Source organism: Bufo bufo, chromosome 3 (genome assembly GCF_905171765.1).
Source record: "Bufo bufo chromosome 3, aBufBuf1.1, whole genome shotgun sequence".
Taxonomy (NCBI): Eukaryota; Metazoa; Chordata; class Amphibia; order Anura; family Bufonidae; genus Bufo; species Bufo bufo.
In genome coordinates, this window is record NC_053391.1 from 109,723,997 (window position 1) to 109,868,175 (window position 144,179).

At 44.2% G+C, this 144,179-nt stretch overlaps 3 protein-coding genes and 1 long non-coding RNA gene across 5 annotated transcripts; 2 read left to right on the top strand and 2 right to left on the bottom strand.

The window, feature by feature from the left end:
• Nucleotides 1–25,583: 25,583 nt before the first annotated feature.
• On the bottom strand, nucleotides 25,584–45,453 carry LOC120993253. Its single transcript, XR_005777180.1, has 4 exons — nucleotides 45,316–45,453; nucleotides 42,065–42,071; nucleotides 41,462–41,469; nucleotides 25,584–25,595 (listed from the first exon to the last, which is right to left on the bottom strand). It is a non-coding gene; the product is annotated as an uncharacterized LOC120993253 (long non-coding RNA).
• MED31 (mediator complex subunit 31) lies at nucleotides 37,691–45,256 on the top strand. The gene is made up of 4 exons (XM_040421800.1): nucleotides 37,691–37,803; nucleotides 39,014–39,088; nucleotides 42,582–42,678; nucleotides 44,784–45,256. Exons 1-4 carry the CDS (start codon nucleotides 37,776–37,778, stop codon nucleotides 44,974–44,976), a joined length of 393 nt encoding a protein of 130 aa, XP_040277734.1. The 5' UTR covers nucleotides 37,691–37,775; the 3' UTR covers nucleotides 44,977–45,256.
• Nucleotides 45,454–52,163: 6,710 nt separating the features above from the next.
• On the bottom strand, nucleotides 52,164–58,022 carry TXNDC17 (thioredoxin domain containing 17). Of its 2 annotated transcripts, none has more exons than XM_040423476.1 (4): nucleotides 57,726–58,022; nucleotides 55,022–55,103; nucleotides 52,734–52,800; nucleotides 52,164–52,440 (listed from the first exon to the last, which is right to left on the bottom strand). In XM_040423476.1, exons 1-4 carry the CDS (start codon nucleotides 57,868–57,870, stop codon nucleotides 52,372–52,374), a joined length of 363 nt encoding a protein of 120 aa, XP_040279410.1. In that variant the 5' UTR covers nucleotides 57,871–58,022; the 3' UTR covers nucleotides 52,164–52,371. The 2 variants fall into 2 exon arrangements, with proteins under 2 accessions (XP_040279410.1, XP_040279409.1); XM_040423475.1 differs by having other exon boundaries at nucleotides 52,725–52,800; nucleotides 57,726–57,997.
• A 420-nt stretch (nucleotides 58,023–58,442) lies between these two features.
• Nucleotides 58,443–88,655, top strand: KIAA0753 (KIAA0753 ortholog). The gene is made up of 16 exons (XM_040423474.1): nucleotides 58,443–58,702; nucleotides 60,725–61,274; nucleotides 65,001–65,107; nucleotides 67,369–67,431; nucleotides 70,470–70,691; nucleotides 70,783–70,984; nucleotides 71,800–71,984; nucleotides 73,375–73,532; nucleotides 74,874–74,993; nucleotides 77,898–77,987; nucleotides 78,268–78,328; nucleotides 78,446–78,577; nucleotides 80,969–81,047; nucleotides 81,137–81,257; nucleotides 85,598–85,810; nucleotides 87,502–88,655. The coding sequence occupies exons 1-16, from the start codon at nucleotides 58,658–58,660 to the stop codon at nucleotides 87,623–87,625; spliced, it is 2,472 nt and encodes an 823-aa protein (XP_040279408.1). The 5' UTR covers nucleotides 58,443–58,657; the 3' UTR covers nucleotides 87,626–88,655.
• Nucleotides 88,656–144,179: the final 55,524 nt, after the last annotated feature.

Sequence of the window (144,179 nt, forward strand, 5' to 3'; positions counted from 1 at the left end):
TATATTCGTTATATCGAATATTCTACTTTTTTTTTCATCTGAACACATGATTCCTCTCTGCTTCTTGCTTGTGGGCCAATGAGAAGGAAGCAATGTCAAGTTCACAACAATACTCAGGGCAGCAATCAGTAATCTGCAGTCAGACCCGCTGAATTGTGATGTTGCACGTAGTGCGAAAAAATATTCTAATCACTGCCGATTAGCGCAATCGCAAATATATTGGAGCACTTGACTCTATCTGCATATAAAGCTATTCTAATGTTCTGCCGTGCCAACCATTTTTTCCAGTCTCAGGAAACTTATACCAGCTTGAAAAATGTAGCCAAAGGGACCCACGCCTGTATTTCGCGTTACGAATTCGCATTACAAGATTTTTACATTGCTGATTTATAGCATTCAATAAAATAATGTTGAATTCTCGAAATTTGTGAATATATGACAAATATTCTACAAAATATTCGTAAAATATTGCAAATTCGAATATAGCCCCTGCCGCTCATCACTACAGTTTCTAAACAAGCAGTGGTAGGAGTACTGGACCAGAGCTATAGAGAACGTTGCTGGGGAAAGGGTATAAGTATAAGATGATTTTTTTTATTTTAAACTATTACAAAGCTTGTCAGACAACTCCTTTAAAGGGAACCTGTCACTCGGATTTTGTGTATAGAGCTGAGGACATGGTTTGCTAGATCGCCGCTAGCACATCCGCAATACCCAGTCCCCATAGCTCTGTGTGCTTTCATTGTGTAAATAAAAACGATTTGATATATATGCAAATTAACCTGAGATGAGTCCTGTCCCTGAGATGAGTCATTGTTACACAATAAAAGCACACAGAGCTATGGGGACTGGGTATTGCGGATGGGCTAGCGGCCATCTAGCAACCCATGTCCTCAGCTCTATACACAAAATCCCGGTGACAGGTTCCCTTTAAGTTATATGATCTCAGTTTCCAGTCGGCTTTTATAGCAGGCAATACAACAGAAGGTAGGAGCATTGTTTTATACAGAACATTATTCCCACCACTGCAGATATTGCATAGTCTATGTTTGACCCTTTAAAACTAGTATCGTAATGTAGGTGCAGTGGTCTTATTGGGGGGACAAAAATGTGAGCAGAGACTGAACAAATCATCTACCAAAACATATAAAACCGTCTCCCACTTTATACAGTAACAGATGTGATGATTGTGGATTACACAATACTTACTGAAATACTTTATCTTTTCATGGCACGTAAGTTTTTTAAACCATAGGTTCTTCTCCATAGATGCTAAGTCACAACCAAGATCCTTCACCAAATCCTCGGTAGCTGATGTGATCCGATTCAAATCTACTGTCATTTCCATATATTTGTTTTTGTATTTTTCTGTTGTTTCAGATGTTTTCTGCAGTTCTTCCTGTGAGGATGTTACAGAATTAAGGCTATGAGTGAAGATGAGCGTCCTTCCATGAGTCATAAATCATTGGATGCTACAATAACACCTACAAACATCTCCATTAACACGTAGGCTACTTTCACATCTGCGCTTTCCCTTTCTGCTATTGAGATCCGTCATAGGATCGCAAAACCGGAGGAAAACGCTTCAGTTTTGTCCCGATTCATTGTCAAGGGGGATAAAACTGAACAGAACAGAGTGGACCTGAATGCATTCCGTTCCCAGCAAGCAGCGTTTTTGAGTGCGTCATGGGATACTCATCAAGATGGATTTGTCATGAAACACAATGCAAAGTCAATGGCAGCGGATCCGTTTTTTCAGACACGAAAAAAAAAAAACGGATTCGGCGCCCATTGACTTACAGTGGATTAGTGACGGATCAGTCTTGTTCATTTGGGATATAATACAACCAGATCTGTTGTAAAAGGATGCAGATGTTGTATGATATACCGGATGCGTTTTTGCTGAACCCATGACAGAACCAGCAAAAATGCAGATGTGAAAGTAGCCTAAAGGGTTTTCTGTAACTTAGATACTGACATATCCTCAGGATAGGCCATCAAAATCATTTTGGTTTGGGTCTGACACCCAGCTACCCCACTGATCAACTGTGGGACATGCGTAAGTTGTCTGGAAAGATCGCTATGTAACATCATTGCTTCTATTTTTGCTATTAAATGATATCAATCCTGCAAGGCTCTTATCTTGTTTTTCTTAAAGAGAGCAATAAACCATCCTTCTACTGGCTAACACGGTACTAGACTTTTTTCTTTTGACTTGAACCAATCTGACATTGACGTATGAAGTACCGTAATTACTATATATGTTGTTATACAGAATATTATTGTTCGTGTGGAAAAAATATTACTATGCAGACTACGCATTAATGGGGTTCTCTGGGATTTACATATTGATGACTCAGAATAGTTCATTAATATAAGATCAGCGAGGGTCCAACTACTGGGTCGCCTGCCAATCACATGTTTGATGAGGATGCAGCGCTCCTGTGAGCGTCACAACTTCCGCGCAGCTTACCAAGCACAGCGCCGTACATAGTATAGTGGCTGTGCTTGGTATTGCAACTCAGCCCCATTCACTTGAATTGGGGCAGAGCTGAGTCTAGGCCATGTGACTGAAGAATGTGACATCACATGGCCTAAGAGGCTCGCCTCTTTGTAAAGCTGATCTGCCGGGGTCCTGGTAGTTGCACCCCCACCGATCTCATATTGATGAGCTATCCTGAAAATAGGTCATCAATATGTAAATCCTGGAGAACCCCTTTAAATGAATCCAGTGCCTTGGCAAACTAATACCAGTATGTACGGGCTTAACTAGAACCTGTCACCGCTCCTGATATGCTAGTTTTAATAGCTCCATGCATTCCCCATGTAATAACGATTCTGGAGCATCTATTCTTATGGCTCTATGTTGTACCATTCCTGTATTATTTCTACTAGAAGTTATGAATGGATTGCTAGCAGTCTGCAGTAAGGGTACAGAGGGGAGGTAACCAGTTGGGGGTGTGTACCTGCACGATCTCACTCTATCCAATCAGTGCTGCCATTGTCAGACTGTGCAGGTACACACCCCCAACTTGTTACCACCCCTCTGTACCCTTACTGCAGACTGCTAGCAATGCATTCATAACTTCTAGCAGGAATAATAAAGGAATGGCACAACATACAGACATAAGAATAGATGCTCCAGAATTGTTAATACATGGGGAATGCATGAAGCTATTAAAACAGGCATGTCAGGAGCGGTGACAGGGACTTTACAGAGAATGTTCAAGTCAAGAGTGGACTGTGGTGTGGAATAAACTGTGGCAGAGGAGCCACAATATCTGTCCCCAGTCCATCTTGGAAAAGCAAAGCCTGACCCGATCACCCTCCTGAAATGACGGTACACACATGCCATTCCATACACTGAGCATCACTGAGGCTGCGCTGGACAGAAGTGACCATACTCATCCGCCATAATAACAGTCTCTTACCTGTAGCTGCTTTTGGCTGATCAGTTGCTCATTCAGGAGGTTTTCGTTCTGTGATTTTATACTAGAAATTTCATCCTAGTTAAACAGGAAGCACAATTAGTTATGTCATCGACGCTCGTCTAAATGAACGTTTTACAGACATTCATGCAAAGTTAAGGAAAAGCCGTATGCAACACGATAAAGTTCCTTCGAGTTATGAGGGACTCACCTCAGTGGCTTTGGTTTCCTGTTTAATCATTTCCACATCGCTATTCAGTACATTGACGTATGTGAAAAGTGAATAATTTTTCATGTCATTGAACGAGTATTGTTTCGCCATCTTGGCAAGGTCAACATCCTCTTGTCCAAATAGATTTCCCAGTCCTTCACGGACGCTGTTGTAATTGTCAGTGATCTTCTGGTTGTATTTTCTTCGTTCTTCAAGTCTTTGCTCTACAGAATTGAGATATCAGTGCACTAAGGCCTGGCAATATACAATATCAGCATATCGTACTGAAACAATGCTGTAATAGTAAAGGATCTATTTGCTGAGTTACATGATCTACCAGGGGGACACTGCAGCAAATGCCTTCCCATGCTTCTTTTCAGACGCCCTATGACCCCATAAAGGTAAGACGACATGCGGCAGAATTTTTTCACCATGAACCTCGCTGCAAATCTGGGGGAAATCCAAGGCAATTCCACCGCAAAATCTGCTTGCTTTATAGGAGGATTTTGCTATGCATTGCACTACAAATTCACTGAGGATATCTGCTGTGAAAATCTGTGACAGCTCTACAAATGTTAGTTTTCTGCACAGAGAAAACATGTGGATGGCATTTCCAAAACTCCATCCACATATATTGTAATGCAATTTGCTAGCTACTTGCACTGTGGAATCTGCTACGTCTGGACTTACCCTTAAGTTGCCCATACATGTACATGCTAACATTGGCCCAGTGTGTACTGTTTTCAATGGGGAGAGAGGAGAAAGCCACTGCCAGGCAACTCTGGCGGAGGCTTATCTACAGGCAGAACGATCCTTCCTCTCCCTAGGCTTTATCTGTCAGTGTAGAGTTCGAAGCTCCCCATAAACATTAGATTGTTGGCTGGTCTTGAAAACGCTGGGTTCGACCAAAAATAAGTTAATAAGTATGAGGGCCTATTTGTAGGCGGGTCCAAATTGACGCCATCCTGAGGATGGTGACAAAATTGAATTTAGGTGGGCACTGGCTAGGCGCCTAAGTCCCTAATGCTCCTAGCATGCATTAATGCTGAGAGCATCAGATCATTATGTACCCAGCCGGTGGCCATGAGGAGGGCTTAGGCCCACTGGGAAATTTCCCTGTGAGAGCTATGGCTAGGCCGCCCCCTGCTGGTAATCAAAATGTACCTTTTGGCCTTCAAGGTCCTAAGGACATATTTACAATGATATCTTAGAGTGCAAGTGCTCTTTGTTTAAAGGAATATTACCATCTAGGGCATTTAAGACGCCATAAATGTCGACCCGCTGCTATCTCAAGAATGGAGAGCACATCTCGCATGCGTGGCTTTCGCCATTGACTGCTATAGGACTTCCCACAATAGTCAACTGGCTCGGCTATTTTTGGAAGTCTCATAGCAGAGACTGGAGAGTTGCCCGTGCACACGGGAGGGGGAACCCTCACCTATCAGACATTGTTGGCATATCCTATCAATATGCCATTAAATGTCCAGTTGGGATAACTGCTTTTTACTGAAGGAGTTTACATGAGTGAATCAAACATGATAGAATATTTCACAACTATACCTTGTCTCTTTTGTTGCAGCTCCCTTGCCATTGAGGCCCGATCGCGCAATTTTGCTTCCATAAATTGCATTTGTTTGTTCAGATGGTCCACATATCTAGAAGTTTCTTCAATCTTGATATCATATTTTTTTATTGTTTTGTCTGCTATGTCTTTGAAGGTCAAGGTTTCTGTCTGGATATCAGTTCTATGAAATTAAAATAAAACCAGATATTTCGTATGATAGTCAAGACACATGTATTATTATAAGTCAAAAGTGCTTAGATTATAAAGAAAGTGCTCTTCAGAACCAGAAGTTCAATAGTTTTTTTTTTTTTTTTAAGTGGACAACATTATATAAGTGTCCTCTGGAGCTAACAAACTGATGACCTATTCATAGAGTAGAAACAATAGTGCAGGAGCAGCACTCAACGGTCCGTCCTTGTTGTAGGGAGTTGCAACAGCCCCGCACCAGCCGCGCATCCAATCAGCCAGAAAATAGGTGAAAATCAAACAGCGGTGACAGCATCTCCCATCATTCCATCTTTATTAGGGCTTCACAGCATACAAAAAATCAGCAAAGTCAGCAACATTTCGGCTTTGTCAAGCATGCTTGACAAAGGCTGTTGTACAGCCGAAACGTTGCTGACTTTGCTGATTTTTTGTATGCTGTGAAGCCCTAATAAAGATGGAATGATGGGAGATGCTGCCACCGCTGTTTGATTTTCACCTATTCATAGAGTAGGTCATCAATATGAGATCAATGAGGTCTAACAATTGGCACCCCCACTGATCAGCTATTAGCAGCAGTCACAGGTTACCAAAGTAAACAGTGTACGGATCCTGAACACCACAGCACCGTACACTGTGTAGTGGCCATTCTTGGTACTGCATCTTGGCTCCCATTCATTTAAATAGCAACATCAGCTGCAGTGAAGAAAAACTGCCACTACACACTGTATGGAGATGTGGTGTTCAGGCTCCGTACACAGTTTACTCCTAAAACCTGCAGCTGCTGCTAACAATTAAAGTGTTTTTTCCAGATTTTGACACTGATGACCTCTCCTCAGGATAGGTGATCATTATCTGATCGGTGGGGGTCCAACACTTGGGACCCTCACCGATCAGCTGTTTGAGAAGGCACCTGAGAATAGGTAATCAGTAACAAAATCTAAAAAAAAAAACTTAATTGTGGGGGTGCCATGTGTCAGTCCTTCACTGATCTGATATTGATGACCTATCCTATGGAAAAGGATGTGTCTTAGGGCTAGTGCACACGAACGTATTTTCTAATCCGTGTCCGTTCCGTTTTTTTTGCGGACCATATGCAGAACCATTCATTTCAATGGGTTCGCAAAAAAAATGGAAGTTACTCTGTGCATTCCGTTTCCGTATGTCCGTTCCGCAAAAAAGTAGAACATGTCCTATTATTGTTCGTATTACGGACAAGGATAGTACTGTTCTATTAGGGGCCAGCTGTTCCGTTCCGCAAAATACATACGGTCGTGTGTGGGAGGTTCAGCCCACCAGATTTACTATAACTCACCCCAGAAATATAGCGTGTGTACTGCTAGAAGATGCACCAAATCTATTAAGAAGATTGCCTCTTAATACAATCTTACTAAAGTGGTCTTTTGAGTAAGACAGGCATCTGAAACACCGGTCTTAGGGTACTTTCACATTAGCGGCAGGGGACTCCGGCAGGCTCCGTCCTGATGCTAGTTCACGTGTGCCCCCGGACTGCCGCTCTGTCCCCATTGACTATAATGGTGGTGGGGGCGGAGTTCCGGCGGCAGCACGGCGAGAGGCAACCGGACTAAAAGTACTGCATGTCGTACTTTTAGTCCGGCCGCCTCTCGCCGTGTGCTGCCGCCGGAAGTCCGCCCCCATTATAGTCAATGGGGACGGAGCCGCAGTCAGGGGGCACACGTGAACTAGCGGCAGGACGGATCCGACAGGCTGTTCACCCGACGGAACAGCCTGCCGGAGTCCACTGCCTCTAGTGTGAAACTAGCCTTAGTAAATCGGCCAAATATGTATTCACACAATATGTGGCTTACATCATGAATAGACCTCTGATAAATATGCTATTCATTAAACATGGTAAGATTTAGTGAGGCAGAAACCACATACTTTTCTTTATGAGTGGACACAATCTGCTCTTGTATCTTCTCTATAGAGTCCTTCCGATGGGTAATTTTCTGCTGCATTTCATCAATGACGCTCTGAAAGTTTTTCTTCTTGAATCGCAGATGGTTAATATGCTCCTTTAGCTTCTCATTTTCACTTTTCATCACGTTATATTTTTCAGCCACCTGAATTAAAATACATCACATCCTACGTTCAACACTTTTGAAATAACCAAATGTTCTGTCTTCGTCTCAATAGTATTGTCTTTCGCATTTATGTTTTATTTTGCAAGAAAAACTATGGGGCCATAGACATAAAGAATATTGTTAACAATCTGAGAAATTTTAAGACAGTTAAAGAGAATTTGTGTCTCTTTTTAACTGATGACCTATCCTCCGTGAAAACAGACTATTGTTTTCCTTTTTTACATTTTCTTAGTTATTAAAATGAAAACAAAAAAAACACATAAAACAAAAAAAAACCACAAAAAAGTTCCACGTATCACCTTAAAAGAGGAGCAAAAGTGATTTAAATAACTGAATGAAAAAAGTTATAGCTTTTGAAGCCGCATGCACTTAAAGGCTATGTACACCTTTGGGGGCAATTTTTTTTTACTATTGCATTGACTCATTTTGAGCCAAAAATATATTTTTTAATTGGTCTTTATTAAAAATATGGTTTCTTTTTTTCTGTACAGAGCTGAGATGCTCTAGTAGCAGCCTGTGGATTTTCTGTCTTTTCCATCAGACCAGGAGCAGACGGACTCCTTATCTCTGCTCTCTGACCTCCTAAACACTCATTACAGCTCAGTTCTTATCTTACTGATAAGAATGTGGCCTAAATAAGTGTTTATGACCCATCAGTAGTTTACAGATAAGGTTTATTAGATGACGCACAAAGTGTAAGTGAAAGTACCAGTCACACAGCTAGACAAACAGTTAACCCTTTGTGAAAGAACAGCTCAATACATGCAATCAATTGCCAACAAAGGTGTCCATTGTCTTTAAAAAACTAAAATGTGTCTGGTCTTGAATGTGGGTTAAAACTGGTGAAAAGGGTTTCTCTCATAGTACTAACGGCGTATTTATTTTTCTGACTGGCACTGCGATATGCTGCTCGCGGTGGAAATTTGGCTACATATGGGAAGCCCATCTCAATTGGAGACAATGGGAGACAAATAAACAGCCAAATGCGATGACTTTCCTTATCTCCCACAGACTTCAATAAAGAATGAGCATGTATGTGTGGCCTATGTACTTTCTACCCCTTTTTATCTCATGAAAAATATTCTAAATTTTTCAAACCAGCACCTGGATCTGAATACTTTTATAATTGCATGTAATTCAAAATGTTGTATAGCGGCTGAGTTATTCACTGAAATCTGTATACCGCCACCGCTGTTTGCCCTTTTTCTAAATTCTCTGTCCAGCTCACTGAGGGTGATATACATACTCAGTTCCATTCTTCAACTGCCACCAGCTGCAGCAGAAAGGACATGCCCCCTGAAGAAAGGTCACGCCTCCTGAGCTGCCAGCTTGAAATAAATCTAGCAGAGCAATTGTAGCAATTGACGGGCAGATCTCTGGATCCATGTAAACTTGTTAGGAAGAGACTGCCGTGTAGATTACTCATGGGATAACCCCTTTTAGTGGGGATCTAAGTTGGCAAATCCTGCCAATCAGACTTTTATGCCATATCAAGATGATCTTATGACAAGAAGTTCATATATTTAAAAAAAATAAAATAATATATGAATATTGGCTCATGAGAGAGCCAGGGATCCTTTGGTGTGGCAATGTGTCACGGTGGTGAGTGGGGGAAACCCCCCACCATACAATGTGGAGCAGGCGGTATAGCAACTAGGCCAGCGACTGGGATAAGGGAGCAGGTCACCTCCTATTGCATCTCTAATCCTCGCCCTAACTCTTCACCGTATGAGCGGACCTGGATGGTAGGATGGCTCATACCCAGGAAACCTAGGACCCTGAGTTGCCCTGATAATCCCTCAAATAAAGAAAGGGCAGAGATGACCTGTTTATCCCAGACACGGATGAACAGGAGTCTCCACCGGCCTAGCTGCAACGAAAAAGTGGAGACCGTATACAGTAACTGGATCGGCAAGTAAGCACACCATACAACACACCTGCCACAGCAACAACGACTGGAACCTGAGCATGAGTACTGGTGCCTACACACTATACAGGATACAGTACAAACAACCACACCCAGGTATCCAGCACACTAGTTAATGCCTATGCAAACAGGACGCATGGTGGCCGCAGGCAGAGCAGCATATAGACTTGGAGTTCCCCCTCCGGGGAACCCTGACTCCCCCTTCCGGAGGACACAATGATAGACAGGAGAATGTCTAGCAAACATGCTGGACACCAAACCCCATCAGACATGTAACAACAACGAGACATAACACCTACCCATACAAACGATACCACACATAAAGTAGGGTAGTGAAGGGAATGAGACACCGGGATGACATAGGAGAGACATCGCTGAGACCTTGATGTTCCACAAGGTGGCCCTAAAGCACTGGGCAGATGGAATACGCTGGACAAGAGCAAGCTCCAGCACACACCAAGGCTGGAGGACAACTGACTCCAGCTTGCCAGCCACAGGCAATATAAACACCAAGTGGCCACACCCATCCAGGAAGTTAACCCCTCCATCACCAGACAGGGAAGGAACTAAGATATAAGGGGCAGTGCACACACATGCAGACATACCGACACGTTGACCCTTTGCAACAGCATGCACGGCTAATGTGTCACGGTGTACAGCAACAAAATCATGACACAGCCATGACACAATGCTTGGTAGAGGAAGGATGCTGGGAGTGGAGTAACAGAGGAGTACAGTGTGAGAAGAGGAGGAACACTTCCAGGAGGCTACATTTTTCTTGGGATACATACATGTTGTAGTTCATTCTCCAGATGATCAATCTTGCTTTGTCGTACGGTTTTAGCTTTTGACATTACCCTTTTCTGTTTTACAATCTCTTCCTCTTTTTCTTTTATCTGTATTAAAGGAAATATGTCACCAAAAATTAAAACCAGATTGCGGTACATATCATTTTTATCTAGTCTAATTTTATTTTCGAATTGCAGATTTTGTTATTCTGTTTCCTAAACGTGATTATGGGGGCTGCCATCTTGCCTGAGCTGTTTTTAACAGCATTTACACAGCATTAAAAAATTTGCTTTACAGCAGCCCCATGCTCCATAGACACAATGGTCAGGAGGGGACCTCATTGACTTCCATGGTAGAGTTTTCTAGGCATGTTCTGTGTCCTGTGCAGAGGTCGTTGTACAAGGGAAGAATAGATAAGCTCTGATAATCAACTATTGTGAATGGGAAGATCCTGTCTTATCTATACCCAAAGGTGATATCATTATAGGCAGGATTAGAATGACAGATAAGCAGGTGACTGCAGTAAAGTGATCTGCACAGACCAAGACGTGGCGGCTATTTGGCTTAGCAGGTTGTACGAAAACTGCAGGATTTTATGGTTTTTGTTTAAATATAGATGTTGACATAGAAAATGAAAGAATAACCATCAAAAATTCTTTAAAAATAAGTTAAACATCTGAAAGAGAAAAAGAAAAGAGAAAAAAAAAAACTTAAGGGGTTGGGGGAGGAGGGTGGCTGATTTTAAATAATTTTGATATGTATATGATGTAATCAAGTTGCAAAATAATAAGGATATTAAAAAAGGGGAAAAATATGTTAATCATAAAACATGATTTAAACAATTGGTCATTTTCTGATTACACATTCCCTTTAACCATAAAAAAGAAATAACACATGTTGCACATCAACATCAAAATAAACAGGAGCCTTTGACAGATTCTAAAATATTAAGGCGCCCAATCTTTATCACTACTCATGGTCATTGGTCTTAAGGTCACCATACACATGAAACAATTGACGGCTGCACCCGACAGGACTGGACGAGAAGCTAATGTGTATGGGGGCCCTTCCAATTCTCCGACAGATGATGTTGAGGGAGAGGACTGGGCGCATTGAATTTTAGCACCTGATCCTTGTTCTCCAGGGAGATTAGTTGCTGCCAGAGGTCTCTGGCGGTCGTTTTCTCTTGTCTCCACTGAAAACACATACATGCTCGGCTGAATTGAGCATGCATGTATATAGGGGAGTTTGGAGGGATGGCTATTGAGGTTGCATGGACTCTTTTAAAGTTTCACCAAATTAGAAAATGAGTTGCTCCCATTAGCTGTTTACATGGTAGTAACTTACCATGCTGCATGTGATACACCATAAAATAAAACTCCACACACCCCAGCATGCCCTGGAATACTCAGTATTGGGAACATGCACAAGACATAGACAGGGGGAAAATCAGTCCCAGAAACTCCTTATTACTTTTAGCAGGAGGATCCATCAGCAAGTTGTAACACTTGTAATCTAGATAAACCAATATCAACATGCAAAATGTAGTTAAAGGGGTTGTCCCATGAAATTAGTCTGAAGTCTTCAAACCAGCACCTGGATATGAATACTTTTGTAACTACATATAATTAAACCGTTTGTATAGCCACTGAGTTATTCAATAAAATGTATCTGCATAGCGCCACCTGCTGTTTGTTCTTTCTCTTCTTTCTCTGCCCACGTCGATGAAGTGGACGCACATGCTCAGTTCCAACCTTCAACCACCTCTTGAGCTGTGATAGGGAGAGAGCTGGAGCAGAAAGGACATGCCCCCTGAGCTGCAGCAAAAAGCACATGCCCCTGAGCTGCCAGCTTGATAACAATCTAGCAGAGAAGTTGGAGCAAAGAGAGCTCTGGATCCATGGCTGGTTCAACCTCTGTTAGGCTCCATTCAGACGTCCGTATGAATGGGCCGGATTCCTTCCGCAATTATGCGGAACTGGTGCGGACCCGTTTATTTTCAATGGGGCCGGAAAAGATGCGGACAGCACACAGTGTGCTGTCGGCATCTGCAATTCTTTTCCGCGGCCCCAAACCTTCGGTCCGCGGCTCCGCAAAAAAAATAGAACATGTCCTATTCTTGTCCGCAATAGCGGACAAGAATAGGCATTTTCTATCATAGTGCCGGACATGTGCACATGGCTGGTGTCAGTGTTTTGCGGATCCGCAAATCACTCACGGGCGTGTGAATGGACCCTTAGAAAAAGATTGTCATGTACTTTATGATGTTTAATTCTAATTTTTCACATTAATCATGGGATAACCCTTTTAAGTGTTAGCGCATAATAAAATGATACAATGTCTGAGCTATACAGAGCTGTAAAACGTAGAAGTATAAGAAAATTCGAATGTACTCCCATATGCCTCTGATTTATTGCAGAGGTTTGCATTTTTTTTTTGCAGAAAAAATAAGTTTTGACATGTTGCATCAGATGACATACTATGAAGCTCTTCTTTTCCAGAAGCATTGCTTCTATGGGAGAAAATCTCCATAATACAGCAACACATGGAGGCACCATTCAGTGATCCACCACCCTGTTCCTCACCTTCTGGTAGAAGTGGGCCATTCCAACTTCCAACCAGGAGGAGAAAGTGCAGTTTAGTGAGTACTAAAGCTAGGAGGAGAGGGGACAAGAGAGGGCAGTTCAGGAATCAGATACCCTTCTCCTGTCAGACCAACAGCCAAGGACAGCCTCAAGTAAAGCCTTGAGATTCCAGACTGCAGAGTGACACCCCATAATACCTTGCTACATTTACAGGACTCCGCTATTTAGCAAAGATCCCATTTGTGCTCATGCATCTTTTCCCTGCACTCCTTAATATGTTTATCTGCAACATTTTAAAAGACTGCACCCTCTGTTGTGGACTGTAATGGATCTGTGCAGCAGTGTGGCCTGGATTTGTATTCCAGGTCCAGGACTTATTTGTGATTGCACTTTAAATGGACTTTTACCTCTGATCCATTTTAGTTAGTTAGCTAGACCACCCTCCTAAAAATACCTCATTGGCTGCTTCTTGGGACTCTAGCATTCTATATTCCCCTGGTGGTTAGGAATTTTTAGCTTAGGCAATGTATTTTTGTATAAGCACTTATGTCCTTACCTGGACCTCACCTGGTCTCTTCACATCAATTGGAGGGAGGGGTCAGCATGAACAGAGGCCTTGGACATCTGATGCAAGTCTACCAGGAGGGACTACAAGCACACCCCCAGGATGGCCTGACTTTCATCAAAAGGGTGTGTAGTACCCCAGACCTGGAGGTACTTCTATAGTATCTTTATTACTGCATTTTATATATAATGTTATGTATATGTCATGTTATGTCATTTAATCCAGCAGATTAAAAATGGTTGGCAGGAACAGGATTAACCACCCTGTTTTTTCCCTCTTGGTAGGAGTGGGCCAGTCCGACTTCCTGCCAGGAGGGGGAAGTCCAGTGTAGTGAGTCAAAGCTAGGAGGGAAGTGGACAAGAGAGGTCCTGTTGTGATAGTGGGGGAGTTGGGAAGCAGCTCTTAGAACACCAACTCCCATAAACCATATTTTTTCCCCTGTGAGGAAAGGTCAGGAGCCACATACCCTTCTCCTGCCAGGACAACAGCTAAAGACAGCCTTAAGTAAAGCCTTGAGATTCTAGACTGCAGCGTCAACAGCTCTAGTCAGCATCTACAGACACTATTGTTAGGTGAGGGATTACAGCCATGCCACCTATAACCAAACAACCACTAGGCCAGTATCACCTAAGTGTTGAATTGCCACCAACCAACCTGCCTCCATATCCTTGTTGGTGCCAGAGAAGAATCGCTCAAAAAGCCTACTGCTACTCTATGTATTTCAGGTTCTACGTTGCACTAAAAATGAATTTGTATTGTTTAACTCTGGCCTCATTCTTCAGTACTTCATTTTCACTGCATAGGACCCTGGGAAGCAATGGCCTGAGGTAGGACACAGCAACATCACATCAGGGCCACTACTATTCCTATCCACTGCTGAGGCTCCCACAGGGGCTCGCTGCACCTACATCCAGGCCTTAAATCATTATACCTTAACCTCCAGGTCACTTATCAGGTTCCTTTTCTCTTTTATCAGATGGTTGTATTTGTCTTGGGTTTCTGTCAGTTCGACAAGCTTCTTGGAATTCTCTTGATGTTTCTGGAGATTTTTTTGAGATCCATTGAATAATACCGTAAGTTTCAGCTCTTTCTGTTGTTCCTTCAGCTGATTTATTTTTTTTCTGTAATGGTTCAATGTATTAGTAAATTGGTGTGATGATATTTTTACAGAATAAGTCAGTGCAATGAAACTGAATCAACTGAAAAAAGCAGGTCATCCCAGACACCTCAAATTCTCTTCATTTGCCTCTAAATACCTGGAAGATGGTAGAATAGTCCCTGGGAAACATCTCAGAGAGCAATGCCATTTCTTCAGATATCTCACACAGGTACGGGTTCCAGTACTAACATATTTAAAGAGCACCTGTCAGAAGGATCAAGCCTATTAAACCAGGTATACTGGATGTTACGGTTGATGCTGCTCTTCTTTCTCTGGAACACCACTTGATTTTCAAGAGACAGGTATCATTTTAATCACTAGGCAGTATGCCTGATTTAATAGGGTTGACCCTGCTGACAGTTGCTTTGAAAGGGATGGAGTCAATTAATATATTGTGTCAAAGCAGTTCACAACTGGAAGGTTCATTTTACCCACACAACTGATAGATGATACTGATATCGTAAAGGGGGAACTCATTTATTTTCAGATGTTTGATATAGACATGTCAGAAGTAAACATTGATGGAGGTGAGGCTGGTATTGCATTAATTCAATGCCTGGACCCTAGGGGTGTAACTATAGGGGCTGCAGAGGTTGTAGTCACATAAAGGCCCTGGAGCTGCACGTTATGCAAAACTGTTCATAGAATTAGGTTTAGGAAATTTTCTTTAGCTACTCAGAAAAAACCTACCTCCTAGACTGGAGGTTTATATGATATATATGAAACTGAATAAGGTTAAATGATGTCCCCTTAAAGCTGCAGTGTCATATGTTTCTATAAGAAAGATAATTTACCACTGATAGAGGATCTAAAGCAGAATAATAAGCCATCAACTCTGGAATGCGTTTACTTATCCAAGTGATTCTGAGACAGTTTTTTTCTCGTGACATATTGTACTTCATGTTAGTGGTAAATTTATGTCAATATGTTTTACCTTTATTTATTTTAAAAAATTCTAAATTTACGAAAAATTTGGAAAAACTCACTTTCTAAATTTGAAGTTCTCTGTTCTAAGACGGATAGTGATTCCTCAGAAAACATGAATTACTTAACATTTCCCATATGTCTACTTTATGTTGGCATCATTTGTAAATGTCATTTTATTTTTAAGGATGTTAGAAGGCTTTGAATTTTAGAAGCAATTTTGAAATTTTATAAGAAAATTTCCAAACCCACTTTTTTAGGCTACTTTCACACCTGCGTTAGGTGCGGATCCGTCTGGTATCTGCACAGACGGATCCGCACCTATAATGCAAACGCTTAGATCCGTTCAGAACGGATCCGTTTGCATTACCATAATAATGCAAACGGATCCGTTTTGACTTTACATTGAAAGTCAATGGGGGACGGATCCGTTTGAAAATTGAGCCATATTGTGTCAACTTCAAACGGATCCGTCCCCATTGACTTACATTGTAAGTCTGGACGGATCCGTTTGCCTCCGCACGGCCAGGCGGACACCCGAACGCTGCAAGCTGCGTTCAGGGGTCCGCCTGCTGAGCGGAGCGGAGGACAAACGGTGCCAGACTGATGCATTCTGAGCGGATCCGCATCCACTCAGAATGCATTAGGGCTGGACGGATCCGTTCGGGGCCGCTTGTGAGAGCCTTCAAACGGAACTCACGAGCGGAGCCCCGAACGCAAGTGTGAAAGTAGCCTTAAAGAGAACCTGTCATCAAATTTATGCCGATCTCACTGAGGGCAGCATAAAATAGTGACAGAAATGTAGTGTATCACTCATCAGCTAAAAGTAAGTGGTTGCTGAGAACCAGCATCATAATCATTGCAGCCAAGGACTTGAAAAGAGTCAAATCTATTTGAGAAGAGTCCTGGTTATTCCTAATCTCCTGCTCTCCCCGACCATCTGCTGATGATTGGCAGTTCTCTCCTAGAGAGAAAGGGAGAAAACTAGGTAGAAGACTGTCAGTCATCAGCAGGTGGGCAGGAGAGCAGGGATTCATGAATAACCAGGACTCTTCTCAGGTGGCCGGGACTCTTTTCCAGGCCCAGTCTGCAATGATTGTGATGTTGGTTCTCGACAACCACTTACTTTTAACTTATAAATGACAGATCGCTGAAATCAACTCACCTGTCTCTACTTTATTCTGCTGTTAGTATGTGCAGCATAAAGTTGATGACAGGTTCCCTTTAGGCCCCTTTCACACGAGCGAGTATTCCGAGTGGATGCCATGCGTGAGTTGAACGCATTGCACCCGCACCGAATACCGACCCATTCATTTCTATAGGGCTGTTCACATGAGCGGTGATTTTCATGCATCACTTATTCTCTATATTCTGCGTTTTTCACGTAACGCAGGCCCCATAGAAGTGAATGGGGTTGCGTGAAAATCACAAGCATCCGCGAGCAAGTGCGAATGCGGTGCGATTTTCACTCACGGTTGCTAGCAGACGATCGGGATGGAGACCCGATCATTATTATTTTCCCTTATAACATGGTTATAAGGGAAAATAATAGCATTCTGAATACAGAATGCATAGTAAAATAGCGCTGGAGGGGTTAAAAAAAATAAAATAAAAATTTAACTCACCTTAATCCACTTGATCGCGGAGGCCGGCATCTCCTTCTGTCTCCTTTGCTGAACAGGACCTGTGGTGAGCATTCATTACAGGAAAATTACCTGTGGTGACGTCACTTCGTTCATCACATGATCCATCACATGATGACCGGAGTGACGTCACCACAGGTCATTTTCCTGTAATGAATGCTCACCACAGGTCCTGTTCAGCAAAGGAGACAGAAGGAGATGCTGGCCTCCGCGATCAAGTGGATTAAGGTGAGTTAAATTATTTTTTATTTATTTTCAACCCCTCCAAGCGCTGTTTTACTATGCATTCTGTATTCAGAATGCTATTATTTTCCCTTATAACCATGTTATAAGGGAAAATAATACAATCTACAGAACACCGATCCCAAGCCCGAACTTCTGTGAAGAAGTTCGGGTTTGGGTACCAAACATGCGTGATTTTTCTCACACGAGTGCAAAACGCATTACAATGTTTTGCAGTCGCGCGGAAAAATCGCTGCTGTTTCCGAAACGCACCCGCACATTTTCCCGCAACGCCCGTCTGAAAGAGGCCTTAAGGGCTAATTCAGTTATGAAGTCATTTTGTGGGGGCTTACATAGTAGAAATCACCCATAAATTACCCCATTTTAGAACCTACTCTGCTCAAATTATTCAAAATTCACTTTACAAACTTGGTTTACCCTTTAGGTGTTCCATAAGAATTAAAAGAAAATGGAAGTGAATTTTTTTTTTTACAGATTTTCTATTTTTAGAAATTTTTTCCCTGTAACACAGCAAGGGTTAACAGCCAAACAAAGCTCAATATTTATTACGCTGATTCTGCATCTTACAGAAACACCCCATATCTGGTCTTATAAACTGCTATATGGGCACATGGCATGGCGCAGAAGGGAAGGAGCGCAATATGGATTTTGGAGGGCAATGGGATAATTTTAAGTTGCCATGTTGCATTTGAAGACCTCCTGATGCACCCCTACAGTAGAAAATCCATTTTGGAAAGTACGGGATAAGGTGACAGTTTTATTGGTACTATTTTGGGGTACATATGATTTTTGATCGTTCGATATTATACTTTTTGTGAGGCAAGGCAACCACAAAATTGTCGTTCTGGCACCGTTTTTATTTTTTTAAGTTGTTCTCCGGACAGGATAGATTACGGTATATAGATAGATTAGATAAAATATATAGATTTAATAAAATCATGTTTTTGTGTTTCCATTTTCTGAAAGCTAAATTTCTTTTATTTTTCTTACAATCGTATTGTGTAGGGGCTTACGCTTTTTGTGAGGAAAGGTAACCACAAAATTGCTGTTCTGGCACCGTTTTTATTTTTTCCGGACAGAATAGAGCGTGTTTTGTTGTCATAGAGCAGGTTGATACAGACACAATACCAAATATATTGTGGGGTTTTGCTCTGGTAGTCAGGACAAGAGGGCGCAGTACAGAGGCAAAATACAAGTCCTTAACTCAAAACGTCAGTGTTTATTCACACTTGAGGCAATTGCACAAAACAGCATGTAACTTTTCAGTCTTGGTGTTAATTCACACACAATGGAAAGTTCATATAACACAAGTCACCTTGCTGGCAGTTCTGCCTCCAGTAGTCCACAGCAGGCTTTAGGGCGCCTATTTCCCCACTGTGCGGCTCTCAGCCCTGCAGCACGGCACCAAGCCTCAGATCCCAAAAACAGAGACATCTCTGCTGGGAGGAAAATACCTGCCTTGCAGACACAACGACTCACTGTGTAACAATATATATATATATTTTTTGTTTCTGTTTTACATAATAAAGCATTTTTGAAAAGAGTCGGCCGTTACGGTCGCGGCGATACCTAATATGTCTGGTTTTTTTATTGTACATGATTTTATGAGGTGAAAGGGCATTTTTTTTATTTGAAATTAAAAAAAAATTTATGATTAAAAAACTTTTTTTCACTTTTTATTTTTGTCCCACAGTGGGACTTCCAACTTTTTTAGGGTCTGATCCCTGTTTCAATGCAGTACAATACATTCTGTCAGCGTAATACAGTGTAAGACGCTGACAGTTGCCTAGGAGACTCAGCCTGGGGGCTGGATCTCCCAGGCTTCCGTAGCTGGCAGGTTCCGATGCCTGTGTAAGGCATCGGGGCTGCCAAAGCAACCATCGACCCCCTGTCACCGCGGCGCTAGGGTCAGAGAGGGAGCTCCCTCCCTCTGTGAATCCTGCAGGTGCCACGTTCAGTGTTGACTGAGGCATGTGAAGGGTTAATCAGCAATGCCAGTGGATACAGCAGGGGCTATGCAGTGAGTGCTGCAGCCTCTACAAACAGCTGATCGGTGGCAGTGCCGATCCCTGTCAATCAGACACTGATGACTTGGGGATAAAATACCTCATCAGTATTGTGCACTCTAGGAAAACCCCTAGGGCTAGCTTCCAGGTTTCTTTAGAATCTAGCATTGCTTTTGAGACAGCAGACGCTCCCTTATTCAAAGTAATGTGTCTCATCTCAGAAGAAACAGATTTTGTATATAGAATTGATCTGCAATATTTGTGAACCAAACACTCATACAGTACTTACTGCTGACTAAGAATACGATCTTCTGACTGTTTTCTGAAGGAGGTTTTCATCATTTCAGCCACTCGAAACTTCTGCTGTAACTGTTTCAGGTCATTTGCTGTCGGTGCAGGATCCTTGTGTTTAACTAGACTTGGCAAGTGCCAATCAGCCTTCTTCTCAGTTTGCATGTTTGAATGCTGAAGACATGAAACATGACCGGTGTTAGTACTTCTACTCAGGAACGCATTCTCAAGGTGTCCATACAAATCAGACTTTTAGTGTGGCCAAACCTGGCAACTTCAACGGGATCGGACGACCAGCTAATGTCTATGGAATGCACTTGTTTGGCATATGTTGGGTGAAGGAAGGATCAGGCATGTTGAATTTCAAAATGACCAATCCTTTCTTCTGAAGCAATAGCTTATTACCCTCTACTCATTGGGAAGAGCATCTGTCAGCAGGTTTGTACCTATGACACTGGCTGACCTGTTACATGTGCCCTTGGCAGCTGAAGACATCTGTGTCGGTCCCATGTTCCTATGTTTTATTATATGCAAATGATCCTCTGGGAGCAATGGGGGCGTTTCCGTTACACCTAGAGGCTCTGCTCTCTCTGCACTTTGATTGACAGGACCAGGCAGTGAAAACGTCATCACACATGGTCCTATAAATCAGGGTTCGGAGGTTGCGGCAGTTGCAGAGAGAGCTGAGCCTCTAGGTGTAATGGCAACGCCCCCGTTGCTCCTAGAGGTTAATTTGCATATATTAAAACATCATTTTTCTCAGCAATGTGGACACATATGAACATGGGACCAACCCAGATGCCTTCAGCTGCCAAGTGCACATGTAACAGGTCAGCCAGTGTCGTAGGTACAAACCTGCCCTTTAAGAGTAGCTACCTGTGAACAAGCCTTCATCCAGCAGCTCTTGAATGTGAATGGCCAACGTTAGATAGATCGTGTATTTCATGATAATAATATTCAGTGATTTTGATACTTAGGTAGAGAACACCACTGCAGAGAATTTGCCAAGTTGTTAGTATGTAGCAGATCTGTACATGGATAGCAGAGCTGTATGTGACACTACACCTGCTACAAAGATCACAATGGTCTGGATAAACTGCACAAGATATTGGAATCAAAGTGCTGAGACAACGCATTCCAAACGGTGGGAAAATCCTGTGGAATTTATTTATTTTTTTGTGTGAAAGATATAGCTACAGAAATATTACATATATTATTATTATTATTATTATTATTTATCTTTAATCACACTCCCTAAATGTGGGAAAAAAGGGAATATATTTTCCCTAAAGTAGTGTAAGACCTTTACACGAGGGCTGTGAAAACCATGGGCCCCACATCTGCTTAAAGGTTGTCCACGTATTCTTCTCTCAATATACATTGAACTCTTTGGCTATGAACCTCCTTTCTCCAAAGTTCTCAGGTTATGGCAGTATTTCAGACCCACACCTGAGCTATGGCATTTCCTGCCCAAAGAAAGAAGTCTAATAGTCAAAGTATAGAAATCGCAAAAAAAATCCTAAATTAACAGCATTTTAAACTAGAAAAACACATTACCTTTAGGCGATGATGACTCTTTTAAGCAGAATAGGTGAGGTTCATAATATCTGCTCGTAAATCCACAGTAGATGAACTGCGTACTCGCTGTAAGAAAGTACCAGGGTTGTACCAGCTTGGCAGAGAACTGGAGCATAAAGAATGGGCCCCACTGTGACATCATCACTTATCACATCTGGATTCCGGAGGGCTATTTTTATAGAGATCATCACATATACTACGTTACAATGATAGAGTTATGGACTGTATAGTTACCTTACAAACATACATTACATTTTTCAAACCATCGCCTGGATCTTAATACTTTTGTAATTGCATGTAATTAAAAATGTTGTATAGCCACTGAGGTATTCAAAGACATTTATCTGTATAGCGCCACCTGCTGTTTATTTTTTTGTCCGTCTCACTGAGCTGGTGTCATGCGCTCTGTTTAATCTTCAACTGCCACAGCCATAGCTTCTGTTAGAAGCTATGGCAGTTACAGGGAGAGAGCAGCAGCAGAAAGGACACTCCCCCAGAGCTGCCAGACTGTACATCAGTGGTTCTCAACCTTTCTAAAGCCGTGACCCCTTAATACAGTTCCTCATGTTGTGGTGACCCCCAACCATTACATTTTTTTCCTTGCTACGTCATAACTAATTTTGCTACTGTTATGATGACCCACCAAAAACACGCACAGACACCAAATGTTAATTCAAATACACAAGTATTCATTCATAACCACAGAACTTTAGCATAAATACAAAATATTTGTAAACCAAATAAATAACTTTAAAATAAATAATAAACAAATACCCCCTAAAAAATAAATCAGTGGTGCGCACAGTACCCCTCAAATAAATAACTCAGTGGTGATCACAGTACCCCCCCCAAAAAAAAATTAAAAAAAATCAGTGGTGCTCAGGGTACTCCTCAAATAAATAAATCAGAAGTGCTCAGGGTCCCCCAAATAAATAAATCAGCGGGGCTTCAGGTCTCCCCCAAATAAATAAATCAGTGGTGCATCAGGTTTCCCCCAAATAAATAAATCAATGGTGCTCAGGGTCCCCCAAATAAATAAATCAGAAGTGTTCAGGGTCCCCCAAATAAATTAAGCCTTGCTCAGCCAAATAATTAAAATAAAATTAGCCAGGCTCAATTAAATCATTGGTGGCAGTGGTGCTCAGCGGCGGTGTCATTAACGAAAAAACTCGGACCTCAGCAGACAGGCGGCCCGACTTACCCGTCCAGACGTCAGGCTCCTTCAAGCACAGGCAGTGATAGGACATCACTTCCTGTGCGCAAGGATAAGGGGCCGCTGCCGTTGTGCGGGTGACCCACAATAGGAAGCCTCAGACGACCCCCCGGAAAGGGCCGATCGACCCCCAAAGGGGTCGCGACCCCCAGGTTGAGAACTGCTGCTGTACATGATCTAGCAGACAGGGCCGGCGCTACCATAAGGCAGGCCAAGCGGCTGCCTTAGGGCGCGCCCTGCGCAGGGCGGAAAAATGAATGCCCTTCTTTTTTTTTTTTTATAACTTTCTTGAATTTGGGCCGCAGCGCCGCCGCCTTGCGCCCGCCCACCCGCAGCCTGCGTGTGCCGGCCGCCCGAAGTCACGGCAACACACGGTCATATGGGTTCAGCCTGCCACGGGGGCCTGACTGGTAGTGAGCCGCGGCGGGGGGTATCGCAGGGACTAATACAGTCGTCAGCCAGATTAGACCACCAGACGCACTGGCAGCCAGCAGCAGCAGGAGTCAGGACAGGTCAGGAGTGGACTCAGGACTTGTTAGGGTAGGTCACTTGAAGTTTGAACTGTTCCGAATTGAATGAATGGTATATAATAATTAATATGATCCTTTAAAATTATTTCAAAATGATAAAATGAGCGCATAAGTGCTAGGCTAGGCTAGCGCACACTGACTAGTCTAGCGCCAGAGCAGAGGCGCTCAGGCTTAGCACGGCATTCAATGATGTGTTTAAAAAAAGTAATTACAAAACAACAATCATTAATATTGGGGGCGGGGTGTGTCACACACCCTGCTTCCCCCCCCCAATATTAATGATTGTTGTTTTGTAATTACTTTTTTTAAACACATCATTGAATGCCGTGCTAAGCCTGAGCGCCTCTGCTCTGGCGCTAGTTTGTGTGACCGTGACATGATGGAGGGAGGGGGGACAATATAAATGTCTGTACAGTTGCACAGTACTCTGAGTATGTGACATGGGAATGGGGCCAGGCCGCCAGGAAGGGTCGACTGGGGGGGGGATGATGTGCCATGGGGGGGGGGGTAATATTTGACACAATAAGGGGTAATGATGTGATCATGGATGGGGCCAGGGCTGTCCACCTATTGTGTCACATTTCCCCCCCCCCATGGCACTTCATCCCCCCCCCCCCCGCCCGGCCCTGTCCATGATTACATCATTACCCCCTATTGTCAATGTGACACAATAGGGGGTGATCATGGATGGGGCCAGGGCCGGACGGGGGGATGATGTGCCATGGGGGGGGGGGGGGCACCAAAATGTAGCTTCGCTTGTGTTGGCAAAAATCCTTGCACCGGCCCTGCTAGCAGAGCAACTGGAGCAGTGAATGTGGAGGTCTCTGGACCCATGTGCAGTACATGGCTGGTTCGAGCTTTGTTAGAAAGGTATTTTTACATTAATTATGGCATAACTCCTTTAAAAGCTATGAACACCTTTGGGGGCATTTTTTTTATTATTGCATCTTTATTGCATTTTTTCACTTGGTCTTTATTAAAAACTTTCAAAAGTCATTGTCCTACAGGGTTAAGTTTCAGCCTAACCACAGAGCATCTTACGGATGGCTAGATGTATAGCCCTTATCTCTGAACTTCTGACAGTTTATAAACACTCATTTAACCCCTTAAAGAGGACCTTTTTACCTGTATAAACTATGTTAACTGAGTATGCTGCCATATAGAGCGGCGCCCGGGGATCTCCCTGCTCTTACTATTATCCCCGGGCGCCGCTCCGTTCTCCCGTTATAGGCTCCGGTACCTTTGCTCCTTAAGTTATAGTAGGCGGTGTCTGCCCTTGTTCTGCGAGCGTCTCCTTCTCCTAGGCTGCAGCTCTGGCCAATCGCAGCGCATAGCTCACAGCCTGGGAGAAAAAAAAACTCCCAGGCTGTGCGCTGCGATTGGGAGAAGGAGACGCCCACAGGACAAGGGCAGACACCGCCTACTATAACTTAAGGAGCAAAGGTACCGGAGCCTATAACGGGAGAACGGAGCGGCACCCGGGGATAATAGTAAGAGCAGGGAGATCCCCGGGCGCCGCTCTATATGGCAGCATACTTAGTTAACATAGTTTATACAGGTGAAAGGTCCTCTTTAATGACTGGGCCATTTTGCACCTTCGTGACCAGACTGATTTTTGCTAACCTGACGTGTGTCACTTTATGTGGTAATAACGTTGGAACGCTTTTACTTACCCTAGCCATTTTGAGACTGTTTTCTCGTGACACATTGTACTTCATTACAAAAAACAAAATGGCTGCACACTGTTATATACACAAACAATAGAGCTAAGAAATGGGGGTCATTCTAGATAAAAGTGGTACAATACCGACTATAAATGTGATTCTGAAGGTTCTAGTCTAAATTTTCTTGCAACATTGTACTTCATGTTAGTGGTAAATTTGAGTCAAGATGTATCACCTTTATTTTTTTTAAAAAGAAATCCTAAATTTACAGAAAAGTTTGAAAAATTTGAATTTCTCTGCTTTTAAGGCAGATAATTACACCTCACTAAGTAGTTATTACTTTACATATCTCATATGTCTACTTTATGTTGGCATTATTTTTAAAATGTCATTTTATTTTTTTAGGCTTTAGAAAGCAATTCCCCTTTTATAAGGACCAGTTACGTTATAAAGTCACTTTGTGGGCCCTACATAGTAGAAACCACCCAAAACTGAACCCATTTTAGAAACTACACCCCTCAAGTTATTCAATACTGATTTTACAAACTTTGTTAACCCTTAAGGTGTTCCACAAGAATTAAAGCAAAATGGAGATGAAACTTCAAAATTTCACTTTTTTTTTGTTGCAGATTTTCCATTTTAATCGATTCTTTCCTGCAAAACAGAAAGGGTTAACAGCCAAACTAAACTCAATATCTATTACCCTGATTCTGCAGTTTACAGAAACGCACGGCAGAGCTTAGAACAGATGGCGCGCGATATGGCTTTTGGAGGGCAGATTTCACTGGAATCATTTTCAGGCGCTGTGTCGCATTTAAAGTTACCCTGAGGTACCCCAAAATGTGACCCCATTTTGGAAACTACACGCCCTAAACTATTCATCTAGGGGTGTAGTGAGGATTTTATCATTTTACGGTATTCATCTAGGGGTATAATGAGAATTTATTTTTACATTTTGGAGTTTGTCTAATTTTCCAAATTATAATTGGCTAATAATATAATGAAATGTGGAGTGTTAAAAAACAGGGGATTGCAAATTAAATAAAAAATGGCCAAAAGTGCATAAAAGAAGTAAAAAAAATGGAACTTGATTAAATTAATAATCTGGGGAAGTATGGTAAATGCAGAAAGTGGGCGGGGCTATCAAATTGGCGCATATCACACCTCATTTATCAGCCTCTTATCGTCAGAAATGGCTCAAATTATTGTGGACAAGTAAGCCAGCTGATGTGGCGGTGTTTTGTGTACAAAGTCGCATTTAGGCTACATGCACACGAGCGTTGTTTGTTTCCGTGTCTATTCTGTTTTTTTTGCTGATAGGATGTGGACCACTTCATTTCAATGGGTCCGCGAAAAACACGGACAGCACACCGTGTGCTATCCGCATCAGTATATCCGTTCCGTTGCCCCGCAAAAAAAAATAGTGCATGTCCTATTTTTTTCTAGTTTGCGGACAAGGATAGGCATTATTACAATGGATCCGCAAAAAAAACGGATCCGCAAAAAAAAGGATGCCATATGGAACGTCATCTGTTTCATTTGCGGACCGCAAAACACAAACGGTTGTGTGCATGTAGCCTTATGAAAAGAAAAACCAACTCATCGTGGGAACAAGTGATAGGTAAGTATTAAAACAGGATGCGTTTATTTTCATCTAATATATATGAGCTAAATAACAGGGTTTTGTCAGAAAACTGACATTCAACAAAAACAATAACAAAGAGGTCCTGAGTCTGAGACAAAAGTCGCAATTTATCATGCTTCAAAAGTCGTGAATATGTTTCAAGTATAAAGTCCCAAGTATGGTCTGGACAGAGTTGGCGGAATGGCGCATTCCGGTTTAAAAAAGTCGCATTTCAGTGCTATTGGCGTTAAAATGTCGCAAATCAAGAGGAATAGGTGAATAATCAAGTTCATATTTTTAAAAAGTCACATTTTAAAAGTGTGGTGCGCCTTTTGATATATGAGAAGATGTTATATGATTTGTAATGTTAGCATTTTTTGGGTGAAATGACACCATTATTGATAAATGTCCCCCAAGGAGTTGCCAGGGTTATGCCTGAATGGCACGGTGGGTCCACGTCTGCCATATTCTAGTCTCATATCACGTTCTCGACGTCTGTAGCCTCCGAAGGCTGAATACAGTATAACAGGACAACCATTTCCACATTAGACACAGGAATAACTGATTTCATAGGGTCTGTCAGAGAAAAAAAAATGTTTTTTTGACCTTGGATTCACAATACAATGAATATTCCCTGATATGAATGAAAAGTAAGCACTTAGAAAAAAACGTAAAGCACATATCCGGAGCGGACAACGACAGCGCCACTACTGGGCTAATGAGGCATTCATACTATTCAGCATGTGCAGTCGTGCAGACCAGACCAGGCTTACTCTTGTCAGCAATTAAGCCTGTTGGCATAGTCTCACTGGAGCCAGGGCCCCACAGCGACATGAGCAGTAAGATGAGGAACACACTGAAATGACTAATTATATTCTGACCGGTCTGTATTTTACAAGAGGCTGTTATTTCCGTTACTACAAAATGATGTATATCCTTAGTATACAGATATAAAATGGTAAAAGACCTTTAAAGGGGTTGTACAGAATTAGGCTACTTTCACACTAGCGTCGGGGTTCCGCTTGTGAGCTCCGTTTGAAGGGTCTCACAAGCGGCCCCGAACGCATCCGTCCAGCCCTAATGCATTTTGAGTGGACGCGGATCCGCTCAGAATGCATCAGTCTGGCGGCGTTCAGCCTCCGCTCCGCTCAGCAGGCGGACACCTGAACGCTGCTTGCAGCGTTCGGGTGTCCGCCTGGCCGTGCGGAGGCAAGCGGATCCGTCCAGACTTACAATGTAAGTCAATGGGGACGGATCCGTTTGAAGTTGACACAATATGGTTCAATCTTCAAACGGATCCGTCCCCCATTGACTTTCAATGTAAAGTCTGGACGGATCCGTTCAGACTACTTTCAGACTTAGAATTTTTTTCAAACTATAATGCAGACGGATCCGTTCTGAACGGATACAAACGTCTGCATTATAGGAGCGGATCAGTCTGAGCAGACATCAGACGGACCCGCTCCGAACGCTAGTGTGAAAGTAGCCTTAGAAAAAAAAACAGTGCACCTCTATAGCACCACATCTGTACGTGTCTGGTACTGCAGTTAAAGGGCATCTGTCAGCAGGTTTGTACCTATGACACTGGCTGACCTGTTACATGTGCCCTTGGCAGCTGAAGACATCTGTGTTGGTCCGAGGTTCATTAATACATACAAATGATACATAATAGAAACCACACAAAAAAAAACATTCTAGAAACTACACCCCTCAAGGTACTCAAAACTGATTTTACAAACGTCGTTAACCCTTTAGGTGTTCCACAAGAATTAATGGAAAATAGAGATACAATTTCAAAATTTCACTTTTTTGGCACATTTTCCATTTTACTAATTTTTTTCCAGTTACAAAGCAAGGGTTAACAGCCAAACCAAACTCAATATTTATGGCCCTGATTCTGTAGTTTACAGAAACACCCCATATGTGGTCATAAACCGCTGTACGGGCACACAGCAGGGCGCAGAAGGAAAGGAATGCCAACGGTTTTTGGAAGGCAGGTTTTGCTGGACTGGTTTTTTTGACACCATGTCCCATTTGAAGCCCCCCTGATGCAACCCTAGTGTAGAAACTCCATAAAATCAACCCCATCTAAGAAATTACACCCCTCAAGGTATTCAAAACAGATTTTACAAACGTCGTTAACCCTTTAGGTGTTCCACAAGAGTTGTTGGCAAATGGAGATGAATTTTCAGAATTACGGTTTTTGGAAGGCAGGTTTTGCTGGACTGGTTTTTTTTGACACCATGTCCCATTTGAAGCCCCCTGATGCACCCCTAGAGTAGAAACTCCAAAAAAGTGACCCCATTTTAGAAATTACGGGATAGGGTGGCAGTTTTGTTGGTACTAGTTTAGGGTACATATGATTTTTGGTTGCTCTATATTACACTTTTTGTGAGGCAGGATAACAAGAAATAGCTGTTTTGGCACCGTTTTTATTTTTTGCTATATACAACATTCATCTGACAGGTTAGATCATGTGATATTTTTATAGACCAGGTTGTCACGGATGCGGCGATAGCTAATATGTATACTTTTTTTTTATTTATGTAAGTTTTAGTGTTTCCATAGTCTGAGAGCCATAATTTTTTCAGTTTTTGGGCGATTACTTTGGGTAGGGTATGATTTTTGCGGGATGACATGACGGTTTTATTGGCACTATTTTGGGGTGCATATGACTTTTTGATCACTTGCTATTACACTTTTTGTGATGTAAGGTGACAAAAAATGGTTTATTTAGCACAGTTTTTATTTAATATTTTTTACAGTGTTCATCTGAGGGGTTAGGTCATGTGATATTTTTATAGAGCCGGGCGATACGGACTCGGCAATACCTAATATGTATACTTTTTTTTTTTTATTTATGTAAGTTTTACACAATAATATCATTTTTGAAACAAAAAAAAAAATCATGTTTTAGTGTCCCCATATTCTGAGAGTCATAGTTTTTTCAGTTTTTGGGCGATTATCTTAGGTAGGGTCTCATTTTTTGCGGGATGAGATGACGGTTTGATTGGCACTATTTTAGGGTGCATATGACTTTTTAAACGCTTGCTATTACACTTTTTGTGATGTAATTTGACAAAAAATGGTTTATTAAGCACAGTTTTTATTTTTTACGGTGTTCATCTGAGGGGTTAGGTCACGTGATATGTTTATAGAGCCGGTCGATACGGACGTGGCGATACCTAATATGTATACTTTTTTTTTTCCCTATTTTTTTTTAACCACTTAAGGACCATAGGTTTATACCCCCCTAAAGACCAGGCCCTTTTTTACAAATCGGCACTACACTACTTTCACCGTTTATTGCTCGGTCATGCAACTTACCACCCAAATGAATTTTACCTCCTTTTCTTCTCACTAATAGAGCTTTCATTTGGTGGTATTTCATTGCTGCTGACATTTTTACTTTTTTTGTTATTAATCGAAATTTAACGATTTTTTTTGCAAAAAAATGACATTTTTCACTTTCAGTTGTAAAATTTTGCAAAAAAAAACGAGATCCATATAGAAATTTTGCTCTAAATTTATAGTTCTACATGTCTTTGATAAAAAAAAAATGTTTGGGTAAAAAAAAAATGGTTTGGGTAAAAGTTATAGCGTTTACAAACTATGGTACAAAAATGTGAATTTCCGCTTTTTGAAGCAGCTCTGACTTTCTGAGCACCTGTCATGTTTCCTGAGGTTCTACAATGCCCAGACAGTACAAACACCCCACAAATGACCCCATTTCGGAAAGTACACACCCTAAGGTATTCGCTGATGGGCATAGTGAGTTCATAGAACTTTTTATTTTTTGTCACAAGTTAGCGGAAAATGATGATTTTTTTTTATTTTATTTTTTTTCCTACAAAGTCTCATATTCCACTAACTTGTGACAAAAAATAAAAACTTCTATGAACTCACTATGCCCATCACGAAATACCTTGGGGTCTCTTCTTTCCAAAATGGGGTCACTTGTGGGGTAGTTATACTGCCCTGGCATTCTAGGGGCCCAAATGTGTGGTAAGGAGTTTGAAATCAAATTCTGTAAAAAATGACCAGTGAAATCCGAAAGGTGCTTTTGGAATGTGGGCCCCTTTGCCCACCTAGGCTGCAAAAAAGTGTCACACATCTGGTATCTACGTACTCAGGAGAAGTTGAGGAATGTGTTTTGGGGTGTCATTTTACATATACCCATGCTGGGTGAGATAAATATCTTGGTCAAATGCCAACTTTGTATAAAAAAATGGGAAAAGTTGTCTTTTGCCAAGATATTTCTCTCACCCAGCATGGGTATATGTAAAATGACACCCCAAAACACATTCCCCACCTTCTCCTGAGTACGGCAATACCAGATGTGTGACACTTTTTTGCAGCCTAGGTGGGCAAAGGGGCCCATATTCCAAAGAGCACCTTTCGGATTTCACAGGTCATTTTTTACAGAATTTGATTTCAAACTCCTTACCACACATTTGGGCCCCTAGAATGCCAGGGCAGTATAACTACCCCACAAGTGACCCCATTTTGGAAAGAAGAGACCCCAAGGTATTCCGTGAGGGGCATGGCAAGTTCCTAGAATTTTTAGATTTTTTTGTCACAAGTTAGTGGAAAATGAGACTTTGTATGAAAAAAAAAAAAAAAAAATCAGCATTTTCCACTAACTTGTGACAAAAAATAAAAAATTCTAGGAACTTGCCATGCCCCTCACGGAATACCTTGGGGTGTCTTCTTTCCAAAATGGGGTCACTTGTGGGGTAGTTATACTGCCCTGGCATTTTCCAGGGGCCCTAATGTGTGGTAAGTAGGTAAATGACCTGTGAAATCCTAAAGGTGCTCTTTGGAATATGGGCCCCTTTGCCCACCTAGGCTGCAAAAAAGTGTCACACATGTGGTATCGCCGTATTCAGGAGAAGTTGGGGAATGTGTTTTGGGGTGTCATTTTACATATACCCTTGCTGGGTGAGAGAAATATCTTGGCAAAAGACAACTTTTACCATTTTTTTATACAAAGTTGGCATTTGACCAAGATATTTCTCTCACCCAGCATGGGTATATGTAAAATGACACCCCAAAACACATTCCCCAACTTCTCCTGAGTACGGCGATACCAGATGTGTGACACTTTATTGCAGCCTAGATGCGCAAAGGTGCCCAAATTCCTTTTAGGAGGGCATTTTTAGACATTTGGATACCAGACTTTCACGCTTTGGGGCCCCTAGAATGCCAGGGCAGTATAAATACCCCACATGTGACCCCATTTTGGAAAGAAGACACCCCAAGGTATTCAATGAGGGGCATGGCGAGTTCATAGAAATTTTTTTTTTTTGGCACAAGTTAGCGGAAATTGATATTTTTAATTTTTTTTCTCACAAAGTCTCCCGTTCCGCTAACTTGGGACAAAAATTTCAATCTTTCATGGACTCAATATGCCCCTCACGGAATACCTGGGGGTGTCTTCTTTCCAAAATGGGGTCACATGTGGGGTATTTATACTGCCCTGGCATTCTAGGGGCCCTAAAGCGTGAGAAGAAGTCTGGAATATAAATGTCTAAAAAATTTTACGCATTTGGTTTCCGTGAGGGGTATGATGAGTTCATGTGAGATTTTATTTTTTGACACAAGTTAGTGGAATATGAGACTTTGTAAGAAAAAAAAAATAATAATTCCGCTAACTTGGGCCAAAAAAATGTCTGAATGGAGCCTTACAGAGGGGTGATCAATGACAGGGGGGGTGATCAATGACAGGGGGGGTGATCAATGACAGGGGGGGTGATCAATGACAGGGGTGTAATCAATGACAGGGGGGTGATCAGGGAGTCTATATGGGGTGATAACCACAGTCATTGATCACGCCCGTGTAAGGCTTCATTCAGACGTCCGTATGCGTTTTGCGGATCCGATCCATCTATCAGTGGATCCGTAAAAATCATGCGGACGTCTGAATGGAGCTTTACAGGGGGGTAATCAATGACAGGGGGGTGATCAGGGAGTCTATATGGGGTGATCACCACAGTCATTGATCATGCCCCTGTAAGGCTTCATTCAGACGTCCGGATGCGTTTTGCGGATCCGATCCATCTATCAGTGGATCCGTAAAAATCATGCGGACGTCTGAATGGAGCTTTACAGGGGGGTAATCAATGACAGGGGGGTAATCAATGACAGGGGGGTGATCAGGGAGTCTATATGGGGTGATCACCACAGTCATTGATCACGCCCCTGTAAGGCTTCATTCAGACGTCCGGATGCGTTTTGCGGATCCGATCCATCTATCAGTGGATCCGTAAAAATCATGCGGACATCTGAATGGAGCTTTACAGGGGGGTGATCAATGACAGGGGGGTGATCAGGGAGTCTATATGGGGTGATAACCACAGTCATTGATCACGCCCCTGTAAGGCTTCATTCAGACGTCCGGATGCGTTTTGCGGATCCGATCCATCTATCAGTGCATCCGTAAAAATCATGCGGACATCTGAATGGAGCTTTACAGGGGGGTAATCAATGACAGGGGGGTGATCACCACAGTCATTGATCATGCCCCTGTAAGGCTTCATTCAGACGTCCGGATGCGTTTTGCGGATCCGATCCATCTATCAGTGCATCCGTAAAAATCATGCGGACATCTGAATGGAGCTTTACAGGGGGGTGATCAATGACAGGGGGGTGATCAATGACAGGGGTGTAATCAATGACAGGGGGGTGATCAGGGAGTCTATATGGGGTGATCACCACAATCATTGATCATGCCCCTGTAAGGCTTCATTCAGACGTCCGGATGCGTTTTGCGGATCCGATCCATCTATCAGTGCATCCGTAAAAATCATGCGGACATCTGAATGGAGCTTTACAGGGGGGTGATCAGGGAGTCTATATGGGGTGATCACCACAGTCATTGATCATGCCCCTGTAAGGCTTCATTCAGACGTCCGGATGCGTTTTGCGGATCCGATTCATTTATCAGTGGATCCGTAAAAATCATGCGGACGTCTGAATGGAGCTTTACAGGGGGGTAATCAATGACAGGGGGGTAATCAATGACAGGGGGGTGATCAGGGAGTCTATATGGGGTGATCACCACAGTCATTGATCACGCCCCTGTAAGGCTTCATTCAGACGTCCGGATGCGTTTTGCGGATCCGATCCATCTATCAGTGGATCCGTAAAAATCATGCGGACGTCTGAATGGAGCTCTACAGGGGGGTGATCAATGACAGGGGGGTGATCAATGACAGGGGGGTGATCAGGGAGTCTATATGGGGTGATCAGGGGTGATCAGGGGCTAATAAGGGGTTAATAAGTGACGGGGGGGGGGGGTGTAGTGTAGTGTAGTGGTGCTTGGTGCTACTTTACTGAGCTACCTGTGTCCTCTGGTGGTCGATCCAAACAAAGGGGACCACCAGAGGACCAGGTAGCAGGTATATTAGACGCTGTTATCAAAACAGCGTCTAATATACCTGTTAGGGGTTAAAAAAAACACATCTCCAGCCTGCCAGCGAACGATCGGCGCTGGCAGGCTGGAGATCAACTCTCTTACCTTCCGTTCCTGTGAGCGCGCGCGCCTGTGTGCGCGCGTTCACAGGAAATCTCGGCTCACGCGAGATGACGCCTATTGGCGTTAGCGTAGCCTGGGGGAGCCGCCGCAATGACGCCTTTCGGCGTTACAGTTGCGGGAAGTGGTTAACTTTATTTGGGGAAAATGACATTTTTGTTTATTTTTACTTGAAACTTTAAATTTTTTGGGGGGAAAACTTAATTTTTTAAACTTTTTTTTTACTTTATTTTTTGTCCCACTTTGGGACTTCAACTTTTGGGGGTCTAAACCATTTTACAATGCATTCCAATACTTCTGTATTGGAATGCATTGGCTGTATGAGTAATACTGTGTGTATTACTCATACAAGTTCCGGCCTGTGAGATCCAGGGGGCTGGATCTCACAGGCTCTTCACCGGAAGGCATCGCGATGCCTTCCTTAGACATCGCGCTGCCTTCCATGCCATCGGGTCCCCCCTACAGCCGCAGGGGGACCCGATGGCACCGCCGGATAAGGTAAAAAAAAAAAATACGCAAACCGCAGGTCTGAATTGACCTGCGGTTTGCGTCGATCGCCGACACGGGGGCGTCACGGGCCCCCCCATCCCCCCCCGGCGTTGTGACAGGATGCCCGCTGAATGATTTCAGCTGGGATCCTGTTGCGATTAACCCGCGCCGCAATTTAAACTTACGACGTACCGGTATGCCCTGAGTCCTTAAGGACTCGGGAAATAGGGCGTACCGGTACGCCCTAAGTCCTTAAGGGGTTAAAGGTGTTGTCCGGGCATTTTCTATTGATAATCTATCCCCAGGATGGGTCATCAATATCAGATCAGCAGGGGTCTGTCTCAAGGATCCCCTGCCGAACAGCAGTGTGAGGGGATGGCGCGAGCAGTGGGCACGCGCCGTCTCCCTTCTCTGCTGCTGCTGTCCAATAGACATACAACAACAGACCAGGAAGAGATAAGGGAGACGAGATGTCACGTGCGCACTGCTCGCACCATCTCCTCAAACTGCTGATCGGCGGGGGATTCGGGAATTGGACCCCCGACGATCTGATATTGATGACCTATCGTGAGGATAGGTCATCAATATTAAAAGCCCGGACAACCCCTTTAAGCTCCATTAAAGAGAATGGGGCTGAACTGCAACCCCACACACAACCTGCAGACAGATGTGCTACAGTTTCTGGAAGAAATCCTGTACAACCCTTTTGTGACCATATTATGGCTCCCTAGAACCATCACTCCTAGAGGGGTTTGCGGCCTGTTCCTGCATATGGCTCACAGAGCTTTCATAGAGAGGGATACAGATTTTTTTTGCTTCCTACATGAATATGACTTTATAAAATTGTGGTATCTTCCATTTGATGCTATATTACAAAGTTTTTTTCCTACAAGAAGCATTGCTGTGTGTGAATATGACCCAGGGTCTCATGCACAGAGCAATTCCATATGTATGGAGACAACAGCAGTGCATGGAGTGAGCTCTGGTCTGCAGAATGGAGATTTATCAACCTGGGGTAAAGGAAAACTGCCATAGTTAGGCTACTTTCACACTCGAGTTTGGTGCGGATCCATCATGGATCTGCACAGACGGATCCGTTCAGATAATACAACCATCTGCATCCGTTCAGAACGGATCCGTTTGTATTATCTTTAACATAGCCAAGACGGATCCGTTCAGATAATACAACCATCTGCATCCGTTCAGAACGGATCTGTTTGTATCATCTTTAACATAGCGAAAACGGATTCGTCTTGAACACCATTGAAAGTCATTTTCTATTGTGCCAGATTGTGTAATAGAAAACGGATCTGTCCCCATTGACTTATATTGTGTATCAGGACGGATCCGTTTGGCTCCGTTTCTTCAGACGGACAGAGGAAAACTGATGCATTCTAATCGGATCCTTTTCCATTCAGAATGCATTAGGGAAAAACTGATCCGTTTTGGACCGCTTGTGAGATCCCTGAACGGATCTCACAAACGGAAAGCCAAAACGCCAGTGTGAAAGTAGCCTTACCCATTGCAACCAATTATATTCCATCATTCATTTTTAAGAGCTCCGTTGAAAAATGAAAGGTGGAATCTGATAGGTTGCTATGGGCAACTATGCCAGTTTTTCTTGATAAATCTCCCCCATAGTGCATTACCTCCATACAACTGCCTGGCATTATTTTCCTCTCAAATAGTCCATGGGAATAAACATTTGCACACCCCCATATAAAATGAGAGTTAGGTCTCATGCACACAACCGTATGTATTTTGTGGTCCACAAATCACGGATTTGCAGATACTGACCTTGTGCGTGCCGTGACTTCTTCACAAAATGGACAAGAATAGGATATGTTCTATAACTTCTGGAACGGCTGCACGGATGCGGATTGAACATGGTGGTGCGCATTAGGCCTTACATGAAGGAACAATAGAAGCCCATAGCTCTCTATTGGAGCTGTATACAGCATGGGTGTGATCAGTGGCGTACATAGAGAAGTAAGGGCCCCATAGCAAGGATCAGACCAGGCCCCCCATAAAGGTCAGAAGGGTTTCTGCCCAAACCCTTTTCAATGACCTGGGCCATTTTTCCACTGCCTCGTTTGCTAAAAGTTGTTTCTTTAGAGGGTAGAGTCCTGACCGAGTTTTCATCCCCAGTAGAAGAGGGGATGATCCCAACTGGTCCCCCTCCTGCGGCCCCATAGCTGTGGCATGGTCTGCCACTGTGGTAGTTACGCCCCTGGGTGTGATACAGATTCTGAATATGGTCATGTGCATCAGGCCTTCTAATCCAGTTCCCTAAAATCTGAGATATCTACAAAGCAAACATTTTACACTGTATCAGATTTTCTGTTTTTTGACTACTGCAGTATTCTGCTGCAGACACCAAATCATGTAAAGGTATCTGGGCACGTACTGTTGTTAAAAATAGTGTTTATTCTATGTGTAGTTCTATTGCACTGATATCTGCTATGGGGGCAGCTCTGCCGCTCTGCTCTCCCACTCTGTCGCTCCAGGGCTTGAACCCGCTGGAGCCTCCGTCCTCCTACCTAAAAGGCCCAGCCACCAAAGAAGTGCTGATCCAGCCACCTCCATGCATGTCGAGACCTGCTACCTGTTGTGCCCGTAATTAAAGCTACATGGGGAGAACAACTGTAAGGATGGCACTAAGGGCAGCACAATTGTAAGAAGGGCATTAATGGGTTAGCGCGGCTGTAAGGAGGGCACTAATGGGTTAGTGCAGTTGTAACGAGGGCACTAAGGAGCAGCACAGCTGTAAGGAGGGCACTAAGGAGCAGCACAGCTGTAAGGATGGCACTGAGGAATCAGCACAGCTGTAAGGGGGTACTAAGGGGCAGCACAGCTGTAAGGAGGACACTAACAGGGCAGCACAGCTGTAAGGAGGGCACTAATGAGCAGCACAGCTGTAAGGAGGGCACTAAGGGGGCAATACAGATGTAAGGAGGGCACTAAGGGGGCAGCACAGCTGTAAGGAGGGCAACAAAAGGAAGAGCACAGCTGTAAGGAGGGCAACTAGGGGGCATAACTATTGTAATGGGGCAGAGAGGGGACTGGGTGGGATTGGGCCTATAAATTGGGACACAAGTTCAGACTACTGGTGACAACTCTGCATTGTGTACGAACTGGTATCCTAATACAATCTATGTCCTAATTCATAAGTCATGGATCTCTAGCATAGGAGCGGCCATGACGTTTCATGCTCTCAGGGTCCCACATGCCCCTTAGGCTTTTGGTAAAACAGGTAAAGAATTTATGATTGAGCGCTAATTAGAAAAGAGCAGACACCACAGACTGAGGCGCTACTTCACATCTCCACAGCTCGGACTAACAAAGCGGCCTCCAGCGCCTTAAGGCGACAGCTCTACTGCGCATGCCCAGAACACTTCCGCCCATCGTGTGAAACGTCATTCACCCACGTGACAACTTCCGCTGCGTTCGGGACGTTTTGACGCTGGTTTATGATTAGAGGCGGCGCACGGGGCTCGTCATGGCGGCCGCCGCCGCAATGGAGACAGGTACATTGATTGTAAAGACACCGGGACGGACGTAGTCAGTACTGTGGGCTACATACAGACTGCTATATCTCTATGGGATACGTGTGTACAGCGCCTCTGTTGCTGGAGGAGATTTCATCCATGTCATTGATTTCATTGTCCTAGAATCCTAAGGATAGGTCATAGGTCATCAGTATCTACAGGCTGGATTAGGCTATGTTCACACATGACTGATTATCTGCGGATTGTACAGTGCCTACACCAGTGCAGATGTGAAATGTACACATGTCCGTTTATGCTGTGGATCTCCACTGCACATTTCACTCCTAACAATGGGGGGGGGGGGGTGAAAGCCACGGCCAGAACCGCGTGTCATAGGTGCGTTCGTCGCTGCGGTCACACCACAAACCGCAGCAGACTTTTTCGCTGTATTTTCCATCATGTGTGGAAGCACCCTTAAAGGGGTTGTCCCATCTTAGAAAATGGGGGCATATCGCTAGGATATGCCCCCATTGTCTGATAGGTGCCGGTCCCACCTACAAGGAGAACGGAGCGGAGAAAGTTGAGGGCGCAGCCGCCCTCCATTCATTTCTATGGAGCCGCCGAAAACAGCTGAGCGGTGTGCACGTGTGCGCTCCCATTCACTTCAGTGGGAGAGGCGGGGAGCTGCGCCTGGTGGTGGACAGACACCCGGGGTCCTCCAGCCATCCAACTCTCCCCGGCACCTATCAGACAATGGGCGCATATCCTAGCGATATGCCCCCATTGTCTAAGATGGGAATACCGCTTTAAAGGGGTATTCCAATCTCAGACATTGATGGTATATTGCTCGTTCTCTAGACAGGAGCAGGTCCTAGAGGTAGCACTCCTACCAAAGTGACATTGATGGCCAGGGGCGGACTGGGAACTTAAAGTGGCCTCATGTTGTAGTCGGGTCTAAATAGTATTGCTGGCTCTGCCTTCCATCAATCTTGTGGCACATGATACCACAGTCCATCACAAAATACATCCCCAAAAACTTCCACTGGCCGGCAGAGTGGAGCGCTCAGGCGGCCCCCTGGGAGATTTCCCTGTAAGGTCTATGGCCAATCCGCCCCTTTTGAAGGCATATCCCAGCAATATGCCATCAATGTCCCAAATGGGAATAACCCATTAAGGTTGATTTAGGAATTTCAGAAAAAAATAGGGTCCAAATCATAAAATCGTGTTTTTTTTTTCTTTCTTTTTTCAGATGAGCAAGCAAGAATTCGATTCCAGTTGGAGTTGGAATTTGTTCAGTGTCTGGCAAATCCTAATTACCTCAATTGTAAGTGTCCTAAAAAAGGGAACCTGCCAACAATGTACCCCAGACTAAATCCCTGTACAGTACCCATGATCTCCTGCACCTGAACAATATCTGCCCACGTTTTTCTTGTATGCTGATGAGGCGAGAGGCACATTCTTCAGCCAAGACGAGTCATCGGCTTCTTTTCTATCCATGAGCTTTCTTGGTAACCATGCCTCCTAGGTGTGATTGACACCATGCCCCCCAATCTCCCAGGCATGGATGAACCCCATGCCAGGGCGTTGAATGCTTCATCTAGTGCAGGATAATGCCCGAGATCTGAATGACTAGCACCATAACGATGTCCCCTTCAGTCTAACAGCACCACAGAGAAGAGGAAGGCTGATCAGTCCGGCGACTGGGCCTATAAACACTATAAGGGTATGTTCACAGGGCCGGTCTTGACCTTGGAAATTTGGCGCAGGTTTCCATGTCCTTTCTTGGCACGGTTGAGGCCCTAAACTGCAGCCTCCCACTGAGACCAATTGAAGGCGGATCCTGTGTGGCCCCCAGCGGCGTTTTGGTGCAGAATCTACATAAAATTTCCAATGTCAGAAGCTGCCACGTGAACATACCCCAAGTGGAATCAAACAACTCAGGAGCAGTCTGCCGGTGTGTGGGACCCTCAGGCCGGACTGAAGTCTAGATAAGGCATTCAACGTACAGACATAGGATTTCAGGGATTAGGCAGGCAGCGGTCTGGAGAATGACATCAATGAGGCCGCTTTCCAGGGTCAGTGGATGGTCGAAACCAGAAGTGGGTCCTACAGAGAAAGTTTAATGGGAATATTTGCTCCTCTTCTGTGTTTAGACCAACTCCTGGTCTTGGCTAACAAGTAAAGTTGAAAAATACTGACCAAATACCGACTGTGTGAAAGTGGCCTAATTTACATTCCATACGGGAAACCTCAAAGAGCATCTGTCAGCAGCATCGACCTTATTAAGCCAGGTAGGGTGGATCATACAGGGCTCCAGACTAAAAAAAATTACCTAGGAGCCATTGGCTCCTAAACTGAAAAATTTAGGAGCCAAATAAAATTTTAGTTGCCAAATTTAAATGCATATATAATAGCGATATAAAAAATTGCCTCATTCACACATCAGTGTTTGGTCAGTGATTTCCATCAGTGATTGTGAGCCAGAACCAGGACTGGAGCCTCCACAGACATAAGGTATAAGGCTGGGTTCACACGGGCGTTGCGGGAAAATGTGCGGGTGCGTTGCGGGAACACCCGTGATTTTTCCGCGCGAGTGCAAAACATTGTAATGCGTTTTGCACTCGCATGAGAAAAATCGCGCATGTTTGGTACCCGAACTTCTTCACCTAAGTTCGGGCTTGGGATCGGTGTTCTGTAGATTGGATTATTTCCCCTTATAACATGGTTTATAAGGGAAAATAATAGCATTCTGAATACAGACTGCATAGTAAACTAGCGCTGGAGGGGTTAAAAAATAAAAATTTAACTCACCTTAGTCCACTTGATTGCGGCCCAGCATCTCCTTCTGTCTCCTTTGCTGAACAGGACCTGTAGTGAGCATTAATTACAGGTAAAGGACCTTTGGTGACGTCACTCCGGTCATCACATGATCCATCACCATGGTAAAAGATCATGTGATGACCGGAGTGACGTCACCAAAGGTCATTTTCCTGTAATTAATGCTCACTACAGGTCCTGTTCAGCAAAGGAGACAGAAGGAGATGCTGGGCCGCAATCAAGTGGACTAAGGTGAGTTAATTTTTTATTTTTATTTTTTAACCCCTCCAGCGCTGTTTTACTATGCATTCTGTATTCAGAATGCTATTATTTTACCTTATAACCATGTTATAAGGGAAAATAATAATGATCGGGTCTCCATCCCGATCGTCTCCTAGCAACCGTGCGTGAAAATCGCACCGCATCCGCACTTGCTTGCGATTTTCACGCAACCCCATTCACTTCTATGGGGCCTGCGTTGCGTGAAAAATGCAGAATATAGAACATGCTGCGAATTTCATGCAACGCACAAGTGATGCGTGAAAATCGCCGCTCATGTGAACAGCCCCATAGAAATTAATGGGTCGGTATTCAATGCGGGTGCAATGTGTTCACCTCACGCATTGCATCCGCGCGGAATACTCGCCCGTGTGAAAGGGGCCTAAAGGAAAGATCTGCCCATGTTCTGTGTTTAGAGCTGCGCCTGGTTTTGGCTCAGAATCACTGATGGAAATCACTGATCGAACACTGATGTGTGAATAAGAACTCGTTCACACGAACGTATTTTGCGTTCCATATATGGGCCGTTTTCTGTGTCCCGCATACAGTCCGTATACAGAACCATTCATTTCAATGGGTCCGCAAAAGATGCGGACAGCACTTTGTGTGCTGTCCGCATCTGTTGCTCCATTCCGTGACCCTGCAAAAATTGAGTCCTGTCCTATTCTTGTCCGTTTGCGGACAAGAATAGGCTTTTCTATAATAGGCCTCTTGTTCCGTTCCGCAAATTGCGGAAGGCACACGGGCGCCCTCCGTGTTTTGCAGACCGCAAAAAACGGCACGGTGGTGTGAACGAGCTCTAAGGCATTACAGTGTGCAGTGTCCCGCATCTCTCTCCTCCGCATCTCTCTCCTCATTCCATTTTGGTCTTCTTACAGCTGAACTTAAAAGCTTGAACTTTGATCCCTGATGAAAACTATTTACATAGTTCAAAATGTAGGGTTTATTGGTCACAATCTGAGTCGGCGTCACTTGGCCATCCTGTGTAATGAGGCGTCCTCTTTCTTTTAGATCCAAACCAGCATCTTACTCCGGGCTCAGGATTAAGTGGCTCAAGTGAAGGGCCCTCTGAGCTCATTTGGATAAGATCCTCCAGTGTAGAAATATGAATTGTGTAGAACTGATTGTCTATCACCACTAGAACACCCTGCTTATCACTGTATATAGTATAAGGGACATGATTGAACATAGTAGAGGTGAGAACTGATTGTCTATCACCACTAGAACACCCTGCTTATCACTGTTTGGGTTCATTCAGACAGCCATATGTTGCTCTCCGCATCTGATCTCCAATTTTCCGGATAAGATACTGTGGACCCATTTACTTCTATGGGGCCCCAAAAGACGCGGACAGCACTCCGTGTGCCTTCCACATCTTTTCTTCTGTTCCATAGCCCTGCAAAATGAATAAAACATGTCCTATACTTCAGTAAAAATTGAAGTCTATGGGTCTGCAAAAATGTGGAACGCAATCCATTATTTTGCGGAAATGCTGAACTGACTCCAAAAAAAGCAAAAGGCAGGCAAAAGAGCGCCTCTTTTTGGCATTGGTTGGGTAGATGGAGCCCTATGGACACATTTAGCCTGTGTGCTGGGAGCTATCCCAGAGCATGCACCAAACATAGGACATGAATGTAATGTGAACAGAGCCTTACTACTGTTATGCTTGCATTGCCCGCTAATCTAGTGTTGATCATAATGCTATTTATTTCATTTTTTAGTCCTAGCACAAAGAGGATATTTCAAGGAGAAACCATTTGTGAATTACCTAAAATATTTACTGTATTGGAAGGATCCAGATTATGCGAAATATTTAAAGTAAGCCTGAGATTTACCTGATGTGTGTTTACTGTGGTATCTCAAAATTATGAGCTGATGTGAATTGTGAAATCACAGTGATGGTTCCTAGAGGGTCTCCGCTCCTATAAGTAATGTTTATTTGCGGGTCTAATCATTTTGATTCACACGGAATGTCATTTTTTTTCTGCAGAAAAAATTGCTGGGGAATTTGCTGCAAAATACACCTAATTTAGGGCTCATGCACACGACCATATGTATTTTGTGGTCTGCAAAAAATTCGGATGATGTCCGCGTGCATTCCTTAGTTTGCAGAACGGAACAGCTGGCCCCTAACCGAACAGTAGTAACCATGTCCGTAATAATAGGACATGGTCTATTTTTTTGCAGAACGGTAATGCGGACATATTGAAACAGAATGCACACGGAGTAACTTCCGTTTTTGCAGACCCATTGAAATGAATGGCTTTGCTTACGGTCTGCAAAAAAGAATTTCAACCCATGCATCGGAAAGGGTGAAATCTGCAGCATAAATTGATGTATTGCAGACTTTTAGATTATCATATTGATGTCCTATCCTCATGATGACTCCCGGGACCCCACCGATTGTCTGTTGGAGGAGACCGCAGCTCTCTGGTAAGTGCCGCGGCCTCCTCGCAGTTTACTAAGCACAGTGCTGTCCATTTTATAGCGGCTGTGCTTTGTTTTGCAGCTCGGCCCATACATTTGGCCGATGAACGTGACGTTACATGGCCTAGGATGAGGTCTAAGCACTGACCGTGGTCCATGGCCTCGACATACAGCTGATCAGTGGGGGTGCCAGGAGTCGGACCCCTGCCTATGTCATATTGATGACCTTTCCAGAGGAGAGCTCATCTGTATGATTATCCTGAAAAGCCTCTTTCAACTCTGCACCTCAGGTCAATTTGCAGATTTTTTTTGCAGTGTTTGGAAAATAATTGCTGAAAAAATCTCCACTTTTCTGATAATGTAACAGATTTACATCATGCACTTCCATGTCCGTAAATCTACAGTTTTACCTCCTGAACATTGTCGGAAGGGCCGATACTGTCTGCACTGATTAGACCGGGTCGGGCCTCACTGACGAGCAGTATGGTAAAACCGAGCTCTCAGTTTATTCATACATTGTCAGGAAGTATAAGAGGAATGGAGCAAGGTGGAATTAAAAAAAAAAAAATAATAATTACGTGGGAATAAAGGTATTTACTTAGGGTACTTTCACACTAGCGTTTTTCTTTTCCGGCACTGAGTTCCGTCACAGGGGCTCAATACCGGAAAAGAACTGATCAGTTTCATCCCCGTGCATTCTGAATGGAGAGAAATCCGTACAGGATGTCCTCAGTTCAGTCACTGAATGGCATTTTGGACGGAGGAAATACCGCAGCATGCTGCGATATTATCTCCGTCCAAAATTCCGGATCAGTTGCATTCATTTACATTGAAATGTATTAGTGCCGGATCTGGCAGTAAAAATACCGCAATGCCGGATCCGTCCTTCTGCGCAGACCGGTAAAAATGCGAATAAAATGTATAACTGATCCGTTTCTCTGGATGATATCCGGAGAATGGATTCATTCTTGCAATCCATTTGTAAGACTGATCCGTCTACAAATGCTGTCCGTTTGCATGCAGATTGCCGGATCACTCTGCCGCAAGTGTGAAAGTACCCTAAATTAGACACGTCAGGAGATTTATTATCCTGTAATGGTGTGAATGATTCTTCTTGGTGAAGTGGATACAGCTGCACAATATGCGTCGTCCCTTCACAACAACTTATCTTGTATGAACAGGATAGGGGACAAGTGTTTGATCGGCAGGTAGCCGACCAGTGGGGCTCCCTCCGATCATTAGAACGTGGGCCTACTGGAGATAGCTGAGCGCTTGTACTCTGTCTTCGGCATTCCCATAGATCTGGATGGAGTGGTGAATACGCATGAATGCCTGCCATTCCGTTCAAATGGGGAACACTGGCCCCAGCAGTCGGACCCCCGCCAATCAGACACTTATCCCATATTCTGTGCATAGGAGAAAGTTTGTCGTCATGGGACAACCTCTTGAATCCCTTATTCTGCCACTCATCATTGTATTTCCGTTGATGTCCCCAGATACCCCCAGTGCTTGCACATGCTGGAGTTACTGCAGTATGAACACTTCCGTAAGGAGCTGGTGAACGCGCAGTGTGCCAAGTTCATTGACGAGCAGCAAATCTTACATTGGCAGCACTACTCTCGAAAGAGGATGAGACTGCAGCAAGCCCTGGCAGAGCAGCAGCCGCAGAACAACACCATTGGGAAATGAAAGCCACGGTTCCCCCAGCACAACATACGTCACGGTCTATGGGATGTGAATGCTGCCCGGACACTGTCAGCCTTATTATGGCCTATCATATATATACATCAGATATGGGGAAGAGACCGCTTACTGTATCTGGATTTACTAACCCTTCACTCTGATGACGAAAATGACCATTTATATCATGTGCAGAAATGAGAAGACTTAGAGATTGGAGCGCACGGTCTAGATTAGCTTTGATAGTTCTAGAGAAGATGATTATTGACCCATCCTGAGGTTCTGTCTCCAAATACCACTGTAGATGGTGAGGGTGCTGGGGGCACCATGTATAGGCTGGTTTCACACATGGTTTCCTTTTTTTTTTTTTTTTTTTCATTCCTGGTCAAAAATGCAGCCAAGTCTATAGTGAATTATAAAACACATTTTGTATACAGGGTTTTGGTTTGTGATATTTTTCAAAAAGCAGCATGCTCTGGGTATTGCATTCCGTCTTTTTCCACTATAGGACTGGAAAAATGCTAGGAAAAAAAAAAGCATGTTACAGATGTAAGGGCCAGTTCACACACTCAAAATCGGCTCCAGAAAACGCCCTCTAAGTGGCATTGGCGACCATTCTGGAACGCTGCCTCACATAATGAGCATCCTGTTAATGCGTGTGGTACATGATGGGGTTACTTGCTATTAATTTGAAGCACATGAAGCTAATAAAGTAATAACACAATGTACTTCACATCAGTGACTCCCATCATTTATCTCACATATGGGCAACATTACAGTTAAATGCATTCTGTCATCAGAAATGAGCCCTATAAGCTAAACATATGGCGATGTCCCTTGTAAAACACTGAATCCTAAAGTGAGTTTATCAAATGCCCCTGTGGCTCTATATTCATAAAAAAGTGGTTTATATCACCTGTCAATCACTTCAAAATGTGTCCAAGGGGACATCTCATGGTGAAAGGTGCCCAGCGCCTCCTTCTGAGCTGAAATCGCCGCCCTCCCTTTCATTCGATCCGCCTACCTCAGGTGACTAACCTTCCTTGTGCCCAGCCGTGCCCGCCTGGAGCCCAGCACCGCCTATGTCTCCTCCTTTCATCAACGGTAGATGGCCATGAACTCACGCATGCGCAGTTCTTTCCCTGAGGCCGATGCCAGCACAGGGAAGGAACACTATACCGGCACTGCGCATGCGCGAGCTCGCGCATTGCGAGATTACGGCTATCTATCGTTGATGAAAGGAGGAGACATAGGTGGTGCTGGGCTCCTTCACAGGCGGGCGTGGCTGGGCACAAGGAAGGTTAGTCACCTGAGGTAGGCGGATCGAATGAAAGGGAGGGCGGCGATTTCAGCTCAGAAGGCGGCGCTGGGCACCTAAACGAGATGGCTGCAGCCGGGCACCTTTCACCATGAGACGTCCCCCTTGGACACATTTTCAAGTGATTGACAGGTGATATAAACCGCTTTTCTATGAATATAGAGCCACAGGGGCATTTGATAAACTCAGTGTTTTACAAGGGACATCGCCATATGTTTAGCTTATAGGGCTCATTTCTGATGACAGAATCCCTTTAATGGGCTTTATTTAGCTAAACTGTAAACTCTTAGTTGCCCACAGCAACCAATCAGAGATCACCTTTAATTTTTGCAGAACAGTTTAAGAAATGAAAGCTGAGCTCTGATTGGTTGCTATGACAGCTTTGATGATCTGCTTCTGAGCCGTGCAGTGTCAGAGCTTAGTATGATAATTCTGACAGCATTGAACAGAAGAGGGCATTGACGTATCAAAATAGTACTGATATTTCGATGCATTGGGCACCCCTAGTAGTGGCAGACTGTAAATGCTCTTCAAAAGCTGGACTAAGCCTTTAAAGGGGTTGTCCACGATTTTGATATTGATGGCCTGTTCACAGGATAGGCTATGAATATCAGATCGGCGGGGGTTTGGCACCCCACACGCCTGCCAATCAGCTGTTAGCTTGTAGCTCCGGAACTACAGTCAGGTCCATTAATATTGGGACATTAAAACAATTCTAACATTTCTGGCTCTATACACCACCACAATGGATTTGAAATAAAACAAACAAGATGTTCTTTAACTGCAGACTGTCAGCTTTAATTTGAGGGTATTTACATCCAAATCAGGTGAACGGTGTAGGAATTACAACAGTTTGCATATGTGCCTTCCACTTGTTAAGGGACCAAAAGTAATGGGACAAATGGCTTCTCAGCTGTTCCATGGCCAGGTGTGTGTTATTCCCTCATTATCCCAATTACAATGAGCAGATAAAAGGTCCAGAGTTCATTTCCAGTCTGCTATTTCCATTTGGAATCTGTTGCTCTCAACTCTCAAGATGAGATACAAAGAGCTGTCACTATCAGTGAAGCAAGCCATCATTAGGCTGAAAAAACAAAACAAACCCATCAGAGAGATAGCAAAAACATTAGGCGTGGCCAAAACAACTGTTTGGAACATTCTTAAAAAGAAGGAATGCACCGGTGAGATCAGCAACACCAAAAGACCTGGAAGACCAAGGAAAACAACTGTGATGGATGACCGAAGAATTCTTTCCCTGGTGAAGAAAACACCCTTCACAACAGTTGGCCAGATCAAGAACACTCTCCAGGAGGTAGGTTTATGTGTATCAAAGTCAACAACAAGAGAAGACTTCACCAGAGTGAATACAGAGGGTTCACCACAAGATGTAAACCATTGGTGAGCCTCAAAAACAGGAAGGCCAGATTAGAGTTTTCCCAACGACATCTAAAAAAGCCTTCACGGTTCTGGAACAACATCCTATGGACAGATGAGACCAAGATCAACTTGTACTAGAGTGATGGGAAGATAAGAGTATGGAGAAGGAAAGGAACTGCTCATGATCCTAAGCATACCACCTCATCAGTGAAGCATGGTGGTGGTAGTGTCATGGCGTGGGCATGTATGGCTGCCAATGGAACTGGTTCTCTTGTATTTATTGATGATGTGACTGCTAACAAAAGCAGCAGGATGAATTCTGAAGTGTTTTGGACAATATTATCTGCTCATATTCAGCCAAATGCTTCAGAACTCATTGGACGGCTCTTCAGAGTGCAGATGGACAATGACCCAAAGCATACTGCAAAAGCAACCAAAGAGTTTTTTAAGAGAAAGAAGTGGACTGTTATGCAATGGCCAAGTCAATCACCTGACCTGAATCCGATTGAGCATGCATTTCACTTGCTGAAGACAAACTGAAGGGAAAATGCCCCAAGAACAAGCAGGAACTGAAGACAGTTGCAGTAGAGGCCTGGCAGAGCATCACCAGGGATGAAACCCAGCGTCTGGTGATGTCTATGCATTCCAGACTTCAGGCTCTGATTGACTGCAAAGGATTTGCAACCAAGTATTAAAAAGTGAAAGTTTGATTTATGATTATTATTCTGTCCCATCACTTTTGGTCCCGTAACAAGTGGGAGGCACATATGCAAACTGTTGTAATTCCTACACCGTTCAGCTGATTTGGATGTAAATAGCCTCAAATTAAAGCTGACAGTCTGCAGGTAAAGCACATCTTGTTTGTTTCATTTTAAATCCAGTGTGGTGGTGTATAGAGCCAAAAATGCTAGAATTGTGTCCATGTCCCAATATTTATGGACCTGACTGTACATTGGGTAGTGGATGGAGCTGGTGAAGTGAATGGGAGCAGCGCTCCAGTAATCGGCCTTATCTGCTATACAATGCACCGACGAGTACAACGCCAGAGCAATAGGATAACAGCAGATCAGAGGGACTGCGGGGTGATGAACCCCATCAATCTGATATGGATGCAGCTTTTGCTACTGGAAACAGTCAATAAGCTTGTTGTCGGACATCCTAATACCTTAACGGAGCTCCTACAGTAGGAGACCACGTCCTACATTTTATTACTGTGTCTTGCCACAACCCTGTGCTGAAAGGCTTTCCCTCTCCACTCTTTGGTGCTAATCCTATGCTTTATTTTTAGGTACGTATATAATAATTTCAATAAAATATTATTATATAGGAAACCTTAACGTTAGTCTATGGCAGGGGTGCACAATCTTTTCTGGGTGGGGGCCACATTGTAAGACTGAACCAACTCCAAGGGCTGCAAAATAAAAAGTAAAGGGGTATTACCAACTGAAGCACTGTATGTATGGCGCATCGGACATTAATGGTATATACTGTATCAGGACAAGACGTCGCCATACATGTCCGTTACCCCCGGTGGATGGTGTGCTTAGGATTTCTACCACACGTGGGAACGAGCACCAGGTCAGGAAATGGTCAGGGCTATGCTAAATGTCCGCTCCTGTCGATCTTCCTTCACTTGCAGGGACAACCCCCTGCTTTGTAAAACTCCATTAAGGGTTCCTACACATAGGAATTTGTTGTAGTGTTTAGCTTTTTTACCACTAAAAAAAAAAGTGTATGGTGTTTTTTGCGGCCCCCCTTCCCCCAGAACAAATGCTTGAATTTTCTTTTTGGTCCGGCCTTTTTCCCCCCAATAGTAAGTAGGTGGGAAAAAAAAACCCCACTCTAGCTTTATTAAAAAAACAAAACACAGAGAAGCCTCCAAACAGGAAGAGAAAAATACTTGTGTCCTACATATTCTAACCTCTGGAGCTGCTGTTTTTGCAACAAAGTTAATTATATATTTTTTTTCCTTTGGCCTTTTTGATGGGTTTAGTGTTTAGGCAAAAAAAAAAAAAAAAACACACCAGCTCCAGATGTTGCATAGAAGTGTATCACAGCGTGCTCTGGGTTGCATTGTGCTGTAGACTTTCCTATAGGGCAAGGATCAGCAACCTTCGGCACTCCAGCAGCTATGAAACTACAACTCCCAGCATGCAAACTTACTCGGCTCTTTTTGTAATGCCCACAGAAGTGAAAGGAGGATTCTAGGAACTGTTGCCGATTCCTGCTCTAGGGGGAAAAAAAAGCCTAGTGACAAAAAAAAAAAGTCAACCTTGAAAAGAGCTGGTTTAAAAAAAAAATTGCCAGAATTTCCTGCCAGGAAATGTCACCAGATTCCTTCCCGTGTCCCTCATTACAATCCACTACATTTTACTCAGACTTCTGCGGTTAATGGAAAGAATTTCCGTAAAGCACGATTCCCACAGCAAGAGCTTCTCGTAAGGGTACTTTCACACTAGCGTTATTCTTTTCCGGCACTGATTTTCGTCCCAGGGGCTCAATACCGGAAAAGAACTGATCAGTTTTATCCTAATGCATTCTGAATGGTGAGCAATCTATTCAGGATGCATCAGGATGTCTTCAATGAGAAAAAAATAATGCCGGATCGGTTTTTCCGGATGACACCGGAGAGAGAGATCCGTCTGACCAATGCCATCAGTTTGCCAGATCCAGCAGGCAGTTCCGATGTGGAATCCTCTGCCACAAGTGTGAAAGTAGCCTAAGAGCTCCCCCGTCTAGATCACTTGTAGTTCCATCCTCCTACGCGGGGGCACCCCCAGTCTGACATGGTGTGGTCCAGGTTACATAACACCCGTGATGTGTGGACTGCAGAAATGGCCGAGGCTCTGAGGAGAAACTACATGTGAACTGTTATTTGCGTAAGGCTACATTCACACGACCGTATCAATAACTAGTCCGCATCCGTTCCGCAATTTTGCGGAATGGGTGCGGACCCATTCATTTCTATGGGGCAACAAAAGTTGCTCCGTGCCGTGGCCCCGCAAAAAAAAAATAGAACATGTCCTATTTTTATCCGCAATTGCGGACAAGAATAGGCATTTTCTATGATAGCCGCGGCATGTGCGGTCCACAAATTGCGGAACCCACATGGGCCAGTATCCGTGTTTTGCGGATCCGCAAAACACAACGTGTTCGTGTGAATGTAGCCTAAGGAGGGATAGTATAGGAGGAGCTGAAGGCCATGGGCATGAAAGCAATCTGTGGGGATGGTAAGGTTGTCTTCACACGTGGCAGATTTTGATGCAGAAAGGTCTGCGACTGAAAATCATCTCCTGTCATCTGGATGGGGCTGCAGAAATCCATGTGCTTCAAATGAATGGAACTGACTCTGCCATGTGTGAAGGCGGGCTCATGGGAGAGGCATACTGTTCTGGGGTCAGTGAGGTCTGGATGTGATTGGGGTATATGGTGGGTGTCTGTACTTCTTCACAGTCACACAATCAAAAAGCAGGTCAATCAGAACCAACCTATGATCCTACTGCCCCTGTAAGGCAGACACCAATTATTTCTTAAAAAAAGATCCAGGAAGTGATAAACTACATTTATTATGGCAACTGAAAACTGGGGCACAAAAAGGCAAGCTGGGGGCCACACAGTCTTACAAAATCTAAATTACTGGTTTTGGACAGTAACGTCACAAGTGTATTCAGTCTGGGAAACGCACTCTATGTGGGAGCTGTATTTCCCGGACTGAATACTGAAGTGAACGCGCAGCATCATAATGATTTATGATGCTGTGAATTCTGGTCTCACCAATGGACTACTGAACTGTAGTCACCCCTTTATGTGAGAAAAGTTCAGTAGACTTGCGGTAAGAATGGAATTCACAGCATCATAAATCAGAGGAGCAGTCTGGGAAATACGCCTCCCATGTACTGGAAAAACGTGTTTACCATGCAGTGGAAAAGGGGTTTTCGTTTAGGACAGAAATTCCCATAAGAATTGTGGTGCAATATTGGTGTTAAATGTTGCACATTAGCCACATCACTTTTTCCTGTAAGACGAGTCCCCTTGTTGACTAGGCACGGATCATTTTTCTAAACCTAGATGCACCAAATTGCGCCATATTTTGCAGACAAAAATATTAAGTTTGTGTGCACGAGACCTTAAATGTATGAATTACACATCTATATATCAATCTGCTCAGCTCCTCCTGCTCTTGCACCATTTCATGGTGACGAGGTCTCTTTACGGTCCATTCACACGTCCGTAGTGCATTACACCCGGCCGGCACCCGCCATAGAACTGCCTATTCTTGTCCGCAATTGCGGACAAGAATAGGACATGTTCTATTTTTTTTTTTTTTCCGGAGCCGCGGACCGGAGGTTCGGATGCAGACAGCACACTGTGTGCTGTCTGCATCCATTCTTGCCCCATAGAGAATGAATGGGTCCACAATTTGCAGAACGGGTGCAGACAAATTCACGGACGTGTGAATGGACCCTTAAGGTGTCGAAATCGGGAGTGAAAACCAGGCAGCCATCACTAGAAACCGGTTTAATTGAATTTGAGGAGATCATTTTAGACCTACAGGCCTGAAATATGACCAGTTTAGGAATGTGAAAACGCCATTGTCAGTCTTCATTCTGAACAATGGTCGATCTGGATGAACACTCGTCAACCTCCTTCTGCCTCTGATCTTCCAGTGTAGGTGGAGAGTGAATGTAAAAGGCACCGTCCAAGGATGGTTAATCTTCGGAGAAGAGCATCTGGACCAGATCAGACTTCAGGCACTCATCTTCTGTGAGTTTCTGTGGCTGTAAAGTAGACATAAAGAAGGTTTTTTTCATATAACCTTAGGCTGCTAATCTCAAGGCCCATGTTGAGAATTCCTAAATTTCCATTCAATGTTTGAACTGTGTAAAAATGGGTCTGACTAGTGACTGGAGAACGTCCGATTACAGAATGTCTTCTAGGAGGTGGAAATACTGTTATGTAGCAGGTAACTTGCGGGCTGGCCAACTGCTGTAACCGTGCTCATCTCTAGTCAAAAGCGGCTTCCATGTGAAGGCTACGTATAACGTCTGTTCTGAAGACTTACCGTTCCTGCCTTCAGAAGAGTGGGGACCCCCTTCAGCTTTAAAATTCTTTTGAATTCATTGTTTGGGTCTTTCCAGCTGCAAAACAAAATGCAATACAGATGAACATGGCTCCGCGCTGTCAACCCAAGCACAGATATACCAGGACTGGTGACAGGAGACCCATGGCCATAGTTCTTTCCATTTAGAAAAGCTCCAACATGAGAAATCCCTTCAATCTATTCACTATGAACTGTCATTAGAATAGTTTAAGTCACATTCATTTACACAGTTGTTATACTAAAGTACAGTGAAACCTCTCCGGAAGGCCACGGCGACCCCTTTGTGAAGACCACCCCTGAACTAGACAAGAGTTGTCTGTGATGACACTTTAATTTCCTTTATCTCCAATGTATCCTTGAGAGGACCACATTTTCACCACAATTTTAAATGGCACATGATCAGTGCCCGCTGTGTCAGCAGCAGTCGCCGGCTATAATATACAGCCGATGTAATGACTGGGATCCAAAATGAGTCCGATCCAATCTCTTTATCTCCTTAGAAGCCACAGTCAATAGCGACTGCTGAATCTAGATGGTTAGACAGGTGGAGAGACTCCCACAGTCACCTCAGCAGCACCTATGGATTGCCATGGCACCCGGAGATCTAATAAAAGCCCCCCGTTGGACTGCCGTGTCTATGTGCCTATTAGGCCTCCTGCACACTACCGTTTTTTTCCCCGTTTACTGGCCGTTTTTTGCGTTCCATATACGGAACTTAAGCTCATACTGAATGCACAGCCTAATAGATTTCCTGTCAGTTTATTACTAACAAGCAAGAACAAAAATGAAAACCTGCATTGTATGGCTGCAATCATAATGACCCATATAACAAACATGTGAATAACACAAAAAACTGTAGCATTGGTTTTTTCCCCCCAGACCCCACCACAAAAATAATTGTCTGTATAAAAAAAAACAAAAAAAAAAAACAACAAGCCCACATATGGTTACTTGAATGCAGCAACATAAAGAAATGTTCTCCCGAACGGATCCCATTATAGACAATAGCTCCATCCTGTCACTAATGTGCGGACACTGGCACATTCCATTATTTTTGTTCTTCTGCAACGGAACAGAAGAACGAAAATAATGGCGCTGATGTGAAAGTGCCCTAACATGTTATTTAAACCACCCCATGAACAACGTAAAAAAAAAATGCTGCATATGGCTACATGCACACGACCGTAGTGTGTTTTGCGGTCTGCAAATCGCGCATCCGTAAAACACGGATGGCATCTGTGCGCGTTCTGCAATTTTTTTCGGAACGGCACGGACAGCCTTTAATATAACTGCCTATTCTTGTCCGCAAAGCGCGGACAAGAATAGGGCAGGTTATATTTTTTTTTTTTGCGGGGCCACGGAACGGAGCAAGGGATGCGGACAGTACACGGAGTGCTGTCTGCATCTTTTGCGGCCTCGTTGAAGTGAATGGGTCCGCACCCGAACCGCCAAAACTGCGGCTCGGATGTGAACCAAAACAACGGCCGTGTGCATGAGGCCTATACGTAATTGTTTTTTTTCCTATTCGCCACTGACCCCCAAAAAATGTTAAAAGGTTACCGTAATCAGTAAGTCTCATGTACTCCCAAAAAATGGCACCAATGAAAACTACATCTCACACTGCAAAAAACAAGCCACAGCCTCATTTATGCCTGAAATCGGCCAGATCACCGCCGGACCTCATGGCAGTCAGTGGGGATCCAGCACAGCCTGCCAGATCTCCTAACGGAGCCTTAGGCTAGGTCTACATGATGACATGTATAATTCGCGCCACAGATAGGGCACCACTGCACTGCAACGCTTGTCGCGCGACAATTTTTATAATGATAGTATATGGTGTCGCAATGCGACCTACTGCGACGCAACAGTCACAGAAAAATCTATTTCGAATAGATTTTTCGCACAGTGCAACACCATAGACTATCATTAGAAATATTTTCCTGCGACAAATGTCGTGTAGCCCTAGGTCCACACGACAATTTTTAGAATGATAGACTATGGTGTCGCACTGCATTGCCACCCGCATGGCACTGCATTGCCACACCATAGACTATCATTATAAAAATTGTCGCGCAGCATTTTGTCGCACCAAGTGTTGCAGTGTAGTTGTGACTTATTGTCGCGCGACACACGTCGTCGTGTAGACCTAGCCTTAGAGAAGCGTTTTTGCTCTTCTGGAAAAAACGTAGAGCGACCTCTGATACAGAATACAACTCGTCCTCCTCCAGCTAGAGCGATGGGAAACACAAGTTACTTACTAAGGTCGCTCTCCAACTTGGCAGTATATAAATACAGACCCTTCGGGAAGATGCGTCAGTTCCTTGCGCACGACCGGCTCAGCTAGAAAAAAAAATAAAAATTATAATACAGATAAATGTAAGTTATGGTCCGTGGTAGCGGAATCCATAACGGGATTCTTAGATAACCCGAACCTTGTACGCCGAACTTGAAACCACAAGTTCGCCCACCCCTGGTCATGAATTGTAGTGTAAGGGTATATTCACACACGGGAGATTTATTGCAGAGTTTTCTGCGACTGCGCCATTCATCTGAATGGGGCTCACGCTGACAACCTCATGAATGAAACGGATTTTCAGGCGCAGATATTTCTGCAACAAAACGATTACTGCGGACCTAAAGGTGGCGTCGCACAGTATTTTTTTTTGTGGTGCGTGTACTGACTTTTGGGTCCAAAAAAAAAAAACCCAAAATGTCATAGCCACATAGACAGATGTAGGTCAGTAGGAAATTATGGGCCTCATGGTGTAAGGATCGCAAACCCATAAAGTTCTTGGAAATATTTAACAAAACAAAAGAAAAAAACATGTTAGCACAAAAAAAAAAAAAAGAGAGAAAAACTCTGCTAATGAATAATAAAAATAAAATAATCCCCCGTAATGATATTCAGAACCCATGTACTTCATCTCCTCCATTTACAACAATATGTCGACCCAAGGGGGAAGGAAAATAATAATATTGAATAGTGTTGAGCGAACTTGTGTTTTAAGTTCGGCGTCTAAAGTTCGAGTTCAGGTTATCGAAGTATCCCGTTTTGGTCCGTGTATAGCGGAATCCATAACGCGATACTTCGATAACCCGAACCCGAACTTTAGACGCTGAACTTAAAACACAAGTTCGCTCAACACTAATCTTGAACAATGACGTTCCACAAATGGTTAATCTTAATGATGTGGCTCCGGGAGTCACTGGGAACTTTGACACATTCTTTAGGAGCAGAAGAAGATTACTCAACAGCCCTGCACGTAGCAGAAGAGTTAGGCCCCTTTCACACGGGCGAGGATTCCGCACGGGTGCAAAGCGTGATGTGAACATATTGCACCTGCACTGAATCCGGACCCATTCATTTCTATGGGGCTGTGCACATAAGCTGTGCAACTTATGCGTTGCGTGAAAATCGCAGCATGCTCTATATTGTTCGTTTTTCACGCAACGAAAGCCCCATAGAAGTGAATGGGGCTGTGTGAAAATCGCAAGCAAGTGCGGATGCGGTGCGATTTTCACGCACGGTTGCTAGGAGACGATCGGGATGGAGACCCGATCATTATTATTTTCCCTTATAACATGGTTATAAGGGAAAATAATAGCATTCTGAATACAGAATGCATAGTACAATAGCGCTGGAGGGGTTAAAAAAAAAAATATATAATTTAACTCACCTTTTTAATCCACTTGACCGCGGAGCCGGCATCTCTTCTGTCTTCTTCTTTGCTGTGTGCAGGAACAGGACCTGTGGTGACATCACTCCGGTCATCACATGATCCATCACCATGGTAAAAGATCATGTTACAGACCATGTGATGACCGGAGTGATGTCACCACAGGTCCTTTTCCTGCACACAGCAAAGAAGAAGACAGAAGAGAAGCCGGGCTGAGCGATCAAGTGGATTAAGGTGAGTTTAATTATTTATTTATTTTTTTAACCCCTCCAGCGCTATTGTACTATGCATTCTGTATTCAGAATGCTATTATTTTCCCTCATAACCATGTTATAAGGGAAAATAATACAATCTACAGAACACCGATCCCAAGCCCGAACTTCTGTGAAGAAGTTCGGGTTTGGGTACCAAACATGTGCGATTTTTCTCACGTGCGTGCAAAACGCATTACAATGTTTTGCACTCGCGCGGAAAAATCGCGCATTTTCTCACAACGCACCGGCACCTTTTCGCGCAACGCCCGTGTGAAAGAGGCCTCCGGATTGTGGACCCATTCAAGTGAATGGGTCTGGACCTGTGATGCGGGAGGCACATGGCCGGTGCCTCCCGCATCACGGGTCCAGACCCATTCACTTGAATGGATCCACAATCTGGAGCTGCGGTGTGAAACGGAGGCACGGAAGCACTACGGAGAGCTTCCCTGGTGTTTCTGTCCATGTTCTATTCTGTTTTTGCGGAGCGGACGGATCACAGACCCATTTGTTCCGTTTCGACGTAACACAACCGCATCCTGACGGAACGGATGCATCCGGATGTGTCAACATGAAACTGACCCGTTTTGGTCCGGTTTTGAGATCCTCTGCCGTATCTCAAAACTGGAAACCAAAGCGCAAGTGTGAAACAGGCCCTAGACTCGTCCACGTTCCCTCTGGAAAACACGGACAAGAATGAAATTACATTTATCTTCTATCTGATTTATCCAAGCCCTAAAATGCCTCCCTATAGCCCGGGCCCCTCACCCGTCGGGTCGGGGATGAGCCCCCCTAGCATCGCGCCGTGCAGGCGTCAGGAGTGGCGTGGGTGCTGGGGAGCCAGGTAAGTACTATGGTATGGGGAGGCATTTTAGGGCTGCCATCCTCTCAATCTGATGGTCAGTGCAGGAAACACACACATGAACTCCTGGGCGATCCCTTTAACCCAAGTGTTGTGAAACTCCCAGCATGCACGCTTGCTGATCTGTCATGGAGCATGCTGGGGGTTGTAGTTTGACGACAGCTGGTCTCACCTGTCACACAGTCCGGGCACCAGCTCAGCCCCTGCTCGTCCTTGTCACCACAGAACAGAGCGAACAGCGGCCTCCCCTTGTGCTTCTCCACCTCCCTGCAGAACTCCTCATAGCCGCGCACCTTCACCTCCGTGTAGGCCGCCATCACCGCACTGACTGCTGCTCATTCACCACTGCAGACACTTCCTTCCTTCACGTTTAAAGGGCCAGCACACCCAAGTCACTGCACCCGGCTCAATACTAGTTATCAGCCATAGAAACGGTTTATGTAAACCATATCTAACCCCCTAACTATATCATTAAGGGTTAATGCAGAATTGCCCACTGTGAACATTACGCAGACACATGGCAGTGAGGCGCCGGCAGCCATCTTTAGTGACGCATCTAAGGGCACCACATTGCGCCTGTTATAGCGATTTAAAGATTCAGGAAAGTTTACAGTTTTTATATTTTCGCCCAACGACACTCACAGGCGGACATTCTACGAATATAAATAAAGGCTTCTTAGGCCTATGGTGATGATGCATTGGCGGCCATCTTGACTACTGGCAGGACGTTAGGACGGCACATCAAACAAAACATTATTTTATAATATTTAGGCTAACGACACAGGCCTCGTATTTTATTCAATTGACCAGTACGTCATTGCATTTTATTATAAATACATTCAAAGTGAATAAACTTTATTTATAAACCACCCGCGCATCTTCGCTTATTCCCGCCGCCTACCTGATTCGCTATGAAGTTTGGGCCGGGCGGTGACCCGTAGTTGGTACGCAGTTGTCATGGCGCCGGTTTCAACTGCTTTGTAGTGGGGGGGAATGGAAGTCTGCACCGAGAGGTTTACGTGACGTTGGCAATGTACGATGGGAAGGGGTGCGGGAGTGTAGTGCAGCCGGGGGAAGGGGCCTGACCATAGAGTATTATCAGCCATGGCTCTGGAGCGGCTGCCGAGTGCATCAGCCAAGGGGACACAGGTGAGTTTGATCTGGATTCAGTGTAGTGCTACATCTCCTTCACTCTGCACAGCGCCCCCCGACCACCTGGCTGTACAGGGAACTGCAGCATCACTGTGTTCACAGCAACCTGATCATAAAATCATCGGGCATCACTGTATCAGATGGGAATCTTATCGGGCTACTTTCACACTAGCAGCATGGACCTCCGGTGTCGGATCCGTCCTGCCGCTAGTGAACGTGTGCTGCCGGACTGCCACTCCGTCCCCATTGACTATAATGGGGGCGGAGGCACGGCGAGAGGCTGCCGGAAAAAATGCTGGATATGTCGTAGTTTTATTCCGGCAGCCTCCGCCGGAACTCCGCCCCCTATTATAGTCAATGGGGACAGAGCGGCGGTCCGGCAGCACACGTTCACTAGCGGCAGGACGGATCCGACAGGCTGTTCACCCGACGGAACAGCCTGCCGGAGTTCCGTGCCGCTAGTGTGAAAGTAGCCTTACTGATAATACAACCATCTGCATCCGTTATGAACGGATCCGGTTGGATTATCTGTAACTAGAGATGAGCGAACTTCTGTTTTAAGTTCGGCGTCTAAAGTTCGGCTTCCGGTTAGCGGAGAATCCCGTTGTGGTCCGTGGTAGCGGAATCAATAATGGCCATTATTGATTCCGCTACCACGGACCACAACGGAATTCGAAATCCATATCGGGATCCTCCGCTAACCGGAAGCCGAACTTTAGACGCCGAACTTAAAACAGAAGTTCGCTCATCTCTATCTGTAACATAGCCAAGACGGATCCGTCATGACCTCCACTGAAAGTCAATGGAGGACGGATCCGTTTTCTATTGCGGCAGAGAAAACGGATCCGTCCCCATTGACTTGCATCCCAGGACGGAAAGAAAACCGCAGCATGCTGCGGTCTGCCGTCCGGTATGGGAGCGCAACCAAACGGAACGGAATACATTTTGGACAATGACAATGAATGGGGACGAAACAGAAGCTTTTTTTTTTTTTTTGCGGTATTGAGATCCTTAGGCTACTTTCACAATAGTGGTTTTGCTGGATCCGTCATATATCAGCAAAAACGCTTCAGTTACTGATAATACAACCATCTGCATCCGTCATGAACACTATTGAAAGTCAATGGGGGACGGATCCGTTTTCTATTGTGTCAGAGAAAACGGATTTGTCCCCATTGACGTGCATTGTGAGCCATGACGGATTAGTCTTGCTCCGCATCCCAGGACACACTCAAAAACACTGCTTGCTGCGCTATTGTGTGCGTCATGGGAACGTATTCTGGTGACTCCGTTCCCTTCAGTTCAGTTTTGTCCCTGTTGACAACGAATGGGGACAAAACTGAAGCGCTGTCCTCCAGTATTGAGACCCAATGATGGGTCTCAATAGCGGAAAGGGAAAACGCTGGTGTGAAAGTAGCCATGGCCACAATTTCTGGGGGTCTATAGGCTTAGATTGTAGTCACTATCCCAAATAGAGGGGTCACAGTGCTCTACAGCGCACTACTGCCCTTAGATCTGGGGGAATGGGTGCAGCACATTTTAAAGGGGTCTTCTGGGAATATCTGATCTGTGGGGGTCTGACGCCCAACATCCCAGGGGATCAGCTGTTTGAGGAGGCCACAGCTCTCTGGCCTCCTCCTTGGCCAGAGAGGTGGCCTTCATTGGTCTTATGACTTGGGTGCAGCTCCAAGTGAGTGGGCCTGGGATGCAATACCAAGCACAGCCACTATACAATGGACGGCGCTGTGCTTGGTAAACTGTGCGTAGGCCTCTTTATATAGCTGATCTGCGGGGGGTCCCGGGTGTCAGACGCCCACTGATCTGGTATTGATGACTTATCTAGAGGATAGATGATTAATATTGTACTCCTACAAAGCCCCTTGTATGGTCAGCCATGTGCGGTGTGCCTCCAGATGGCACTGGTTGTAATGGCCGCCATATCGGATGTCACCTAGCTTGTACCCAAGAAAAGCAGAACACAATGGCAATAATATATTTTTTACTTTTTCCCCCCCACAGCTTAGATTTAATTTGGATGTGGTAACGCACCCAACGAATTTAGCCGCCCAGTACGCAGGCCCCAATCCCATCGTAATAGAGAAGATCTTAAGAGCCCAGAATAAACACGCAGACCATTCAGCCGCTGAAGATTTGCTCCGAAACTCCTGTTCATCTGTATCGTTCAGCATCGTCTCGGAGGAGCGGCTGAATCTTGCCGTCCAGCTTGCAAAGCGAGATGTGAAAAGAAGTAACTTAAGGGGGAAGATCGGCTCCAAAGCTCAACCTCAGCCCAAACCAGGGGCGGTGTCCAGCAGTCCTGACAGGAGGAGGCTGCCGAGGGCCAACGCTCCGGGAAAACCTGAGGTCACCAGATCGGGGGCCAGAGTCTACGTGTATACCCCAGATCGAAACAGGATGGACATGGGGGTCTCAGACTCGCCACCTACACGAGATCCTGGTCCTGGAGGAAGCCCGAAAAAAGGAATGGACCCCAGTGAGCACGAAGTGAGGCGTCTGCAGAAAGAGCTGCACACTTACATGAAGAAAATTGAAGACCTTGCCAGGAAAGGTAAGAACGGGGTTGTACGTTTTACATAAATACTGCGGTTTCCGAACATGCTTCCATATATGAAGTAATGTGGAGCAGGACTTGTGTAGTACCGTGTTAGCCCAAAAAAAAACTATGGGGGTCATTTATCAAACTGGTGTAAAGTAGAACCGGCTTAGTTGCTCATAGAAACCAGATTCCACCTTTCATTTTCCAAAGGAACTGTCCAAAATGGAAGGTGGAATCTGATTGGTTGCTATGGGCAACTAAGCCGGTTCTACTTTTCACCAGTTTGATAAATGACCCCCTATGTGATGTTGAATACTTGTGTGTTAATAAATACAAAAGTGTTATGGCAGCGAGATCTTTTATTGTCTAAAGCCTGTATTATAGATTTTTCAGCAGGTAATCACTAACACGCGCTCGCAGGAATGCTCGTTAGCGATCATCTGGCAGTGTAATATCGCCGCCGATTGCCTGATCATTGCTTGAGATCCAAATCTTTTGACATGTTGAAAAATAATAGTTTGCAGGCGACAAGATCGCGGTGTCTAATAATGATCTGCAGCCGGCAAACCACTGTACAGCATAGGGACAGAGGGATCTCAGCGGGATCACTCCTCCCCATACTGTGGAGGAGATCGCTTCATGTGATAGCAGTGATCTCCTCCACTGGCGAGCAGGCGATTGCCGAGAGGGAACGTGTCCTTCCCAACAATCATTTGCCACTTCAGGCTGTGTAATGCACGACGTATGTATCTTGCAGTCCGTAAAACCAGATCCGCAAAAAATACGGAGGATGTCCATGTGCATTCTGTATTTTGCGGAACGGAACAGCTGGCCCCTAAGGCTAGGGCTACACGACGACATGTGTCGCGCAACCATTTTTATAATGATGGTCTATGGTGTCAACATGCGACATGCTGCGACTGTGATACGACAGTAGCAAAAAATCCATCCAAGATGGATTTTTCTGAGACTGTCGCATTGCAGTTGCAGCATGTCGCATGTCGCAGTGCGACACCATAGACTATCATTATAAAAATTGTTGTGCGACATCAATGTCGCGCTGTAGTTGTGCCCTATGTGTCGCGCGACACGTCGTTGTGTAGCCTTAGCCTAATAGAACAGTCCTATCCTTCTCCGTAATGCGGACAATAATCGGACATGTTCTATTTTTTTGCGGAACGGAAATCCGGACATACGGAATGCCTTCTTCTCACATAACTCCTCCCCAGCCTGTAAGTAAGTGTACTGGTCGCCGGCGCATGCGCACTGCATGGGAAGATGCCGCTGCCCACAATGGTCATCACAGTGCACATGCGCCCGCGGGATCTCGGCCAGTACACTGGATGACGCAAGGGCCTCGCAGGGCTGGCCAAGCAACAGGCTGGGGAGGGGTTATGTGAGAAGAAGGCAGAGCGGCCTGGGCACTTACAGCCCGAATAGGGGTGTCTATGAATGTGTTTACAGGAGTATTCCAGTTTTAACAACAAGTTATGCCCTATTCTCAGAATAGGGGCTAACTATTAGATCGGGGGGGGGGGGGGGGGGGTGCTAACTAAGGGCGAGCGAACTTGAACTTTACGGGGGCGAAAAACAAAGTCCTGCGTAACAGAAACCAGACGGATCCATTATGCTTGGCCATAGACTTGTATTATGACGGATCAAAACGGAATACCTCTTAAAGGGAACCTGTCATCTAGATTTTGTGTATAGAACTGAGGACATAGGTTGCTAGATGGCCGCTAGCACATCCGCAATAACCAGTCGCCATAGCTCTGTGTGCTTTTATTGTGTAAAAAACCCGATTTGATACAAATGCAAATTAACATAAGAGTCATATCTTTTTTGTGTGACCAGAGAAGAGTCATATATTTTCAGGCTCTGACTCATCTCAGGTTAATTTGCATGTGTAACAAATCAGGGTTTTTTTCACAAAAAAGGCACACAGAGCTATGGGGACTGGGTATTGCAGATCTGCTAGCAGCCATCTAGCAACTCATGTCCTCAGCTCTATACACAAAATCCCGGTGACAGGTTCACTTTAAAGGCTTCCATTTTGAATTCTGTTATGTTCCGTTATAACTGTATCCATGATTCCTCCCTGTAAAGTTCGGGTTTGCTCACCCCCAGTGCTAACGCTGGGGCTCCCTCCGATGAAAAGAACGGGGGCTCCATACCAAACAGACAGAGCAGCAGGTTGAGGAGGTGCACTGCCCGCCATTCGTCTCTGTAGGCGTTCCGGAAATAGCCAAGCACTGTAGGCCGCCATCTCCAGAACTGCTGTAGAGATGCATACTCGACCTGCCGCTCCGTTCATTTCAGGGGGCCCAAGGGTGCAGGGTCCCAGCAGTATCCCCCCCCACTGATGTAATAGCTATCCCCTTTGCTGTGGATAGGGTATAACTTCTAACAATTGGAATACCCCTTTAATGTAACGTTTCATTTAAAAAAATTCATGAATGACTGCAGTGTATTTAAAGGGGATGTCTCGCTTCAGCAAACGCCATTTATCAGGTAGACAAAGTTAGTACACTGCGCTAATGTACTGTGATCATCCATGTTGTCTCCTTTGCTGGCTGCGTTAATTTCCCATCACATTATACACTGCTCGTTGCCATGGTTACCACCACCCTGCAATCCAGCAGCAGTGGCCGTGTTTGCACATTAGAGAAAAAAGGGCTGGCCACTCTGATGGCCGGGACCATAGGAGCTCACATACTGTAGGTCGGCACCTTTTCCTATAGTGGGCAAGTACTGCCATCGGTGGTCCTTAACCCTGGAAACGAGCAGTGTATAATGCGATGGAAAAGTGAATCCAGCCAGCAAAGGAGGCAATATGGACAATCCCAATACATTAGTAACTTTCTCTACATGATAAATGCCACTTACTGAAGTGACACGACCCCTTTAAGGGGAGCTCAGGCTACTGTCACATATGCGTTTTCGTATCAGGTTTTGAGATCCGGCAGAGGATCTCAAAAACGGAGGAAACCGCTTCAGTTTTGTCCCAATTTATTGTCGATGAAAACAAAACGGAACAAATGCATTCCTTTCCGGTTTGTTGCGTTCTGTGACCGGACACACAGCCGCTGCTTCTATATGGTCTGTGAAACTGAACAAGCCAGATCCGGCACTAAAAACAATGGAAGTCAATGGTGCTGGATCGGGGAGGGAGGGGGGGGGGGGGGTTCAGACTGGAAAAGGGTTTGTTCACTTTTGTTTTATTACAAACTCAACGGAACGGACGCCGCCAGTTGTATTAAATCAAACTGAAGCGTTTTCCTCCGGTTTTGAGATCTTTTTCCGGATCTCAAAACCGGAAAGGAAATCGCACATGTGAATGTAGCCCTTCAGTAGACTTTTCAGAATTAGCTGCCATATGTGTGTACATGAGCGGTAAAGGGCTTTTCCCCTCTGCCAGCTCAGGTCGGGGAGAATAGGTGCTTTGATGTCTCGCCATAGACTGCAGAAAGCTGCTCCAGTCACTCTCACTACAGCTCGTCTCACCACTCCTTATCTCCAGTCGTCTTGGTCTCTCAAGATGGAATTAGCAGGAAGGGTGACCTATTAGTTTTTGGGAAGGGAGGAAGTGGCTGATAAGTGGAGAAAGAGGCATTTTCCCCAAACCAGATATATTCTGAGGTTTATGTTTGGCTTTACTGTTGATTTATGCAAAGTTTGTTGAAATGTTAGTGACCATTTAATATATTTTCTGTTATTTTTGCACGTTTCATCTTTCAGACCACCAAATAGATTTCTTGGACCCATCAGAAGAAGTCAGAGGCCGCTTACGCCAGCAGGAACGGACAGCTCGATCAGCCAGGATGCTCTATGTTTTGCAGCAACAGGTGATGACATTTAAAGAGGAATTAGTTTTTTTGCAGAGGATGGATCCTAAGAAAGAGCATTCATTCCTGAGTGCAATACATCCTGGGTGTGATCTTGGTTAGTATTACAAGAACTGCTCTGAAAACAAGAACATGACTAGGGATACCACCCAAAATGTAAAAGTTGCCTTAAAGGGGTATTCCCATCTTGGACATTGGGGGTATATCGCTAGGATATGCCCCCAATGTCTCATAGGTGCCAGTCCCGTCTCTGGAACAGAGCCTGCAAAGTGCCGTAGGGCCCATGGGCGGCAAGCAGCCCTCCATTAATTTCTGTGGGATGTCGAAAATAGCCAAGTGGTGTGCTCAGCAATTTTCGGAAGTCCCATTGAAGTGAATGTGAATCGCACCGCAAGTGCGGCCAACGCTACTTTCACTTTTATGGGGCTTACGGAAATAGCTGAGCCAGCGCTTAGCCATTTTCGGCAGTCACATATAAAGGAATGAAGGGCAGCCGTGCATGCGTTGTGCGCCCCCCAACAATGCAGGCTTCGTTCTAAGTATAGCAATATACCCCCAATGTACAAGATGGGAATACCCCTTTGAGTTTGTAAATCAGAAGTTGAAGCAAAATTTAACTGACTGAGACATTATCGTTTTACTGCTTTGTTGTGGCCATTTTTGTGAAGTGCAACCATGTTGGTTGTCACCTTTCCTGGCACCGAAGAATTTTATTATAATTAGCTTTCCTGTTATTCAGATGAAGTTAATCAGTTATAAGTTAAAATTAACTTATATTGATGCAGAACTGAAAGCTATTGCTAGGTAGACATTTTGCTTTAAAGGCTATTGACACTAAGTCATAACCTTGAGTTAAAGGGGTTGTCCGGGATCACAGTCTTTTTAACTAACATTAGTATTCACCGTTTAAATGTATCTGTAAGGTCCCTTTGAAGGTTCCCAGTTTTTTTTTTTTTCACTCCTCCGGGTCCCCGAAGCCGCGCTCGGTATTGTTCATGTTGCAGCGCTCCCTCTGTCATTTCCTGCCGCACTGCCTTAAAGGTCCCGCAAGGCAGTGCGACTCTGTAGATTGACGTCTCAATCCCAACCACTCCCTCTAATCAATATTCCTTTTCCTGCCATTCCTCCCCCTCATCTGTAAGGACATGGGAGGCATGCCTACAGCACTTGAATATGCTTAATCCATGCATCTGATGGGAGGTCCTAAACTAGGGGGGGGGCGGTCTGATGGGAGGTCCTAAACTAGGGGGGGTATGATGGGAGGTCCTAAACTAGGGGGGGGGGCGCTCTGATGGGAGGTCCTAAACTAGGGGGGGGGCGCTCTGATGGGAGGTCCTAAACTAGGGGGGGGCGCTCTGATGGGAGGTCCTAAACTGGGGGGGGGGCGCTCTGATGGGAGGTCCTAAACTGGGGGGGGGGCGCTCTGATGGGAGGTCCTAAACTGGGGGGGGGGCGCTCTGATGGGAGGTCCTAAACTGGGGGGGGGGGCGCTCTGATGGGAGGTCCTAAACTGGGGGGGGGGCGCTCTGATGGGGGGGCCTAAACTGGGGGGGGGGCGCTCTGATGGGAGGTCCTAAACTGGGGGGGGGGCGCTCTGATGGGAGGTCCTAAACTGGGGGGGGGGCGCTCTGATGGGAGGTCCTAAACTAGGGGGGGGCGCTCTGATGGGAGGTCCTAAACTAGGGGGGGCGCTCTGATGGGAGGTCCTAAACTAGGGGGGGGCGCTCTGATGGGAGGTCCTAAACTAGGGGGGGGCGCTCTGATGGGGGGTCCTAAACTAGGGGGGGGCGCTCTGATGGGGGGTCCTAAACTAGGGGGGGGCGCTCTGATGGGAGGTCCTAAACTAGGGGGGGTGACGGTCTGATGGGAGGTCCTGATCTGAGGGGTGGGGGGGGGGGGTCTGATGGGAGGTCCTGATCTGGGGGGGTTGAGGTCCTGATCTGTGGGGGAGGGGGCGGTCTGATCTGATGTGGGCATCTGATCTGAGGATCAGACGTGGGTGACTGATAAAAACCTAGGTCTTATCAAGCAAAATATACGGTACTTCCTCTTAGGAAATAAAAGCCAGATTATAAATACAAATAGAGCATTGTGCAGGTAAAAGATGCTATCCCCAAAAACAGCTTGTAAAAAAAGCCGAATGTCAATCAGGAAAGAGATGTAGTGTGGCAGCAAGCTTCTAATGAATTCTGCAGCCAGCAGTGGATAGTAAATGTATACCGCTGACTCGCTTACAATGTTGTCATTTTCATATTTAATAGGTAAAAGAAATCCAAGAGGATTTAGAAAAGCTAAGCCCCCAGAAAATCAGGCACACAAGGAAGGTAAGAACAAAGACTTGTGACCCTAGGGGAACACGTGATTTCCTCTCTTGTTGTCTTGAACGGTCAAAATTTGTGAATAAAGGTGTTGGGACGAATAAAGTTAACAATAGTGAGAAATATCCTGTGCACGCTGCTCATATTGTATGGGGGAGATCACACGCTCGTCCTGCTGGACCGCCATGTGTACCCATGTCATCAGGTGTGGGGCATCCGCTATAATACACAGCTGAGGAGCCTCTTATCTCTGCCGGTTAACCCCTTGAATTCTGCAATTAACTGTGCTTTATCTATTAAAAAGGGACAAACTAAGGCTTCCACTTTCATTGCATCACAGGGAAGCCCTTTGACGTGATCAAAGCACATATCTAGCGTTGGCAGACTGTGACTGGTCTATTGAAGGGCCCCCAGCGCTGTCTTACCATATCTCCTGTTGTTCTGTTACTACACAGGCTAATCTAATGGCATATAGCTATATGGCAGTACATTATAGATCAAAAACATTATGTTGATAGTATCTAAAAAATAATGTTAAAGAATCCTATAAAATAAAATAAAATAAACGTATATTTTTTGTTTTGTTTTCAATAAATACATTTTATTTACTAAGTGCCATGCACATGGTATTGTCACCACCATAACATATGATCAGTGTATGCTGTAAAAAAAAATAAGCAAATAACTGCAAAATCTGTCTGGACATGTGTGTAAAATATCACCTGCACAAAGTACAACTTGTCCCACAAACAACAAAGCCTCCTAGAGCTGCACAGCACTAAAATAGATTGATGCCAAAATGCTCAGAGCAAAAATAAAAACACTGGAGGAGTTACCCACAGCAACCAATCAGATTCCATCTTTAATTTTCCAAAGGAGCTGTGAAAAATGAAAGTGGAATCTGATTGGTTGCTATGGGAAACAAATCCATTTCTATTGAACACCACCAGTTTGATAAATCCCCACTGTTCTGGTCCTCAAAGGCAAAATTGGCCGAGTCCTCAAGGAGTAAGGGTCCATCCTGTCGGGGATATAAAGCAAATGCTTTATATTAGGGTACTTTCACACTTGCGGCAGAGTGATCCGGCAAGGAGTTCCGTCACTGGAGCTGCCTGCCGGATCAGGCAATCTGCATGCAAATGGACAGCATTTGTAGACTGATCCGGATGCGGATCCGTCTCACAAATGCATTGCAAGAGCGCCATACGGACAAACTGATCCGTTTTCTATTTTTTATTTTCATTTTTACCGGACGAATCGGGCATTCCGGCAACTGATCTGGAATTTTGGACGGAGAAAAGGGCAAAAAGACTGAACTGAAGACATCCTGATGCATCCTGAACGGATTTCTCTCTATTCAGAATGCATTAGGATAAAACTGATCAGTTCTTTTCCGGTATTGAGCCCCTAGGACGGTACTCAATGCCGTAAAAGAATAACACTAGTGTGAAAGTACCCTAAAAGAAAGGATCAAAGAAAAAATTTCAAAGGGAATTGATCCTAGAAGCGGACATATAAGACACCTTGAAAATAATTTGTTGTTATTTTAATTATGTTGTGCAATCAGTAAAATATGGTACAATCGTCTATGCAAAAATATAAATGATTTATTATACAATAACTTAAAATGCAATCAATGCTTAATGAATGTGAAACTCAATAATATGCAATAACACAGTAATATGCAGTATCCAAAATTCGCCACTAGATGGCTCTAACAGAATACCAGCATTCCATATCACTTCTCAAACATAAAAATGTAATACAAGCCGTCTCGACCACAATTATGAGATATTTATCAGATGATAATATACAATACACTCAACAATGATTAGGACAGATACGAACCCTTGCTCTGCTCAAACTATAACCAATCTCTGATATCGGGTATTATTGCTACACAAATTATAAATTATAAAGCCTGATATGACTATGAAATGCCTTTTATTGTCCATGTCTGCGGACAAGAATAGGACATGCTCTATTTTTTTTTTTTTGCGGGGCCTCAGAACAGAAGTGCGGATGCAGACAGCACAGTGTCTGCTGTTCACATCTTTTGCAGCCCCATTGAAAATAAATGATGCGGACCCATTTTGCGGACGTGTGAATGGACCCTTAGAGGACCTTTTTATCAGTTTGTACTTTCTAAAATCAGTACCTGGCACTGTAGGCCAAGATTAGGAGATGTGATATAGGTACTTGTTTTTTCTGATCCGCTGCGCCACTGAGGCCCACTTCTGTTTTGCTGCCCTGTATGCTAATCAATATCATCGGTACAGGGAGGAGGAGACTGCCGCGTTTCTCAGTGAGCGTCTCCTCCTTGGCTGTTGCGCGGTCCAATCGAGCGGATCGCGTCACAGCCGGGGAGAAGGTGAGCTGTTTTTTCTCAATGGCTATGACTTGGTCAGTTGCGATTAGACCGCGCCATAACCAAGGAGAAGGAGACACCCACTGAGAAACGCGTCCGTCTCCTCCCAGTATTGATTAGCACACAAGGAAGCAAAACAGAATGGGGCACAGCGGGGCGACAGAGCAGCGTATGAGAAAACAAATAGCGATATCACATCTCCTAATCTTGGCCAGCTTTTGATTTTAGGAAGTACAAACTGATGAAAGGTCCTTTAAAGAGAACCTGTCACCACAAAATGCAGTGCAGTCTGCAGGCAGCATGTTATAGAGCAGGAGGAGCGGAGCAGATTCGTATATAGTTGTAAAATAATAATGTAATTTATACATATTATATCTCCTTTTTCTACCTCCAGTTGTGCACAGGGGAGGTGTTATCAGTGATTGATGCTTTCCTTGATAAGTGTGTATACAGAGATGGCGGTCATTTACTGATAGTTGTGTGCAGGGTTAGTCTTAAGTTCAGAAAAAGCAGGAATATAAAACGGGTTACAAGTTTTACTGGATCTTATTCCCACTAAACTATAAATCGATCTGCTCAGCTCCTCCTGCTCTATAACACACTGCATTTTGGGGTGATATCCTTATAATGATCACTGAATTCTACAGCTTGGTTTCCCTTCCCCCCTCCCATTCAGTCTCGTGCCATGTCCAGACTGGCAGCTGTTCACCGTGGAGCCATTCGTGCCCTGCAGATGTTCATCACTCAGCTCAGTGAACGGGGCGAGCAACAGATTCCTTCTCTCTACAAGGAGCTTGGACACATCATCCGTCAGTTATCCCTTTGCACTGCAAAGCTTGACGCTGGAGGTGATCCTGCTGCCTCCAATCTGATCATCTCAATTCTCCAGCAAGTCGAGGTAACTGCAGGCGCCCATTGTTTGGACACTTGGCCAGGTGGCTCCTGAATTTGCTTTTACCAACTTTCCCCATATTTTCTTGTCCACTCAGGACTTGGATGTATTTCTTGAAGCTAAAATGTCTTCAGATGCAAGGAGGCCATTGCCCGATACAGCTGCGGCTAGACCTCCACCTGTTATTAAGGTTTCCAGAAGTACTGCGTCACCTGTTAGAGACGTTCATTATCCCCCACCTGTTCATAAAGCGATAGAGCCGCACGAAGAGGGTCACGTGAATAGACGCCTTGCGCTTGGTAAGTGATCCGTATTCTCCTTACTTTATACATTACGTTTCTGACCTCCCCATGCAGCTGCTTTTTGTTTTGCTGAAGTTGTTTTATAGGTGTTCGGTTTGGTGGGTGTTCATGGTTGTACTTGAATGTGATATGCCATAAATATTTCAAATATAGTAGCCAGAATATGGCTTCTTCTTCACTTTAGAATGTGATCCCTGTGGTTTGCAGATTACACCTCTGATAATGCTATGAAGGAAGAACAGCGAGTGAGTCCAGAAGATGCACCATTGGTTAATGATATTTTATTCATTTTTGACCTGCCACATTTCTGTCCTTGGCCTAACCTACAGAACTACCTGGACACGGATGCACTGCTGCACGCTCTGACTTGTGCAGGGAGGGGAGTAGGTGAGCTGTGAAGATCGCCTACGGTTAATGGGGTGACCCTGTGTTATGTATGTACAGGTGTTACATTTCATAAAATGACTGATGGAAACTGGTATCTACACAACGGGCATTGTCAGCCTGTAATCATGGCCAGTGTGAGAACTTCAGAATTTCAGTTTTTGTTTTTTAAATTTTTAAATGTAGATAGTGGCATGTGAAATAAAAATAAATAAAAAATCACCAAAAGTTCTTAAACACATTTGACATAAAAACTAGATTAACAAAATAGGTCCTTTTCTGGTGGCATATTCCCGTTACTTACAAGAAGGCTTTGGCCAGTTGTGGCATTGTTTAATCTGGCCTTTTGCATATTAGACAATGATGTTGCTCTTACATAGGTATGTTGAAGAAGAAAAACGGCTATGTTCCCATTTTGCTTTCTTTAGATGACCCTCCTGAATCAATGAGTGTTGCAGCCCAAACAGACCAACAACCATCCTCTCCAGAAAGGCGATTGGCACTGAAGTCAGGTCTGAAAGCGCTGATTCAAGCTGGACACCTGAAGGGGCTACACAGAAGTGGGGTGGGACAGAAGAAGAGCAAAGGAGTGCTGATTCCTCAGAGACCTAAGGTACATAATACTGGTGGCTGCTTGTTGTTCCGACATGCTGAGTCTGTCTTTTGCATATAGAAATTCAGAATGCTGTTTTTACCCAAATCCTTCCGAACCCGGGAAAACACTTTGCACAAGGTGGATGTGGTCACCATGCTTCACTATTCTATATCACAGACCTCTTCTCTCCGGTGTTCGGATTTGTAATGTGAATTCAAAAGATTTGAGAATGTATAACCTTACGCAGGCTAAGTGAATAGATATATTTACTAAGTGTGATTAAATATAAGATAACACATGGCTGTCTACCACGTTATAAAACATGACCGACCCACCAGGGTGTACAAGAGAGAGAGCAAATCAATGCTTACATCCTACCTAGGATGAAGTTCCAAGTGAAGTCCCCCCCTAATTGTCGGTGCAGACTACAGGTATTCCCTTTAACCCAGTGTCCAACACAGGGCCTTCGCCATGATGGTGTATACTTGGCCGTCCCATCTATGATATTGTATAGGGTGCATACTTTTGCATCCTCTGACACTCCTATTGGCTGCAAGGAATTTGCAAGGAACAGTTCACTAATCACTCAGCTTTATTCTCGCCTTGACGGAATCCTCTGGAACATTCTAAGATCAAGGCTGTATCTCCCAAAGCATGAACAAGAAAATGAGTACTTTTGTTCTTGCCATGTTATGGACACAGTACAGACCCGTTCCCTTTTTTTAATGTTCGCTTGTGTCCGTTTCCTATATGGCACTTCTTACTGCTGGTCAATATTTCCTACATTGTTTTTCTTTCTCCAAATGTTTGTTTCCACCTTTTCATTCAGTATAATTCTCTTCTTACCCCCTACTGTTCTAGTACAGATTGGTTTAGCTCATTGGGTAGTAGAAGCCAGCACTTAAAGGGGTTGTCCGGGTTCAGAGCTAAATCGCGCAGGGCAAAGGCATTTTTTGCAGATCAGGTGATGTACAGGGCTCTCCATGCGGCTGCCAGGAAGTCCGGTGAAGCATGCCCATCACAGCCGGTGACGTCACCGAACACACTGCCTGGTGGAAGCTTCCGCCCGGCAGTGTGTGATTGTAAACAAAAGATCCCTTTCTTTGTGCGATCTAGCGAAGGAGAGCATTGGAGCGTGAACTGCTCTGATGCTCAAGTCAGGAGGGCTGCCGGGGTGAAATTATGGGTATGTCCGTGTTCAGCTCTGAACCCGGACAATCCCTTTTAATGTCGCCTCCTAGTGATAACAACTATACCCAACACCATGTCCCTCAATGACTAGATGAGAAAAGGATTTTATGCTAACAGCAAAAATCTATTTTTTTTTGTTTGATAAAAGGAACAGAGTTTAGTAGGTGTAAGTTCGCTATGCTTTGTAGAATCTCAAATAACTATAATGTCCTCCTAGGGCTTCCGACAGCCACGTAAGACAGACCCATCCCAACGGTCGCATTTTCAGGAGAAAACTGTGTCATTCAAGCTGAAGGAGAATCATCCAGTTGTCAAAGAGAAGAAAATTCCCTGGGTACCTCCGAGCCCAAAATCTCCTTCATCTTCCCCAAAAAGGTAATTTTATGGAAGTAACTATGAGAATACAGCAAGGCATAGGCACAAAATTTCCAAGGGGAAGTTCAGCCATGCTCTCCTACTCAATCTGACATGTAAAGATGCAGCTGCATGTTGGCCAGGTCGGGTGCCAAAGCAACCATCAGATGCCTAGTTGGTATTGTGCTGGGTCCCTTTAATTTAAAATAGGACCTATGGCTACCTGAACAACTGTTCTACCCAGGATACGGTTTGGTCTTTAGTCCTCATGTCTCCTTTTATGAAATATGAAGGCTCCCTTTCCTCCTGTACACCGTTAGGATGCCGGACAGTTGGGCTGAGGGTTGCACATAATTTCTGGGCCTCATGTTTCTAAGTTGTGTTACGTATTCGGCTCAGTTGGCTATGTTCACCTTCAGGGGCAATCTGTTTATGAATGCATTTTACTCCGTTTGGGCTAAAAATAATTTTTTCAGTTGGTCTTTATTAAAAATATAGAGTTATTCTGTCACACAATGTTAACAGTTTTTCTGTCTGTGTGAATCAGACTTTTTACTTTCCCTTATGTCTAAATTACTAAAATGTCATAAACCCTTATTTAAGCCACCTTCTCATCGGTAAGATAAGAATTGACCTATAATGAGTGTTTTATAAGGTCAGAGATGAGGAGCGCGTCAGCTGAGCTGCCTGATGGAACGGAGTGGAAATCCAGATCCTGCTCCTAGAGAAACTGAAAGCTGGTTCAAAATTTTTAATAAAGACCATTTGAAAAAAATGACTTGAGTACAATGCAATAATAACAACAAATTGCCCCCAAAGATATACATAGCCTTTAAGGAGATCTGAGCACAACTATATTGGGTATTTTATCAGAGAAGCTTTGGAAATACAGTTGCTCATTTTGGAATGGGATACAAGGTAAACTTAATTCTTAAAGTGGCACCGTACTTTTGTCATAGTTACTTATCAAAAATTTTGATCTGTGCGGGTCCAAGTGCTGACAGCCCCGCCAATTGCTAGAACAAGGAGAGAGAGAAAAGCTCACACAACACGCTCTGCTCGCTGCAGCATGCGGAATCGACACTGGTCTGTCACGACTTTGTCTTGTGGTGGGAAGGGAGTGCGCGCTAGGAGAGCACTGTTATAACTTGTTCTAGCGATCTGTTGGGCCACAGCACTCTGACCACTACAATCAGAACTTTTGTCACCAGTATGACATCAAAAGCTTTCCCTAGGACAAAAGTCTGGACACAATTATATATAAATAGCTGTGTTTTATATTGTGTGTGTGTATATATGTATATACGTATAATGGAGTGACGCTATACTTTAACACTTCACTGTGTCCCGTTCCCATTGCAGGTCAAGCTGGAACCCAGAAGTAAAAAGTTTCAGTGCTTCTCCATGTAAAAATAGGGATCTGGTTGATTCTTCAATTAGAAGAGAAGCTGAGAAAGATGACAAAGAGAACATAAACTCCCGGTAACAACATTTCGTTTTGTTTTTTGTTTTTTTGTGCTGTGTAAAAAAAAAAAAAAAAAATATATATATATATATATATATATATATATATATATATATATATATATACAGCCACCGCACGAGCTGTTGCCACTCATAGGTCAAAGATACCGTCTACAAGGCTACCACCATATGCAAAAACCAGAATCTAAAAGGGCAGTAGTAAAATATAACTTTTAATAATGAATCTAAAAAGTCAAATGGCCCAAATTGTAACCACGAGGCCACATTAATCAAGCAATAAGCATCACAAAGTCCATGTCGGACACATGTATATGGATAGGTATACTGCAATGTATATACACCGCTTACCCAAATGGATGTGTAGGTAAAGGTAGACGAAACCAGCATCCACACCAAATAAATCTCGTCCTCACACACAGATGACTTTGGCTCCAGTTGTATTCAATCCACAAACACGTCGCCCCCTAATCATCTATTTTGATAGTGTGTAAGGTTACAGAGGACAGTGAGAAGATAGACCCCTAACCATCTGATTTAAAAGGGTGCTAAAGAAACCTAATTAAAGGTGCTCGGAGTGAAAAAATGTTGTCCCTATGCGTTTCATTTATTTATATAGCCCAAAAACTCATCGGGGACAAAGGGCTCATGCAACATATACATGTGATAGTCCAATCCTAGAATAGTCGTCCTGAGGGGGTGTAAGGTCGCACCTCCTGTAATATTCACCCAAAGGGATGTGGGTGTTGTAGCAGAGGGTATAGGGCCACTGTAGATGTGTGGCGTCCCCTATCCGATGTGGCGCCACACATAAATGAAACGCTTAGGGACAACATTTTTTCACTCTATCTGAGCATCTTTAATTAGGTTTCTTTAGCACCCTCAGGGCTCCAGATGGCGACCAAAATGGTCGCCAATGCGACTTAAAATTTGCAGATGGCGACAAGACTTTTTAGTCTTGTCGCCATTTGCGACTGTACCGCCGCGATCCTGCGCAGCCTAAGTTCTCTTCAGTAGCACAGTGGAGAAGGAAGGAGTCCCTCCCTCTCCACTGTGACGCGGCCGCCACTACCACCAATGGGGAGATAGGAGGGGAGGAGCTGTCCACTGTGCCACCAATGGGGAGATAGCAGGGAGGAGGAGGGGAGGAGCTGTCGCCACTGCGCCACCAATTAATGTAAAACATGAGTATAGGCAGCGGTATCACAAACCCGGCACCCGGCCTCAATAACAGGGCATGCGATATGCGGCAATTAACCCCTCAGGTGCCACATCTGAGGGGTTAATTGCCACAGATCGCATGCCCTGTTATTGAGGCCGGGTGCCGGGTCTGTGATACCGCTGCAGACAATTGTATAAAGGAGTTAAAGAGGACCTTTCATGGGTCCAAAGAATATGAACTTAGTAGTAGGCTGCATAGAGCGGTGCCCAGGGATCTAAGTGCACTTACTATTATTCCTGGGCGCCGCTCCGTTCACCCGCTGTGCCCCCCGGTATTTTCAGCATTCAGAGCAAGGAGGAGGAGACGCCAGTGTCTCTCCGTCTCCATGACAGCAGCGCTGTCCAATCAGCTTAGAGCGAGGGAGTTTTTTTTTTTTTTCTCCCTGGCTCTGAGCTCTGCGCTGTGATTGGTCAGCGCTGCTGTCAGGGAGAAGGAGAGACACTGGCGTCTCCTCCTCCTCCTTGCTCTATCTTCTCACTGTCCTCTGTAACCTTACACACTATCAAAATAGATGATTAGGGGGCGACGCGTTTGTGGATTGAATACAACTGAAGCCAAAGTCATCTGTGTGTGAGGACGAGATTTATTTGGTGTGGATGCTGGTTTCGTCTACCTTTACCTACACATCCATTTGGGTAAGCGGTGTATATACATTGCAGTATACCTATCCATATACATGTGTCCGACATGGACTTTGTGATGCTTATTGCTTGATTAATGTGGCCTCATGGTTACAATTTGGGCCGCTTAACTCACCTTTAAATTATAATTTTTTTTCAAATCATATGGCCAGGTCCCTACTAATACCCTGAATCCAAAACTGACCTTATTAAATGTGCCTGTGGCTCTATTAGCATATAAAACTGATTTTTATAACCTGTCACTCACGTACCAAATGTGTCCAAGGGGACGTCTCATCATGCAGGGTGCCCGGCTGCAGCCGCCTTCCGACTAGAAATCGCCGCCCTCCATTTCAATAGAACCGCCTACCCCACCTCATCGCCGCCTCCGAAATCGCCGCTCTCCTCAGGCAGATCCCGCGCGTGCGCACTAGGTATAACTAGAAATAGATCAAAAGGGAGCCTCTGTAGAAAAGCAGCCTGCGCTCCAAACTGCTTTGCACCCGGCTGTAAGAGGTTGGATGGCTGCAATAGGGCGGTCAAGGCAGGTTTGAGCGAAGTGCGCCGGCCGGCGCAAGCGCACTTCGCTCAACGAGGCCGCTGCCAGGAGTCCGTACGGGCGCATCAGGTTATACCTAGTGCGCACACGCGGGATCTGGCTGAGGAGAGCGGACTATTTCGGCGGCGGCGATGAGGTGAGGGAGGCGGCGATGAGGTGGGGTAGACGGCTCTATTGAAAGGGAGGGCGGCGATTTCTAGTCGGAAGGCGGCTGCAGCCGGGCACCCTGCATGATGAGACGTCCCCTTGGACACATTTGGTACGTGAGTGACAGGTTATAAAAAACAGTTTTATATGCTAATAGAGCCACAGGCACATTTAATAAGGTCAGTTTCGGATTCAGGGTATTAGTAGGGACCTGGCCATATGTTAAGGTTATAGGCCTCAAATCTCATGACAGAATCCCTTTAAAGTATGTATCCTGTATAGATTCTAAAGAAAAAAAAAAATCTCCCAGAAATGTAACTAGAAGTCTGACCTCTTTTCCTTATGCTGTTTGGTAGGTTGACTTGGCTGGACACTGAGACTGCAAGACGACTGCAACAACTCGACAATCTCTACAGGGAAGAAATAGCCCATTTACGGCATCTTAGGTGAGCGGATAAAGGTTAAGCTGACACTGAGAGCGAGATGGAATTACAGACCCACAGAATGGCATGACATAATAGATTGCACTTTTGCACCATTTATATAGCAACCAGAAACTGAGTTTGAGCTGAAAATGACATTGAAAGGAGTCGTTTGGAGATAATTAATGTTCTAATCGGCTGCTGAGAATCCTGCCGACGATCCTTATTGGCTTGACGGACAGTGTTAGTCCCATATTTACAGATGTTAAGATTTACGTGCAGTTTCTTCTTTATTTTTGTACAGGGAGGAGGCTCCTGCTGCAAAAAGAATTCCTAATGGAAGTAGTAATGAAGCAAGGAGACAGGTATAATAAGATATTCCTTGAATCTATTCAGAAAACGACCTGTCACGAAAAAGAAATTCAAATCTGCATGAAGCCTAACTCTCCTTTTTAAAAAAAAAATAATAATTTTCAAATCAGTTGGCAGAGGACGTGTTATCAGGAACGGAAAGGGAGAGTCTGCAGGAACTGGATCTTAAGGAGTTTTCACACCGTTATCAGCAACCTGATAGTGAATTAGAGGCTATGATCCAGAAAATGGAAGAAATGGAGGTAAAGCTTTAGTAATGTCAGGTCTCCTCTTCTGTCCATTTATCTGCCTAACCCTGCGTTTGTCTCTGGATGATCTTCTTTTAACGTGTTGCCTGATGAAGCCCACTTTAAAGTAGACCTACCAGAAAGAATAGTATAAAGTATAGAAAGTATACATGTATTAAAGGGGTTGCCCCCAGCATCTCCCCAAACAGTTGATTTTGCCGGGAGAAGCCACAGCCAACTGGGCATTTGTCCTGCAGCTAAGTTTCCTTTTACTAGAAGGCCGACCAAATTTACTTGGGAAAGTACTGGCTATTTCTATATGACTGCCATCAATGAAGTGTGCAGAGAACACTGTTAGAAAGCAATGAAAGAAATGGTGGTATGTATGGCAATACATCGTCGCATCACAAGTGTATTTTTTATCTATTTTTGCTAATTCATGGCTGCACACTGTCACCGTCCAGTCCATCTATTTCATAGCTTAATTCAGACTGCGGTAATGTCCATCTTCGTGCTATCCAGCCAGCACCCGCTTGGCACATGGACCCAGTAACCTCCTAACAGTCACGTTAAACCCTCCCAAAAATGTAACATTTTTTTATTTATTTCTTTTTCTTTTATTGTAGATTTTTAATGTGTTTCTTTAGTAAATCTTGTTGGCGCACAACTCAGGGGACTTGTATTTTTAACCCCTTAGTGACATAATTATCTTTAGCCTTAAAGGGACACTGACAGGCCCGATAAACATATTTAGTTATTCCTATGCAGTCATAGGTCTATTAAAGTGTATTCCAATCATATCAGAGTACCCCCTGTCCGCATTGTAAACCATGTAAAAACAACTTTATAATCATCTGTCAATCACCTTCCTTTATGCGCAAGGGGCGGTTTTTCACATCTCTTTATGCCCAAGGGGCGTTTTTACTCCTACATTCGTGCCCAGCCGCGCCTCAACTGTCGCTTCCTAGCGCCGCCCAGCTCATTATTATTCACTGGCTGGGCGGCTATTACAGTCCCTGATCCTCCCGAGCCGACGCAGGCGCAGCAGGAGACGCTGGCATTGAATAAGGGACGCAGGCGCACTGCGAGTGAGGGTGCCGGGCAAGTTATCCGGCGCACGCGCAGAAGGTACAAGTGAGTTCAATACCAGGGTCTCCTGCTGCATTGAACTCACTTGTACCTTCTGCGCGTGCGCCGGATAACTTGCCCGGCACCCTCACTCGCAGTTCGCCTGCGTCCCTTATTCAATGCCAGCGTCTCCTGCTGCGCCTGCGCCGGCTCGGGAGGATCGGGGACTGTAATGGCCGCCCAGCCAGTGAATAATAATGAGCTGGGCGGCGCTAGGAAGCGACAGTTGAGGCGCGGCTGGGCACGAAGGTAGGAGTAAAAACGCCCCTTGGGCATAAAGAGATGTGAAAACCCGCCCCTTGGGCATAAAGAAATGTGATTGACAGATGAATATAAAGTTGTTTTTACATGGTTTACAATGCGGACAGGGGGTACTCTTATATCATTGGAATACACTTTAATAGACCTATGACTGCATAGGAATAACTAAATATGTTTATCGGGCCTGTCAGTGTCCCTTTAAGGACCACTAATATTTTGTGTTCCAGCAGTCATAATTTTTTTATTTTTTATTCAAATTTTTATTTTATTTTGCGGGATTAGTTGGAGGCCTTTTAGGAACCATTTTGGGGTATATATGGTGTAGTAAAGAACTTTTTGTTTTAGGGTGAAAGATTAAAAAAACAGCAGTTTTTACATTATTGTGTGGAATTTATTTTCAGCATTCACTGTGGTAAAAATAAGGTAATTTTGTTATGTGGGTCCATACACTGATGATGATGCCACATTTCTATATATTTGTACTATTACTATCTCTCCTCCCGTCAGCTCTGCAGCTGCTCCCTCATTCTGCTCCAGATTGGGGGGGGGGGGGGGCTATATCTCTGGTCTGGTTGGATTGCTTTCTAACAGTGCTTTCTCCTCTGTTTCTTCGACTAATGCTGTCATTTGTCTTGTGTGAAAGGCTGGAGTGTCAGCTTTCAAACAAGACCAGTTGCAGGTTTCTAGCTGCTACCAATCATGAGATATCAGCAGCCTGGCACCCGCCCCCCCCCCCCCCCCCCCCCCCCTCCACTTTCTGCCCGAGCTCAGCAGAATAGTTAAATGGTTAAGGTAAATGGTGCCATTCCCATTTTTGTCTGATTTCCATCCGAGACTCATTCGAATGGATGATCCAGAAAACAAAACGGACGCACTGGATGCTGTACGGACAACCAGATACGCCTTTGTTTGCTGTCAGAATTGGGTCTTAACCCAAAAAATCTAACCCACTAATTCTGGTTTCATCTGCTCCGACATAAGTGTGAGTCTCTAATAATTAACCGCTTTACCCCTTAGAAATACCAAGAAGTAGTTCGGCAGCGGTTTACTCGGATAGTTTATTCAGACCCAGAATTCTGGGCACAAGAAGATAAAGGTTAGTGGAATTGTTGTTGTGCTTAATTTCTCTGCCGATGATATCAGTCCTAAGTTTTGTATTTTAATTATGCGATCCTTTCATTTCAGAGAGATCTCAGGCAGCCATAGGCGAGGGTCCTCATTCTCCCCACCCTATTAGGATCACAAAAGCCAAAGGACAGCGGGAGCCGGTGGTAGACATTCTTCTACAGGAGCCTTTTGAAGGAGAGTAAGTCAAGATGATCTGTCTTTAAAACATATTTGGGGCAGATTTACTAATGAGAACCGTGTGACATTTATTATTGAGCCTTATTCCAGTTTTTGACATAAACTGAAGCCCAAAAAGTCAGTTTGTTTATGCAACTTGCAGTTTTTTGTAAAATTGTCATGCGCATCAAAAATTGATAAAGTGGGCATAGTTTTGTGCTCTACTTCGTGAACAGATTAACTGATACTGAAGCCAAAACATGGTGCAGAAACTTCTTCCTGATCATAGGAGGCATAGGCCCTGAATTATCAAGACCTGTGTCTGCAATGCCAGTCTTGATGGGGCCCTGTGCTGCCCTGTCATAAATTACATGCCTACTTTTGGCAACTAGTCCAGCTCGTAGCTGGTGTACATTTCAGTCATTATTTGCGCCAGTGTCTGGTATAGATGGTAAGTGTGTTGAGGCTGATGGCCCCGCCCGCATCACACCCTTGTCACACCTTGTTTCAAAAACCTGGCAAGTGTGACACAAAATGTGAATATCAGGATATGGTGGCTCACTCCATCGATAACTATGGATTGGGTGCTACTAAGCCTAATGACTCACCCAGTCATAAGGAATTGTGACAAAAATAACTATAAAGGCTGAGCACTATAGGGTAATTGTATTTCCGTATGACTTGCGCGCACAGTGGCGCTGTGTGCACAAGTTGTACGGCAATACAATTGCCCTATACTGGGAAGTGCAATCACAATATATCAGTCAGCGATTTTATGTCAAACTTTCTATTGCCAGCATATCGATAATATATAATCGAGCTGGGAACAGTATATGCGATACCAGTTATCATTATCACCATCCACTGGGAAGTCTAATCACAATATATCAATCAGCGATTTTATGCTGAATTTTCTATTGCCAGCACATCGATAACATACAATCGAGTTGGGAACATTATATGCGATATTAGTTACGATTATTACTACCATCCAATATCGATGTCTCCGAATTGAATATTCTAATTATATTAGAAGACACATACTGCTATATATCGGAACGGTGATTCCATCCACGCTGTCAATATTAAGTACTGCTATATAACTACCTCAGTCACTATTTTAGATTTTATATTGTACCACAGTTATTGTAATATTTTGTGTATTTATCATATTTCATGGTTTTTAATGATTATTCTTATGTCGCATTAGGCTACTTTCACACTTGCGTTTGGGGTTCCGCTTGTGAGATCAGTTTGAGGGCTCTCACAAGTGGCCCCGAATGGATCCTTTCATCCCCAATACATTCTGAGTGGATAAGGATCCGTTAAGAATGCCTCAGTCTGGCTCCGTTCCGCCTCCATTTCGCTCTGTAAGCAGACACCAAAACGATGCTTGCAGCATTTTGGTGTCCGCCTGGCTGTGCGGAGCCAGACGGATCCGTCCAGACTTACAATGCAAGTCAATGGGGACGGATCCGTTTGAAGATGACACAATATGGTGCAATTGCAAACGGATCCGTCCCCCATTGACTTTCAATGTAAAGTCTGGACGGATCCGTCTGACTAACAATTAGACTTAGACTTTTTTTTTAACATAGAATGCAGACGGATCCGTTCTGAACGGATACCATCGTTTGCATTAGGCTACATTCACACGTCTGTGGTGTGTTGCGGACCCGCAAATTGCGGGTCCGCAACACACCAGCCCGTCACCCCCATAGAAATGCCTATTCTTGTCCGCAAGCTGCGGACAAGAATAGGACATGCTCTATCTTTTTGCGGAGCTGCGGACCCAAAATCGGGGCCGTGCTCCGCAATTGCGGCTGCAGACAGCACACTGTGTGCTGTCCGCATCCATTCCGTCCCCATAGAGAATGAATGGGTCCACACCCGTTCCGCAAAATTGCGGAACGGATGCGGACACATTTTGCGGACGTGTGAATGGAGCCTTATAGGTGCGGATCCGTCTATGCAGATAACAGACGGATCCGCACCGAACGCAAGTGTGAAAGTAGTCTTATCTGCATTTCTTAATAATAAAATACTCAGGCGTTATTACTATTCAGGTTCATCTGTTTCTCCGTGGGGTCCAGGTGGTGAGTGCTCAGCCTTTATAGGTATTTTTAGTGTGACATAAAAGTTGCCAGTTGCAACTAAGAAAGTCGCAAAACCTCTTTTTGTGACTTTTTAAAGCCAGAAAACCAGTTTATGTGGGAATGATAAATCCCCCTTCATAGAGTTCGCTTTCTAACTTTAAGACAGTCCAAAATGCAGCAAGTTTATTAAGAGGCATGCACCTGTGAATTCACTCCAACACCCTTTATTTGTTGCAGATTGAACCAGAATTCTGGCACATTTACCTTAGTAAAACTCTCCCATTGCACTTGTCAAGGTGACCAGAACGCTGGGTTCACATCCTGTTGTTGCACCCTGTTAGGAGACATGTCTATACACTCCTAAGCATTGAAATTTTAGCACCGTGAACAAGCTGTAAAGTTATGCAAATCGAGGAAGTGTCAGGTGTTTGCCAAGGTCTGCAGATGATCACATTTTCAAGCACCTAGCTCCAATCTGTGGCATATGGTGGGGGGCATAAAAGACAGATTGAAAGAAGTTTTTTAGCCACATGAAACCTCAAAAATCAGATCAAGTTGTGTGGGATGATTGAGTGATGCCTCCTGTTCATCGACGTGCCAGTTATAACCACTTGTTGCAAACTCAGAGGAGTAGAATCCTAGAAGTGGCAGACCTTGGTTCATCACTCCGGCAGATCGCTACACAGCTAGGCTGAGATGTCAGCTCTGTTCAATGTTGCATGTCCGGATGGTTGGGAGAACAATAATGAACTAGAACCTCTGTACGGACGGATTGTCTGATTAGAGGAATAGCGAGTAGTGATATATTCTGTTCTGCAAGTGAATTTGGACATCACATTCCATAACATGTTTACGGTGGCAAGCAATGTCTACACAAACCGCCAGAAGGCATTGGACAACGACTCGGACGTCCAGTGCCAGGTGTTCCATTGACCTCACGGCACTGCTTTCAAAGGCTATCATGGTGATTAGCAAGACTGGAATGGAGGTCTATCCTCTTCAGCGATGAGTCCGACTTTTTTCTCCGACGCAGTGATAATTGGAGCTTGGTCTAGAGACCACATGGGGATTGCCATAAAGAGACTTTTGCAAGGGAATGTTACATCAGTCCTATTCCTGGGATTATGGTGTGGGATAGCATAATGTACAGTCGCCAGACCCCACTAATCATCACTTCAGATACACTAGCTCTGTTACATTTATTTGGTCTTGGAACCTGTGGTACGGCCATTTCTTCAAAGTGTCCCATGAGCCTTTTTATTTTTTATTTTATTTTATTATATAACAGGACCGCATGTTGCTCGTGCTACTGTGAGCAGCCTACGTGGCCTATATGTGCTACCATGTCCTCCATCATTTCAAAACTTTTCTCCCAATGAGCTACTCTGGGGTGCGATTGGTTGGCAATTGCAACCCGTGCTGCCAGGAGCAAATCTTGATGATTTATGTGCCCAAGTGCATTCAGCGTGGTAGAACATTCCTCAGACAACCATTAATAACCTCATTTATAGCATGGCAAGGTGTGTAAGTGCGTGTATTTCTACATGTGGTGCTTATGCTCAATACTAATTAAATTGAAATGTTTTGAATATTTTCTTTCTATTTTATTTTATCATTTGCATATCCTTAACAATGTCCATTGATCCAGTGATATCCATGATTCCACAACCTTTCCTCCTTGTTCTGTTCTGCTTTATTGCAGTAGCTACAGGTTAGGCATCTTGATGCATCACTTATTTGTATAGTAACTCGGTGTAGTATTACTACATTGCTGTGCAGATCTCGTGATGTACTGTCACATCTGCAAAGTTATCATTCATATCACTGATGTCTATGAAAGGGTGTTGAAAGAATCAGTGGGGGAACTGGATATTTAAACCAATGCATGCACCTACCTTGATATACCCAAAACTCTTTAAAGTAAATTATATATATTGCGGTAAAAACTGTTTTACTTGCATTCGCTAAATGGATCGTTATTTGAAAATTTTGTTTATTCTTTTAACTTTTATTTTTGTGCGATTACATTTTTAGGTTTTAGTTTTATTCATTTAAAAGTTAGATTTTTTTGTTTTTTGCTTTAGTCCATGTGGTGGCCATAATGGAGACACACACTTTCTGTATTAACTGTACAACAGGGCAAGTGAAATGAGTTCTCGATCAGTGTTTAATCATTGTGTACAGTAGGGAAGCAAATATATCGGCTAGTTTTACATAGTAGTGTAAAAAACGTGTTGTCATTAATTTGTTTTGTATTTTTCCAAAGTTCCCTACAGATACACAAAGAAGAGTTGGCTCGCCGGTCTCCTCGCCACTTTATCCAGCACCCTCTCGAGCACACTACAGGGCTCTTGCGTCTGTCTGTTCCCTCACAAATGCTACAGAGTATTCGCAATTACACTGACAATTTTGACCGACACCTTCGGCTGACCTCCCACGAGGAAGTGGGAGATTTCAACCCATGGCACATCACAGAGAGGTAAATAATACTTTGAAATGTACAGTATTGGGTATAACAACCACACGTCTTCTCAACTGCTTAAAAGGGTATTCCGGTTGTTAGAAGTTATCCCCTTTTCTGATAAAATAGGGGACCACTATTAGATCGGTGTGGGCCCTACCACTGGGACCCCCACTAATCACGAGAACGGGGGCTCCGTACCCCCTGCAATGACTGGAGCGGTCGGTTGGGCATGCGTGCAGCCACTGCATTCATTTTTATGGGAGTTCCGGAGATGGCCAAGTGTTGTACTCGACTATCTCCGGAATTCCCATAGAAATGAATGGCGCGGCTGAACACATGCCCAGCCGGCCGCTCCATTAATTGCAGGGGGTACGGGGCCCCTGTTCTCGTGATCGGTGTGGGTCCTAGCAGCAGGACCCCCACCTATCTAATAGTTATCCCCTTATCCTATGGATAAGGGGATAACTACTAACAACCGGAATTCCCCTTTCAGGACCAGACCAATTTTTGTTTTAAAATCTTTCGTTTTTTACTTCCTGGAACCATAACTTTTTTTTATTTTTGCTTTCTCAAAGCCATATGAGGGCTTGTTTTTTGAGGGACAAGTTGTACTTTTGAATGGCACCATTTTATATTCCATATCACGTAGTGGGAAGCTGGAAAAAAAAGTTCCAAATGGGGTGGAATTGGAAATAAATGCAATTCTGCAGCTTTATGGTCTTCATTTTTACGACGTTCCCATGCGGGAAAACTGACCTGTTGACTTCATTCTCCAGGTCAGTACGATTACAGAGAATACCATATTTTTATAGTTATACCGGTAGTTTTTCTTCTTTTAATACTTTAAAAATACTTTAAAAAAATACTAATATTATTTTCTTTGCATTGCCATATTTTAACCCCCATAATTTCTATATTTTTTTTTTTATATTTCTTTCTATGGAGCTGTGTGAGGGCTCATTTTTGGCAGCCTTCTCGCAGTTTACCATAGACCAGTGATGTCATGGCCTAGGCCCTTCTGTGATTCTGAGCACAGCCGCTATCCAATGTACGGTGCTATACTTGGTAAGCTGTGAGGAGGCAGTCTCCTCAAACAGCTCATTGGCGGGGGTCCCGAGTGTTGGACCCCTGCCAATCAGATACTGATGACCTATTTGAAGGATAGCGCATCAGTATAAATATTGAGAAATTGATTGTAATATTTTTAGAGGAGTGCCTCTCAGGCACAATACATCAGATCAGCACCCCCTCCCTAAGCATTCTCACAAGACTTCATAGGGATTTTTCTTATTCGAGAATATGATCGTCATAGATCGTCCGTGTGCCGGATTGGATTGCTTCTGTTCTGGCGGACTCGTGATGCATTATGACCCATGCTCCTTTCGCTTTCTCTCCCTGACACGGACTGGGCCAGGTTTCTGCATAGTGATTTTGCCTGGCTCTGTCCATCAAGAAGAAGAGTGAGGGGCTGGATGAGAAAGGATGCACAGTGATTTGGGCACGCCCTTGGCGCACTTAACTGCTCATTTACATATGGTTAAAAGTACTTTTTCTCCAGAATGAAGCAGTGGATCACTAAGTGAAAGGTATAATTACATTCAGCTGAGCTAGTCCTACAGGGCATTTACCAGGGAGTATCCTGGTGATAGACTCTAGTGACTAGATACCCAAAGTTCCAGTAAGTAACTATGTCTATTATTTTGCAGCCTGGCAGAGGAGCTTATAAATGATGCCGTAGGGGAGGTAGCGGCAGAACTACAAGACCTTTGTGAAGGCTACGCAGAAGCTGTCTTTACTTCAGAGTTCATGGAGCCTTCAGAAAACAACTAGTCCATAAATTAAATGTAATGAATTGGTGCAATTGCAAATTTTTTTAAATATATTTATTTTAAGCAAAATGATCTACAACTTTGCAGAATGTGGAGTATTTTTAATCATTTTCTGCTTGTATGAGCAGTCTTTCCTTTATCTTTTTTAGCAAGAACTAAAGGAACCAAGTGAAGGCTACTTTATGTTATGCACCTAAATATTGTGCCAAACACTTTCATGTTTCTGATGAAAACCATCTCCTGTATGTTTGTTTGTTTGTTTGTTTTTTAAATAGGAACCCTAAAAGTTGAGCAGCTTTTGCTCTAGGACTTTGTACACTACAGCTTGGACACCCTGTCACCCATTTAATAAAATATACTTTAAAAAAAACACACACAAAATATAAACAGTTCATCAAAACAATGAATTTATTTCGCAAAGGTGTTTAAAATAATCCTCACACATACGGTATATGGTATCACCATAAAGACCCGTATTATAAAGTTACACTATATTTATTCCGCTCAGTCAATGATGCAAAAAATAGAAATCCATAATTTTTATGTAGCCACAAATAGTTCTATGAAAAAAGCCCACATCTTACTAAATTGATGTAAAAATAAATTTGGCCACTGTATCGGTGTGACTGCTTTGCAGCATTGCCTGCAAAAAAAACACACTCTAACAAGTTTTTTTTGTGTGTGTGTGTGTTTCCTTTTACTATTGGCCAGACATCGGGACATGTGTTTGTGAACGTGGAGAAAATATGAGGTCTGAATTCCTGGCACATACACTGAAGGGTTCATACACCACTGTAAACCCAACGGATGCCAACGTACAAACAGTCCCTAGATTCCTCAGTGGTTGATAACTGAAAAGATGATGACACAATTGCAAGCTTTGGAGACCACTTAGGCCTCAGACAGTATCTGAAGCTTCACATATTTATCTTCGATTTACTGTCTAACACGATAAAAATATATATCTGCAAACAGTCCCTTATCCTCAGCTGTTTGAGAAGGCAGCGGCGCTGGCAGTAGCGCCACGGACTTCTCGCCAGCCTTCTCAAACAGCTGATCGGCAGGGGTCCTGATGTTGATGATCTATCAAAAGTTTAAAAAAAAACTGCAGGACCCCTTTAACAGAGCCTTAGTTTCCTCGCCACAGTAAGTCCAGTTGCCTTGATTTATTCTTTACAGATTTGCCACAATATTCTCAATATTTTCTTCAAGTTGCTGCAGAGCTCTGTTTTTGCCTCCATGTTTTACTGTTTAGGGTGACAGCTTTTTATAGGAAGGATCTTCCTAACTGCATTTAAATTTGTGTGTGAAGATGTAATAAATGTTTTTAAAGGGTTTTTCTTCCTTCTTTAAGTTTTTAAATTCTCCCCCCCTCTCCACCAGATCTGTGGAGACAAGCTTGCTCACCTTCTCCCTCTGCTCTGTTCCAGCTCCTTTGGTCCACTGATCTCTTCACCACGATCCAGTCCCTAAATGTAAACTTCCAGCACAGATGAGGAACACATGACCCCTATCTATGCCAGAAGTTTACATACAGGGACTGGAGGAGCCAGAATTTATATATATATATATTTTATTTCCCCCCCCCCCCCCCCACCCAACCTATCAATTTGTTGCAAAGTGTACATGGACAAAAATTCTCTTTATTAAATGGTCCCCAGAAGAACGTTGGGACAAGGAGACTGAGGGACCGGCACACTAATATTGGGTACTTTTTCTGAGCTTGTCTTTATTTCAACACTGCCTATGTATATTTCTCATTGGATCCAACCATCCAGAGTTACTTTTTCTTTTCTTTTTCTGGCTTTGTTGCGACGCTCCTTACTAACTTATCTGAGCCCATGTGTGTCGATCCCCTGGTCCTCCTCAGGTCTTTCCTCACTACAACATACCTGTTTACTGCTGTTTTTATGACAATGTGATTGTGTTTATTTAATAAAGAGAATTTTTGTACTTATAATTGGAGCCGTAGTTCTATTGTTTTGGTATTGAATTTTGTAAAATGTGTTAGGGCTCCTTTCACTTTATTACTACCCGGTGTATTTAATTGGTAAGTGTACATGGAGTAAGAAATGCGCAAGTAGCCCAATGTGTGCGATAAACATATAAATGTAATATTCTCATGTGGATGATGTGACTCAGAATACTAGAATCTGCTTAATGTGAATGATAATATTTTGCTGTACCTCAATCTTGAAAAAATGATGATCCTCTGGACTTTGCTCATATAAAATCATGAAAATTGTAATGTTTTTTTTTTTTTTTTTTGTAAATTAATTTATTTTTATTCTTTAAATATAAAATAAAACATTTTGTAAGATGTGTTCTTGTTCTACTTTACAAAGGGGTTTTCTGGTTACGCCAAAAAATAACACCAGCATTCAACCTTACGGCATCATATAAGGCTACTTTCACACTAGCGGCAGCCTTCTCCGGCGGGTGAACAGTCTGTCTGATCCGTGCTGCCGCTAATGCACCGTGCACATGTCGTAGTTTTATTTCTGCGCCTCTCAGCATGTTTGCCGTGCTGTAGCCGGATCTCCGGCCCGCCCCCATTATAGTCAATGTGGCCGGAGCGGACTTCCGGCGGCACGGTGTATCAGGTCTCTGCGTCTCCTTCCTCTCCTAGCCGGAACACCACCGATCCAAACAGACCCTGTCGGCCTCGTTAGTATTCTCAGTGCAGTAAATATTAGTGAAGCTGTGCTGGATAGGAGTTGGGATAGGGCCCTCTCCCAGCACATAGACTTTTACTAAAGAAATGGTTTTCTAGGTGTAGTATTGGAATTTAAACCCCAGACCTTCTGTATGACAGACAGAAGAGTTACGATTACATTGCAGACCTGCTCTGTTGGAAGAGCTGAATTTTCTGTGCTTAAAAAGCCATTTTCTTCACAGGCATAATATTATTAAATAAATAATATATTACTGAAATAAAAAAAATTGCACCTTTTGCCAGTCACCATAAATAATGTGTTCGCTATATTGTACAGCATATTATGATTACGGGGATACTTAGTACATTTTGTGATATTTCATACTATGTTCATGACGATAATAAATCTCTGCGTTATAAAACCAAGCTTCATCAGTGGTGCTATGGTGGAATCTTCTGGATGAAGAAACTCTTCCTCTTCCTTTCTTTCTCTTTCGGATTTTTTTTTTTTTTATGAAGCCTTATAGTATTGCTGCTTTTTTAAAATTAAATATCACAACAATATTTGATATCTCTGTAATCATAATAACCTGCACAATATCGTGAACATAATATATATATGATTGGTAAACAGTGTGAATAGAAATGGGAGAGGGGGGGGGGTCCCACACGGTTTGCCTGTATGGAGCGCTGAAATTCCTGATGGCCGCCCTGCTTGAAGCCCTACTGGAAAAAGTCCACACAGGGCAAGCTCCAGGAGAATTGGCAAAAAAAACACCCTGAGAGGCTGATGCTGTTGTGTCTACAGGGCAGAGCCGTACAAGCCTTGCCATGCTGCGGATGTGTTGTCATCTGGATAGGGAACCAACACAGTGTAAAATATCACATGACCTTTTTTCCAATAGACTTTTCCTTTGAGCATTCCCCAAAGAAAGAAGTCTGGTGGTGTCATAGCCATGCTGGCCAAAGCCCCATTAAAATTACTCTGTTGCTGCAAAAGTAATCATTTTTAATTCTTCCATCTTACTGGCAGTAACCTTCCGTTAACTCACAATCATCCATTTGATTCATGAACAGTTCACAAATGTCCAGGGACACGTCACACCATGAAGATGTCCCGATGAGTAGTCGAGTGACTGAATGAAGAGGTATGGGGTATTCATCTGGAAGTCGCAAACAGGTCAAACGTCACAACGGCCGCCCGACACCTCTGTCATTGCTCCTACGCAGGACATCGAGGCTTGTTCGAAGCTCCATATACTGAGGAGCACACTTCATGTTCTTTCCTTCTAATTACTTTGCCCTAGCGAGAATTATTACAAAATATTTGGGGCCTCTTTTGAGGGAATCTCCCTGTACTTTTGTATCTTCAGCCATGGCGACGCAAACCTGTGCATTCACTTCTTCCTTTTACAAGATGTGCTGACTAACTTTGTCTTTTTGGTTTTTTTTTGCGCTGTGTGACTGCTTTCCCTAGATTGCAAAACCACTTTTCTAACCTAATAGCAATTACAATACGATGGTGTTATCAGCTGGGGTTCATCCTAAACGGGCTCCTGAGTGGTTTGTGACGGCGCTGCTTGATTGTCAGTTGTGACGCACAGCGAAGGCTTTGTTAGAGGTTTTGGAGATCCTTAGTCACAGTCGGAACTGATCAGTGAATTGGCAAAGCATCAGAACTCTTGAAGACTTGCCTCGTAGCGGTCTGTGGTTATTTGCTCATGTCTAAAAGACTTTGTGTTTGTTAACTTTTTTTTAAGGACTATAGACACCTTTTGTACTGACTTTTTTTTTGTATTGTTCAATTTCTTCCTAAATGCACAATTGGGCAATTTACTAAACATTCTCCATTATAAATTTCCTACCGTTTTGTTTCTGCAGTTTGTAAGTCCTTCGCCGAGCTGGTGGTGCTGCTGAATCTGACATACACCTGTCAGTGCACTGCTCATGCTTCTGATGGCTCTCTGCTCCCCCTTCTTTCAGTGTTAGAGATTGTACATGGCAGATTATGTGGAGAGCTCGCGCAGGCTGCATATATTGAGAAGAAATTACAAGGCAGTTTGCGGAGAGAAGACATCAGCATCCTGGACACACAGATCCAGCATGTATTTCTTGGAGGGACACAACCACATTGGAAGAGTCTGAAACTAGATGCAGGTTGCAAACTGAATACCAGGGCATCTGAAAAGGAATGAAGATTGAATCCTGAAACCTATAATATTATTATTATTATTATTATTATTCTAATAATAATATATATATTTTTTTACCTAAGGTAACCACTACCATTTTTAAAGATTTTTTTTTTTCATGTCAGGGGTGTCCATAGCCTTTAAAAGTCAAAGCTCTGGTGTACTCTGGCAGACTATCCAAAAGTAATTCAGTGATTGGGTGACCTTATCTATACAGTATATGCTAGCTCCCATCTAGCCTAGATTTGCTTTTCTGCTTTTTCACAACCATATTTTTGGTCCACGTCCAATATGTATTTTAGTTCGGACGGGGACCCATTCATTTCCATGGGGCTGCAAAATCCATATGGCATCCATGCAGCCATTCTGCAAATTTTTGCAGACAAGAATCGGCATTTCTATATAATGGGGACCGAGCAAAGTTCGGTATGCACACAGCCAGTATCTTAATTTTGCCAATGCCGATTGCCAGCGACAGTCAGAGAGAAGGCGGACATTTTAGGACTTGCTTCTTTTTGGTGCATTCTTTGCAGTAAAAACGCCAGCCCCGGTTTATAGCTACAGGTCTATGGGAAATATAAAATGCAAGACACTCGAGCATGTTCTTGTTCATTAGGCAGAGTTTTTATGTTTGTTTTTTCTTTTCCTTTATATTTATTTATTTATTTTTGCCACGTTTGGACATCTCTCCAGGGGGAAAACACTATTAAAAAAATGCTAGTGGTCAAATACACTTTACAAAAAAAGTCAAAAAAAAAAAATGCTGGTAGCCAAAAAAAACCCTCAAATGGTCGTTCTGAAGTTTTTTTTTAACTGGTAAAACACTAGACAAAATTCATGTGTGTAGGAACACACACATTCTGAAGGTATTAAAATATTAACCTTGCATAATTTTACAAGTTTAGGCTATGTTCACATATGAGTTAGGATTTGGGGGGTTCTATCTCTTCTTGGGGAGAGAGCGCCTTAATCGACGTGAGGAGACTTACAGGCCATACATGCTCCTCTAGAATTCTGGGAGTCAAATGAGCTCTTATCAAGCTTTGCCTCTAATGCCACCAGACATAAGGCAGCTATCCTATAAGTCAATGCTTGACCCTATAAAGAAGCCTTGTCTCAAGGCATAGTTAAGGGATTAAACATTGACTTATAGAATAGTGGCCTTACATCTGGTGGCATTAGATACAGAGCTTGTTAAGAGCTCATTTGCATCCATTTCTTCCCACATTTGAGTTAAAAACACTCCTACAAAAATTAGGAGTTTTTTGTAACGGAGACATGCTTAAAGTGGTTGAGTTAGGCTCCTTTCCGTTCTCTGGCTCCGTTGAGGAGCAGGAGAACGGAAAGGACTGATTCTGCAGATAACTGAGACCTAACTGAGCGTAACAGAGCCTAAAGACCCCATAGACTATAATGGGGTCAGTTCGATGTCCGCTCAGAACATGATTTTTGAGTGGAGACGAAAGTCCTACATGCAGGACTTTCGTCTCCGCTCAAAAATCATGTTCTGAACGGACCCCATTATACAGGGAGTGCAGAATTATTAGGCAAATGAGTATTTTGACCACATCATCCTCTTTATGCATGTTGTCTTACTCCAAGCTGTATAGGCTCGAAAGCCTACTACCAATTAAGCATATTAGGTGATGTGCATCTCTGTAATGAGAAGGGGTGTGGTCTAATGACATCAACACTCTATATCAGGTGTGCATAATTATTAGGCAACTTCCTTTCCTTTGGCAAAATGGGTCAAAAGAAGGACTTGACAGGCTCAGAAAAGTCAAAAATAGTGAGATATCTTGCAGAGGGATGCAGCACTCTTAAAATTGCAAAGCTTCTGAAGCGTGATCATCGAACAATCAAGCGTTTCATTCAAAATAGTCAACAGGGTCGCAAGAAGCGTGTGGAAAAACCAAGGCGCAAAATAACTGCCCATGACCTGAGAAAAGTCAAGCGTGCAGCTGCCAAGATGCCACTTGCCACCAGTTTGGCCATATTTCAGAGCTGCAACATCACTGGAGTGCCCAAAAGCACAAGGTGTGCAATACTCAGAGACATGGCCAAGGTAAGAAAGGCTGAAAGACGACCACCACTGAACAAGACACACAAGCTGAAACGTCAAGACTGGGCCAAGAAATATCTCAAGACTGATTTTTCTAAGGTTTTATGGACTGATGAAATGAGAGTGAGTCTTGATGGGCCAGATGGATGGGCCCGTGGCTGGATTGGTAAAGGGCAGAGAGCTCCAGTCCGACTCAGACGCCAGCAAGGTGGAGGTGGAGTACTGGTTTGGGCTGGTATCATCAAAGATGAGCTTGTGGGGCCTTTTCGGGTTGAGGATGGAGTCAAGCTCAACTCCCAGTCCTACTGCCAGTTTCTGGAAGACACCTTCTTCAAGCAGTGGTACAGGAAGAAGTCTGCATCCTTCAAGAAAAACATGATTTTCATGCAGGACAATGCTCCATCACACGCGTCCAAGTACTCCACAGCGTGGCTGGCAAGAAAGGGTATAAAAGAAGAAAATCTAATGACATGGCCTCCTTGTTCACCTGATCTGAACCCCATTGAGAACCTGTGGTCCATCATCAAATGTGAGATTTACAAGGAGGGAAAACAGTACACCTCTCTGAACAGTGTCTGGGAGGCTGTGGTTGCTTCTGCACGCAATGTTGATGGTGAACAGATCAAAACACTGACAGAATCCATGGATGGCAGGCTTTTGAGTGTCCTTGCAAAGAAAGGTGGCTATATTGGTCACTGATTTGTTTTTGTTTTGTTTTTGAATGTCAGAAATGTATATTTGTGAATGTTGAGATGTTTTATTGGTTTCACTGGTAAAAATAAATAATTGAAATGAGTAGTTATTTGTTTTTTGTTAAGTTGCCTAATAATTATGCACAGTAATAGTCACCTGCACACACAGATATCCCCCTAAAATAGCTAAAACTAAAAACTACTTCCAAAAATATTCAGCTTTGATATTAATGAGTTTTTTGGGTTCATTGAGAACATGATTGTTGTTCAATAATAAAATTAATCCTCAAAAATACAACTTGCCTAATAATTCTGCACTCCCTGTAGTCTATGGGGTCTTTAGGCTCTGTTACGCTCAGTTAGGTCTCAGTTATCTGCAGAATCCGTCCTTTCCGTTCTCCTGCTCCTCAACGGAGCCGGAGGACGGAAAGGAGAAACGGTGATGTGAAAGGAGACTTATATAAATATATGCCCAAGTGTCTTATAACCTATCTAATAATACTTTTGTAATTTACATTTTTCTTCTATAGTACCGGGATTCTGCAGGGCCGATGCGGGTCCCGTGACGTCATCCACCAGGCTCCTGTGATGACGTCTCGTGTACAAGCTTATCCCTGCTCTGTGCCCGCCCCCCCCCCCCCCCCCCCCCCCTCTCTCCCTGCATCTGGCTGCGCCGGCTCCTATGAGGGATCGCGCATGTGCGATCCTTACCAGTGCCGGCAGCCTTGTGAAAGGAGCATCGCCCTTATCCACTGTAGTGCCCGCCCTCCTCTCTCTGCGCTTGGCTGCCAGGCCGCCCCCCGGACAACCACATACAAGCCTTGCCCATGATTGAAGCTGACAAAGATCAAAGGCCCAAGCCTTCAAATGTGACAGAGTTGGAGGTTTGTTTCAGAGTAGCAGAGCTAAATGTGTCACCTGTAGTACACAGAGTTGTTCCAATGTAGGAGAATGATAAGCAGTAGAGCTGTGTTTTGTTAGATGTAGGAGAGATGAAATGTAGCAGTGCTAAGTTTGTCAAATGTAGTGGCTTGTCAGCTTAGTCTATTTTCACACTTGCGGAAGGACGGATCCGACAGGCTGTTCACCCTGTCGGATCCGTCCTTCCGCTATTTCGCTGGACCGCCGCTCCGTCCCTATTGACTATAATGGGGACAGGGCGGAGCTCCGGCACAGCACGGCGAAAGGCTGCCGGACTAAAAGTCCTGCATGTCCGACTTTTTAGTCCGGCGGCCTCTCACTGTGAACTGCCGTGCTGCGCCAGAGCTCCGCCCCGTCCCTATTATAGTCAATGGGGACGGAGCGGCGGTCCGGCGAAATAGCGGAAGGACGGATCCGACAGGGTGAACAGCCTGTCGGATCCGTCCTGCCGCAAGTGTGAAAGTACCCTAAGCTTGTCAAATGTAATGTAGGAGTGCTGAAGCTGAGATGTAGTGGAGATGTAGCAGACCTGAGTTAGTCAAATGTAGTGGAATTCAGTTCTTTACCCATAGTGCTGAGTTCTACACATGTAGCAGTGCTTGGTTTGTCAGGTGTAGCAAGAGATGTAACAAGGCAGAAGCCCTAAAATGGGACAATGCTGGAGTTTTTTTTTCAGAGTAGCAGAGCAAAATTTGTTACCTATAGTAAAATAAGTTCTTCCAATGTAGGAGATTGATATGCAGTAGAGCTGGGTTTGTCTGATGTAAGAAAGCTGAGATGTATGAGGACTGTGTTTGTTAAATGAGTTTTGACAGCTGAATTTATCAAATGAAATGTAGGTGAGCTGAGATATAGCAGTGCTGACTTTGTCAAATGTAGCAGAACTCAGTTTTTCTGGTGTAGTAGTGTACAGTCGTGGCCAAAAGTTTTGAGAATAACACAAATATTAGTTTTCACAAAGTTTGCTGCTAAACTGCTTTTAGATCTTTGTTTCAGTTGTTTCTGTGATGTAGTGAAATATAATTACACGCACTTCATATGTTTCAAAGGCTTTTATCGACAATTACATGACATTTATGCAAAGAGTCAGTATTTGCAGTGTTGGCCCTTCTTTTTCAGGACCTCTGCAATTCGACTGGGCATGCTCTCAATCAACTTCTGGGCCAATTCCTGACTGATAGCAACCCATTCTTTCATAATCACTTCTTGGAGTTTGTCAGAATTAGTGGGTTTTTGTTTGTCCACCCGCCTCTTGAGGATTGACCACAAGTTCTCAATGGGATTAAGATCTGGGGAGTTTCCAGGCCATGGACCCAAAATGTCAACGTTTTGGTCCCCGAGCCACTTAATTATCACTTTTGCCTTATGGCACGGTGCTGCATCGTGCTGGAAAATGCATTGTTCTTCACCAAACTGTTGTTGGATTGTTGGAAGAAGTTGCTGTTGGAGGGTGTTTTGGTGCCATTCTTTATTCATGGCTGTGTTTTTGGGCAAAATTGTTAGTGAGCCCACTCCCTTGGACGAGAAGCAACCCCACACATGAATGGTCTCAGGATGCTTTACTGTTGGCATGACACAGGACTGATGGTAGCGCTCACCTTTTCTTCTCCGGGCAAGCCTTTTTCCAGATGCCCCAAACAATCGGAAAGAGGCTTCATCGGAGAATATGGCTTTGCCCCAGTCCTCAGCAGTCCATTCACCATACTTTCTGCAGAAGATCAATCTGTCCCTGATGTTTTTTTTTGGAGAGAAGTGGCTTCTTTGCTGCCCTTCTTGACACCAGGCCATCTTCCAAAAATCTTCGCCTCACTGTGCGTGCAGATGCACTCACACCTGCCTGCTGCCATTCCTGAGCAAGCTCTGCACTGGTGGCACTCCGATCCCGCAGCTGAATCCTCTTTAGGAGACGATCCTGGCGCTTGCTGGACTTTCTTGGATGCCCTGAAGCCTTCTTAAGGGTCCATTCACACGTCTGGAATTGCAGACCCTTTCATTTCTATGGGGCAGCATGATGTGCTACCCGGATCCGCACTTCCGGGTCCGCAATTCCGATCCCGAAAAAAATAGAACATGTCCTATTCTTGTCCGCAATTGCGGACAAGAAAAGGCATTTTATATGAGAATGCCGGCGATGTGCGGTCCGCAAAATGCGGGACGCACATCGCCGATGTCTGTGTTTTGCGGATCCACAAAACACACACGGACGTGTGAATGGACCCTAACAAGAATTGAACCTATTTCCTTGAAGTTCTTGATGATCCTATAAATTGTTGATTGAGGTGCAATCTTAGTAGCCACAATATCCTTGCCTGTGAAGCCATTTTTATGCAATGCAATGATGGCTGCACGCGTTTCTTTGCAGGTCACCATGGTTAACAATAGAAGAACAATGATTTCAAGCATCACCCTCCTTTTAACATGTCAAGTCTGCCATTTTAACCCAATCAGCCTGACATAATGATCTCCAGCGTCAACATTCTCACCTGAGTTAACAAGACGATTACTGAAATGATCTCAGCAGGTCCTTTAATGACAGCAATGAAATGCAGTGGAAAGGTTTTTTTGGGATTAAGTTAATTTACATGGCAAAGAAGGACTATGCAATTCATCTGATCACTCTTCATAACATTCTGGAGTATATGCAAATTGCTATTATAAAAACTTAAGCAGCAACTTTTCCAATATTTATGTAATTCTCAAAACTTTTGGCCATGACTGTATTTAAATTATATATATATTTATAGAGATATTTATTTACCGATCTATATATACACTGCTCAAAAAAATAAAGGGAACACTTAAACAACACAATGTAACTCCAAGTCAATCACACTTCTGTGAAATCAAACTGTTCACTTAGGAAGCAACACTGAGTGACAATCAATTTCACATGCTGTTGTGCAAATGGGATAGACAACAGGTGGAAATTATAGGCAATTAGCAAGACACCCCCAATAAAGGAGTGGTTCTGCAGGTGGTGACCACAGACCACTTCTCAGTTCCTATGCTTCCTGGCTGATGTTTTGGTCACTTTTGAATGCTGGCGGTGCTTTCACTCTAGTGGTAGCATGAGATGGAGTCTGCAACCCACACAAGTGGCTCAGGTAGTGCAGCTTATCCAGGATGGCACATCAATGCGAGCTGTGGCAAGGTTTGCTGTGTCTGTCAGCGTAGTGTCCAGAGCATGGAGGCGCTACCAGGAGACAGGCCAGTACATCAGGAGACGTGGAGGAGGCCGTAGGAGGGCAACAACCCAGCAGCAGGACCGCTACCTCCGCCTTTGTGCAAGGAGGAACAGGAGGAGCACTGCCAGAGCCCTGCAAAATGACCTCCAGCAGGCCACAAATGTGCATGTGTCTGCTCAAACGGTCAGAAACAGACTCCATGAGGGTGATATGAGGGCCCGACGTCCACAGGTGGGGGTTGTGCTTACAGCCCAACACTGTGCAGGACGTTTGGCATTTGCCAGAGAACACCAAGATTGGCAAATTCGCCACTGGTGCCCTGTGCTCTTCACAGATGAAAGCAGGTTCACACTGAGCACATGACAGACGTGACAGAGTCTTGAGACGCCGTGGAGAACGTTCTGCTGCCTGCAACATCCTCCAGCATGACAGGTTTGGCATTGGGTCAGTAATGGTGTGGGGTGGCATTTCTTTGGAGGGCCGCACAGCCCTCCATGTGCTCGCCAGAGGTAGCCTGACTGCCATTAGGTACCGAGATGAGATCCTCAGACCCCTTGTGAGACCATATGCTGGTGCGGTTGGCCCTGGGTTCCTCCTGATGCAAGACAATGCTAGACCTCATGTGGCTGGAGTGTGTCAGCAGTTCCTGCAAGACGAAGGCATTGATGCTATGGACTGGCCTGCCCGTTCCCCAGACCTGAATCTAATTAAGCACATCTGGGACATCATGTCTCGCTCTATCCACCAACGTCACGTTGCACCACAGACTGTCCAGGAGTTGGCAGATGCTTTAGTCCAGGTCTGGGAGGAGATCCCTCAGGAGACCGACCGCCACCTCATCAGGAGCATGCACAGGCATTGTAGGGAGGTCATACAGGCACGTGGAGGCCACACACACTACTGAGCCTCATTTTGACTTGTTTTAGGGACATTACATCAAAGTTGGATCAGCCTGTAGTGTGTTCTTCCACTTTAATTTTGAGTGTGACTCCAAATCCAGACCTCCATGGGTTGAAAAATTTGATTTTCCATTTTTTATTTTTGTGTGATTCTGCACATTCAACTATGTAAAGAACAAAGTATTTCAGAAGAATATTAAATTAATTCAGATCTAGGATGTGTTATTTTTGTGTTCCCTTTATTTTTTTGAGCAGTGTATAATTATATATAATATATAATATATATATATATATATATACACTCACCTAAAGAATTATTAGGAACACCTGTTCTATTTCTCGTTAATGCAATTATCTAGTCAACCAATCACATGGCAGTTGCTTCAATGCATTTAGGGGGGTGATCCTGGTCAAGACAATCTCCTGAACTCCAAACTGAATGTCAGAATGGGAAAGAAAGGTGATTTAAGCTATTTTGAGCGTGGCATGGTTGTTGGTGCCAGACGGGCCGGTCTGAATATTTCACAATCTGCTCAGTTACTGGGATTTTCACGCACAACCATTTCTAGGGTTTGCAAAGAATGGTGTGAAAAGGGAAAAACATCCAGTATGCGGCAGTCCTGTGGGCAAAAATGCCTTGTGGATGCTAGAGGTCAGAGGAGAATGGGCCGGCTGATTCAAGCTGATAGAAGAGCAACGTTGACTGAAATAACCACTCGTTACAACCGAGGTATGCAGCAAAGCATTTGTGAAGCCACAACACGCACAACCTTGAGGCGGATGGGCTACAACAGCAGAAGACCCCACCGGATACCACTCATTTCCAATACAAAAAGGAAAAAGAGGCTACAATTTGCACGAGCTCACCAAAATTGGACTGTTGAAGACTGGAAAAATGTTGCCTGGTCTGATGAGTCTCGATTTCTGTTGAGACATTCAAATGGTAGAGTCCGAATTTGGCGTAAACAGAATGAGAACATGTATCCATCCTCTGATGGCTACTTCCAGCAGGATAATGCAATATGTCACAAAGCTCGAATAATTTCAAATTGGTTTCTTGAACATGACAATGAGTTCACTGTACTAAAATGGCCCCCACAGTCACCAGATCTCAACCCAATAGAGCATCTTTGGGATGTGGTGGAACGGGAGCTTCGTGCCCTGGATGCGCATCCCTCAAATCTCCATCAACTGCAAGATGCTATCCTATCAATATGGGCCAACATTTCTAAAGAGTGCTATCAGGACCTTGTTTAATCAATACCACGTAGAATTAAGGCAGTTCTGAAGGCAAAAGGGGGTCCAACACCGTATTAGTATGGTGTTCCTAATAATTCTTTAGGTGAGTGTATATATATATATATATATATATATAGATTGTGTGTGTAAAATATATAATATATATATATAATCGATAAATAAGTATCTCTATAAATATATGTATGTAACAAAAAAAAAAACTTAAATTTGGTACACTACACTATCCCATCCTGCAGAGTCCTAAAAAAAAAAAAAATTTTTTTTTTTTACAATGGAACTCCATGGTAGTGCAGGGTGTGATGTATGTAGTGCAGATCTTCTGCCTATATGAACTAGGAGATGATCATGTGACAGTGTTTGTATGTGAGGTTAGGATGTGCAGAGCAGGAGGCGGGGAAGGTCAGATTAGTCACACCCACAAATATTCATGAGGGAGAGCTCAGGCATTGTTGGTACACGCCCCCACAGCTTTGCTGCAGCATGTAAACAAAGCAAGAATAACAGAACCATGCAAAGGTGTAAGTACGGGTTTTCTCTTAAGAAATCAAGCCTAACTAATGTATATGTACAGTACAGACCAAAAGTTTGGACACACCTTCTCATTCAAAGAGTTTTCTTTATTTTCATGACTATGAAAATTGTAGATTCACACTGAAGGCATCAAAACTATGAATTAACACATGTGGAATTATATACATAACAAACAAGTGTGAAACAACTGAAAATATGTCATATTCTAGGTTCTTCAAAGTAGCCACCTTTTGCTTTGATTACTGCTTTGCACACTCTTGGCATTCTCTTGATGAGCTTCAAGAGGTAGTCCCCTGAAATGGTTTTCACTTCACAGGTGTGCCCTGTCAGGTTTAATAAGGGGGATTTCTTGCCTTATAAATGGGGTTGGGACCATCAGTGGCGTTGAGCAGAAGTCAGGTGGATACACAGCTGATAGTCCTACTGAATAGACTGTTAGAATTTGTATTATGGCAAGAAAAAAGCAGCTAAGTAAAGAAAAACGAGTGGCCATCATTACTTTAAGAAATGAAGGCCAGTCAGTCAGCCGAAAAATTGGGAAAACTTTGAAAGTAAGGGCTATTTGACCATGAAGGAGAGTGATGGGGTGCTGCGCCAGATGACCTGGCCTCCACAGTCACCGGACCTGAACCCAATCAAGATGGTTTGGGGTGAGCTGGACCGCAGAGTGAAGGCAAAAGGGCCAACAAGTGCTAAGCATCTCTGGGAACTCCTTCAAGACTGTTGGAAGACCATTTCAGGGGACTACCTCTTGAAGCTCATCAAGAGAATGCCAAGAGTGTGCAAAGCAGTAATCAAAGCAAAAGGTGGCTACTTTGAAGAACCTAGAATATGACATATTTTCAGTTGTTTCACACTTGTTTGTTATGTATATAATTCCACATGTGTTAATTCATAGTTTTGATGCCTTCATAGTCATGAAAATAAAGAAAACTCTTTGAATGAGAAGGTGTGTCCAAACTTTTGGTCTGTACTGTATGTCCTGATGAGTTTTATAATTTTTTATTTTTTTTTCCGTAACTCTGATAACCCCTTTACGTAATTTTGTGGTGCTGGTTCTTGTTTGGAAAAAGTCAAATGCTGAAAAAGAGGATAATTTTGGAGATTTAATCTACATACTTGTTACAATTTTTCAGTTGCAGTCTGTTTGGGAATTAAACTATTTTTCTCGTATTTGCTACAGTTTTTTTTATTTATTTCACCTTTGTATATACTATTACAGTTGTATATATCTCCTGATGTCTTATCTTACTACCTAACCGAGTGATTGACGCTGATCTCTTTGTCCTTGCTGTTGATCTGTCTGACCAGTAAGTTTTATAATAAAATGTGTTCTTGAACTACAACTTCATCACTTGTTTTCCAAAATCGGACCGTCCTGTATCTCTAGTTGAACACAGAGGCAGCCGCTGACCTTGAGTGCATGGGCCGTGTTTTTGCTTTGGTTGAGTCGGTTGAAGGACAGCGAAAGAGAATCATGGAAAGCTTTCAAAATTGTGTGAACTAGTCTAAGGGTCCATTCACACATCCGTGTGTGTTTTGCGAATCCGCAAAACACAAACAGCAATTGCGGACAAGAATAGGATATGTTCTATTTTTTTCTGGAACGGAATTGGGGACCCGCAATTCCGTTCCGCAAAATGCGGAACGAAATTGCGGACTTGTGATTGGACCCTAAGAAACTGGAAATTCCCTTCAGCTTGTGGATCAACTTCTAACAGCTTATGAGAAAATGGCTGCAGAATATCCCTGAAACGGCATATCCCCCATTCCCATTTCGATGTCTTCGCCATTAATTGTGGTGCACTCAGTGACGTTTTCATCAGGATATTGCGGTCATGGAGAAGCATTACAAAGATAAATGGAGCCCTGCAATGTTGGCGGGTTACTACTGGATGATCAGAAGAGATGCTTCAGAAATGGAATACATATTTTAAAGGGACACTGACAGGCCGTTAGAGCATATAAAGTGACATATATTCTTCTATTGGTCTTAATATGCTTAATTAAACTATACCATTATCACCCCTCGCTGCCTTTCCGTTACTTATAAAAAAGTGTTTTTCTCAATATGCAAATTACCTTACTTTGTGCCCAAGGGGCTGTCCCTCATTCAGTTCTGTGCCCAGCCGCGCCCCAACTGCCGTCTCCTAGTGCCGCCCAGCTCATTAGTATTTACTGCACTGGGCGCCTTTTTTTTTTCTCCTGACGCGGTGAAATCCCGCGCATGCCCAGTACTATCTTCTACTGGAGCTGGAGGGCGCCGGGGACCTTATCCGGCGCAGGCACGGAGCGTCAAGATGAGGCTGATGCCAGGAAGATGGTACTGGGCATGTGCGGGATTTCGCCGCTTCGGGAGAAAAAAAAAAGCTGCCTGACCAAAACAGTTCCATTTTTATTAAACATCAGGATGCATCCAGGATCCTAAAAAAATGGATCTGTCACCCTTGACTTACATTGTTTTTGGTGACAGATCCGGTTTGTTCGCGGTTTTGCGGCTGGTCACAAACGGAATGTTGCTGGAACGGAAGACATCCTGAGGCTTCCTCAACGGATCTCTTTCCATTCAGAATGCATGGCGACAAAACTGAACCATTTTGGCCCAGTTTTGAGATCCAATGCCGGATCTCAAAACTGGAATGCCAAAACGCATATGTAAACGTAGCCTTAATCATGTCTCTATCATAAAACCTTTAATAAATGTGGAAATAATCACCACAGATCAACCATATATGTAAATATTAGGCTACTTTCACACTCGCGTTTAGTGCGGTTCCGTCCCCATTGACTTACATTGTGTGTCAGGACGGATCCGTTTGGCTCAGTTTCGTCAGACTGCAAGCAGCGTTTTGTTGTCCGTCTCCAATGTAGAATGGAGGCGGAACGGAGCCAAACTGATGCATTCTGAACGGATCCTTTTCCATTCAGAATGCATTAGGGCAAAACTGATCCGTTTTGGACCGCTTGTGAGATCTCTGAACGGATCTCCCAAACTGAATCCAAAACGCTAGTGTGAAAGTAATCTAATAAAGTGCAAAGCTCTTAATTAATGCAACTCTAACCACCACAATTTATAGAGTGAAAGCACATGGAAATCAAAGGAATCATTTATTGTATCAATTAATTACATACCTATAAAAACAAACATTTGAAAAAGCAATAGCGGAACAACACTACAGAGGGGACTGACATGTCCATCAGTATATCGTAAACTGGACTAATGTCCTATAATCCAGAATACACTCCTAGTGAGGTCCCACAATACAGACTACAAGTAGAGGAGTAATAGATCAATAATAACAAAAGTAGCAAAAGATGTTAAAACTGCTCACCCACATGTATGGGAGAACCGCATACCTCAACGTGCGTTTCGCCCGGTACAGTTTCTTCAGGAGGTGTCCAGCACATGACTGGAAACGACAGCGCCCAAAGGAACCCATTTACTTGTCCATTAGTTTACTGGTCAAAAATATCAGCATGCTACGTTATTTTATGCCACCATATTTGATGAATCTGAGACAGAGACCTTACAGACGGATTTAATTGCTGATTCCAGTTTTCACCACTAGATGGCAGAGGTACTTTACAGAACGCACACATATTGTACACATTTTGCAATACCTGGTACGATATGTTAAGCTCCGTCATTAAAATGTCATTTTCTTACACTGTCCATATACAGAAAACACTACATAAAACATTCATATAAAACATTATATGAAGGAAGCTTCATATAATAGAGCCGCTTTAGGTCCACCTGCATACGTTGCGGAATACGCACAGTTTTTCCGTAAGTATTCTGCGCTGAAAAGCCGTGGGGTAGTACAGTATGAGATTCCATGCGGAAATTAACCTGCCCTGCGGATTTCGAAATCCACATCATGTCATCTATGTTTGCAGTTTTAGGAGCGGATGTTACCCAAATACGGGTGAGATCTGTGGCAAAACTGCATCTAATCTGCACCAAAATCCGCAATTAGAAATTGCGGATATGCAGTAGAAATGCACATAAATCTGCACTGACATTTGTGTGGATCTTATGAGCGCTCATCCGCATCATGTGCGGGTGGCCTAAAGGTATGTCCACCCTGGATGGCTATACTGCGGATTTGCCATTACAAATTTCCATGTAGTAAATCTGCAGTATGTTATCGATATGGATGCGATTTTAGGAAATATTCTGTTGAAAATATGCACAGTGTGAATTGACCGGTGTAGATTATAAATCTGAAGCATGGTACGATGCACAGGGTGAAACCTGCTGCCAAATCCATGAGAAATCTGCCGCAAATTACATCCCATAGAGAGCTTTGTTTCCGAGGTGCTTCTTTAAACCCAATACCTCCTAACATAGCAGCAACCACAAGTGGTAACCTTCTTGCAGGCCACAAACACCTGCACGGTGTTCATCACTTTGATTCTGAAAACCCCTTAAAAATGTTGACGTACCCAAACATTGACATTGAAATTGATGGTTTGGTGTTTCCACTGCTCAAAGCAATCATAAAATACAAACTCTGAGCATCCTAATCAATGTCAAGCTGCAGCTACAATGCTGCCCATAATTATTCATACCCCTGACAAATTTTGACTTAAAGTTACTTTTATTCAACCAGCAAGTAATTTTTTGACGGGAAATGACATAGGTGTCTCCCAAAAGATAATAAGACAATGTACAGTCGTGGCCAAAAGTTTTGAGAATGACACAAATATTAGTTTTCACAAAGTTTGCTGCTAAACTGCTTTTAGATCTTTGTTTCGGTTGTTTCTGTGATGTAGTGAAATATAATTACACGCACTTCATACGTTTCAAAGGCTTTTATTGACAATTACATGACATTTATGCAAATAGTCAGTATTTGCAGTGTTGGCCCTTCTTTTTCAGGACCTCTGCAATTCGACTGGGCATGCTCTCAATCAACTTCTGGGCCAATTCCTGACTGATAGCAACCCATTCTTTCATAATCACTTCTTGGAGTTTGTCAGAATTAGTGGGTTTTTGTTTGTCCACCCGCCTCTTGAGGATTGACCACAAGTTCTCAATGGGATTAAGATCTGGGGAGTTTCCAGGCCATGGACCCAAAATGTCAACGTTTTGGTCCCCGAGCCACTTAGTTATCACTTTTGCCTTATGGCACGGTGCTCCATCGTGCTGGAAAATGCATTGTTCTTCACCAAACTGTTGTTGGATTGTTGGAAGAAGTTGCTGTTGGAGGGTGTTTTGGTACCATTCTTTATTCATGGCTGTGTTTTTGGGCAAAATTGTGAGTGAGCCCACTCCCTTGGATGAGAAGCAACCCCACACATGAATGGTCTCAGGATGCTTTACTGTTGGCATGACACAGGACTGATGGTAGCGCTCACCTTTTCTTCTCTGGACAAGCTTTTTTCCAGATGCCCCAAACAATCGGAACGAGGCTTCATTGGAGAATATGACTTTGCCCCAGTCCTCAGCAGTCCATTCACCAAACTTTCTGCAGAAGATCAATCTGTCCCTGATGGTTTTTTTTTGGAGAGAAGTGGCTTCTTTGCTGGCCTTCTTGACACCAGGCCATCTTCCAAAAGTCTTCACCTCACTGTGCGTGCAGATACGCTCACACCTGCCTGCTGCCATTCCTGAGCAAGCTCTGCACTGGTGGCACTCCGATCCCGCAGCTCTCTTTAGGAGACGATCCTGGCGCTTGCTGGACTTTCTTGGACGCCCAGAAGCCTTCTTAACAAGAATTGAACCTCTTTCCTTGAAGTTCTTGATGATCTTTAAATTGTTGATTGAGGTGCAATCTAAGTAGCCACAATATCCTTGCCTGTGAAGCCATTTTTATGCAACGCAATGATGGCTGCACGCATTTCTTTGCAGGTCACCATGGTTAACAATGGAAGAACAATGATTTCAAGCATCACCCTCCTTTTAACATGTCAAGTCTGCCATTTTAACCCAATCAGCCTGAGATAATGATCTCCAGCCTTGTGCTCGTAAACATTCTCACCTGAGTTAACAAGACGATTACTGAAATGATCTCAGCAGGTCCTTTAATGACAGCAATGAAATGCAGTGGAAAGTTTTTTTTGGGATTAAGTTAATTTACATGGCAAAGAAGGACTATGCAATTCATCTGATCACTCTTCCTAACATTCTGGAGTATATGCAAATTGCTATTATAAAAACTTATGCAGCAACTTTTCCAATTTCCAATATTTATGTAATTCTCAAAACTTTTGGCCACGACTGTACAAGAGGCATTATTGTGGAAAAAACATTTCTAATCCTTTATTTACATTTGAGGACATGGTCAGAAGCCAAAAGTGACACCTGTGCTGGCCAGGAGGATAGTTAGAGAGGTGAAAAAGAACCCAAGGATCACCACCAAGGCCATCCTGGTGAATCTGGGCACTGCTGGTGGCAATGTCTCAAGGCAGACAATCCAACGGACACTGCACATTGCTGGGTTCCACGAATGCAGACCAAGGAGGATGCCACTTCTCCAGATAAGGCACACAAAAGCTCGCTTGGCCTTTGCAAAAGCTCATCTGGACAAAGAAGAAGACTTCTGGTCTTCTGTGTTATGATCAGATGAAACAAAAATTGAATTGTTTGGTCACAATGATGTTTCCTTCATTTGGTGTAAAAAAGGAGAAGCCTTCAACCCAAAGAACACCAACCCACTGTCAAACATGGTGGTGGGAACCTAATGCTTTGGGGGTGTTTTTCAGCCAATGGACCAGGGAACCTAATCACAGTAAACGGCACCATGAAAAAAGAGCAATACATGAGGATTCTCAACGAGCACATCAGGCAGTCTGCAGAGAAGCTTGGCCTTGGGCACCAGTGGACATTTCAGCATGACAATGACCCAAAACACACAGCAAAAGTGGTGAAGAAATGGTTAGCAGACAACAACATTAACATTTTGGAGTGGCCCAGCCAGAGTCCAGACTTGAATCCAATTGAGAATCTGTGGAGGGAGCTAAAGATCAGGGTGATAGAAAGAAGACCCTCCAACCTGAAAGATTTGGAGCTCATTGCTAAAGATGAATGGGCAAAAATACCTGTGGAGAAATGCAAAAAGCTGGTCTGCAATTATAGGAAGCGTTTGATTGCTGTAATAGCCAATAAAGGCTTTTCTATTGATTATTGACAAGGGTAGGAATAATTTTGGACTGGACACTTTTTGCTCAAATGTAAATGAACATATTAAAAGGAGTCAAAGCGTTATGAAGTCCCATTCTTAATAACTATAGTTTGTGATAAAGGAAAATCCAGTCAGACTGAACAATAGCATTGATAAAATGTCCTCAATAAATCTTTATTTTCCACCAACCTTGATATCTCTTTATGATATGTTCTTGCCTCGACTTTGAGGAATTCATTACACAGCCTGCATCAATCTCTTATTTGACTTGTGCACTATTGGCGGCATTTTTCCATGACGAAATCAAGGACATACATGAACATTGTATGTATTAGGGAGGATTACAAGACTACATATTGTCTGCACAGGTGCTCAGCTCATTCATGTACTGCAACTGTTATAAGTGTTAGTTGTGTCTATGAGACTGGTCCAAATCCCTGCTTGGATGAGACAGAAGCACCCTTTAACCCCTTCAGGACCCTGCCATTTTTCACCTTAATGACCAGGCCAAATTTTGGAAATCCGACGTGTCACTTTATGTGGTAATAACTTTGGAGCAACCAAAATGAAAGACATCCAGTACCATAGCTATGATTATGGACATGATATCTGAAGTGCGTAAGCCTGCTTTTTTACATTGGATACCATAAATTTTAATACGAATCAGTAAATGGGTTGGTGCTGTATCCCCTTCAAGGTTTTTCTTGCATAGTGACTCTCCCAGTCATCTACTGTATAGGGAACTCTAGGAAGGGAGACCTAAGCAGGCGGCACTGTGCTGCAGCAAAGTAGTGCCTTTATTTTTATGGTTGGTAGGGGTCCTGGAGGTCTCAGCCTATGTTCTTTCGAAAGCATAACAGGGACTGCTGGAGAAAAGAGGCTGGAGCGCCCTACAGCAGCAGTCAAGTAAAGAGTGGTAGAAAAACCCTATGGAAAGCTGCAATGGCTGACTATGGTTGTGGTCACCTTTTCCAGGAAGAAAGTAAACCATATTTCAAGTACAAAGCAGATTTAATGAGACGCCGAAGAATAATGTCAGCATCAACCTAATTAGTTTTTGGGAACTGTACAATACAATATCATATCCTGATGCTACAAACCAGCATTATATTTTTAATGTAACCTTTCTTCTACTTCTCTTCAGAGTCTAAAACAGATGTGTCCTTCCTTACCTCTTCACCTGTTTCGAGATATCCCAAGATAAATGCGGCACGACTGACAGCTCTGAAAATAAAATGAATTACAATGTCTGGCATTGAAAAAAAGCAAACATGTTTTTTTTTGTTTTCAGAACTGGTCATCTTGCTTCATTTATCTCAGGATGTCTTGAAACTGGCGAAAAGCAGGACACATCTGTACCTGTCTCTATGACAATGATATATGTACCATAGAAGCAGACCATGCAGTTGAATACCAAACCATTTCACCTCTCTGATTTCCTCGCTATTTAATTATTCAAAATGACTCTTTGATACTTTTCACACTCTACTTAGTGCCATATTACAGGCATCTTGTTATGGCAGTTCTCTGTGCCCGCTGCTGCTTTAATTTGTGGGGCGGGGACATGAACTGCATCCTTAACCTTTCTCCTGCTAGGTTCTCCGGCCTCTAGTCCAACGGTGTATTCTCCTAGCAGGCTAAGGCCTACTACTGCCAGCAAGGTGCCTCTGCCCTTAGGACTTGTGCCTACCAACTGGTTTGCTGACTCTTAAAGGTCCAGTGCGCACACACCTTGATTTGCTCCAGCCGATGGCTGGCCATCTGTAAATATTTTGTGCTCTTTCCCCTGGAGGAAGGTGCCTGAGCTTTAGGTTTCCAGCTTGCTACTTTACCAGTGAATGTGTACTATCGTGATTGTCTGTGTAAGTAAAGTACTTCTGCCTATCTACTGATTCTGACACTCCACTGTCTGACCTGACCATTGCCTGCTTATCGTACTGACCCTTTACCACCTGCCCTCAATCCGGATTACTTTCACAGATCGCATGAACTTTGCCTGCCCTGACCTTACTTTGTTCCCTGACTACAAGTTTTGCCTGTTACCTCACTGCTTTGCACTGGCATCTCTGACCCCTGTGGGTCAGCAGGCAACCACACCAAGACTACTAAAAGAAGTAGTAGTTTGGTGGCTCTCCTGCAGCGAAGTCCAGATTCCTGTAATTAGGACTAGCCTTAGGACTAGCCCAAATTAAAACCAGTTGGTTGGCACAGTGGATCCACTCTGTCCCAACGACCTGTCCACTTATTTTAAAGTTAAAATCCACCATGAAATAATCTCCCAGACTTCAGCTAGCATAAATCCCAGACCATCCCACATTTATGCATCATTCACACATCAGTGCTTGGTCAATGATTTCCACCAGTCCTGTGAGCCAAAACCAGATGTGACTCTGAACACAGAGCAGGAGCAGATCTTTCCCTTATTCCTTATGTCTGTGTAGCCTACAATCCTGGTTTTGGCTCACAATCACTGATGGAAATCACTGACCAAAACACTGACATGAATGAGGCTTTACTCTTCTTCACTCAGTCTTTAACCCAATAACAGAAGAAGGCTCCCTACTACCTGTATGAACCCCTTAAGAACCTTGCTATTTTCCATTTTTGAGTGTTTGTTTTTTATTCCCTGCCTCTCCAGAGCCATAATGTTTTTAAATGTATCTGTTTACATAGCCATATGAAGGTTTGTTTTTTTCAGGACACGTTGAAATATTCCTCTAATAGGCTTGATAGCCTCCAGAAGCTTTAGGCTTATCACTACCAAAGAACAGCTTCCCTGATCTCAGTGCGGGAAGCTGTTCCGCCCTGGAAGTTTAGCACTCAGGGGTAAAGCCGCATCAGATGCCGTGGTAACGACTAGTCTTGATCACGAATATTCTAATCGTGAATTTTTATTGCGAATATCGGCACTTTGAGAATTTGCGAAGATCTAGAATATAGTGCTTTATATTCGTAATCGCGAATATTCTAGATTTTTTTCCATCAGTACCCTCCTGCTTCTTGCTTGTGGGCCAATGAGAAGGCTGCAATATCTTTGTCTGAGCTTAGCAACATCCCTAGCAACCAATAGGAAAGTTGCCTACCCCTTAATATATAAGAAACTCCCCAGCAGCCATTTTCTGCAGTTTTTTGCAGTTCTGAGAGAGAGAACAGTGTCATTGCTGTGCTCTGTGCTTTCATCTGGATCCTTATTCAATTACATTAGATAGTTAGTTAGCTCATATATATATTACAAATAGTTAGTGGGAGATAGTCAGTGTAGGTTAGATAGTGATATAGTGTAGCTGATAGGTTCCAGTGCAGGGTGTTAGGTAGTGTGATAGGAATTACTGTACTGCATTTTCTCTGGTCTCAGGAAACTTCTAGCAGCTTGAAAAATGTAGCAAAAGTGAGCCACACCTGTATTGCGCACACAATACGCGTATATTACATTACTGATTTTTGCAATCAAGAAAGTAATGACTGGAGATCACGTATTCTATAATTTGCGATTTTATGGCAAATATTAGGCCAAAAATTTGCGAAATATCGCGAAAAATGAATATTGCCTATGCTGCTCATCACTAGTCACAACTGAACACCACATTTTTATAGACCGGACACATACAGCAAGCGGTCTCAAAAGAGTTAATGACCCTCTTCCCTCACCCCTGTTCCAGTCTCTCCTTCCAGCTGTCACTTATCACCATTCTAAAATATTTATCCTCTCTATTTCGTCTAGTATCTTTCCCTCCTCTTTTAAATATTCTGTTCCCATTACTTAAAATAATCCCATTACTGAAAAAAACTTGACCCATCCCTCATCTGCTCTCATCTCTAAACCCTCCCTTGCAATCTGGTTTCTGCACTCTACAGAAACTACCCTGAAAAAAGTCTTAAAAGGTCCCTTGACAACCAAATCTAACAGCGACTACTCGATACTGATTCTTCTGGATCTCTCTGCAGCATTTGACACTGTACTACCACTCAGCTTCTACTTAAAGTACTTCATCTATTGGCTTTAAATGGGTGTCCAGTTTGCATCAACATCCTTTAAAATCATCATTTGGGAAAGTAGCTGTAATTTTGTAACGTATTTGTTTTACCTTTATCACTCCTATATCCCATTCTGGGCTGTGGTCACATGATAATGTCCGTGCAGCTCTTTCTTATCTCCTGTGATGTTATGTCCATGGGTGTGTCAGAGCATCAACAGGGGCAGCGATAGGGGAGTGTCTATGTAACCAACTGGGTGGGAGGACTATAAACTAGCTGGCTGTTGTTAGAGCCGGTGCTGGAGCTGTGGAAAAGTGAAGGAGAAGTGCATCATGGGTTTGGTAGGATACATCAGTAGTAGGTACTACATACAGGATAGAAACAAACCATAGCAGGCTCGGACTGGCCCACAGGGGTACAGGTGAATCCACCGTTGGGCCCTTGACCAAGGTGGGCACCTAGTCTCCCACCTCCTGCACAAGTGGCACATAACACAGTAGACTTTCTGCACTACATACATATATTTAATGTACAGCACCTCAACCAGCCTATGTTCATATAAAAAATTTGATAGATTATTAAAGTTACTGCCTAGTTTATCATTATAGACACGATCAGACCTGAGATGACTTCTAGGTATAGAGGAAAGCTAGCAAGTATCCTCTTCTCCCCAGGACCTACCTTTTCAAAGTATTCAGTCATCTGGTAGCATCTTGCTGCTGTGTGAGCAGGTAATATTTGAATGTATCCGTACGGTGGGCCCCTAAAATAAATTTAACTGGTGGGCCCTAGGCACCCCAGTCCGACACTGACCTGGGGTGATTTGTTTTCATGGTGAAAACAGATCCAAATAGAAAAAGAACACAAGGAGAAAGATGTACATGAGGTAAGCAACTACTATATCATATATGCTAAAAACCTTAGTAATCCCAGAAAACCACTAAGGATTCTGTTCTCCTTGGTTTTCTTCCTTCCTCTTTAATCACTAGTTCAGAGTATCTTTTTGCCAGTTCTACTTTTTCTTTTCTTCCTCTAGCGATCCTCAGGTTCACACCTCCACACAGCCACTATTGGACAAGCTAGCATCAAATTTGGCTTTCAATGCCATCTCTATGCTGAGGAAACGAAATCACCTCTGCACTACTGTACTTTAAAACACTAGACGGCCTCTCTGCTGTGACATGTTCCTTTCTTCTCTGAAACTGGATCTGTCAAAACATCTTGTGATTCCATCATCTACTAACCTACCTAAACCCGTTGTTTCCTTTTCAGTATGTAGCCCTACCATAATGCCTAGGCAACATGCACACTGTGTTGGGGTCATGTCTGACTCAAATCTTTCCTTTGCTCCCTATATTCAGTCACTTGTCTGCTCACGTCATCTGCACCTCAATAACATTTCCAGAATCTGCCTTTTCATACTGTGGAAATAGAAACAACTCTCATTGTTGCCTTGATTCATTCTTGTCTTGATTAATGTAACTCATAACTAATTGGTTTCCCCCCCTCCAAACTATCCTGAATGCAGGAGCCAGGCTCACCTATCTGTCCAACCTCCATCCTGATTCCTCCATCCTGTGCCAGTCACTGCACTGGTTGCTCATCCACTATCATTTATTGACCTATTATTTAAATCGAGTGTTTATGGTAAACACATTTTTAAAGAATTTTATATCTGTATATAAAAATATTCCCCCTCCCTGCACAATGACAGGTCACAGAGCATGTCTAGAAAACTCTCCCATAAAAGTAATGGAGTCATCTCCTCTCCATTGTGTCTATGGTTTACATGTCTGCTGTAAATCATTTAAGCAAGATGGCTGCCCCCATATTTATGTGCAGAAAATAAAAATAAAAATCTGCAATCAAAAAATAAAAATAGATTACAAAAAAGTGAATATGAATATGTTTCACTATCTGATTTTAATAAGTACAAAATATAGGTGATATGTTCCCTTTAAGATTCTCACTGTCACCTACAAGGTGCACCACAGGTGACACAGCCCTGTGCTTTATGTTTTGCTAATGAATTAAGAGTAACATCCTCCCTATTCTGAACCTTCCACTTGAGTCAAGACTTTGTTTTTACTTGCACCACTTCTATCCTGAGGATAGGTCATTATTAAACACTGAATTTTTTTTTATAATTTATGGTGAGTATTTTTATTTTTTCATGTCACTATGTTTAAAAAATGTATATAATCCTGCAATGTATATAATTATGCAATTTTCACACTGGCCACCAAGCCCGGGCAGAGATCAGAAAAGACATTCCATGTGAGTAATGAGCTTGAGCCTGTACTAGGCTTTCAGGCTCATTACTTGTATATTACAATTCAATCCAGCAGGTGGAAGCACTGATTTGTAATATAGCTATTTCTGTATAGGATAATTGAAAAAATACCATTATTCTATACAAATTGCAATCCGATGATTGCATGCTGTGGTCCACTTGGGGACCTAAAAAAAAGTTACAGAAAATATAAAAATATAAAAATTCTAATCACTCCCCTTTCCCCTAAAATCAAAATACTTAACAAACTTAAACAATAAAATAAATCAACATCATGGGCATCACTGCGTGTGAAAACACCTGTAGTATTAAAATGTAAAAAAACGTATTCCACACGGTGAATGGCAACTCAGTTTTACTGCATAGTGAATACCATAAAAACAAAACCCATAAAACTGTGGCGGAATTGCATTTTTTTGTTTTCCAATTCCACCCCATTTGGAATTTTTTCCAGCTTCCCACTACTTTCTATGCAATATTAAATCCTGCCATTAGAAAGTAAAATTTGTTCAGCAAAAGACAAGCTATGTAAATGGAAAAATAAAAAAGTTATGGCCCAGGAAGGCAGGGAGCGAAAAACAAAAAGGCAAAAATGGAAAATTGGGGTTAAAAATGTAAAGTACACCTCTTTACTACCTAGATCACCAAGGAACTTACAAATAACCCACTCACTACCATAACCTGCCAATTCCAGCTTCCCACTACTTTCTATGCAATATTAAATGGTGCCATTAGAAAGTAAAATTTGTTCAGCAAAAGACAAGCTATGTGAATGGAAAAATAAAAAAGTTATGGCTCTGGAAGGCAGGGAGCGAAAAACAAAAAGACAAAAACGGAAAATTGGGGTTAAAAAAATACTAGACTTCGTAACTAATGATAAAAGTAAACAAAAGACACTGTTCTCAGCCTGCAGGATATTCAAGAAACAGTCTTAAATAAATCCTGCAGAGAACCTAAGGGTTAGTTTCCTGCTGAAATCTTCCATTTATGGCTGCTGAATAGTTGAGAGGGTGGAGCTTAGTCAATGAGGTCAACTTAACAATATTTGTGTCAAATGCAGACAAGGCAGAGGGAGAGGATCCTGCTGCAGTATTATGGATGGAGAGGACAAGTGGGGGGGGGGGTGGTTGATCTCATGGGACACACAAAAAACATTTCTTTATAGATGTTTGAGTTCTAATATGAAAATGAAATGGGTTCATAGTCGAGGAGTCAAGGAGAAAGAGGTTTTGTCATTTTGAGTACTTTCTGTTTAGATTTCCTTTAATGATTTATCATTGACCCCTTCACTGCCCTAGACCACCAACAATGTAAAATAAACCTCTATATTGCCTAGACCACCAGGGAACTTGCAAATAACCCTCTCACTACCATAGGCTGCTATGTATTTTGAAACTGTGACAAACATTGTCTAGAAATGGTGAGGGGCGGCACATACTTTGCTTGTTGCCCAGTGTGGGATACTGTAAATTCTCCCTGCTTTCTATCCCTAAGTGAAAACATCACTCACTGTTGAGATGATGTCCCCTTTACTACCCTAGACCACAAAAAAATGTAAAGTAAACTTCTTTACTGCCTAGACCACCAGGGAACCTACAAATAACCCTCTCACTACCATAACCTGCCATGGATTTTTAAGCTATGATAAACACTGCCTAGAAATGGTGAGGGGGTTGCACATACTTTGCTTGTTGCCCAGTGCATTCATTTATACATTCTCCCTGCTTTCTATTCCTAAGTAAAAGCATAATTTACTGTTGAGATAATGGCCCCTTCACTACCCTAGACCACAAAAAAAATGTAAAGTACACCTCTTTACTACCGAGACCACCAAGGAACTTACAAATAACCCTCTCACTACCATAACCTGCCATGGATTTTGAAGCTATGATAAACACTGTCTAGAAATGGTGAGGGGGTTGCACATACTTTGCTTGTTGCCCAGTGCATTCATCTATAAATTATCTCTGCTTTCCATCCCCAAGTAAAAGCATCCTCACTCTTGAGACTCCCGGGGGAGGAAGAAATACGTATCGGCATATGTTTTTGTCCTATAAATTGTAGTGTTTAATCTGCGTTTGACGCTTTACTTGTCAATCTTGGTCTACTTATACTGGATCATTGTTCTGTAGAAACAGTCACTGTATTGTGGTGAAGAAAAGGAGCAGAAATTATTAGCAAAGCCTTTTTCAGATCACGACAAAGTATTATAATCACATGGAGCTTACATTGTGTAACATAACATGCAAAATAATAAAATCTGAAGCTTGACAGCTGCAAGTATAATTCAGAACAGTCCTGCCGCTCGCTCGGAGCAGGAATCTGTCAGTGCCCTAATTGTGTAATTGTCTCTGTCGCACACTGATTTGTCCAGCATTGCGGCACCGTGCATAGTGATGCGTAATTAGGAGAAGCACATATATGAATGGTCATTTGCAGAACTCTTTGGGTGCTTTTTCTCGAAACTCAATGGATTAAAATTGCTTTTCATTTTGTTATCTCTCTATGAGAATGCAGCTCACATCCTCCCCATCTGCATCATGAATGAATTGTAGGTCCCACTGGAACTGCAACGCTTAAAGAAGCTGAGATGAAATTGGGGAGTAATAACTGTAGTGACGCATTAGCGATGTCTGAAAAGCAGACTTTCGAGATCTAAAGGGAATACAAAATGTACATTTTCCCTTCCTGTGAAGCCCACAGTGATTGAGCTTTGTAAAATATGTTTCTTAGTCTGCACGAAGTTAATGAAACTGCTCTGTTTCAATCTCGGCGTCATTACACGCACTTGGCTGCCACCCCACCCTCTGCGGCATCGCTTGCTGCATGCTGAATATTTAGGGATCTAAAAATAGAAGCAGGCATTTCAGGAGAATGCCAGGCTCTGTCCCCGAACGTTCTTCTAACAAGCCCGTGCTCGTGAGTCTTAGTTACTCTAACGCTGGCTGTCTTCAGGTGAGAGCCAGAAATGGTTAGAAAACGACCACCTCGTTGGTTTCATCTGTCTGATCGCTTGCAAATCCACATTTATTTCAGTTCATCATTTCTGTTTTTCTTGACCGTGGTAAGGTCCAAATTTTCCTTATATGACACAATAGAAATGTGCTGCCACATGTGCTGCGTTTGGGTGCAGCAAAGAAATGTATGCTGTGTTTTCTTCTAGCAAGGGCAAACACCCAGCAGACATTAATGTGACTCAGTTTTGTAATTAGTGTAGTTCATTTTTGCCGTGTGTGATTTTTTCCCCCTTTGCTGAGGAAATACAGTGAAATGCACTTTTGGCCACAGCCAAAATGCAGCCTAGGCGCAACATGTCGCAGCACTTTAACCTAGATAACTTAAAGGGAGTCTGTCATCAGCATTTCACGTTTGTAACCCTTCCCATAGCTTTCAAGCATGCTTACAGTTAATAAAAACGTTACCTTTAGCATCATAAAACATCTTTGTAGCATATGCAAATGAGGGCTCGCAAGTGCCCAGGGGCGGCGTTACGCTCGTAGGTGCCCTGCTAGCTCAGCCTTTTCTTCGCTCCCCCCCCGCCCCTTCCTTCCCCCCGCCCGCCCATCCTTTCCCTCTGACCGCCTATCTACTAACTTGTTGTTTCGCCAAGATCCCGCGCCTGCGTAGTCAGTCCGTCAGCCGGCGAATGCGTACTGCGATGCCCATTCCTTGTACGGCATCACAGTAATTAATGCGTCTGCGCCGGCTTCGCGCCGTTAGTTAATGTGCCGTACAAGGAATGGGCATCGCAGTGCGCATGCGCCGGCTGACGGACTGACTACGCAGGCGCGGGATCTTGGCGAAACAACAAGTTAGTAGATAGGTTGTCAGAGGGATAGGATGGGCGGGCGGGGGGAAGCGAAGAAAAGGCTGAGCTAGCAGGGCACCTACGAGCGTAACGCCGCCCCTGGGCACTTGCGAGCCCTCATTTGCATATGCTACAAAGATGTTTTTTGACGGTTTTATAAGTCCAGGATTGATGCTAAAGGTAATGTTTTTATTAACTGTAAGCATGCTTGAAAGCTATGGGAAGGGTTACAAACGTGAAATGCTGATGACAGACTCCCTTTAAAGGGGTTGGCCAGTTTCCTTTATTGATGACCTATAGTCAGGATGGGCCATCAATATCAGATCGTTGGGTGGGCAGGAGTCAGCCGTTAGTAGATAACGCAGCTCCTCAGTCCCCATTCACTTTGATGGGAAGGAGCTGTTACACTTCGTCTGCTCCTTCCCATAGAAGTGAATGGAGACTGAGAAGCTATAACTACACCTTCTCACCGCTGCGATGTCGACAGTGAGTAGGTAAATAGTGAAGAGAAGGCATCACTCAGTACTTGAAGCCAAAATAAAGAAGGGAGAATAGAAAGATAGAAAGTATTAAAGAGATTGTCCCATTTGAAAAAAAAAATTACAAATAGTCAAATCAGCACCTGGATCTGAATACTTTTGTAACTGCATGCAATGCAACATTTTGGATCACCATTGAGTCATTCAATAAAGTGTATCTGCATAGTGCCACCTGCTGTTTGTTGGTGTTTTTCCTTTTTTTTATGTCCACCTGAGTACCATTACTGACGTAGTCACACATGCTCAGTTCCATCATTCAACTGCCACCAGCCGGATCTTTTGTTAGAAGCTTGTGATAGTTACAGGGAGAGAGCTGCAGCAGAAAGGACATGCCCCATGATCTGCAGCAGAAAGGACATGCCCCATGAGCTGCAGCAGAAAGGACATGCCTCTTAGAAAGGACACACATTCTGAACTGCCAGTCTGAAGAGAATCTAGCAAAGCAATTGAAGCAATAAATGGAGAGATCTCTGGATCCATGTGAGGTACAGGGCTGGTTCTAGCTTTGTTAGAAAGAGATTGTCATGTACTATATAAATTTTACATTACTAATGGAATAACCCCTTTGAGGACTGATACTTCACCTCTTTTTTTTATTATTCACTCCTGGTTTCACATTCACAAACTGCATCCAAAGCGTGAAAGTGTGGCCGTATTTAGAAAGTTACTTGTTTTAAAAGAAGCATTTTAAAGAGTCACTGTGCTTTCACATAATTTCATTTAATAGAGAATGGTATAACTGGCATATTTCTTAATCACTTCATTCAAAACATTAGCCTGCATCCACCTGAACAAAAGGTGTAAAGTCTTGGCCACTCGGAGCCTCATGTCCACTTAAGTTGCAGTCCACAGCCTTTTGTCAGGCAAGATCCGTCCCTGGTAATAGAGACTCGGAAGACAGCTGAAAGGAAGTGTCAGGGGCGTGTAAGAGCTTGCTGGGATCCTGAGCCTGATAAAAGAACTGCTTCTACACTGCTTCTGAACATCACAAGAGCCTCCTCTGTGTCTGTAAGTGTGATTTATCCTTCCCTGTTTTGTGAGCTCTGGAGCTGAAAACAAACATAGTGGGAAGTAAGGGAAATTATGTCAAAGCAGTACAGTGCTGGCAGAAGGGAGACAGCCCCTGCTTCTGAGTAAAATGCATCTAGCTATGCAGCTGAAACAGGGAATAATATAAAAAAACATTAGGGAAGCCCAACATAACTGTTCCTTCACAGTTATGATTGCACATAAGAAGCACAGCCATTATGCAACTTTTTTTTAAAATCTCAAGTACGCTTTAAAGTTGTTTTTTTATTGACTACACAACCCATTTATAGCATTATAGAACTATCACACTTTAATTGCAATTTTTCATTTTTAGTTTCCAGTTCATTCATTTTCCATGTCAATGTATTTCTACATATAATGTTCAGACAATGTTTATGAATACTAGGGATGAGCGAACCCGAACTGTATAGTTCGGGTTCGTACCGAATTTTGGGGTGTCCGTGACACGGACCCGAACCCGAACATTTTCGTAAAAGTCCGGGTTCGGTGTTCGGCGCTTTCTTGGCGCTTTTTGAAAGGCTGCAAAGCAGCCAATCAACAAGTGTCATACTACTTGCCCCAAGAGGCCATCACAGCCATGCCTACTATTGGCATGGCTGTGATTGGCCAGTGCAGCATGTGACCCAGCCTCTATATAAGCTTGGGTCACGTAGCGCTGTACGTCACTCTGCTGTTACAAGTGTAGGGAGAGGTTGCAGCTGCGACGTTAGGGTGAGATTAGGCAGTGATTAACTCCTCCAAAAGACTTCATTCAGTGATCGATCTACAGCTGTGGATCATTGAACTGCTGCTATTCAATTGCTCACTGTTTTTAGGCTGCCCAGAGCGGTTTTCATTCACTTTTTTCTGGGTTGATCGGTGGCTATTTTGTGTCTTGTGGTGCGCCAGCACAAGCTGCCACCAAGTACATTTAACCATCAATAGTGTGGTTATTTTTTGGCCATATACTACATCAGGGGCAAGCTGAGCCTGTCACAAAGTGCATTTAACCATCAATAGTGTGGTTGTTTTTTGGCCATATACTACATCAGGGGCAAGCTGAGCCTGTCACTAAGTGCATTTAACCATCAATAGTGTGGTTATTTTTTGGCTATATCCTACATCAGGGGCAAGCTGTCATCAAGTGCATTTAACCATCAATAGTGTGGTTATTTTTTGGCCATATACTACATCAGGGGCAAGCTGAGCCTGTCACAAAGTGCATTTAACCATCAATAGTGTGGTTATTTTTTGGCTATATCCTACATCAGGGTCAAGCTGAGCCTGTCACCAAGTTATTCTCAACTTCACACACACGCTACTGTGCAATTCCAAGTCTAATTCTGTGTGTAAACGTATACCTGTCACCCAGCGCCTAAAAAATAGGCCTCAAATTTATATTCATCCAAATCTGTCATTATTGCTTTAGCTGGTCAAGTTATTTAGTGTCCGTCAAAGCACAGTTTTTGTTCTGGGTTGAAATACAATTCCCAATTTAGCAATTCTCTAAATTAGTGGTTTCTGCTGTATCAGGCCTACTTTAAATCTATACCTAAAAGGGTATATAAGATTCAAGGTGCAGATAGGGTTATTCTCAATAACTTCACACACACGCTACTGTGCAATTCTAAGTCTAATTCTGTGTGTAAACGTATACCTGTCACCCAGCGCCTAAAAAATAGGCCTCATATATATATTTATCCAAATCTGTCATTATTGCTTTAGCTGGTCAAGTTATTTAGTGTCCGTCAAAGCACAGTTTTTGTTCTGGGTTGAAATACAATTCCCAATTTTGCAATTCTCTAAATTAGTGGTTTCTGCTGTATTAGGCCTACTTTAAATCTATCCCTAAAAGGGTATATAAGGTTCAAGGTGCAGATAGGGTTATTCTCAATAACTTCACACACACGCTACAGTGCAATTCCAAGTCGAATTCTGTGTGTAAACGTATACCTGTCACCCAGCGCCTAAAAAATAGGCCTCAAATTTATATTCATCCAAATCTGTCATTATTGCTATAGCTGGTCAAGTTATTTAGTGTCCGTCAAAGCACAGTTTTTGTTCTGGGTTGAAATACAATTCCCAATTTTGCAATTCTCTAAATTAGTGGTTTCTGCTGTATCAGGCCTACTTTAAATCTATCCCTAAAAGGGTATATTAGATTCAAGGTGCTGATAGGGTTATTCTCAATAACTTCACACACACGCTACTGTGCAGATCCAAGTCTAATTCTGTCCGTAAACGTATACCTGTCACCCAGCGCCTAAATAATAGGCCTCAAATTTATATTCAGCTAAATCTGTCATTACTGCTGTGCCTGTATTAGTGTAATACGGTACCTAAATAGATAGCCAGATAGTGTTAGGTGCCTGTAAAAAAAGGCCTGAATTTGAATTCAATACATTGAGCCAAATAATATTTTTCTTATTGTGGTGAACGGTAACAATGAGGAAAACATCTAGTAAGGGACGCGGACATGGTCGTGGTGGTGTTAGTGGACCCTCTGGTGCTGGGAGAGGACGTGGCCGTTCTGCCACAGCCACACGTCCTAGTGTACCAACTACCTCAGGTCCCAGTAGCCGCCAGAATTTACAGCCATATTTGGTGGGGCCCAATGCCATTCTAAGGATGGTAAGGCCTGAGCAGGTACAGGCATTAGTCAATTGGGTGGCCGACAGTGGATCCAACACGTTCACATTATCTCCCACCCAGTCGTCATCAGAAAGCGCACAGATGGCGCATGAAAACCAAGCCCATCAGTCTGTCACATCACCCCCATGCATATCAGGGAAACTGTCTGAGCCTCAAGTTATGCAGCAGTCTCTTATGCTGTTTGAAGACTCTGCTGGCAGGGTTTCCCAAGGGCATCCACCTAGACCTTCCCCAGCGGTGGAAGACATAGAATGCACTAACGCACAACCACTTATGTTTCCTGATGATGAGGACATGGGAATACCACCTCAGCATGTCTCTGATGATGACGAAACACAGGTTCCAACTGCTGCGTCTTTCTGCAGTGTGCAGACTGAACAGGAGGTCAGGGATGAAGACGATGCAGGGGACGATGAGGTCCTAGACCCCACATGGAATGAAGGTCGTGCCACTGACTTTCACAGTTCGGAGGAAGAGGCAGTGGTGAGACCGAGCCAACAGCGTAGCAAAAGACAAAGAGGGAGCAGTGGACAAAAGCAGAACAACCGCCGCCAAGATACTCCGCCTGCTACTGACTGCCGCCATCTGGGACCGTGCACCCCAAAGGCAGCTTCAAGGATTTCCCTGGCATGGCACTTCTTCAAACAATGTGCTGACGACAAGACCCGAGTGGTTTGCACGCTGTGCCATCAGAGCCTGAAGCGAGGCATTAACGTTCTGAACCTTAGCACAACCTGCATGACCAGGCACCTGCATGCAAAGCATGAACTGCAGTGGAGTAAACACCCTAAAAACAAGGAAGTCACTCAGGCTCCCCCTGCTACCTCTTCTGCTGCTGCCGCCTCGGCCTCTTCTGCTGCTGCCGCCGCCTCGGCCTCTTCCTCCGCCTCTGGAGGAACGTTGGCACCTGCCGCCCAGCAAACATGGGATGTACCACCAACACCACCACCTGCGTCACCAAGCATCTCAACCATGTCACACGGCAGCGTTCAGCTCTCCATCTCACAAACATTTGAGAGAAAGCGTAAATTCCCACCTAGCCACCCTCGATCCCTGGCCCTGAATGCCAGCATTTCTAAACTACTGGCCTATGAAATGCTGTCATTTAGGCTGGTGGACACAGACAGCTTCAAACAGCTCATGTTGCTTGCTGTCCCACAGTATGTTGTTCCCAGCCAGCACTACTTCTCCAAGAGAGCCGTGCCTTCCCTGCACAACCAAGTATCCGATAAAATCAAGTGTGCACTGCGCAACGCCATCTGTGGCAAGGTCCACCTAACCACAGATACGTGGACCAGTAAGCACGGCCAGGGACGCTATATCTCCCTAACTGCACACTGGGTAAATGTAGTGGCGGCTGGGCCCCAAGCGGAGAGCTGTTTGCCGCACGTCCTTCCGCCGCCAAGGATCGCAGGGCAACATTCTTTGCCTCCTGTCTCCTCCTCCTCCTACTCAGCTTCCTCCTCCTCTTCTTCCACCTGCTCATCCAGTCAGCCACACACCTTCACCACCAACTTCAGCACAGCCCGGGGTAAACGTCAGCAGGCCATTCTGAAACTCATATGTTTGGGGGACAGGCCCCACACCGCACAGGAGTTGTGGCGGGGTATAGAACAACAGACCGACGAGTGGTTGCTACCGGTGAGCCTCAAGCCCGGCCTGGTGGTGTGCGATAATGGGCGAAATCTCGTTGCAGCTCTGGGACTAGCCGATTTGACGCACATCCCTTGCCTGGCGCATGTGCTGAATTTGGTGGTGCAGAAGTTCATTCGCAACTACCCCGACATGTCAGAGCTGCTGCATAAAGTGCGGGCCGTCTGTTCGCGCTTCCGGCGTTCACATCCTGCCGCTGCTCGCCTGTCTGCTCTACAGCGTAACTTCGGCCTTCCCGCTCACCGCCTCATATGCGACGTGCCCACCAGGTGGAACTCCACCTTGCACGTGCTGGACAGACTGTGCGAGCAGCAGCAGGCCATAGTGGAGTTTCAGCTGCAGCACGCACGGGTCAGTCGCACTGCGGAACAGCACCACTTCACCACCAATGACTGGGCCTCCATGCGAGACCTGTGTGCCCTGTTGCGCTGTTTCGAGTACTCCACCAACATGGCCAGTGGCGATGACGCCGTTATCAGCGTTACAATACCACTTCTATGTCTCCTTGAGAAAACACTTAGGGCGATGATGGAAGAGGAGGTGGCCCAGGAGGAGGAGGAGGAGGAAGAGGGGTCATTTTTAGCACTTTCAGGCCAGTCTCTTCGAAGTGACTCAGAGGGAGGTTTTTTGCAACAGCAGAGGCCAGGTACAAATGTGGCCAGACAGGGCCCACTACTGGAGGATGAGGAGGACGAGGATGAGGATGAGGATGAAGCATGTTCACAGCGGGGTGGCACCCAACGCAGCTCGGGCCCATCACTGGTGCGTGGCTGGGGGGAAACGCAGGACGATGACGATACGCCTCCCACAGAGGACAGCTTGTCCTTACCTCTGGGCAGCCTGGCACACATGAGCGACTACATGCTGCAGTGCCTGCGCAACGACAGCAGAGTTGCCCACATTTTAACGTGTGCGGACTACTGGGTTGCCACCCTGCTGGATCCACGGTACAAAGACAATGTGCCCACCTTACTTCCTGCACTGGAGCGTGATAGGAAGATGCGCGAGTACAAGCGCACGTTGGTAGACGCGCTACTGAGAGCATTCCCAAATGTCACAGGGGAACAAGTGGAAGCCCAAGGCGAAGGCAGAGGAGGAGCAAGAGGTCGCCAACGCAGCTGTGTCACGGCCAGCTCCTCTGAGGGCAGGGTTAGCATGGCAGAGATGTGGAAAAGTTTTGTCACCACGCCACAGCTAACTGCACCACCACCTGATACGGAACGTGTTAGCAGGAGGCAACATTTCACTAACATGGTGGAACAGTACCTGTGCACACCCCTCCACGTACTGACTGATGGTTCGGCCCCATTCAACTTCTGTGTCTCCAAATTGTCCACGTGGCCAGAGCTAGCCTTTTATGCCTTGGAGGTGCTGGCCTGCCCGGCGGCCAGCGTTTTGTCTGAACGTGTATTCAGCACGGCAGGGGGCGTCATTACAGACAAACGCAGCCGCCTGTCTACAGCCAATGTGGACAAGCTGACGTTCATAAAAATGAACCAGGCATGGATCCCACAGGACCTGTCCATCCCTTGTGCAGATTAGACATTGAATACTTCCCCTTAACAATATATTATTGTACTCCAGGGCACTTCCTCATTCAATCCTATTTTTATTTTCATTTTACCATTATATTGCGGGGCAACCCAAAGTTGAATGAACCTCTCCTCTGTCTGGGTGCCGGGGCCTAAAAATATCTGACGGTGGCCTGTTCCAGTGGTGGGTGACATGAAGCCTGATTCTCTGCTATGACATGAAGACTGATTCTCTGCTGAGTCGCTGACATGAAGCCAGATTCTCTGCTATGGGACCTCTCTCCTCTGCCTGGGTGCCTGGGCCTAAATATGTGACAATGGACTGTTCCAGTGGTGGGTGACATGAAGCCTGATTCTCTGCTATGACATGAAGCCTGAATCTCTGTTATGGGACCTCTCTCCTCTGTCTGGGTGCCGGGGCCTAAATTATATGACAATGGACTGTTCCAATGTTGGGTGACGTGAAGCATGATTCTCTGCTATGACATCAGGGCCGTCTTTGCCGCAGGGCAAAAGGGGCAGCTGCCCCGGGCCCAGTTGCTCCTGGGGGCCCAAGGGAGCTCCGTTTCCCGACTCCCATTCACTAGTGACTGCATCACTAGATTAAAACATTCGGGGCCTGGGCCCCTGATGTTTTGTCCCAGGCCCCGAATGTCCTGCCTGCCTGCTAGATACAACTGTATTGCCGTACACAGAACGGCAATACAATTGACTCTAATACACTGGGTGTAGAGGTGAAGGACCTGTGGTGACATCACAGGTCATGTGATCAGCAAAACAGGATGTGATAGGATGACCTGGATGATGTCACCATCATGTGACCAGTGCAGGATTGGACCGGAGTGAAGAGGGGAAGGAGCCTAATGCTGATGTCTGTACATGAGGAGTGAGGACTGGAGAGGTAAGTGAAGGGACAGGGAGAGGCAGAGCAATGCTGGGAGTTGTAGTTATTTAACTGGGATGTATGTTAGGGCTGAAGGGAGGGATGTTATTGACATGGAACTGTGTGCTTGAGGTGGCTGGGGGAGGGAGTGATGTTATTTACATGGGACTGTATGTTGAAAGTGGATGGTTGGGGGAATGATGTTTATGTACTTGGAACTTAATGTTTAGGCTACGTTCACACTTGCGTTTGGGGATCCGCTTGTGAGATCCGTTTCAAGGCTCTCACAAGCAGCCCCAAATGCATCAGTTTAACCCCAATGCATTCTGAATGGATGCAGATCCATTCTGAATGCATTCGTTCGGCTCCGTACAGCCCCCCGTTCCGTTTTGGAGGCGGACCCCAAAATGCTGCAAGCAGCGTTTTTGTGTCGGCATGGCCGTGCGGAGCCAAACGGATCCGTCCTGACTTACAATGTAAGTCAATGGGGACGGATCCCTTTGCATTGACACAAAATGGTGCAATTGTAAACGGATCTGTCCCCCATTGACTTTCAATGTAAGTCAGGATGGATCCGTATTGGGACTTAGAAATTCAAATCTAATACAAACGAATCGGTCCTGAACTGATGCATTCGTTTGTATTATCGGTGCAGATCCGTCCTGTACAAGTACAGGACAGATCCGCACGAACGCAAGTGTGAAAGTAGCCTTAGGGGGTGATGTTTACATGAGATTGTGCGTTGGAGGCGGCTGGGGAGGAGGTGATGTTATTTACATGGGACTGTATGGTGGAGGGAGGATTATAACTACAGGGGGCACTGCAGATCCAGGGGACATTATAGGTGGTCTTATTACTACTGGGGGCTCTATAGGAGGGTCTTATAGATCCGCCTTATTTCTACTAAGCGCACTATGGGGGCCTTATTACTACTGAGGGGTCTGTAGGGAGCTTTATTACCACTGGGGGAACAATAGGGGGCCTTATTTCTACTGAGGGGCTCTGTGAGGGTATTATTAATATGGGAGGGCTCTTCTAATAATGGGGGCATTGTTGAGGAGCATTATCACGGTTGGGGCAGTGTTACTAATGAGGGCATTCTAGAAGGGAATTACTATTGGTGGGACTATGAGGAGCACTATTATGGGGGGTAGTAATGTTTGTTCAGGATAGTATTTGGGGGTATTGGGAGGGGGGGGCAGGGGCGTAACTAAAGGATCATGGCCTCCGGTGCAAGAGTACAGCAAGCAGCAGAATAACACTGTGGGGACTACAGTTAGGGGATAATGATAGAATTTGAGGAAGCTAAGATGTCTGTGTGTCACACTCTGCAGAGACGAGGCGGCTGAGAGAAGTTGTCCAGACCGAGTGGAGAAGATGATGAGAGAGAAGATCTACAGAGAAGATGATGACAGAGAGGAGACGTCACCTGGAGGCCCTGAACGTGACAGGTAAGTGCTGGTGTATAGCAAGTACAGCAAATCAATTTACACATCTCAGTACATTTACTTAATTTACTCATCTAATTACAGTAGTGACTAATGGTTTGTAAATCTATTCAAGATCTACAAACCACAACCTTGGTCACTCACCTCTACATTATATCCATAAATCACAGCATTATATGTATTCATTAGAGTTGAGGGGGGCGGGATCCAGGGGGCCCAAGTAAATTCTTGCCCAGGGTCCAATCAACATTAAAGACGGCCCTGTATGACATGAAGACTGATTCTCTGCTGACATGAAGCCTGAATCTCTGCTATGGGACCTCTCTCCTCTGCCTGGGTGCCTGGGCCTAAATATCTGACAATGGACTGTTCCAGTGGTGGGTGACGTGAAGCCTGATTCTCTGCTATGACATGAAGACTGATTCTCTGCTGACATGAAGCCTGAATCTCTGCTATGGGACCTCTCTCCTCTGCCTGGGTGCTGGGGCCTAAATATCTGACAATGGACTGTTCCAGTGGTGGTTGACGTGAAGCCTGATTCTCTGCTATGACATGAAGACTGATTCTGCGCTGACATGAAGCCAGATTCTATGTTATGGGACCTCTCTCCTCTGCCTGGGTGCCGGGGCCTAAATATCTGACAATGGACTGTTCCAGTTTTGGGTGACGTGAAGCCTGATTCTCTGCTATGACATGAAGACTGATTCTCTGCTGACATGAAGCCAGATTCTATGTTATGGGACCTCTCTCCTCTGCCTGGGTGCCGGGGCCTAAATATCTGACAATGGACTGTTCCAGTTTTGGGTGACGTGAAGCCTGATTCTCTGCTATGACATGAAGACTGATTCTCTGCTGACATGAAGCCTGATTCTCTGCTATGGGACCTCTCTCCAATTGATATTGGTTAATTTTTATTTCTTTTATTTTTATTTTTATTCATTTCCCTATCCACATTTGTTTGCAGGGGATTTAACTACATTTTGCTGCGTTTTGCAGCCCTCTAGCCCTTTCCTGGGCTGTTTTACAGCCTTTTTAGTGCCGAAAAGTTCGGGTCCCCATTGACTTCAATGGGGTTCGGGTTCGGGACGAAGTTCGGGTCGGGTTCGGATCCCGAACCCGAACATTTCCGGGAAGTTCGGCCAAACTTCTCGAACCCGAACATCCAGGTGTTCGCTCAACTCTTGAATAGATTTACAAACCATTAGTCACTACTGTAATTAGATGAGTAAATTAAGTAAATGTACCGAGATGTGTAAATTGATTTGTCAACATTAACGCTTAAAGGGTAACTGTCATATTATTATTTTTTATTTGCTAATTTTTTTTAGAGGTAGGCATGTATACCTGAGTTAGTCTGTCAATGATTGTCAAAAGATCTGTAATTACCTTATAATAACAGCTTTCATTAATGTCCTCTGTCCCTTTCCACTGCCCCCTTCAAAGACAGTTGCTATGGCTTATCTGTCTCTGGCTAAGAAGACAGGAAGACAGAGGGACGGTCCTTCACACTGCATGCCTGCATTAGACTTCAGAGTAAGGAGGCGTGTCTCTCAGTAATCCAATCTGATTGGCTGGCTGGGAGCTGCTGGCTACAGCAAGTATGTATGGGAAGTGAGGGAAAGCAGTTTTGGCCTCAGAGAACTGGCAGAGGAGCCATCTTGAGAAGGTCCTCATATTGTAAATGTTTAAACAGCTGTAACTAAGGAAAAACTCAAGGAAAACAGTGGTATGTGAAGAAACTAAAGACTGCTTTATGCATAATGCTGCTGCAGCAGTAACATATGCAAAAATCGATTTTTTTAATGAAAACATGACAGTTACCCTTTAAAGTGGGCAAAGGAAATCTCAAAATCAGCAAGCAATTTTTTTTACCATATTTCGTAAAGGCCAAAAGAGTGTTGAATCATTTCACCCCATTTAATGCTGCGCTAAATGTTGTATTATAAATATTACAGCAATCTAGTACACAGAATATTATTGTGCATACTTCAATATAGAACCTATACCATTGTTACTCCTCTTTATGGAAAAATCTGCCTGGTAAGTTCACTTTCACATAGTCAGTATTTTGCCTCGGCATTTGTAAGCCAAAACTGGGAGAGTAATCTACACAGAAAGAAAAAGTATTATGGAAACATAGCACCTCTTCTGGACCCACTCTTGGTTTCTTCTTACAAATTCTGACACAACATACTGACTACATACAGACCGCGTGAAAGTGGCTTTATCTAGTGATACAACCATCGCTTTAGTATAGCTACATAACCAGGCGAATTTGTCATTCAGGACAAGCTATGTCTATCACATGACCAAGACAGAATTTTATCCTCTGAAAGTAAAAAGCTCAAATTTAGTCAGAAGGTGCCACCAGCCGGGTCTGTATTTTGAATATGTTTTGGATTATGTCTTGTTGTTTGGGAGGGTGAGACACATGGTTTGACTTTGTATCTACATATTAGGCTACTTTCACACTCGCATTTTGGCTTTCCGTTTGTGAGATCCATTCAGGGCTCTCACAAGCGGTCCAAAACGGATCAGTTTTGCCCTAATGCATTCTGAATGGAAAAGGATCCACTCAGAATGCCTCAGTTTACCTCCGTTCCGTCTCCATTCCGCTTTGGAGGCGGACAACAAAACGCTGCTTGCATCGTTTTGGTGTCCGTCTGGCGAAACTGAGCCAAACGGATCCATTCTGACACACAATGTAAGTCAATGGGGATGGATCCATTTTCTATTACACAATCTGGCACAATAGAAAACGGATCCGTCCTCCATTGACTTTCAGTGGTGTTCAAGACGGATCCGTCTTGGCTATGTTAAAGATAATACAAACGGATCTATACTGAATGGATGCAAACGGTTGTATTATCTGATCGGATCCGTCTGTGCAGATCCATGACAGATCCGCACTAAATGCGAGTGTGAAAGTAGCCTTACTTTGTTTCCACCTTACCCAACCTTGACTACAGTTCTGTATTGTTATAAATATTGGACTTTGGCACTCTCCTTGTGCTTGTGTTTGTCTCTGCTAATTTACTTACCTGTTTATTTAATTGTTTTTATCAACTTTAATAAAGATATATTATTAGATATACTTTTGTGTAATTTTTCATATGTAGAGTGCCTGGGGTAGTTGCCACTTAGGAGATCAGGTCAAAGGAAACATGAGCCAATTCTGCCCATGATATAAATACAGCCCTGGTGGAGTGAGCTTTCAGATCCACAGGAGATGACATTTTCTTAACTCCATACAACTCAGAGATAGTGTCTTTAATCTAGTGAGAGATGGATGCTTTCAAAGCTGCTTTGCCCTTGTTAAGACCTCAGAACTGTAGGAACAGATAATCAACCAGATGAAAACTTTGGGTTTTACCCAGGTACATCAGGACTGCCGTCTTAAAGTCCACATGTGTCACGAGGGTATCAAGAGCCACGTCTGACTCCGTTATACCCGGGGTCAGGAAGTCGCAGCGGGTGGCTGCGCGCTCTATATCTAAAGATCATGGTGTTTCTTAGTTATTGTTTTCTGTGTTTGCCTTGCTATCCTTTTTGTCTCTCTCAGGGATCCGTAGCTTCTCCTCTTCAGCTGTTTCGTGTCTGCCACTCCCTACCTCCTTATATTCTCCCCTCACACTTCTCTAGTTGCCAGTTATAGAGCTTCCTGCCTGGACATCTATACTGACCCACTGGAGTGGTTAATCCTGGTTGTTGTTCCTGTGTGCTACCCTCCGGATCCCTGTTTGGCTTATTGTTGTCTCCTGTTGTCGCCCACCTGGGAATATATGTTGAGTCTGTGTTGTCTGTCCTCCCCTTGGTGTTTTCCCTTCGAGTTAGTGGTGCGGACTAGTGTTCCCATCGCCCTGTTCACTACCTAGGGCTCAGCTCAGGGAAAGCCAGGGCTTTAGGCACGTGATCGGCGTACGGGTGAGGAACCCGTCTAGGGACGTCAGGGCAGCCAGGTGCCAGCCGCCAGGTGAGTCAGGGGTCACCATCTTCCCTCTCACTTGGGCAGGGCCTTCCTCGTTCCCTCCCTCTGTGTCACGTATGTGATAGCCACGCCGACCGTGATATTATAACTGGCCCTTACTTTTTGAGAAAAAATAAAAAATAAAAATCTTTATTTTTTTATTTTTTGTTTGTTGTTTTTTTTTTCTCTCTCTACTTAGAATCCAATATGGATCCTATTGATGCCTTGGCAGAACAGCTTCAAAGCCTGTCTTTGGAGGTGGCAGGATTGAAGGCGTCTGTTCTCCAACAACAGCAGCAAATGCAGCAGACCGCACCCCCAGCGGTTGCTATGGGTAACCAGGTTGTCACTGAACCCAAGGTTGCTCTTCCCGACAGATTTTCTGGGGGAAGGGACAAATTTGCAACGTTCCGTGAGGCCTGCAAATTATATTTTAAGTTGCGCCCTTACTCCTCAGGTCATGAAGAACAGCGGGTTGGGATTGTCATTTCCCTGCTTCAGGGGGATCCGCAATCCTGGGCGTTCTCGTTACCCCCTGGTTCTCAGGCTCTTCGGTCAGTGGAGGGATTTTTTGGGGCTTTGGGTCTCATATATGATGACCCTGACCGAGTCGCCCTGGCTGAGTCGAAGTTACGGAGACTCCTACAGGGAGATCGGTCAGCAGAGGAATATTGCTCAGAGTTCCGTAGGTGGGCTACGGATACTCAGTGGAACGACCCGGCTCTCAGGAGTCAGTTCTGCTCTGGGTTATCTGAAAGGGTTAAGGATGCACTGGCGCTGTATGAGACCCCCCTTTCCCTTGATGCTGTTATGTCCCTCTCTATCAGAATAGATAGACGTCTTAGGGAGAGATCGAAAATTCCGGAGCAATTGGTTACCTCTCCCAAGCAACAGTCAGCCTGTACTGACTTAGATGAGCCTATGCAGCTAGGCGGAACTTCTCGTCAGGTCCGTCCTCCCGAGATTCGCCGTAGGGGGGGGGGTGGGGGGGCTTGTTTTTTCTGTGGGGGGAGGGGTCATTTCATTAATGTCTGTCCCTCCTTTCTCAAAAACAAAAGACCGTCGGAAAACTACTAACCCCGGGCTGTGCGGAGGATGTCAGCCGGGGGGTATACGTTTCCTCCATACGAACATCTCAATTTGTGTTACCAGCGGTCATTGTTTTTGGTGTTAAGACGGAGTCTATTTCTGTTTTTCTAGACAGTGGAGCAGGGGTAAACTTGATTGATGCCCATTTTGCCCGCACTATGGGTTTGTCTCTCTGTACGCTGCAGAGACCTATTCCCGTATTCGCTATAGATTCTGCTCCTCTGTCTCAGAGAAACCTCACCCACATTGTTCGTAATTTACACCTTCGGGTAGGGGACCACCATAATGAGTGTCTTTCATGTTACGTTCTGGAGGGCCTTCCCTCTCCGGTGGTATTGGGTCTTCCCTGGTTGGTAGCGCACAATCCAGTGGTGGATTGGCAGGCCAGGGAGATATTGGAGTGGAGTGAGCATTGCAGAGAGAATTGCTTAAATAACAATTGCTTAATCGCCTCCATAGCTTCCCTACCTACATTTATTTCGGACTTTGAGGACGTTTTTTCTGAAAAGGGTTGTCAGAAACTACCACCTCATCGTCCTTATGATTGCCCGGTTAACCTGATTCCCGGGGCAAAATTACCCAAGTCCAGGTTGTATAATCTTTCGGGTCCCGAGAGACAAGCCATGAAAGATTATATCTCCGAGAGTCTGGCTAAGGGACACATCAGACCCTCTTCTTGACCCGTGGCTGCAGGGTTTTTCTTTGTTAAAAAGAAAGATGGGGGCCTGCGTCCTTGCTTAGATTTCCGTGAGTTAAACCAGATAACCATCCGTGACCCATACCCTCTTCCTCTCATTCCTGACCTTTTTAATCAGATTGCGGGTGCTAAGTGGTTCTCAAAACTTGATCTTAGGGGGGCCTACAATCTGATTCGTATCAGGGAAGGGGATGAGTGGAAGACAGCTTTTAACACCCCTGAGGGGCATTATGAAAATCTTGTTATGCCTTTCGGTCTGACCAATGCCCCTGCTGTCTTCCAACATTTCGTTAATGATATTTTTAGTCATCTCATCGGCAGGTTTGTAGTCATATACCTAGATGATATCTTAATTTATTCGGCTGATCTGAAAACACATGAGGTGCATGTCAGGCAAGTACTGCAGGTCCTACGGACGAATAAATTATATGCGAAAATTGAAAAATGTGTCTTCGCTGTTCAGGAATTACAGTTCCTGGGATATCTATTATCTGCTTCAGGTTTCCGCATGGATCCTGGGAAGGTCCAGGCAATTTTAGATTGGGATCTTCCTGAGAACCTTAAAGCCCTACAACGGTTTTTGGGTTTCGCTAATTTCTATAGAAAGTTCATTAAAAATTATTCAGTGATCGTTAAACCCCTTACCGACATGACTAGGAAGGGGACGGATTTTTCCAAATGGTCTGACGCCGCTAAATATGCATTTTCCTCTCTAAAGGAGAGGTTTACCTCGGCACCTGTTCTAATTCAACCTGATGTCTCCCAGCCTTTTATTGTCGAGGTAGATGCGTCAGAGGTGGGAGTGGGAGCTGTATTGTCTCAGGGTCCGTCTCCTGGCAAATGGCGTCCTTGTGCTTTCTTTTCCAAAAAATTATCTTCTGCAGAGAAGAATTATGATATTGGAAATAGGGAACTGTTGGCGATTAAACTGGCGCTTGAAGAGTGGCGTCACTTCTTAGAGGGAGCAATCCACCCCGTCACGGTGATTACGGATCACAAGAACCTTCTGTACCTAGAATCGGCTAAACGTCTCACCCCTAGACAAGCTAGGTGGTCGCTATTCTTTACCAGATTTAACTTTGTAATCACCTATCGTCCTGGGGCAAAAAATACCAAGGCAGACGCATTATCTCGTAGTTTCCCTGGAGGGGGTAATGTTTGTGATCCGGTACCTATTTTACAAAGAGGAGTGGTTGTCTCTGCTGTACACTCTGTTCTAGAGGGAAAGGTGTTAGAGGCTCAGGGGGACGCCCCGGCCTCTTGCCCCTCAGAGAAATTGTTTTTACCGTTAAACCTGCGTCTTGAATTATTAAAAGAACATCATAATTCGGCACTTGCTGGACACTCGGGTAGTAAAGCAACCTTGGAGCTTTTATCTCGTCGTTTTTGGTGGCCAAGGTTGCGTCAGGATGTAATGGATTTCGTGTCTACTTGTTCTACTTGTGCACGCGCGAAAGTCTCTCATACACGTCCAGCAGGGTCTTTATTGCCACTTTTCATTCCCAATAGGCCATGGACACATCTGTCTATGGATTTCATCACTGACTTACCGTTGTCGGCGGGTAAAACAGTTATCTTGGTAGTAGTAGACAGGTTTAGCAAAATGGTACACTTTATTGCGCTACCCGCACTTCCTAATGCTAAAACTCTCGCTCAGGTGTTTATCAGTGAAATCGTGAAGCTTCACGGGGTCCCTTCCGATGTGGTTTCGGATCGGGGAACCCAGTTTATTTCTAAGTTTTGGAAAGCTTTTTGTTCCCGTTTGGGGGTTCACTTGTCCTTTTCCTCAGCTTTCCATCCTCAGTCGAATGGACAGACTGAGCGTACCAACCAAAACCTAGAAACATATTTAAGGTGTTTTGTGTCTGAAAACCAAGAGTTGTGGTCATCATACTTACCGTTAGCTGAGTTTGCCATAAATAATCATTATCAGGAGTCCACTGGCAAGTCACCATTCCTTGGTGCATACGGTTTTCATCCCCAATTTTGTACTTTCAAAGAGGGGGGGTCTTCTGGGGTTCCCGAAGAGGAAAGGTTTTCTTCATCTCTTTCATCGGTATGGCAGAAGGTGCAAGTTAACTTGAAAAAGATGAGTGGTAAATATAAATGCATGGCCGATAAGAAACGGTCGCCAGGTCCGGACCTAGGAGTGAATGACTATGTGTGGTTGTCTACTAGGAATATTAAGTTGAAGGTTCCTTCTTGGAAACTGGGTCCTAGGTTCATTGGTCCCTATAAAATAGTAGCCGTCATTAACCCTGTGGCTTTTCGCCTGGAGCTACCTCAGACTTTTAAGATCCATAACGTCTTCCATAAATCGTTACTCAAGAAGTATGTTCCACCTCTAGAACCATCGCCGCTGCCACCTCCTCCTGTTATTGTGGATGGTAATCTGGAGTTTCAAATAGCCAGAATTGTTGATTCTCGTCGGGTCCGCCGCTCTCTTCAGTATCTTGTGCATTGGAGGGGTTACGGTCCCGAGGAAAGAATGTGGGTTCCAGCGTCAGAGGTAAACGCCAACAGGTTAATTCAGACTTTCCATGCCTCTCATCCGGAGAGACCTGGTCCTGAGTGTCCGGAGGCCCCTCGTGAAAGGGGGGGTACTGTCACGAGGGTATCAAGAGCCACGTCTGACTCCGTTATACCCGGGGTCAGGAAGTCGCAGCGGGTGGCTGCGCGCTCTATATCTAAAGATCATGGTGTTTCTTAGTTATTGTTTTCTGTGTTTGCCTTGCTATCCTTTTTGTCTCTCTCAGGGATCCGTAGCTTCTCCTCCTCAGCTGTTTCGTGTCTGCCACTCCCTACCTCCTTATATTCTCCCCTCACACTTCTCTAGTTGCCAGTTATAGAGCTTCCTGCCTGGACATCTATACTGACCCACTGGAGTGGTTAATCCTGGTTGTTGTTCCTGTGTGCTACCCTCCGGATCCCTGTTTGGCTTATTGTTGTCTCCTGTTGTCGCCTACCTGGGAATATATGTTGAGTCTGTGTTGTCTGTCCTCCCCTTGGTGTTTTCCCTTCGAGTTAGTGGTGCGGACTAGTGTTCCCATCGCCCTGTTCACTACCTAGGGCTCAGCTCAGGGAAAGCCAGGGCTTTAGGCACGTGATCGGCGTACGGGTGAGGAACCCGTCTAGGGACGTCAGGGCAGCCAGGTGCCAGCCGCCAGGTGAGTCAGGGGTCACCATCTTCCCTCTCACTTGGGCAGGGCCTTCCTCGTTCCCTCCCTCTGTGTCACGTATGTGATAGCCACGCCGACCGTGATAACATGATCCTCCCCCAACTAGATAGAAACTTGGCAGGTAAATTTTGTGTTCCAAAGAGACAGAAAAGGTACTTTAGGGAAGACCCCCAGGGAAAGCCTGAGGTACCGTATTTTTCGGCCTATAAGACACACTTTTTTGTAGTAAGTACTACAGGCTGGATTTCTATAGTTTAACATTGCCTAAAGGTTAGATATGATTACTACAGTGAGCGGGGCCCGGTATAATAGAATACAGTGACTGCACCGGGCCCCGCTGCCTTTACAAAACAAGACGCCGACCCCCACCCCCTGTATTGGGGGTCATTCGCTACACAGGGACACTGTTATGGGGGGGATCTGTGGATGACACATAACATAAGATGCTATATATGTGTCATCCACAGATCCCTCCATAGCAGTGTCATGCCATCCACAGATGCCCCCATAACAGTGCCATCCACAGATGCCCCCATAACAGTGCCATCCACAGATGCCCCCATAACAGTGCCATCCACAGATGCCCCCATAACAGTGTCATCCACAGACCCCCATAATAGTGCGTCATCCACAGATGCCCCCATAGCGGTGCCATCCACAGATGCCCCCATAACAGTGTCATACACAGATCCTCCATAACAGTGTCATCCACAGATCCCCTTAACAGTGTCATCCACAGATCCTCCATAACAGTGCCATCCACAGATCCCCTTAACAATGTCACCTACAGATCCCCAATAACAGTGTCATCCACAGACCCCCATAACAGTGCGTCATCCACAGATACCCCATAATAGTGTCAACCACAGAGCACCATTAGTTCAAAACCCACCAAAAGCACACCTTTTGGTTCAAAATGTTTTTTTTTCTTATTTTCCTCCTCAAAAACCTAGGTGCGTCTTATGGGCCGGTGCATCTTATAGGGCGAAAAATACGGTAGTCGGTAGTTCTGAGAAATTTTTATATAAGGCTCTTTACAAGAGTGGGCCTGTATCTCCCCAATTCTTTTGGCAGAGGTTATAGCTACAGGACAAATGTCTTCAAGGTAAGGAACTTGAGGTCCACATCAGCCACAAGTTCAAAGGGTGGTTGCTTAAGACTGTAAAGAACTGCTTAATTAAAGGATCATTGAGGAATTACAAGAATAATTTATGGCAGAGAAATGGACCTTTAATGTATTAAACTTCAGACCTTTGGCAAACCCTTCTTGATGGAATTTCAGGACCTCAGCAACAGCAGGACAAGCATAGTTGTTGTGCTGACACCAGGTAGAAAATAATCTAGAAATCCGACCTTGGTGGTGGAAAGTCTTCTAGATGAAAGTAGAATCTGTACGTACATCATCATCCAAGCCTGCATTTTTCAGGCAGCTCTGGTCATCTTCCAGGCCAACAAATGAAGGTGCTATGGACATGGATGGAACATCTCTGGGTGAAGAGGAATTGGCACCAATGATAAAGTTAGAGGTAGGCGGAGGGTCCTTTTATATGATTTCAGGGACTTAGGTCACAAGCTCAGGACAAGGACCTTAAAGTTAGTATTTTCTGAAATACCACTTTTATCAAGAGCCACCGCAGTCCTGCAGCGGGAGATTAAACAGAAGGGGTTTGTGTTCCTGGAGAACTGGGCTGACTTCTCTGTCAGCTACAGGCTCTATGGTAAGAATTGGCTGCACCTCAATGGGGAAAATGCAGCTGGTTTTGGGGAGAGGATGGCTAGAAGGTTGAAGGAGTGTTTAAACTAGGGACTGGGGAGAGAGGTTAATTACATTATAGGAGGGAAGGGAATAGAACAGTCCATAAAGAAAGGTGTAGGGTAAAAAAATATCCAAAAACCTCTTTATTGTGTGTATACTAATGCTAGAATCCTGACAAAAAAAATTGGTGAACTGGAATTAAAAATGTCTGAGGAGGAATATTTAAAAGACAGATAAAGGCAGCCAAGCTGGAGACAGAGACACTCATTGCCAAAGAGAATAAAACCAGCCTTAAAATGTTCTCCAAATATATAAATTATAAAAAGTTTAAACCTGAAAGTGTAGGCCCTTTAAAGAGTGATGATGGAGGAGAAATAATGGAAAGATTCAGACTCCAGCACTCACTTTTTTGAAGTGTCAAGTTCTCCGTCTTTATTTAGCAATTGTGCATAGACAATACAGGACTCAAATTCTCTCTGGTGTAGGCTGTTGACGCGTTTCGAAAGATTCTTATTCGTAACAGTTACGAATAAGAATCTTTCGAAACGCGTCAACAGCCTACACCAGAGAGAATTTGAGTCCTGTATTGTCTGTGCACAATTGCTAAATAAAGACGGAGAACTTGACACTTCAAAAAAGTGAGTGCTGGAGTCTGAATCTTTCCATTATTTCTCTGTACCTGTTTAAGGAGGTTGAAAAACCAAGACACCGAGCACGCGGATACATCTCAACCGCAAAAATAGTGAGCTGGTATATCTACTTTACATGATGATGGAGGAGTTGTAGAGGGTGACGAGGAGAAAGCAAATCTATAAAATATTTTTTTATCCATTGTATTTACTGAGGAAAATGAAATGTCAGATGATGATAGTTATGACTGGGCAGTTAATGTGCAGGGTTGCAGTCTGCTTAGAAAGGTTTGTGAAAACTGGAGAGGGGGAGAGGTTTACCTTTATGTAAAGTCCTTTTTAAAGCCCACACTCTGGGAAGATATAAGTGAGGGAAATGAACATGTGGAGTCACTGTAGGTAAAAATAAATGAAGGCAAAAACAATAATAAAATACTGATAGGAGTTTTCTATAAACCACCTAATATAACAATCAACAGAAAATCTACTACTAAGGGAAGGTCTTTTCAATGCAACATCTTTCAAGTGCAACTCTTTAAGTACACATACCAAATTATGCCAGAATGTAATATTATGTATATGGAATCCACTTTGTCATCACTGCCTACTGACCATCACCCAATTCTCTCCTCTCCAGGTATGTCTACATTGAAGCTAGCTGCTGCACCCAGCTTTTCCACAGTCTGATATTGTCCACACCCCTCATCTTTCCTTCTCATCCCTGGTACACGTCTACATTGAAGCTAACTGCTGCACCCAGCTTTTCCACAGTCTGTAATTGTCCACACCCATCATCTTTCCTTCTCATCCCTGGTATGTCTACATTGAAGCTAAATTCTGCACCCAGCTTTTCCACAGTCTGATATTGTCTACACCCCTCATCTTTCCTTCTCATCCCTGGTATGTCTACATTGAAGCTAACTGCTGCACCCTGCTTTTCCTCAGTCTGATATTGTCCACACCGCTCATCTCCCTCTCATCCCCTGGTATGTCTCCATTGAACTTTAATGTCTCTTTCCCTGCTGTATTTATTGAGTACTTGTTTACATTTACTATTTTACCCTGTATCTGGTCCTCCCATGATTAGGCCATATGTAGCCCCCTCCCCTCTTGGTCACACCTGATTAAACACTGAGTGGTAAAAATCTAAGTCCTTAGGTCTTTCAGACCTTGGTCTTTTCAATGCAATATCTTTCAAGTGCAACTCTTTAAGTGCACATACCGAATTATACCAGAATGTCTCCAGAGGGGGACCACAGGTGATTACAGACAAAGTTAATGCAAACAATGTTTCCATTTTTCATCTTACTCTTCCCACTTTTCCACAACCTCCTGAAATACCCCCACATCCATTCACCCAACAAGGAACTATTCACCTCCATCTTACCTTCTCATCTGACCGCTTGCACAAACCTGTTTGGCAACGTAAAACCCTTCCTTCCCAAACACACACCGATACCTCATGCCCTCTCTTATTCTCCTCTATTAACACTTTCTCTGCTTCTCCTTACTGCTGGTAATATCTATCCAAATCCAGGCCCCCCTCAGCAAATCCCCACTATCACCTCCATGTCCCAGTACAAATCTCCTTCTACAAATTTCTGCAACCCCTGAAACCTAATAATCATTCCTCTGACCCCTTCTCCTTTGGTTCCTCTTGCAGGAGCATTATGGAATGCACGCTCTGTCTGTACCAAAATGTCCTACATTCATGATCTTTTCATCTCTCAAAAACTTTCTTTTCTGGGTCTCACAAAAACATGGCTGACACCCTCTGACACCTCCTCCCCTGCTGCACTCTCATATAGTGGATTTCATTTCACTCACACCCCCCGCCCCGGCTGCAAACATGGTGGAGGAGTTGGTCTTCTCCTATCAGACACCTGCTCCTACAGCCCAATTCCACTGCCACCCTCCATTACGCTCACCTCATTTGAAGTACACTCTGTTCACATCTACTCTCCCTCCAACCTTCAAGTAGCTGTCATTTACGGCCCCACAGGCCCAGCCATTATATTTCTTGACCACTTTAACACCTGGCTACTACGCTTTCTTTCTGCTGACATCCCCACTATCATCATGGGTGACTTCAACATCCCTATTTACACCTGTCACTCAGCCGCATCTAAACTCCTATCACTCTCTTACTCCTTCGGCCTCTCACAGTGGTCTTCAGCTCCTACCCCCAGAGATGGTCACACTCTGGATCTTATCTTTACCCGCCTCTGCTCCCTATCTAACCTTTCTAATTTGCCTCTCCCCCTATCCGACCACAACCTACTCACCTTCTCTCCATTGGTCTCTTCTGCTGCTCCCCCGGTCCACACACTAGCACACCCCCGCAGGAACCTTAAACATCTCGACTTTCACTTGCTTTCTGACTCTCTTCTGCCACTCTCTAAACCTTTGTTCCCTCCAAGACCCAGATGCTGTCACCACCATATATAACACCACAATAAGTACAGCACCCATCACTGTTGCCCCCTCACACACAATAAAACCCGAAAAATCAACAGACAACCCTGGCACACCAAACTGACAAATAAACTCAGACAAGCTTCCAGGGCTCCTGAGCGGCAATGGAAGAAATCCCATTCTAAAGATCAATTCACCACATACAAGCAATCCCTCCGAGGGGTGCGATATACCTGCTTCCACAAAATACTGATTAAGGGGTTTGATATACCTGCTTCCACAAAATACAGATTGATGGGTTCGATATACTTGCTTCCACAAAATACTGATTGAGGTGTGCGATATACCTGCTTCCACAAAATACAGATTGAGAGGTTTGATATACCTGCTTCCACAAAATATTGATTGAGGCCTGCAATACACCTGCTTCCACAAAATACTGATTAAGGGGATTGATATACCTGTTTCCACCAAATACTGATTGAGGCCTGGGATATACCTGCTTCCACAAATACTGCTCTTCTCTAGGGACTTTGGCAAAGGGTCATTTTAACCTCTCGGTTAGAGGAAGAGGCAGGCCGCTCCGCAGGGGTGGTAGGAGTCGGGCAGGTGCACCAGGCCGGAACCTAAGTGGGAAGTTGGAGAAGGTGCGTGCGATTACGTCAAAGGACGCACTAGAGTTGGTTAAATGACTCACTCAGTCTTCCGCTTCTGCACAATCCTCATTCTCTGTATCTGCACCCTCCTCACTCTCTGCTGGGTACACCCCCAAAGACACCACCAACAGCACCACCATAGCCCCTCCACTCGAGTCAGAGAAATTATTGTCCCATCCATTCCCAGACCTTACAGATGCGCAGCCATTCTTGGCATCAGATGAGGAAGAGGAGGTAGCAACGGATGCCACCCAGCGGTCTGATGACAGTACCCAGATCCGCCCAAGGGGGGTGGTCCCCACTGTTGCTGCCTACTCCGAGATCTCTAATGTCAGTGGTGGTAAAGGTGACGATGATGACGTGTCGATGGACGTCACGTGGGTGCCCACAAGAGAGGAAGAGGAGGGGAGTTCAGAGGGAGAGACGGAGCAGCAGATAGGGAGAAGGAGAAGAAGGCAGAACTCGCAGTGCACAGGAGGCAAAAAGCACATCTTGTGCTCCCAGGACACCGGCACATGACTCCGCAGTGTGGGCTTTTTTTAAAGTGTCAGCTGCTGTCAATAGTGTTGCTATCTACAGCCTGTGCTGTCAACGCATAAGTCGCGGTAAGCCCAATACTCACCTAGGGATGACCGCCTTAAGAAGGCACCTGGCCTTCCATCACCGAGCCCAGTGGGAGCAACAATTTCAGAACCCACAAAGCCACACTCCCGGCACTGCACGTCCTGCCTCTTCTCCTTCTTATCTCTCCTACCATTTGTCCTCCACTCCACCTTCCACGATGCTGTCGTCGCGTTCATCTGGCAGAAGGCAGGCTTCCATGGCTC

Excerpts from the sequence above, each read along its gene's own strand:
- MED31 (XM_040421800.1), top strand. The coding sequence starts at position 37,776 with ATGGCGGCCGCCGCCGCAATGGAGACAG. Across the intron at positions 39,089-42,581 it reads AAATCCTAATTACCTCAATT|TCCTAGCACAAAGAGGATAT; the intron begins GTAAGTGTCCTA and ends TTCATTTTTTAG. Across the intron at positions 42,679-44,783 it reads GATTATGCGAAATATTTAAA|ATACCCCCAGTGCTTGCACA; the intron begins GTAAGCCTGAGA and ends TGATGTCCCCAG.
- TXNDC17 (XM_040423475.1), bottom strand. The coding sequence starts at position 57,870 with ATGGCGGCCTACACGGAGGTGAAGGTGCGCGGCTATGAGGAGTTCTGC. Across the intron at positions 55,104-57,725 it reads GTGCCCGGACTGTGTGACAG|CTGAGCCGGTCGTGCGCAAG; the intron begins GTGAGACCAGCT and ends TTTTTTTTCTAG. Across the intron at positions 52,441-52,724 it reads CTCTTCTGAAGGCAGGAACG|CCACAGAAACTCACAGAAGA; the intron begins GTAAGTCTTCAG and ends TCTACTTTACAG.
- KIAA0753 (XM_040423474.1), top strand. The coding sequence starts at position 58,658 with ATGGCTCTGGAGCGGCTGCCGAGTGCATCAGCCAAGGGGACACAG. Across the intron at positions 65,108-67,368 it reads TCTATGTTTTGCAGCAACAG|GTAAAAGAAATCCAAGAGGA; the intron begins GTGATGACATTT and ends CATATTTAATAG. Across the intron at positions 78,329-78,445 it reads GTAATGAAGCAAGGAGACAG|TTGGCAGAGGACGTGTTATC; the intron begins GTATAATAAGAT and ends TTTTCAAATCAG.